We start from the raw sequence: 116,558 nt of genomic DNA, 5'->3' as shown, positions 1-116,558 counted from the left end.
AGAGACAATGTGGCATCACCTACCCTGTGGCAATACTCTGGTACAGCTTTGTGCCTCTACCAACATGACCAAGTACCATGTCATACGGCATACAGTGTTGAGGAGCGGAAAGTCACAATCTCAATTCCATTGAGCATCTTTGGGACGAACTAGGATGCTGTATCCCTGTCCGCCCAACACGTCCATCATCACTATTTGAAGCTCTCCTCGAGGAATGGAGACAAATCCATCCACACATCTATGGGAATTTGGTGGAAAGCAGCCGAGGAGGGTTACTGCAGCCATTGAGGCCAAAGCTGGATCAACAACGGACTGAAAAATGGGAATAAAATGTGAATTTCATCATCTTCTATGTGCGTCCCAATACTTCTGTCAATGTAGTGTTGAAGTTGAAGAGCAGAGGGGAAAAAAAGCTAATAAAACTAGTGTAAAAGGAAAGAGGTGCTGCTACTACTAGCAGTCAGGTTGTAGATCCACATCAGATCTTTGCCAATGAAAGCTGCCTCCATACTGGTTCTATAGCCATTCAGGTTCATGCTTGGCATGGAGAAGGTACAGTCTAGTACAGTCCTCGTGTGTCCTGTATGCCAGGGATTGCTCATGTCTATTGGCACTTAGATTGTCAGCTGATACATGATGGTAGCTATGCGCTAGAATCTAGCGGATCACCGATGGAGGCCAAATCCAATGCAGATTCTACAAGGTGGGCCGTGGAAGATTAGCCTGCCCAGATCGTCGCACCGCCCTCTGGAGGAGGCCGTAGCCCCTTCATTTTACCTCAGCAGTAAAAAGTTAACAGTGCTGTGATTGGTTGTTATGGACAATAATGACAGATTGTCTTTTTGACAGCCCCAGGGTGTTCCTGCAACAGCATGTAGTTATTGTGAAAACTATGTGCAAAGTGGATCAATTAAGGAAACCCAAGGGGCCTTCACCAACAGGTATCCAGGTACAAAACCACCTGTTAAGCGTTGTATTCAGAGGCTAGTTCAGAAATGGCAGCAAATGGGGTCTGTTTCAAATATGAAGAAACTGAGGCCGCTGTCAGTCCGGATGTCCAAAGTAGTCCATGACATTCAGCAGCGTATTGTGACTAGCCCTTGAAAATCAATTCGGAGACTGTCCCAGCACGTTGGTGTATCCTGAAGGACGTGTTGGCGAATGCTGTAATTTCTAAACCTGAAACCATACTGAATAACGTGTACACGAAGTGAAAGACGTAATGTCTACAGTGCTTACGTGATCGCCGACTATGATTGCTAGAAGACTTTTGTTGGACGACGTGCGGTTTCATTTATCAGGTCACATGAATTCACAAAATACAAGTTACGGGTCTACTGAAAATCCAGCACGGTTTGACCGGCAAACTGGCATTTGATGCAGTTGTTGGAACAGGAGTAGTGGGCCCAATTTTCTTTGAACGCTGTGAATACTGCGGTTTATCCGGACGTAGTGGAACAGATTTACAACCAACAAACACCAGAAGAAAGAATATACTGCTTTTCCAATAAAATGGGATAACATGCTACATCGCCCGCGATTCACTGGTGTGGGTTTATGATCTGTTTATGGAAGAACGGACTGTAAGCAAGGGCTTATGGCCATCACGTCCCTTAGACTTCTCCACATACAATTTTTTTTTATCTGTGGGGAAATTTAAAGTTGAACATGTACTCCAATAATCCACATACCCTGAATGAACTCAAGCAAAACATCACGAACACTATTCGCAGCATAATCGTGGAAGAGCTGTAGCTGGTATCAATCAACATGCTGCAACATGTCCAGAGGTGCACAGAAGCGAATGGGAGCCACTTGCAGCATCTGTTGTAACATGTGGGAATCAATAAAGCTTTCGTAAAAACGATTCACTTGCCGGTTCTTCCTGGTGCCGTATTGTCAGAGGTGGACTACTTTTCTGTTGCCCACGCTGTAGCACTGAAGAAAGTGGGGAGGAGAATCCCATATACACCGGAAGACCCTCTTATTAGAGGCCTCAGCTCTTTCACATTTGGCTCTCCTCTGTTTGGAAATTATCCCTCTGACCCCCGCGTGCAGCATAAAATGACAAGTTTTCCATGGATCTGTGTCAGTATGAATCCACATGGGAAAACCCAGCAAACAACAAGAAACTAGCTAGGGCCTTGCTGCCAACGATGTGGAGTGGAGTGTATACCAAGAATCAAGGAAAGACATCCAGCAAGAGGATCTTATAGACGGAAAAAAATTGTCACTGAAAGGGGTCAGAAGAGGAGGTCAAGAATTGTTCTAACAGGTGGTGCAGTCAGCTGAATACACCTCTAGTGCTCCAACTTAACGGATCCGAACGCACAACTGGCCGTTCCTTAGCATGCATAGGTTACAACAGCAGATGACCAGTTCCAGCGCTATTATGTCTAAGGGAAACAGAAAACCGACTCAACCGGGCAAAAGAGCGCAAAAACTGAGGAAAAATATTGCCTGGTCAGATGGATCCAGATTGCAGTTGCTCCGTGCTGATGAGGTTTAGAATTTGGCGCAAGCAGCATGAATAGATGACATCTTCTTGTCAGCTGGTGAAGTAATCATGCAGGGAAGGTTTTCGTTGTGGAGTCCGGTCCTCAGATACCTGCAGATGGACGTGGCTGTTCTGAAGGGCAAGGAAATTTTTCACGCAGAACAGGCTATTTCTGTGGAAATCCACCCCAAAATCTACGTCTAGAGGCAGATTTTGAGGCGTAATTGCTGGCAGAATTAAGCCAATTTTCAATCCCACAGCCGTTTACAGACGTGTCTAGTTTTCAATAGACAGTAGATCCCACAGGGGGGACTCCGCTCAAGTGCCATTCAGTGTAGCTCTGCATTATGATGGGAACTGGCACAGCAAATGATGTTCTTGGTGACATACGACAATGAAGCTGGTGGGAGCTGGTTGAGTGTATGTGCCTGTACTGCAGGACTCTGCATCGAATATATTACTGAAAAATATCAAATGCAGAAAAGTCTCAAAATAAAGAAAAAATGCAGATGATAGAATAATGAGGTTCAGAGCCAGCCACCTTTTCGTGTGCCTATAATGGCCACAATCCCTAAACATCACGCTTAAGTGATAGGATCCCATGTGTGATCTATAGAATCACGAAGCATCCGCTAGTAACACGGAAGCTAGAATGCAAGCTGCTTTACACATTTATACGTGAAGCTGGACGATGAACACCATGGTATAATGGTGGTCAAAACTCTTTGGATGGCATCAGAATGTCTTGTTTTAGGGTGAATACCAATAACTAAAATACAAGGACATGGTCTCCCTAAAATAACACAACTGCATGTTCATAAACTGCTACATATCCCGCATGTGACCTCCTAAAAGTAATCACACAGCTTACAAGCGTACAATTTACATCTTGCCCTCTCGTTGTTCATGTGTTTCTAACAAGTTATCAGAACCTTGAAAGAATAGAAAGATGGGTAATTGATAAGAAGTTGTGAGAATTATTGATATCACATGATCATTAGGAACCAACACAGTCATAATGATTTGTAATCAATGTATTGTAGACGATGGCTCCCCCTGACTGCGAGCAAAGGTGGACTGAGGAACGAGGGTCGTCCGTAAAACAATACATGCTGCAAAGAATCCTTCCATGTATGAAAATATAGATTTCCTGCCGTATACATCAAACATTTTTGTGAAACTGAGCCCAACAACGATTAACCATTACTTGGCAGGCCATTGGTCATTAGTAGAGATGAGCGAGCGTACTCGCTAAGGGCAAATACTCGAGCGAGTATTGCCTTTTGCGAGTACCTGCACGCTCGTCTCAAAAGATTCGGGTACCGGCAGGGGGTGAGTTGCGGGAGTGAGCAGGTGGGAGCGGGGGGGAGGAGAGAGAGATCTCCCCCCGTTCCTCCCCACCCCCTGCTGGCACCCGAATCTTTTGAGACAAGCGGGCAGGTACTCGCAAAAGGCAATACTCACTCGAGTATTTGCCCTTAGCGAGTACGCTCGCTCATCTCTAGTGATTAGGCAAGTAGAAGATACGTGGCATCATGCCGCTTTCTAAATGAGAGAGACTGCAAACTGCTGCTGAAGCTCAAGCCGAATTCAACTTGGGCCATGACAATCAAGGATCTGTGGAAACTGTCAGAGGAAATTTAGATCAGCTGCCTCTGCAGTAGTGTTGTGCAGAAACCACTTTAGGGCAGTAAAAGAAAAAAAAAAAGCAGCAATAGGTGCAGAAACACAAGAATTGGATCGTAGAAGATCTTTTTTTAAACAGTGTTCTGGCGAGAGGAGTCTAAAGCTGAGAAGTGGGAAAAGAAATATATATATATATATATATATATATATATAAGATGTTCGGTGGACAAAAAGATGTCCAACTGTGATACACCAACCATCAAACATGGTGGAGGGTCCGTAATGGTTTGGGGGACATTTACTATGGTGGAGGGAGTCCATTGGCGACTGCAAAATCCTTGTTCACCACACAGTCCCTGCAGGGAAAATCAGAGCAGCTGCAGAGTCATAGTGCATCAAGAGAAAGACCCGAAGCACCTCGAGGCTTTGCCAGACCGACCTGGTGAAGAAGGAAGAGGGAACTCAAAGTAATGGAATGGCCGCCACAATCAGATGATCTAAACCCAACCCAACTTCTGTGGGAAGAACTGGACCGTGAAGTGAGGAAACTATTGCAGAGGCTTTTTTCAGAGATTGGATGCGGATTACACGCCTCATGGAAGTAATTAGCACCGACCGTTGTACAATATCTACTTAACAGGATGCCGAGAGGAGGCAGAAGTGGTTTACAGGCTGAGGAGCTTGGATGAAAAGAAAGTTTGATCTCTTCCAAATGTAAGGGTCTGAGACAGCAATGTTTTTGTTTCTTATACTCTATGAATATACACTGGGGGAAAAAAGTATTTAGTCAGATACCAATTGTACAAGTTCTCCCACTTAAAAAGATGAGAGAGGCCTGTAATTGACGTCATAGGTAGACCTCAACTATGAGAGACAACATGAGAAAACACATCCAGAAAATCACATTGTCTGATTTTTAACTAATTTACGGTATTTGCAAATTATGGTGGAAAATAAGTATTTGGTCCGTAATATATATATATATATCTTTTATTGGCAATGACAGAGGTCAAACGTTTTCTGCAAGTCCTCACAAGGTTGGCCCATTCCTCCATGCAGATCTCCTCAGGAGCAGTGATGTTTTGGGGCTGTCGCTGGGCAACACAGACTTTCAATTCCCTCCAAAGGTTTTCTATAGGATTGAGATCTGGAGACTGGCTAGGCCATTCCAGGACCCTGAAATGCTTCTTACGAAGCCACTCCTTCGTTGCCCTGGCGGTCTGCTTGGGATCATTGTTCTGCTGAAAGACCCAGCCACGTTTTATCTTCAGCGCCCTTGCTGCTGGAAGGAGGTTTGCACTCAAAATCTCACGATACATGACCCCATTCATTCTTTCATGTATATGGATCAGTTGTCCTGGTCCCTTTGCAGATTAACAGCCCCAAAGCATGATGTTGGCACCCCCATGCTTCACAGTAGGTATGGTGTTCTTTGGATGCAACTCAGCATCCTTTCTCCTCCAAACATGCAGAGTTGTGTTTCTGCCAAACAGTTCTACTTTGGTTTCATCTGACCAAATGACATTGTCCCAATACTCTTCTGGATCATCCAAATGCTCTCTAACAAAACTTCAGTCGGCCCCGGACATGTACTGGCTTAAGCAGGGGACACGTCTGGCTCTGCAGAATCTGATTCCCTGGCAGCATAGTGGGTTACTGATGGTAGCCTTTGTTACGTTGGTCGCAGCTCTCTGCAGGTCATTCACTAGGTTCCCCCGTGTGGTTCTGGGATTTTTGCTCTCTGTTCTTGTGATCATTTTGACCCCACGGGGTGAGATCTTGCGTAGAGCCCCAGATCGAGTGAGATTATCTGTGGTCTTGTATCTCTTCCATTTTCTAATTATTGCTCCCACAGTTGATTTCTTCACACCAAGCTGCTTGCCTATTGCAGATTCAGTCTTCCCAGTCTGGTGCAGGGATACAATTTTGTTTCTGGTGTCCTTAAACAGCTCTTTGGTCTTCAGCATAGTGGAGTTTGGAGTGTGACTGCTTGAGGTTGTGGATAGGTGTCTTTTAGGGCTCCCACCCACTGGCGATATTTTCTTTCTTGCGCTGCGAGAGCACGAGAGAACTCTCGCATCGCAGCGCAAGAAAGAGGCCGGTATAGAACCGGCATATCGCAAGTGGTTTCAATGGGGCCAGCGACAGCAGCGCTAGCCCCATGGAAAGCATAGGGAGAATGCCGCGGACGTCTGCGACAGCTGTGGCAGGAGTTTCCTTCATCCCCGCGGGATGAAGGAATCCTGTGTCACAGCTGTGGCAGAAGTCCGCGGCATTCTAGCCCATTGCTTTCAATGCTGCTGCCGATCACATTGAAAGCACTGCTTTCTGCCAAGCCCCGCGGAATGATTATCGGGGAAGGGCTTGAAATATAAGCCCTTCCCCGCTAATCATCAATAAGTGGTAAAAAAATTTAAAAAAATTCTTACTCACTTCTCCTGCACTCAGCCGCGTCTTCCTGCTGGCTCCCCAGCACTGCTATTAAGCTCTTTCAGCAGTCGGGGATTTAAAAATCCCCGCCTCCTGAAAGGGCTGTGCAGATTGGCTGAGGTCTCAGCCAATAGCAGCTACTGCTTAGCTATTGGCTGAACGTTCAGCCAATCACACATAGCCCTTAGCTATTCATTCATGAATAGCTATATCTTAGCTATTGGGAGAAAGCCGTGCCGATCCCATTGAAAGCAATGGGCTAGAATGCCGGGGACTTTTGCCACAGCTGTCACAGCGGATTCCTTCGTCCCCGCATAGGTCACCAATAGTTGATTGGTGGTGGGAGTCTGCAGCTCAGATCCCCACTAACCAGCTGATTGAAATGACAGTTCTGCTTGCCCGAGAACGGATGTAAATTTCAGTCTATACCAGGCACACCGTCGTGCATTGTATAGTGGCTGTACCTGGTATTGCAGCTCAGTCCCATTCAGTTGACCAGGACTGAGCTGCTGTCAGGCCATGTGACCAATGACCGTGATATCACATGCCTAAGAGGCCGCAATGCTCTCCTACTTGTAGATGTGAATAGCTACAGTGTACAGATGCATTTGCCAAGCGTTTTGCGCACTACGTTTTTTAATAGTGTAGACTGCCAATCATTCGTACACCATGAGTAGCGCAGCCATTCTAATACAAGGGATTCCCACACAATGCAGGTAGTGTAGGCATTCTAGGTGAATACTACAAAGCAGCACGCTGGTTCGTACAGTAAATGCTGCACCTGTATGCATCAAAAAGCCCAAACCACCAAAACATCTTCCTTCTAATGACCAGACAGATCAATGTTAAAGGGGTTGTTTTGTTGTAAACTACTGATGGTGTAGCAGCAGGATAGGTCATCAATAGGAGACTGACAGTGTTCCATTGCCTAGGATCCCCGCTAATAAGCTGTTAGCTGGACTGGTGCACAGAGCAGATTTCCGCAGGAAGCAGACAGCTCCATTCCCACTGCAGTGGCCAGATGTAGTATTGCAGGCACAGCTTGCATTGACATGAATGGGAACTTGGCCTGCAATACCAAGCCTGGCCACTGCAGTGGGAATAGAGCAGTGTTCTTCCTGCAGAAATCCGCTCATTGAATAAAAACACAGACCCAGCAAACAGCTGATCTGTGAGGGTCCAAGGTGAAATACCCCTGCCAATGATGGCTTATTAAGGTGATAGGCCAGGAGCAGTTTATAACTGGACAACCCCTTTTAATTCAGCTGTATATACACAGGAAAGATGCAGATTGCTCCATCCCCAACATCACATTCCACCAAGGGCAACTACCATATAACTGCACATCCTATAATGAAATCCATGGTGGGTGAAGCGTGAACACGACGCACAGACGCCTCCACTAGTATATAAATATTTATTTATCTTCTCTGCAACAACAAGGCAGCAAAACGAGATGTAAAAATCTGAAGGATCCCATCACTCCTCCACGTCTTATAGAAGGACCAAGATCCGGACAGGTGGTTTTGGCACGCTGGGTATGGCCGGTCACTCCTTCTCTTTGGGCTTGTTGACTATTACCTCGCCCAGGCTCTCCAAGACTTCCCTCTTGTAGTCATCAAAGTCACCTTCAATCTGATTCACAGTCTGGTCCTCCACAACCCACAGCTGGCAGTTGGTCTCTGTGATGAGGCGAGCGTCATGGCTGACCGTGATCACCGCTATACAAAGAGGAGACATGATTAGGAATGGAGGGTGTCCTGTGCCGCAACACAGCACCCGATGTAAGCAAGATATATGAACTGCTTAACCCCTTCCCGTCCCAGGACATAGGTTTGTGCTATGGCTGGGAAGGAGTTTCCTCAGCTGGACTTAAATTTACGTCCTAGAGCTGGTGCAGGAATCTATAGTGGCAGCCGGCCATGATGGACAGCTGGCCTCTCGCTGCAACAGTGACGATCGTTAAGAACACCAATCCCAGCCCTCACAGAGCTTCGTCAACAGAAAAAATATATAACTTAAAAAAATAAATATTTATATTTTTTCTAAATAAGGAGTTTATTGTGCAAAAGTGGAAAAACCTAAAAAGTAAAAATCTATAATTCTGGTATTGTTGGAATCGTACCGACCCTTAGAGGAGATTTATATTTTTATGTTGTATGATTATCACTGGTAAATAAACAAACAAAAAAAGGTAGAATTAATGTTTTCTTGCCCTGCCCTCCAAAAAACAATGAGTTATACAATACATTATATGCACCCAAAAAGGGTGCCATTAAAAACTACCGTTGATCTTGCAAAAAACAAGCCTCATCCATGTAGATAGAAAAAATAAAAAGTTGTGGCTTTTGAACAGAGGAGATGAAAATCCCCCCGCCAAAAATAATCATGCCCTTTGAGCCAAAATAGGCCTCGTCACTAAGGGGTTAATGGAAAGTTATTGCCCGGCCACAGGATAGGGAACAACTTTTAGCCCGACCACTCTGACCCCAACCAATCCTGAAAACAGGACCCCGATGCACAGGCACACCGCCATGCTATTCATTTCTATGGGACAACCAGAAGTATATGAGTACTTGAACTCTGCCATCTCACACACATTAATGGAGCGGCAGTGTGCATGTGTGACCGCCGCGGCCCACACTTCAGGATCTGTGGAGGTCCTAGTGGTCCGACCCCACCAACTGAAAAATTATCCCCTATCCTGTGGCCCATGTACAAGGCCCCCCCCCCCCCCCCCCCCCCCAAGTGTCCTATCACAAGGCAACAGTCCAGCAGAATGGACTACCCCCCTACCAATCATCTTAAAGGGTCTGTCTCAGCACATTGAACCATGGTGACAATATGGCTTCCAAAGACCGTGGCCAACAGTTGACGTCAGCAGCTCATTTCTCCTGCAGAACATTACACGTGATCGTTTAACTAAGTAGTACAAGGACAAACAAAGTGTCTGCAAGAGCCGCTGCTTCTTAGCGGGTAGTCACAGTGTGTATACCCTATAAGGTTATGTGGGAAGCCGTCTGACTAGCCCCATCTAGGGGAGATCATTGGCATCTTCTGTGCCAAGGTGGCCTTGATTTAATGGCAACAATTCATCCTTCCTACTGATCTCACCCTCCTGTAGACATGAACGTGTGCGCTCACCTCCTTTATAGTCATTCACTGCTTCAGCCAGAGCATCAATGGACTCAATATCCAGGTTGTTTGTGGGTTCATCCTGCAGGGGGCAGAAGAGACAGGGTGAGTATTACTGGTTCGTCTACATACAAGACCCACACCGGTGTCCACATGGACTCACCAAAATGAGAACATCGGGTTCCCGACAACACAACTCAGCAAAGACGACGCGAGCCTTCTGCCCCCCTGGAATACAAGCGTTATACGCTGAAGTTAGTATCAACAAGCCGTGTAAAAGCTGATAATACACGAGTCGGGGGCCAGTCACCTGAAAGCTTGCATATCTGGATGGTGTGAGCATGGCTCTCCAGACCGAACCGCCCCAGGCACTTCCTGGCATCCTGATACGCAAGGTTGAAGTTGCGCTGCAGATACTCCGTCGCCGTCTCCTCCATGTTCAGCTGGTCGGCGTATTGCTGATTAAAGAATCCAATTTTCTACGGGACCGAAAGACGACATAATGCAGAGTTACAGAGGAGGGGCGAGAACAGGCAGCGGCACCATCCGCAGACCGCGATACTCACCAGTCTGTGGTTTTTCCTCATTTCTCCTTTTGTCTGTGAAGATGAAAAGGAAACTATTAAAATTCCAGCAGCAAAATGCGATTATTAAAGAGAAAGCCGCCGCCCGATACTCACAGGGGTCAGTTTACCCGTCAGCAGCAGCAGCAGAGTACTTTTTCCCACTCCATTTGGGCCAACGATACAAACTAGTAGGAACGGGGGAAAAGACCAAGAATCATATATGAAAACCCACCAATTAGTAAGAGCCGAATTATCATCCCCAGGGGGCAGCATTAAAGTAGTTCTATTCTTGCACATAGGGGGCAGCATTAGAGTGGTTCTATTCTCGCACATAGGGGAGCAGTATTATAGTAGTTATATTCTTGTACATTTGAGGCAGTAGTATAGTAGTTATATTCTTGTATACAGGAACAGTATTATAGTAATTATATTCTTGTACATAGAGGGCAGTATTATAGTAGTTATATTCTTGTACATAGGGGGCAGTATTATGGTAGTTATATTCTTGTATACAGGAACAGTATTATAGTAATTATATTCTTGTACATAGAGGGCAGTATTATAGTAGTTATATTCTTGTACATAGGAGGCAGTATTCTAGTAGTTATATTCTTGTACATAGGGGGCAGTATTATAGTAGTTATATTCTTGTACATAGGGGGCAGTATTATAGTAGCTATATTCTTGTACATAGGGGGCAGTATTATAGTAGCTATATTCTTGTACATAGGGGGCAGTATTATAGTAGCTATATTCTTGTACATAGGGGGCAGTATTATAGTAGTTATATTCTTGTACATAGGGGGCAGTATTATAGTAGTTATATTCTTGTACATAGGGGGCAGTATTATAGTAGTTATATTCTTGTACATAGGGGGCAGTATTATAGTAGTTATATTCTTGTACATAGGGGGCAGTATTATTGTAGTTATATTCTTGTACATAGGTGGCAGTATTATAGTAGTTATATTCTTGTACATAGGGGGCAGTATTATAGTAGTTATATTCTTGTACATAGGTGGCAGTATTATAATAGTTATATTCTTGTCCATAGGGGGGCAGTATTATAGTTGTTATATTCTTGTACAATGGGGGGAGTATTATACAATGGACGATCTGTCTGGTAGAGATGCCCAACGGGTTTGTTACACAGGGCCAAGCTGACTGAAGGGAGTAAACAGGCTGTCATTCATAAGTGAACAACTGCCTGTTTACATGCAATGATGCGTTGTTCAGCTTTCTGCATTCAGAAACTGAACGACGAGCGAGAAGCAAATGAGTTTTATCTGTCATTCAATCAGGGCAGCATTTATACTGAATGATCATTGTTCAGATTGTCGCTGGATTGCGGGAGTCCAAACGTTAATCGTTCTGTGTAAAAGCACCTTAACATGAATATGTTTTTTGTGCTTCATACTGAGGCGATGGGAGTTAAATTCAGAATTAAAAGGGCTGACTGCGGTGTCATTAGTAATGGGTCAGAGGGCTCACGCAGCCTCACCTCTGGAATCCATGTCTATGCCAAAATCCAGGTTCTTAAACAGCATCTTCTGCCCAGAGTAGCCAAAATCCACCACTGCAGAGACAAGACACAGATCAGGGTCTCGCACTTCTGGTATAAGACATGGAGCAGAACCAAGTACCTGTTCTCATTACCGTGCAAGCCCAATATAGGAGGGCTGAGCGGCGGAGGGTTCGGGAAGGTGAATTTCACTGTGTATTCCTTTGGTCTCTTCAGTAACTCTGTTGCCTCGTTGCTCTCCTCATCTGCATTCTTCTTCCGACCCTTCATCTGCTTTCGTGTGAAGGCTTCTTTTGTCTGCTTCTCCTGAAGGTGATAAATACGAGAATGTGAGCAGGATGGTCTTTTAAAGGGGAAGTTTACCAATAAGCATCTCATGTGTGTCATGTGGTACTCTCAGCCTTTAAAGGGGATGCTGGGTGTTAGACACAGCCCATCCCAAGTCTGAACCATCCTTCCGCATGGACTACAATACTGGAGGGGCTTCTTACCGCCTGCTTGGCAGATTTCCCTCCGGCTTTTAAATCCTTCAGCTTCTTTTCTTGCTTCTCGTACTGTTTTTGCAGCTCCTTCTGTTTCTGCTGATACATCTTCTTAAACGTCACTGGAAGGACAATAAGATGGGATCAGAACCTGCACGTATATAAGGGAGGATCAGTCACTCAGGCGCCGCTCAGCCCTCGGGCACTCACTGTAATTCCCTCGGTAATAGTACAGCTTCTGTCCATCCAGATGCATTATGTCTGTACACACATCATCCAGAAATCCCTGGTCGTGGGACACTATGAGGAGTGTTTTCTTCCAACCCTGGAGGTAACTGGAGAGGGAGAAATATCAAGGAGACAGCTTAGAGGTTCTAAGGACAGACATCTCATCACCGCATATCTGCACGTCCTCGGCCGCCCACAAAACGACAACATATAAGTGCAATCAAAATTATTCCCCTATTGTTAGTTAGGTTTACTGCCAAATTTACAATCTTCCAGTTGTCTTAAAAGACAAAAAAACAAAACAAAATGAGATCATAAATATCTAAACACAACCAAGAAGGGGTTTCTCCAGTTGCACCACTTTTACTGACGCCTGCAGTCTCAGAGTTAATAACCCCCTGAATAGATTCTCTCATAAGAGCCACATTTACAAAACAAGTGTTGTCTAAAGAGCATCTGATGACACTAATCGGAAGCTTCATTAGTTACATCGGGTGTGCTTAAGATAAAACACAGACACATGGACTGGTGAGGACTTTGCTGACTGACGTTTCATTGCACGTTAGAAATATGGTTAAGAGAGAGGTCCAAAAAAATTATAGACGAGATCATTGCCTTGTACAAATAGGGAAAAGAATACAAACAAGTGCTGAATGCTCCTAAGGATACAGCTGTAAGCAGCTCACAAGTTCAGAGTTACAGGAACACTGGCTGCATTACCTGGACATGGCAGAAAGAGGGCGCCATTACCAGATTACTGAGGAGGGAGGAGGTCAAAACCCTCTTGTGACTGCAAAAGACCTGCAGCAAGATCTGGTGGCTGCTGCGATATCACTGCGTTATTTTCAATGGGACTTTCTAATGTTGAAAATCGCATTGCACAAAAATCATAAAAGTACAAAACTTGAAATTTTTGTGCGATGCGATTTAAACATTAGAACGTCCCATTGAAAAAAACGTTGCGATTTTGCAGCATTAAATAAAAAACGCTAGTGGGTAAAAGCCCTAAAGGGCATACTAAATGCTGAAGATCATCAAGACAGCACAAGAAAAGTTGCCTGCAATATGCTGAAAACCACATATATAAACCACAGAGGTTTGGGGATTCTGTTCTGTGGAGCGATGAAACAAAACTGGACTTGTTGGTCCTCTGGATGAGCAATATGTCTGGGGGAGGAAGAATGAAGCGCTGAGAAGAACCCCCCCCTCCCTCCTAGTGAAGCCTGGTGGTGGCTCGCTGACGCTCGAAACCTGCAGTGTGCGGACGACAAGATGGATTCCATCAAGTGTCCAGAAATCCTAGGAGGAAACATCAGGCCTTCTATGAGGGAGCTGAGGCTCGGGCGTCATTGGAGCTTTCAACAAGACAATGACCCCCAGCAGACCTCACAGTTCACCAAGACTTCATATCAGAAGTCCTGCAAGAGTCCGAAGTGGCGTCAGTCGTCTGACTTGAAGCCCAAAGAAAATCTTTGGCGGGGTGTGAAGGCGGCGGCTGCCTGATACAAACCCAAGAATACTAGTGACCCGGAGGCCATTTCCCATGAGGAGCGGGGTAAGACTCCTCAGGAACGCCGTCAGAAGCTGCAGTCTGGCTGTACCTCACGTCTGCAGGAGGTCAACAGCAAAAGGGGCTCTACTAAGTACTAAAGACACTCGTCATGAAGAGGATAATTCTAACACTGTAGGAGTCAGTAAAAGGGGCGTCTTGTGGAGAATTTGGAGAAACCGCTTGTTATATTGTGTGCAGATATTTACATGCTTTTCTTTTTTTCTTGCAAAACCAGGTGCAAGTTTGTAAATCAGGCAAATAATCCTCATTTGTAATGTTCGATATGGAGGGGGGGGGGATTTGATTGTAACTGTATATAATGGAGCTGCCGCTGCATGTATAGGGTTGGGGGGAGAGGGGGGGGGGGGGGGGGGGAGAACTCACTTGTTAAGCCAAATGACAGCATTGAGATCCAAATGGTTTGTTGGTTCATCCAACATGAGGAGTGTCGGTTCCATGAAGAGTGCCCTGCAACGAGGAATATGGAGAAGACACTGGAGTGCAGGTACAGGAAAATGAGAAAGGGGAAGAGAAAATAGCATATGGCTGGCTCACAGTGTAGCGCTGACATGATCAAATATACAAACCAGACCAAGTAAATACAGGCAGGTGTGCTTACCTGGCCAGTGACACCCTCATCCTCCAGCCTCCACTGAATCTCTTGGTCTCCCGATCCTGCATCTCAGGTGTAAAACCCAAACCAGCCAGGATCCTCCGAGCCTTGGCTTCTGCAGAGGCGGCTCCGGTGGCTCGTAGCTCTTCATACACCTGGATGAGCGTATAATGTATACAGTCATGTGCTGCCCCCTGCTGCAGGATCCACCATTGTCCCTCCAAACTCAGCAGGTTACCTTCTCCAGCCGCTCTGCTACGCTGTCATCTCCTTTCTCCAGCCGGGCCTGCATCCTCTTCTCCTGCTCCAACAACTTCAGGCGCTTGGTATCGGCCTTGAGAACCGCCTGGACCGCCGGAGTTTCATCAGCCACAACCTCTGCGCGCAGAAGGCGAGACGGATATGAAGAAACAGCAGTGGTAAGCGGACAGCGCACGGCGGTGCCCTAATGTGCAGCTCACCTTACCTTGCTCACAAAGCAACACATCAATGTTTGGGGGAATGTTCAGGGCCCGGTTGGCGATATGTTTTAGGAGCGTCGTCTTCCCTTTCCTGATAGAAGAAAACACGAGAGTAAAACCCACCCAAGAGACAGACGAGCAGGTAGCACTCAGCACTCACCCGTTAGGACCTACTAGACCGTAGCGGCGGCCCGCGACCACGTACAAGTCGGCGTTAACAAACAGCTCTTTTCCGTGCGCAGAAATACTGAACTTCTCCAGCTGAAGAGAAAACATCAAGAATAAAACTTGCATGAAAAAAAAACGGATGAAGAGGAACTCAAGGAAAAGGGATTTGGGGACTGCTTCAATATCTCTGCATGCTGCTTGTCAGTAAATGGAGTTTACATTCAGATGTAAGCAGATGCGGGAGTCAGTAGATGAGTGCACCGCATCCCCACTGTAACAGCCCTGCAGCCGTGTGATCAGATTGGGGGTGGGAAATTGTGGGGTCATTACACGAGAACGCCCCCGCGCCTGTGCGAGCAGATGTGGGGATCAGTAGAGGAGAGCGCCCCCGCTATAACATGCGAGCAGATGTGGGGGGTTAGTAGAGGAGAGCGCCCCCGCTATAACATGCAAGCAGATGTGGGGGTCAGTAGAGGAGAGCGCCCCCGCTATAACATGCGAGCAGATGTGGGGGTCAGTAGAGGAGAGCGCCCCAGCTATAACATGCGAGCAGATGTGGGGGTCAGTAGAGGAGAGCGCCCCAGCTATAACATGCGAGCAGATGTGGGGGGTTAGTAGAGGAGAGCGCCCCCGCTATAACATGCGAACAGAGGGGGTCAGTAGATGAGAACGCCCCAGCTGTAGCATGTGAGCAGATGTGAGGGTCAGTAGATGAGAGCGCCCCCGCTGTAACATTCGAGCAGATGTGAGGGTCAGTAGATGAGAGCGCCCCCGCTGTAGCATGTGAGCAGATGTGAGGGTCAGTAGATGAGAGCGCCCCCGCTGTAACATTCGAGCAGATGTGGAGGTCAGTAGATGCGAATGCCCCTGCTGTAACACGCCCTGCACTTGTGTGAGCACAATGGGTCAACTGACAGCAAGCAGAAGTCTTGAAAACTAAAGGGCCTATGTGATGGCAGGGCAGTCCATTTCCAGCAAGTAGCCCTATGACAACACTGCCTGCCAGCTCACTAAACGATACAGATCAAGAAACCTTCTTTGAAGTGACTCAAAATATAAAACGCCCGATTCCTTTTACACAGAAAGTGAGTGATGCCTAGAAATACCGCACTAGGCGTGTGCCCAACGTGGCTGCACGTACCTTGATATCAGAGGCGTTCTCCAGCATGGCTTGACGTGATGACAGCTCCGCCTGTGACACGGAGAAGTCGTTTTCTGCTGCTGTTGCCTTCTTCATAGCGGCCACCTGCTTCTCATAATCCATCTATATAGCGAGAAGGAAAAAAGAAAAAACCCGCCACGATGAGTTGTAACACCGATACACGAGAATTAGGAAGTGTCAGCTTTATAGCCAAGATCCTTGGCCTTAAAATGAGACCTAAAGCGCAACAGAAGTTCTGATAGAACCAGAGTCGCAGCTGTTTGAAGTGGGGTTGACAATACGGATTTTAAAGCTGCCAGTTTTCTGTCAGTGTGTGCAGAGAAAATCTGTGATTCTGTATATTCCCCTGTCCCGGGGGAGGGGTGCCATTAATTTTTCTTCATGTTATCATCCCTCCATTAAGGGCTCATGTCCACGGGCAAAAGAAGAATTAAAATCCGCAGCGGATTTTAACTCTTCTCCCGCGCGCGGATCCGCACCCCATAGGGATGCATTGACCACCCGCGGGTAGATAAATACCCGCGGATCGTCAATAAAAGTGATTTAAAAAAAAATGGAGCATGAAAAAAATCTGGACCATGCTCCATTGTCATGCGGGTCTCCCGCGGGCTTCTATTGAAGCCGTCCGGATCCGCGGGAGACCTAAAATAGGAATTTAAAAGCATTTACTCACCCGCAGCGGGACGGGAAGGTCTTCTCTTCCTCACGGCCGCATCTCCCTTGCTTCGGCTCGGCGGATGTGCCCGGCGCATGCGCGCGGCACGTCGGCGACGTGCCGGCGAGACGAATTCATCCGCCGGCCGAAGAATGAAGATCCGGCCGCGACGCAGAGAAGAAACGGAGCGGATGGGAGGTGAGTTTATCCTCATTTATTCTTATTTTCAGCGCTCATGTCCGCGGGGCAGGAGGGACCCGCTACGGATTCTACATGTAGAATCCGTAGCGGATCTGATTTTCCCCGTGGACATGAGGCCTAAGCATAGAGCTTCTTTGATCTCTGTCACATACGAGGAGTGAAATGATGAGTACTTGCTCATCTAACCTCTCCTCTACACCATTTAAAGGGAGTCTGTCAGTTCGATCAGGGTGTCAGATTTAGTAGAACTTGTATTTTATTCATTTATATCTCTGCTCATTCAAAGCTGAACAGTTTAGTGGGCGGAGCTATTAGTGATCAACAGCATTAATAGTCCAGTGAGCAGCTCTATCAGCGATCGACAGCTCTGTGTGACTGCACATAAAGGGAAGGCCATCGATCACTGACCAAAGCATCAGGGATTCTTATCCATGTGGGTCAGAGGTTTCAGGGGCGGCTGCGGTGACAGTCCCGGGATGCCATTCTTGAGGGTTCATCAGAGTTGTCAGACAACAGAGAGGAACGACGAAGAGGACCAACTTGGGAAAAGGAGTGTTGTAGAGTTACAGCACTGACTGACAAAAATGATGGTGCAGCAACTGCCAGCTCAACGCTGGTTCTTGCTTATAGGATAAACCGACCTCCTTTCTGTACAAATGCTGTGACTGGTCCCCCAGCACAGTGGCGATTGGCGGCTGTTAGCACTGCTGTGTCAAGTCATCTTAGCCCCTAATGACACAGCAGCTTTCCTTTGTTTCTTCTTCAGTTTCGATTTTTCCTTCCCACTTTCAAAAAAATCATAACCCTTATTTATCCATCAACGTCGCTGTATGAGGGCTTGTTGTTTTTTTGCGGAAAGAGTTATATTTTTCACTAGTACTATTTAATATACCATATAACGTACTGAAAAACTTTTAAACATTTCTAAGTGGAGCGAAACACGGAAAGAAAAAAACAAAAAAACCCACGATCCTGCTACCTATGTGGAATCCTTTTTTCTCTTTACAGCATGTACACTGCGCCAAAGACAACATGAAAACTTTCTTCTACGGGTCGGTACGATTACTGCGATACAAAGTTTAAATAGTAGTAATGCAAAAAAAAGAAATAAAAATAAGATATCTTTGAAAAAACATAAAATTTTCTGCGGCCATGACTTGCCTTTTCCGTTGACAGTTGTGTGAGCGCTTGTTTTTGTGGGAGGTCCTGTTTTATATTGGTAACATTTTGAAGTACATATAAAAAAAACTTTGTTTTTTTTATTACATTTTTTCTTGGAGACCGGGTGACCAAGAAAAGCACAATGCTGGCGTTGCTTATTTTCAATGATGTTTCATGTGGAGGGTAGATGATATGTTACTTTGATAGATCGCAATATTAAGGACACAGCGATACCAAGTAGTTTGGGGTTTTTTTTGTATTGATTTTATTAACTTTTATACCCCTTTATCTTTTCTAATGATTAAAACTTATCTACATCTTTTTTTTTTTTTTTTTTAGTCCCCATGAGGGACTTGAACTCGCTGATGCAGTATAACGCAATACCATAGCATTGCAGAATTATACCACCTTCTATCAGGACGGTTCACAGGCATAGCTTCATAGGCCATCAGCCATGGCAACCCTGGAGGCCTGCAGGAAGCCCCAGGCAGCCATGACAAGCAAACAGCACCTCACATTTCATCATGAGGTGGTGGGTGCATTTGGGACCCCGAACACTGATTCGGGCATTTAAATACACTTTTCAGAATTGACAGTGGCATTTAAAGGGATAACAGCTGCTTCCCATCAGACTTGCAGAGAATCTTCTCACCTGTTTCTTTATCTTTTTCTTCTCTTTCTTACTCAAGTTGGCAAAAGCGTCGTCAGCGGCCGCAGCCTTCCCTTCTGCCTCCTCATCAGCCGACTGTGAAACAAACCAAGTGTCAGATCAGGAGATCATAATAAAAGGACCCCATCACAGCATTTAGAAGGGGCCCCCTGCAGCCTTAATCTGTATACCTTCATCTAGAGCAGTGTTCCCCAACTCCAGTCCTCAGGGACCGCCAACAGGTCATGTTTTCATGATTTCCTCAGTATGGCACAGATGATGTAATTATTGTCTGTGCCTCAGACATTGCCACAGGTGTTCTTACTATAGGAGATCCTGAAAACATGACCTGTTGGGGGTCCCTGAGGACCGATCTAGAGCAAAACAGTGCCACATCTGTCCATCCAAGTAAATAGGAACAAACTGCAATACCTGATGCAGCCCACGAACAGAGGTGGCACTGGATTTGGGGGAAGTAGCAGATGTGTTTTCTACTACCGGAGACCCCCTTTAATATCTGTCTGCTTCTTTCAGATCTTTATAGGGAAGTAGCCAGATAGAAGTCAATGGAGAGCTGTGCACATTCCTCCGCCTGGATGTAGCTGCGTTTCACAGGTTGGGTCTAGGGGCCCCTGTTCTACAAACAGACCCACATTTATCATACAGCTATACAATAAATAGAGCGGATTGGTTATGTCATACAGAGCGCGCCCTCTAGTGGTGGCGCGAGTCACAGCAGACAAGAGTGGAAGCAGCACAGTGACCGTCCGCCGCAGCTCTACGAGGGCAGACCACCAGACACTGTCTTCCTGTGCCACACTCACCTTGTCCTCAGATCCTGCACTTCTCATATAATCATCATCATCATCCACAACATCAAAGCGATTCTGAAAGCAGCAAAGAAAACCAGTTTGTACATACAGAGTGCGGATAGCGTCAGAGAACAGTGCAGCCGCAGGTAAAGGAACTCACAGAATTATTACTACCCAACATTATAGCGAATCTATGACCCTCCCCTCGTTATGGGTGTTTAAGGTGGAGAGCCTGTCCAGGAGCTCTAATAGGAGATCCCAAATGGAGACCCCTTTAAAAGGGATTGTCCAAGACCTTACTATTGATGACTTGTCCAGCTGTTTTCTGGGCAGATTTTGGTGGGCATAAAGCCGGAAACGGACAGCTCTATCACTAGTGCAGCTGCCTGGCTTGGCATGGAACTCAAATGGGAGCTGTGCCAGCATTACCAGCGCCGGCCGCTGCAATAGGCACAGAGGAGCAGTCAGCCTCCAGCTCTGTCTGTATTGAAACAGGGCCCAATATAAGCTGCCATGGAACCTGAGCACCAAGCCCCCACCGATCGACCGCTGATGACCTACCCTGAAAATAGGTCATCCATATTAACGTCTCAGAGAACCCGTGTAAGAGCTTCTATAATCAGCTGCGGTCTGTTACATATCCGGTCGCGCTCACCTGCGGCGGTTTTGACTTCTTGTTGCCCTTTTTTGGTTTCTTCTCTTCCTCATCACTGAGGTCCGGAGCTTTGGGCGGAGGCTTCTGTCAAGAACATAAGATGTCGCTGTCTATCAGGTCACCCGCAGAGAATGGGAGCTACTGCCTTCACTTAACAGGGAAAGAGGCCAACAGCCATGTCCCAGCAGAGGGAGTGGCCATCTGTCAGGACCCAAGGAGGGACAACCCACCAATGGGAGGGGCCAACTGTCAGGACCCATCAGGGGCACATACTCACTTTGCCCTTTGACTTTTCCTTCGGTTTTTCCTCCTCACTTTCCTCACTTGGCGGCTGAAATAAGAACGTGAACAGTAAGAGCAAGAAAGATGTCGAGACAGTTGCCCTCCTGCACCCGACGCTCTACCTTCTGCTTGCCGGGGTCATTTTTCTTTCCCCTCTTCTTCGGTTTCTTCTCTTCTTCGTCGCTGAGGTCCGGAGCTTTGGGCGCAGGCTTCTGTCAGGGACACAAATATCGCTGTCCTATCAGGTCATCCACACAGAATGGGAGCTACCTCAAACATCCAGCAGGGGGGTGGCCCACTGTCAACACCCATCAGACACTACCCAGCAGGAAGAGGGGCCAACTGCCAGCCCCCATCAGACACTACCCAGCAGGGGGAGGGGCCAACTCACATACTCACTTTGCCCTTTGACTTTTCCTTTGGGATTTCCTCCTCACTTTCCTCACTGGGTGGCTGAAATAAGAACAGTGAACAGTAAGAGGAAGAAAGAAGCCGAAACAATTGCCCTCCTGCACCCGCCGCTCTACCTTCAGCTTGCCGCCATCATTTTTCTTTCCTTTCTTGTTTGTTTTTTTCTCTTCTTCCTGTCAGATCAGTTTATAAGGGTTACATTTTTTTTTAAGTTATATACTCACCCCACCCCCACCCGATTGTGTTCCCTATGGGGAGAAAAAGGAACAAGCTGCATCCAGACCCCTCTGTCCTCACCCCCACAGCCCACACGTTCTCCCTAGGCCTGAACTGTGGTGGCAGCTTATCTCCTGTAAGAACACAGGATTCGGCATTACCCTCCAACCCCCGTCCTGACTAACATCCGCTGTCAGGACACTCCACACACATTAGAGAGTCGGCTGACATTCATCTAATATATACAGCGAGCTTTCAGAGTCATGCTGATCGGGCGGCAGATGAGCCGCTTGTCCTTCATTACCTTCACTTTGCCTTTAGTCTTTTTTGCTGTCATCTCTTCCTCTTCTTCCTCCTCCTCCTCACTGTCATCACTACCAAGCGCAGCAAAAATATTTCTCCCTGAGGGCTGCAAGATAAACAGCGACATCAGTGAATGATAAAAACCGGCTTGGCCTAAAGTGTAAAAAAAGAAAAAAAAAAAGGAGGGCATACTTGCCTGTCCTGGAGTCCCAGGAAGCAGCTAAGAGCCGCCGCCAGCGCGTCGACAGCGGCTTCCAAGTAGACGGCCCAGGGAAAGTCAGGTGTCATCTGCGGCCAATGGGAGGTCACTGCGTAACTGTACATACGTCACCATACATACTCCTGGTAAACATGTATGGTGACGCTGCAGACTCTGATTGGCCGCAGATGACACCTGACTTCCGACGGGCCATCTACCCAGAAGTCGACGCCGATACCTGCGGCGGCTGTCAGCTGCTTCCCGGGCTCTAGGACAGGTGAGTATGCACCCTTTTTTTACTTTAGGCTGGGCCGAGCAGGTGGACGGGGTTTTGTTGTAATGACAAAACCCCTTTAAAAGGGGTTGTCCAAGACTGCATTTGGAATAGCTCACCAATATCAGGACAGGTTCACCGCATGGTGCGGTTTAGGACCGTTTCTGATGCAGAAATGCTGCAGATTTTGTTGTGGAAAATCTGCAGCATTTTCGCTAAATGTGAACATACCCCGAGATCAGTGGGGGTCCGCCGCTCAGGACTCTGTGTGACTACTGCGGCCCCTTCATTGTATATCAAGTGCAGTGCTGTATGTTGCATAGCAAACTCAATCCAGTTTCACTTGAGTAGACCAAGCTGCTCTCTGGTCATGTGACCGATGAGTGTGACGTCACAGGCCTGAGAAGCCGCAGCGCTCATCCAAGTGTCATCAGCTGATCGGTGGGGATCCCAAGTGATGGACCCCAACTATTGACCGCCAATCCTGAGGCTACATCAGCAGTCCAGTCCAAGAAAACTTTAAAAAGACAAATGTTGGATACTGCGGTATGGGCGGAGTCTAACAGATTATCTGCCCTCCACCTCATTAGCCAGAAAGCCTGCCAGACGCCGGATTAAAGGAACTTTACCGCAGAAACCGCATAGGGGAAAGTCAGTGAACAAAACCCTCACTCTTCCAGATGAAACCACGTACCTGTTTTCTGCCGCGGGGGGCGGGGACAGGGTCTGCAACAGAAGAGACATAAGTTACTGGAACGGCATTTACCAACGACAACCAGAAGAAAAGCTCCCGCTGGGCAGGATGATAAGTGGTGCCGGCTGCAGCCAACATATAGTGACACTCCAGCAGCATCTAATCAGCGGCAGAAGATAAAGCATCAGACAGGGTGCAGCCCAAGAGCTCAACCTCCAGCGTCTCCCAGAGCAGTTTCTCCGATTTCATCCATCATATATCTATCTCTCACCATTATTTGGCAATTTAAAGTTGAGGCTTCAGAGCTGAAATCTTCCAGCATTCCCTTTTCCGGCTTATTCAGGGTCTGCACTGATAATTTGCATTCTGGGAAATGCTCTCTACAGCCGCTGCACCCTTACGTTATAGCTAAGCTGTTAGAGCTGTGTCCACTTGCTGACAGTTTCCAGCAGAATTGTGAATGCAGCTGTGGAGTATAACACACGACCAGTACAGTATACTGCACACTGCGGATGTACCTGACTCTTCCTCCTCATCACTCGGCTGCACCGACAGCTTCTTTAGCTTTTCTGTGATCTCCCGGTCTTCGTCGTCATCATCATCATCATCGTCCCCTCCCTTCTGTTTCCTCCGATCCTTCTTCTTTTTATCTTTCTTCTTTTGCTGTGGGAGGAAACAGGGAGACAGTTATAAGACTCAGCAGTCACATCCAGGATGGGGGCGCTGCAGACCAAGTGTCAATGGGCAGCTACGGAAGAGACCAGACTACGTATATATACTACAGTGGTCTGCGTAGACTACAAGGCCCAGGATGTTCACATGATCAATGAGGAGTAGTGAGATCTCTGCAGCCGACCCTCCATCAGACTTTAGGACCCCCCTCCCTTTACTAACATAAGTACTGTTCTTATCCAGGTGATCCCGAGCCGCACCTCATGCACAGTGAGACCCCCAAACCGCAGGCTACAGATCATCAGTTACACATTATCTTATACTCCAATCACATCCAGAGCTGCAGATATAGTGAGTCTGTACAGCCTCCATCCCCCTGGGATCTCACTTAGTATCCCACCTGTTGTTGCTGCTGTTCCTTCTCTCGCTCCTTGGCGGCCTCCTCCTCCTGAACCTGCTTATTGTCGGCTGACAGCTCCTCGAAGAACTAATGGAAGAAAAGCAGAAAGTGATCATCCCCCCGGGACCCACGACACGACCAACGCAGACCAGTCATGCCCCCGGGACCCACGACACGACCAACGCAGACCAGTCATGCCCCCGGGACCCACGACACGACCAACGCAGACCAGTCATGCCCCCGGGACCCACGACACGACCAACGCAGACCAGTCATGCCCCCGGGACCCACGACACGACCAACGCAGACCAGTCATGCCCCCGGGACCCACGACACGACCAACGCAGACCAGTCATGCCCCCGGGACCCACGACACGACCAACGCAGACCAGTCATGCCCCCGGGACCCACGACACGACCAACGCAGACCAGTCATGCCCCCGGGACCCACGACACGACCAACGCAGACCAGTCATGCCCCCGGGACCCACGACACGACCAACGCAGACCAGTCATGCCCCCGGGACCCACGACACGACCAACGCAGACCAGTCATGCCCCCGGGACCCACGACACGACCAACGCAGACCAGTCATGCCCCCGGGACCCACGACACGACCAACGCAGACCAGTCATGCCCCCGGGACCCACGACACGACCAACGCAGACCAGTCATGCCCCCGGGACCCACGACACGACCAACGCAGACCAGTCATGCCCCCGGGACCCACGACACGACCAACGCAGACCAGTCATGCCCCCGGGACCCAGGACACGACCAACGCAGACCAGTCATGCCCCCGGGACCCAGGACACGACCAACGCAGACCAGTCATGCCCCCGGGACCCATGACACGACCAACGCAGACCAGTCATGCCCCCGGGACCCATGACACGACCAACGCAGACCAGTCATGCCCCCGGGACCCATGACACGACCAACGCAGACCAGTCATGCCCCCGCGACCCATGACACGACCAACGCAGACCAGTCATGCCCCCGGGACCCATCACATGACCAACGCAGACCAGTCATGCCCCCGGGACCCATCACATGACCAACGCAGACCAGTCATCCCCCCGGGACTCATCACATGACCAACGCAGACCAGTCATCCCCCCGGGACCCATCACATGACCAACGCAAACCAGTCATCCCCCCGGCACCCATCACATGACCAACCCAGACCAGTCACCCCCCGAAACCCATCACATGACCAATGCAGATCAGTCATCCTCCCGGGCCTCATCACATGACCAATGCAGATCAGTCATCCTCCCGGGACCATCACATGACCAATGCAGATCAGTCATCCTCCCGGGACCATCACATGACCAATGCAGATCAGTCATCCTCCCGGGACCATCACATGACCAATGCAGATCAGTCATCCTCCCGGGACCATCACATGACCAATGCAGATCAGTCATCCTCCCGGGACCATCACATGACCTACATGGAGCAGACTGGTGAATGACTACAGAGAACACAAATATTTGCAACTGCAGCCACCTGATCGATCTCCGCATGCTATTCATCACCTCGCCATTCCCCATCGTCCCGCACTGCTGACATAGTGAGAGAAAGCACAGCATGGGGACACTTAGAAACATTCTTTAGGGATGACAACCACAGGGTTTTGCTGCAGTGAGCCCCGAGTTGTGTTTTTAGTTTTCCCGGACTGCACTGACTTCTACGGAAGAGACGTGCCACTACTCCACCTCTGCTGCTCCTACACCACGTCGCCCCTGCTGCAGCGCTCCCTCACCAACGCCACCTGAAATAAGCAGAACATAAGAGCGGCCGCTCACCGATTTCTTCCCCTTCTTGTCCTTCTTGCCTTTCTTCACCACTTTATCTGAAGGAGAAAACAGGGTGAGACGTTAGTAGATGCCGATGTCCTCCCGAACAGAACAGTCCCTTTCCCACCCCTGAATCGCCCCGCCATGCAGAACAGCCCCAAGTCCGACATCTGCAATACGCCGTCACCTAATGATCGATATGGGGGGGGGGGTCCAACATCTGCGATACGCCGTCACCTAATGATCGATAGGGGGGGTCCGACATCTGCGATACGCCGTCACCTAATGATCCGTTGGGGGGGTCCGACATCTGCGATACGCCGTCACCCAATGATCGATAGGGGGGGTCCGACATCTGCGATACGCCGTCACCCAATGATCGATAGGGGGGGTCCGACATCTGCGATACGCCGTCACCCAATGATCGATGGGGGGGGGTCCAACATCTGCGATACGCCGTCACCTAATGATCGATAGGGGGGGGGGGGGGTCCGACATCTGCGATACGCCGTCACCTACTGATCGATAGGGGGGGGTCCGACATCTGCGATACGCCGTCACCTAATGATCCGTTGGGGGGGTCCGACATCTGCGATACGCCGTCACCCAATGATCGATGGGGGGGGTCCAACATCTGCGATACGCCGTCACCTAATGATCGATAGGGGGGGGGGGGGGGGGGTCCGACATCTGCGATACGCCGTCACCTACTGATCGAAAGGGGGGGGTCCGACATCTGCGATACGCCGTCACCTAATGATCCGTTGGGGGGGTCCGACATCTGCGATACGCCGTCACCCAATGAGCCGTTGGGGGGGTCCGACATCTGCGATACGCCGTCACCTAATGATCCGTTGGGGGGGTCTGACATCTGCGATACGCCGTCACCTAATGATCCGTTGGGGGGGTCTGACATCTGCGATACGCCGTCACCTAATGATCCGTTGGGGGGGGTCTGACATCTGCGATACGCCGTCACCTAATGATCCGTTGGGGGGGTCTGACATCTGCGATACGCCGTCACCTAATGATCCGTTGGGGGGGTCTGACATCTGCGATACGCCGTCACCTAATGATCCGTTGGGGGGGGTCTGACATCTGCGATACGCCGTCACCTAATGATCCGTTGGGGGGGTCTGACATCTGCGATACGCCGTCACCTAATGATCCGTTGGGGGGGGTCTGACATCTGCGATACGCCGTCACCTAATGATCCGTTGGGGGGGGTCTGACATCTGCGATACGCCGTCACCTAATGATCCGTTGGGGGGGTCTGACATCTGCGATACGCCGTCACCTAATGATCCGTTGGGGGGGTCTGACATCTGCAATACGCCGTCACCTAATGATCCGTTGGGGGGGTCTGACATCTGCGATACGCCGGCACCTAATGATCCGTTGGGGGGGGGTCTGACATCTGCGATACGCCGTCACCTAATGATCCGTTGGGGGGGTCTGACATCTGCGATACGCCGTCACCTAATGATCCATTGGGGGGGTCCGACATCTGCGATACGCCGTCACCTAATGATCCGTTGGGGGGGTCCGACATCTGCGATACGCCGTCACCTAATGATCCGTTGGGGGGGTCCGACATCTGCGATACGCCATCACCTAATGATCCGTTGGGGGGTCTGACATCTGCGATACGCCGTCACCTAATGATCCGTTGGGGGGGTCCGACATCTGCGATACGCCGTCACCTAATGATCCGTTGGGGGGGGTCTGACATCTGCGATACGCCGTCACCTAATGATCCGTTGGGGGGGTCCGACATCTGCGATACGCCGTCACCTAATGATCCGTTGGGGGGGTCCGACATCTGCGATACGCCGTCACCTAATGATCCGTTGGGGGGGTCCGACATCTGCGATACGCCGTCACCTAATGATCCGTTGGGGGGGTCCGACATCTGCGATACGCCGTCACCTAATGATCCGTTGGGGGGGGGGGGGTCAGACATCTGCGATATAACCTCAACTAATGATCAGGGGGGTCTGACATCTGCGATATAACCTCAACTAATGATCAGGGGGGTCTGACATCTGCGATATAACCTCAACTAATGATCAGGGGGGTCTGACATCTGCGATATAACCTCAACTAATGATCAGGGGGGTGAGGGGAGGAGAAATTCCGACACCTGGGATGTACCATCAACTAATGATGGGGTGAGGGTATCCGACATCGGGGATGTACCATCTCTGTACGATCGACGGGGGGAACCTTCACTAAGATGAACAATCATCACATGATCAAAGAGACGGGTGAGGTGTGGGGAGATAGGAGATGGGGTCAGACATCTGGGACACACCATCACTGTATGATTAGTGGGGAAGCCATCACTAGGATCTACCATCCCCGCACAACCGGTGGGGGGCCTCTGGGATATACCACCCCTGTATTAATGGGGAGCCGAAGCTCTGGGACCGCTTCCCTCTTTCGATGGAGAGCACCGCATCCCCTTCTACGTTTTCACAGCATGGCACCGCCCGCCCAGGGCACAGCGTTGGATTGAGCACTACGGCCCGGGCACCCAGGGGTCAGCAGAGGATCATAAAGTGATGTCCCACCACAGCGCCCCCTCATGTCCAGCAGCTTCACACCGTCTGGGGCGCCATCAGGTACGTTTCCGCAGGCGTGAGCGGCGCTGCAGTCTGCAGTCACTTCCACCGAATGGACAGCGAATCCAACCAGCAGCGAAGGCACAGCAACAGGGGCACAAGGCGGCTTTACTGCGGGGACAGACAGCTCCTCCAGCTGAACCCCTGCAGTCCCAGCTGCACTCACCGCTCTCCTTCCCCCGCTCCTCCTCGTCCTCCACCTCCTGCTTCCTCGGCATGGTCACCCCGTCAGGCACGTAGGGATCCTTCTAGAAGTGACGTCACTGCCCTCCCGTGTTGTCAGCACGGAACCCGCTGACTCACGTGGCGCAGCTCACCTCACCGACCGGCGAACAGGCTCTGTCCAGCAGCCCCACCCCTTCTAACACTCTAAACCAATCACATTCCGCGTTCCATCAGCCTTGCTGTCTGCTAATGACAGGACACATGTCATTGGTTGAGACTTGCAGGAAGTAACGTCATCATCCGGACGTCTGTTTGTGATTGGTTGAATGAGAACTGAAATCGAGGCGTGGTCCGCATCTCACCCTGCCTGTTCGTCAGCTTAGAATGAGAGGCTTGAAACGCATCCCAAATGACTATTGGGCATTGGCTGAGAGAAGTCACTTGACAGGCGGTTGAGCATAGGCTGGTTCTTATTGGCTAATTCTAACAGCACTTCGAGGCGTGACACGCATATTGTTCGGTTATTGGCTGATAGGTGTCGGGCTAGAGGCGTGAAACGCACAACGGGCTTTTCCTGTTACCAGGGCTGATAGAAGCACATTGTCCTGGTTAGTTGTCGCCAGGCAATGCAGGGTTACTGTCTGTGCGCCTAGAGAGGGTGTCAGAGGGCACTGGCCCTGCATAGTGGGTGTGGAGGGTGCTGATGAAGGGAGCCATGCATTTCCTGCAACAGGGGCTTTAGAAAGTGCACTGGTTTGGCGGTGTATTAGGTCTCCCTATTATTGATAGCACGGCACGCCCGGGTCACCCACCAGGACCGCTTTATCTCCACGAGTTTTGGTTTACGATACTGAAAGATGCCTCGTAAGAAGCCATTTAGCAACAAGCAGAAGAAGAAGCAGCTTCAGGACAAGCGGGAGCGGAAGCGCGGTGCGTATTCTCAGGGAATGTCTGCTGCGCAATTTGTGTAATGGAAAGTCATGCGATTTTTCTAATGTATTTCAGATCCTTACCATTTTAAGATCTTTGCTTGCTGTCATTGAATTTGAGCATCCAGACCCACCCAGCCCTAATACATCTGACAGCTGAGGGCTCGTTACATTGTATCCAGTCTAGACAATCCTCTGTGAAAGAAATGCATCAACCTCGCCACATCCTGATGGCTGCCGTGGTATAGTTTTGAGCAAGTGAGGGGCTCCGACATATCAGCGGGGGCTTCACAGCTCATTGCGTACAATGGTAGATAATCCTGAGCTGTGAGAAGTATTCACTGACAGCAAGCAGTGATATTGAAGCTGTGGATCACTTTCAGCATGCAGAATATTAGAAAGCCGCAAAGCTTTTTACTTTACTATTATGAAGCTTTATTTACATCAAATAATTGTATGTTAAAGGGACGGCCATGTTGAACCGATGCTAGCGGCGAAGCAGGGCTGGCATTATACTCGTAAGAGGAGTAAATATGTTTAACCTGCGCAGCCAGGAGGTTCACATCTGTACAGCGACGCCCCCTAGTGACTTGCTGACGCAACGGTTGCTAACATGGCTGCTGGCGGAGGGACACGTGACCCGAACCATCAGCAGCCTCCACTGAACACCACGTACTGCACTGCACATGGCTACTTTTCTAATGCGGTGAGTAGTATTATTGGAGGCCGCTGATGGTTCAGGTCACATTCCTATCCACCAGCAGCCACATTATTGACAGGAGCTCCATGACATCAGCTATTGCTCAGGAAGGGGGCACCGCTGTACAAACGTGAACTTTCCAGCTGTGCAGGTAAAACATAATAATTCCTCCTACCAGTATAATTCTGCTCTGGCATCCCTGTTAATGTCAGTAGAACACGGCCGCCCCTTTAAATCACCATATTGTGTCCGGCTGGATGATCGCCTATCGAGAGGTGCTGTCGCAGCTCCCATTTATGCATCTCCCTAACTTTCTTAGGATCCAGAGTGGTATGTACAGCTGCAGCCCTCGTCGCACTTTCCATTCAAGAGCTGGGTGGTCATCAGCGGTTCACTGGACACACATATGCAGGGTGCCATGCAAGCAGACAACTCTGCCTCTGTTGCTCTGGCCGCCGTCACATCGTGTTAAAAGTCTGAGATGTTGAAACGTTTTTGCAAGGGCAGGAAATGCGGTCAAATAACGAGCTGCAGCCATGTTCGCTCCCTGCCGTACTCTACAGAGGGCAATGATTGGCTGCAGCAGCTACAGGAGGAATACATAATATCACTACTGCAGTCATGTACACAAAAAGCCAGTGGTGTGGACAGGCACGCCAGAGCAGTGAGGGGTGGCGTACGGCTTGTAACGCCTCCTGCCCTTACAAATGTTTTTGATACCTCGGATGTCCCCTCACAGGAACGTTATAGGGTCAGTGACTTTACTAATTTGTCTTCCTCTTCTGTTCCTTTTTGCCAGGGCCACTTGAAGCTGGCAGGTCCGAGTCAAACAGCCGAAGTCAGAGCAGAGAACGTGGTGAGGAGAACACGGATACCTCGGACAGCGAGAGCGTCCGCCCGCAAGTGAGGAGGACCAATCAGCAGCCGCAAGTCATCAGGCCTGGAGAAAAAGGATACGACCCCAACAGGTGCGCTATTAAGATGCAGAAATACGTAAAATCACTTCGGTAGCGTTCGCCAAGACTCTGATATTGATCCTTAAGATAGGCCATCAATATCAGATGGGGGAGGGGCACCCGATATTTCCACTGATCAGTGGACTTGAGGGGCTGCATCCCCTTACTTGTTTGTTGAGCCCAGCGTCGCACCGGGTACTGCAGCTCTACAACTTCATCTAATTCAAGTGGATAGGACAGGGCTGCAGTACTCGGCGCTGCTGCTAATATGCACCGCACTGTGCCTGGTATATAATAATGGGAACACGGCGCCGCGCATGTCTAGTCTCAGTTCAGTACAATCATGAGGGATCAGGGGCGCTATGTGTCCATTATATAGACACTGTATTATAACCGTCCGGTAATCCACAGCATCTAATCTAATGGCTTCCCAGTAATTTTACTGTATGTATAGATGTGATTTGGGGTCTCGGACGGTTCGTTCTGCATATGAACCTCTACGGAACGCTTCGTTCTTACAGGTACCGGCTGCAGTTTGAAAGGGAGAGCAGAGAGGAAATTGAACGCAGGAAGAAACTCGCTCGGGAGAAGATATTGGAGCCAGTCGTGGAAACGGACCTTGAGGTGGATATAGAGAAGATTTACCGGCCAGGCTCAGGTAACTTCATGGGGGGTCGTTTCTCTCGCTCTATCCTGCGCAACTTTGCTACTCATTAAAGGGGTTTTCCAGTTGTTTACTATTGATGACCTATCCTCAGATCATGTGCTGAGCTGATTTCTGCAGGAAGCAAACAGCTGTGTTCCCATCATAGTGGCCAGGCTTGGTATTGTAGGCTAAGTTCCCATGCATTTCAGCGAGAGCTGTGCCTGCAATACCAAGCCTGGCCACTGCAATGAGAACAGAGCTGTATGTTTCCTGCAGAAATCATCTGAATCCACCAGCACACTGGCCTGACAAACAGCTGATCAGTGGAGACCCTGCCGATGGGGGTGGAGGGGGGGGGGGGTGGTTGTACGGGACCACCGAACATCGTTCAGGGGATTTAAATTGCCGCTGTCAGAATTGACTGTGGCATTTAAAGGGTTAACAGGCCCGATGAGCTGCGTGGCTCATTGGTGCTGTTGTCACTGGGTGTCGGCTGTAAAAAAAAAAAAAAACGGCACCCAGGATGTATGAAGAAAGATCACCGTGCGATCTCCCTTTATACACATCCTGCAGCTGCAGAACGTAAAAACACTATAGCGCTGTCAATAAGGGGTTAAATATGCTGCATGATCAGACTGCTCTCATTTGGATCTAGGTTACAGATTGTCTCAGGACTGGCATGCTCAGCAAGTCTCTTACATCATATATCTTTCCTCAGTTACTTCTGATTGGGAGCGAGTTAGCTAAAAAGGTAATGTAGCGGAAGGGAAACTTCACTTCTGACCGCTCTCCTAACCTACCACCCGGATTGTTAGTCTGTAGAGAGGGGTCGATACTTGTTCCCTTGTTCTATTGAGAACATTTCCTTCACTCCTAGGACTCCTAAAAGAAGTCAATAAACGGGTCCCCAGTCAACGATTCCCTGATGATCAGACACGCCTATCCTTGGCATTGTCTGATGCTTCATTCCCCCGCAGGGTGAGCTGACGTTGACTTCTTGGTTTCCTCGCTATTCTGGAGCCCCAGCATAATGTGCTTCTTGCCAGGGGCCCCTCTAAGAATCTCTGAGGGGCCTCGTGTACTACAGCCCAAAAAACCCAGGCGATGATATGGATACATCCTAAAGAAGATGGGGGATTTCAGCCATCAATTTGCAAAATGCCTCTATACAAGAACTCGGCCCCCATCTACCACGCTCAGAGATCTATCTATTTCATGTGGTGGTGAGGGAGAAGCTGACAGGACGGGACCGAAGGCTTTTCAATGGCGCTTTGTGTCAGTGTTCAGAGGAGAGCGAGGACACAATGCCTAGAGGGTGATGAGCATGCACATTCCAGGACGCGGCCGTCGGTCAACGACTATTCTAGAGTTCACACACAAACTGCATGTTTTCTGCATTCTTTCAGGTAAATGGGAAGTGATAGAGGTTGTGCATACAGGGTTGTACAGCGCAGAGGATCCTCTTACACCTCATTCTTTGCCCTGAAGTCGTACAAGACTTGTTTTTTGGGCAATGAGTTATTAATGGCACCATGGTTACATATAATGAGGTGGGAAGGGGAAAAACTCCAATTATTTCATCTTTTTTCAGGGTTTTGGGTTTTACGCTGTTAAGCGTGCGGTACAAATAACATGTTATCTTTAGGCCAGTTTCACGCAGGCAACACAATATCGCTCGACTTTGTAGCACCACGTGCAAGGATTTTCGGGTAGGAAGCTTGAAATATAAGCCCTACCCCCAAAATAAGCCCTAGCTGCAGAAAACATAAAAAACAGAATACATCACCCAAGAAGTGCTGTCCGGCTCCGCTGCATCTTCTACCCAGTCCCTGGCAATTGTCTTCAGCATTTCTTCTGGCCGGGGATTGGAAAATCCCCGCCTCCAGGAAGCGCTGCCTCTGCCAATTAGAGGCAGCACTTGATGAATCAATCACAGCCAATCAGAGGTGGTGCTTCCTGGAGGTTGGATTTTCCAATCCTCCGCCAGAAGAGATGCTGAAGACAGCTGCCAGGGAACGGGAAGAAAATGCAACGGTGCTGGACAGCACTTCTAAGTGATGTATGTGGGGGGGGGGTTTCTGCAGATAGGACTTAGTTTAGGGCTTCGACAGTAAGATTCCCTACTGTCAATGTTGCATCACAAGGCACGAAAATCGCATTTTCATGCGATGCAATAGAAAGGAAGGCTCCATAGAGAAAAATGGGCTACAGAACCTCACAAATCACGTGCATATCACAAAACCCGCAAAGCCTTTGACTCACAATGTAGCAGGCTACAAAACATCGCAAATGTGAAGAACCCATAGAAAAGCGTGAGCTTCACATACATGCGATTTGTAGCATTGTCGCAACGCGAGAAAATGTTGCAACTTTGTCGCCCGTGTGAAAGGGTCCTTATTCTGTGGCTTGTTATGAGCTCAGTGATGCCACTTTTTTTTTTCTTGGTGGAAGGGGACTTGGCCTGGTGATCTTTTGACCACATAATATACTGCAATACTTCTGGATGACTGTATTGCAGTGTATTATGCCTCAGCAGGAACTGTTGGGTTATTGTACATGGCTGACAAGCCATCCTTATCCTTCAGCTGCCATAGCTACCCATCAGCATCCTGTGAACACACTGTGTGGGCAATCATGATATGCTTTCAGAGGAAACCCTGTAACCCCCCTTCTGTAAAACATATGGTTGCCACGGTCAGTATTGACTGCGGATTCTAAAGAGTTATATGGCCAGGATCAGAGTGAAAATGTAACTGCGCATTCTAAAAACGTTTTGATGGCTGGGGTCCGAGTGCTGAGAACCCACCAGTCGCTAGAATGAAGCCGTTGCAGCGCTCCTCTTAGTGCTGTTGATCGTAAGCTTAAAATGAGCCCATTGACTTTCTATTGACTCTGTCTTGAGCTAACAAGCAGTGACTGCTCAGATGACCGCTTCAGGTGGCTCATGCTAGTGATTGGTGAGGGTCTCAGCTGGCGGACCCCCAGCAATCAAAACTTTTGATGTCGTTATGACATACCTAAAGTTTTTAGACAATGCAGTTACGCTTTAACTCTGGTCCTGGCCGTTGCAGCAGGATGTCGGCTTTACTTTTATAGTTGACATCTACTTCAGATGACGGGGACAGAGATCCTAAGGCCGACGCATCCCGTCCGACTCTGTACATTTATAGCAACCTGCGAGAAGGAGTCGCTCCCTTTGATTGGTGCTGCACCGTCTTTAGAAACCAAACAGGAAGGAAGTGACCCCGATACGGAGAAGCACGGGGTCCGTTACTTATCTGACCTGAGTAAGAATATCCCGTCACTTCTGCATTACTTGTGTGCATCGTGGAGTAATAAAGTCTTCCCTCACAGTGTTGGACTTCCCGAAACGACCGGCCTGGAGCTACGAGATGAGCAAGGAGGCCGTGCTGTCCCAGGAGGAGCGGGCCTTCAAGGAATATCTGCAGAAGATTTATGAGAAGCACTCGCCTCAAGAGCTCAGCTACTTCGATCACAATCTGGAGGTGAGAAAACAACCGCCATTGGTGAGTCCATTACACTTGGGTGCAGCGAGCAAGAGCTGGCGGGCGTGCTCCGCTCCCCAGATGCAGCACAAGTCCTTCTAGCTCGGCCGCGGCATCTTAAAAACGGCAACTTCCCAGACTGGGTCCTGCCTCGTAATCCTATGCTCTTGCTTCAGCTGGCGGATGTTGGTTAGATATTTATAAGTTCCATTGCATTGTGGGAACTTAGATGATAGCAATAAGGTCGCATATCTGGCGGCAGGGCGGAGCTATACTGCTGTCCGTTTCTAAGAGCACTTGGTAGAACTTCGCTAGAACTTTTCTGAAATAAATTGTTAAAAAAATTGCAAAACGGAATCTTTAGAAAGTTTCTTGAGATGATGATAAATTTCCGTCTTTTTTTTTTTTTTTTCTTCTCATTTTTAGACTTGGCGCCAACTGTGGAGGGTCCTGGAAATGTCGGACATCGTCCTCCTGATAACGGACATACGGCATCCGGTCAGTACTAGAGTTATTGTAGGTGTAAGGGGACACTCAGAATAATATCTGCCTTAAAGGGCGGTACATGACTATTGACTTGGCCGTGTGTTCTCTGATTCCCGGTGTCATGCTCCGCCCCCTCAGCGCAGTAACATATTGTATGCGGACTGTTCCTTCATAGTGATATCTGTCCTTGCAGGTGTTACATTTCTCTCCAGCCCTCTATGACTATGTAACTCAAGAACTGGGCAGATCACTTATCCTCGTGCTTAATAAGATTGACCTGGCGCCACCGTCGCTGGTCGTAGCCTGGAGGCATTATTTCCAGGAGAAGTTTCCACAAGTCCATGTCGTCTGCTTCACCTCCTACCCCCGACATCCTGATGAGGAGCAAGACCCATCCGCAGGTGAGACCGAGAGCCCTCCATATCCGGCGTCCATCATCCTCAATGTCTCTGTAGCTTCTAATCTTCCCCTGTAAGCCATTCTCACACTGGGTGGATTTTTTGCACATAAAATCCACAGCATTTACAGTAGCAGCAACTTCGATGAGATTCTCAAACTCTAATCCACACATTGTGGGGACATTGACCATTTTGTGTCGAATCTAAACCCCAGTATGTCAATCTTAGCAGAGGATTCGGTGCAGAAGACCTGTGGATAAGTTCTGCCCCCCCCCCCCCCCCCCCCCATTGCAAACAGTGACAAGGGGCGGGAGCTCTGTGCATTATTTCCCGGCCAGGCCCGCCTCCTCCCCTTGCAGGCTGGGCGTGAAAACCCAACTGATATACGCCTGTCGGAATAAGCCCTTAGTCAGACAGCATTTGGAATACTGTGTCCAGTTCTGGGCACCTTAATTTAAAAAAAGACATAGACAAACTGGAGCAAGTTCAGAGAAGAGTTACCAAGACGGTGAGCGGTCTGCAAATCATGTCCTATGGTTAAAGGATCTGGGAATGTTTAGCTTGCCGAAGAGAAGGCTGAGAGGAGACTTAATAGCTGCCTACAAATATCTGAAGGGCTGTCACCGTGCAGAGGGATCAGCCCTATTCTCATCCACACATGGAAGGACTAGAAGCAATGCGCCAATCCAGTGGAACGGACGCCGTTACTATAGAGTCCTTAAATGTAAGAACTAACGGTCTTTCGATTATATTACTTAATTCCCTTAGAACCCGGGGGGTGTATGCTATCGGGACCCAGTGACTTTTTATATTTTTAAGGCAGCTCCACACTTCTTCCTGGGTTAAACTGGTGACATTTAGTGGAGAGTTTACTTTAGCACTCTGCGTTTCATCTGACATTTAGTTTTTCTCTGTGAATACACTGAAGAAAAAGCGTTTTAAAAGATTTGATTTTTCCTACATTATTTATTAAAGGGCCAGCACATGCCTTTGATACTTTAGGCTGGTCATACTTGTTCTCAGTATTGGAGCATTGGAAGTTTCCCACCGAATTTCTAACATGGTTGAGAATTTTTTTGTACAATTTCCCTAGGGCCTTTGTCCATTATAAAGGTTTTTGCTCAGACAATTTTATGATCCAACGAGGCACAAGACAAGGTTGCCCACTGTCCCCTCTCCTCTTTATTTTAGCCTTGGGACCATTAGGAATAAAAATTTGCAACAATCCTGACAATAAAGGAATAGAAATTGCTTCAATCCAACATAAAATCAGTATGTTTGCGGATGACCTATCAGCAATAATATCCTCCCCTCATAAAACTATCCCTAATCTTATTGTGGAACTGTCCAGGTTCGGGTCACTCTCAGGCCTGATAATTAATCAGGCAAAATCAAAAGCTTTTAACCTCACACTGTCCCCACATACGACCTCCCTACTTCAGTCTAATTTCCCATTTAAATGGTTGTCCGGGTCGCTGGGCTATCTGGGTATAAGTTTGACAAACTCCCATGGCTCGTTATATGCGCAAAATTATATCCCACTCCTCCGTGAACTCCGACTACTATTGGAAAGCTGGGACCGATACCATATATCATGGACTGGAAGGGTGAATTCTTTAAAGATGACATTTCTTCCCAAACGCCTTTACTGAAGAGTAAAGAAGACCCTTCAGCAGATGTCCCTCCGTTTAATCTGGAATAACTCTATTCCTAGGGCGTCGTGTTCCACTCTGTATATAGACATAGTATTGAAATACTACCAGGCAGCGCAGATAGCCTCCATTCACTCTACAACTAATGATCCTCTTTGGCTTGCTCTTGAGGCCATGGAGATACAGCCTTGCACAGTAGATTAGATTTTATGCACTATTTCGAACCCCATTATAAAACACTCCCTAAAAGTTTGTGATTCCATAAAATACTCTGGAAACCTGATGTCCCCCATCTACCCCTATAACCACTCTTGCATAATCCTTTATTTTTACCAGGCTTTGAATCCGCCCTTTCCTTTCAGGTTTGGACAAGCAAAGGCATTACCAAAGTACATGATTTACTTTCTTGGGATGGTGTGGTAGAGTTCTCTACAATCAGGAAAATAAAGACCTACCCCCTTCTGAAATATTTCTTTATCTACAGCTTAAGAATTTTCGATCTTCCCTTCTCAAACACACGTTGCCCATACACTAATACTCCCTTTGACACATTCTGCCTTAAATATCCGCAAGCAAAAGGACTCATTTCTCAAATCTGTGCAGGCCTTGTCCATTCCACGTACCACACACAACTGTCATATGTAATAAAATGGGATTTAGGCAGTACTCTAGACGAGGAGGAGTGATCTCAGATTTGGAGATCAACCAATGGGGGCGCACGCAACACACTTTGTGGGAAACCTCATATAAAATTCTTCTACGCTGGCACTTGGTCCCCACCAGAATTGCACATGCGGTTCCCGGCTACTCTAGAGATTCTGACGTTGTTCTTCCCTTGGAGATATGCTCCACATTTGGGGGTCCTGTCCTAGAGTCAAAAGACTGTGGATTAGGACATATTCCCTAATTTATTCAGTAACCTATCATAACCTGCGTGAAGATCCATGGGAGGCTCTGCTGAACAAAAAGACTGCAAATATATCCCCATACTCCAGAAAGTTAATCTCGTTCTTCTTTCTAGCTGCAAAACAAACTATTGCAAATTCCTGGCGGAAAGCCTCTTTTGACTTTTCCGAGGTTAGCATCGAATGAATTGGTATTTGGTCAACGAGAAATTAACATCCATATCAGAAGACAAACACAAGAGATTTCTTAGCATCTGGACACCATGGATAAATGATTCCTTTCCAGCATCGGGGGTGAGCCCACCAACCTGCCTATTAATTCATTTTACAGGGGAGGAACTTTGTAGTTCCCTTGCCTCTCCAGGTTGAAGCCCCGGGAGAGTGGAACCTGTAGGGCATCACTAAGCTGACCGGACTGATTGAAGTTTAGCATTTTTTAGCTCCCTATAAAACTTTTCTCGTGAAGGACAAGTGGAAATGTATTATATTATGGTCACTATTTCCCAGATGCCCACCAACCTGCACCCCTGTTATTCTATCAGGTCTATTGGTTAATATTAAAGGAGATGTCCCGCGCCGAAACGGGTTTTTTTTTTTTTCAACCCCCCCCCCGTTCGGCGCGAGACAACCCCGATGCAGGGAGGTAAAGAAAGCTCACCGGAGCGCTTACCTTAATCCCCGCGCTCCGGTGACTTCTCTACTCACCGCTGAAGATGGCCTCTTCCTCCGTGGACCGCAGCTCTTCTGTGCGGTCCACTGCCGATTCCAGCCTCCTGATTGGCTGGAATCGGCACGTGACGGGGCGGAGCTACACGGAGCTACACGGAGCCCCATAGAAGACTGCAGAAGACCCGGACTGCGCAAGCGCGGCTAATTTGGCCATCGGAGGGCGAAAATTAGTCGGCACCATGGAGACGAGGACGCCAGCAACGGAGCAGGTAAGTATAAAACTTTTTATAACTTCTGCATGGCTCATAATTAATGCACAATGTACATTACAAAGTGCATTATTATGGCCATGCAGAAGTGTATAGACCCACTTGCTGCCTCGGGACAACCCCTTTAAGTCCAAAATAGCCACACACACACCCGGTCGGGTCCTGTACAAGTTGGGTAAGGCGATTATCTTTAGTAATCAACAAAGTTGCTACCTTTATGAGATCCGCAGGTTTTGGCTTCCCAGTTTATATCCGGATAGTTAAAGCCACCCATAATAATTACCTCATTGGGATTTGCTGCTTCATCTATTTGGTTGACTAATAGATTTTCAGCAGCTTCTGTTATATTTGGTATCTATAGAAAACCCCTATGAGGACTTTATTGTTCTTCCCTCCATGTATTTCCACTCATGGAGACTCCAAATGTTCATCTACTTCACATCTATTTTCCTGTAGTGTGGCTTTAAACAGGATTTTACATAAAGACAGACCCCCCCCCCCCCCCAGTCCCTAGTTTAAACACTCCTCCAACCTTCTACCCATCTTCTCCCCAGCACAGCTGCCCTCTCCCGACTGAGATGCAGCCCGTACCAATGTTAGAGCCCATAGCCGACAGCAAAGTCAGCTTAGTTCTCCGGGAACCCAAACCCCTCCTTCCTATACCAACTCTGTAGCCACTTGTTTACCTCCCTAATCTGCTACTGCCTTTTTGGTGTGGCTCGTGGTACAGGACATATTTCAGAAACTACTACTTTGGAGGTCCATGAAATCATTTTTAAGGACCTTCCACCTACCTCTAACTTTGTCATTGGTGCCAATGTGTACCATGACCGCTGGATCCTCACCAGCCCCTCCCAGTAATCTGTCAACCCGATCTGCAATGTGTCAAGCTCGAGCACCAGGAAGACAACACACCGTTCCATGGACCCCTGTCTTTGTGGCAGATTGCCCTGTCTGTTCCCCTAATAATTGAGTCCTCCACTACCAGGACCTGTCTAGCCCGCCCTACACTCCCTTTCCCCCTTCTTACTGGAGCAGACATCCCCCTGGCGGTTAGATGGCATGTTGTACTAGAGCAGTGTTAATCCTGTAATGGCATCCCCTCATCTGCCAACTTTGTTGGGGTTTGCCAGTTCAGGACTCGCCTCCCTGGATCTCTTTCCTCTACCCCTCTTTCTAACTGTCTCCCAGCTAGCTGCCTGTTCATCCTGCTCTCTCGTATTATCATCCACCTCCATATCTACCACAGCGAGTGCCGGATCAGTGAGCAGCGAAGTCCTTTCCATGATGCGAATAGATTTCAGTGTTGCCAGCTGCTCATTTAAATCCAGGATCTGGGCTTCCAAATGTGCCACATGCTCACATCTCATACAGCAGTATGTACCCTCCAATGGCTGTTCGACTGCATACATGGCAGAAGATGTAAGCTGGGCGGCATTGTCAGTCATAAATTGGGATCGTACAGATAGATTAGATAGAAGTCACATATGCAAAAATTCAAGTAGATAAGCAGTAAATACAACTCCTGACATGGCACCAAGATGTCAGGAGTTCAGGCCAGTGACGCTGTGGCCTCTGGTTGGCTGCAGTGGTCAACTGACCTCTGAAGAACATCCACTCAAGGATGGCGCTACGGGAAGTACTCAGTTGTGTTCTGGGGGGCTGAACACGGCTGACTATTTTTGTTTTAACCCATGGCCGGCTGTTAAATATTTTTTCATAATCGCACAGCCCATTTAAGATGTTTTGACTCTGCAATGTTCTCGGGCTGTAAATCTCCATCCTTGTCTCTCTTTATTGAAATCTCCTTGTCTCCCATCAGTGTTTAAGAAACGCAGGAGGAAGCGTCGGGCGTGGAATGCAGCCTTGGGCCCCAATCAACTCCTGCGAGCGTGCGAGCTCATCACTGCTGGGAACGGTACTGACTTCTTACAGATGTCGTCTTCGTCCGCTCCTTTGCTTCGCACCACCATCTTCATTTACCTTCCTTCATGTTCCCTTCAGTTGACCTGACGTCCTGGAGAGAGAAGATCGAGAGAGACTCTGCCGCGCTCCTCCACACTACAGGAAGGGAGGAAGATCCAGAGGAGAAAGAGGCCGATGAGATAGATGTGGTGGTCGCCCAGCAGGTCACCGATGCAGAACTAGGGGCACCCAGCAGAGAACGCTATAAAGACGGGGTGCTGAGCATCGGCTGTTTGGGTAAGAGACTCTTATGGGTGATGTGGGTGACTCTTATGGATGACTTCTGGGCAAACATTTGAACATCTAATACAAAATTTTGATCTGCAGCGCTCTCTTCAGCTTCCTCCACCGCTAGCAATCCCCATTGATCAGCTAATTGAATAGATGGCAGAGCATGGGTGAATGCCAACTATCCTGAGGATAGGTCATCAATCTTGGAAAAACCCCTTGAAGCCACACCCATAGCGATCAGATGATGGCCCGGCTGGCTTCAGTATAAAAATAGGTTATAATGATGGGACGACTCCTTGAAGAGACATTTAATTCCACTATGCGTAATTTACCATTTCATAACCTAACAGTTTTGCCCAAATGGTGCTCAGCCTAGGACTAAAGGACTTTACAGTTTAGCCCAGGCACTATTGGGCTGGGGAGGCTGTTAAAATGGCTCTATCTCTGTCTAGAATGGGGCTAGAGTCTAGGTCTTTCAAACAAGACCAAATGCGCAGTGGCAGCCCCGTTCTAGATGAAGATACAGCAGGTTGTAAACTTACAGCTCTCACTTCAAGTGTGCAGAACAGAGAGGGGCAAGGAGCTGCCAGTGTCCTGCCTGCACCTCTTGGGACTTGATTGGCCTATTTCAGACCAAAATAGGATCTGCTGCAATTGTTATGCCTGTGAAAACCTATGTCTGTGTGTCCCAATGCAAATCAGTGCGGATTCAGTGTTCTATATAATGTGTGTAATACGGAGTGTATTTATGCCCATATGAATGAACTCTAAGGCTGAAGAAGGGGTAACATGGACTTTATCCATGTTGTCATCCCTTCCCCCACCATACTTGTTCATCTAATCAACATAATGATCCTAATTAGGCTTTTTAATGGCTTTACAGTCCAGTTTTTAGCCCCTCAGTTGCTGCGCTCCATTGTGACCCACACACCTAAGTGGTTTTATGGAAGAAAAAAAGGTTTGTTTTTCTGTAGCTCAATGTTTTATTACTGAAAAAAAAACAAAAAAAATAAGATAATAAGATAATTATCACCACATCCATAACGACCCCTACTGTAAAATGACCAGTTGGTGCCATAAAAAAAAACTTAGACGTTTTCTGTTCGTTTTGCTTCCCAAAAAAACTGAATAAAAATTAATCAAAAAGTCAAATCCACCCCAAACTGGTGCCAGGAAAAGTTATGGGTTGTCCTTAGAGATGAGCGAGTATACTCGCTAAGGCACATTACTCGAGCGAATAGTGCCTTAGCCGAGTATCTCCCCGCTGGTCTCTAAAGATTCGGGGGCCGGGGAGCGGTGGGGGAGAGCGGGGAGGAAGGGAGGGGAGATCTCTCTCCCTGTCTCCCCCCTGCTCCCCGCCGCAACTCACCTGGCACCGGCGCCGGCCCCCGAATCTTTAGAGACGAGCGGGGAGATACTCGGCTAAGGCACTACTCGCTCGAGTAATGTGCCTTAGCGAGTATACTCGCTCATCTCTAGTTGTCCTGCATAAATGTGCCTCACGCAAACAGAAAATAGAAACACTAGAAGTCCTGGAATGCGGGACAAAAAAGACGTCCTGCAGTAACAGTATTTTTATTGTGCAAAACTATTAAATGGGACAATAAATACAGACATTTTAGTATTATTGTAGCTGTAAGAACCCATGGAATACAGCCAGCGTGTTACTTATACCGCCAGAAAACCGTCTATTTGGGGACACGTAACCCCAGAACTTCCTATAGAGACCCCAAACCGCCACGCAGTAGACAAGATCTCGTACCGCTACAAGTTAGGGAGAAAAATGTTACGACCGCTGGAATACGGGAAAATGTTGCCATCCCTAAGGGGTTAAAATGCATTTAGAGCAGCGGCGTTACAGCGCCAATTATATTTATTTGAGACATAGTGACTGGTTGGGGATTAACCCCTTCCCACCGCAGGGCGTAAATGTACATACTGTCTGAGAAGCAGATCCCTCCCCAGAGACTTAAATCTTATGGATGGCGCAGGCTCAGAAGCTGAGCCCATGCCATCCACAATGGGAGCTAGCTGTGACTAACAGATGGCCTCCTGCTGCAACAGCGGGGTTTGGTGAAAGAAAATGCTTAAGAAAAAAAACGGCTAAACGGGGTCAAAATGCAATTTTTATGCATTTTACCTCCTAAAAAAATGCAATCAAACTGATCAAAAAAGTCATATGTACCCCAAAATGGTACCAATAATAGCAGTGGTGCCAATTAAAACTACAATTCGCCCCACACAAAAACAAGCCTCGTATGGCCATGTCTATAGAAAAATAAAACGGCTTTTGAAAAGTTTAGATGAAGATTTCCCCCCCCCCCCCCCCCTCCAGAAAAAAATAGAAACGTCCCAAAATAGGTAATGGCGCTAAAGGGTTAACATGATGGAGGGGAACCATACAGTGTAATCTACATGCCATTAATGATCCAGGACAGAGTTCTGAGGTTTTCTTCTATAGTACTGCGCCCCCTGCTGTTCATAGTACAATGTGCAGGCCGAGCAGTGGAGGGCCGCATGGTCAGTGTCCCCACAGCTGGAGCCTCGTTCTCCTGTCACTGGCTGATACAGGTTGCTTCTATGCTGCCTGCTGATCCTGTGCAGCAGCACAACATCGGGTACAGCTGAGGAGGCGCCTGCTAAGGGCTCTCCTTTAGGGAGCTTTACATTAACTGGATTTGTGGCATCAGCCCTTTAATGCCCAGCGATGGATATAAGGGGGTCTGCAGTGATTCGGGGGGGTCGCAGGGATTTCTCTGGATGTCCCGGTAGTCATCCTGTTGGAGAACATTGCAGTGAGCCTCTGCTGTGCCTGTAGTGGCTGATAACAGGGAATAATAATGTTACTCTCATCGCCATAGCAGAAAAAAAGCATATGGCTTCTATTTCATGGCAGTTCAAATAAAAAGTGGGGTTAAGTGAGGATGTCCGACCGCCGTACGCACGCCTCATGTGTCCTTTCCTCCTCCTCTCAGGGTTCCCAAATGTGGGGAAGTCTTCGCTGATTAATGGGTTGGTTGGAAGGAAGATCGTCAGCGTTTCCCGCACTCCGGGCCACACCAAATACTTCCAGACGTACTTCCTGACACCGACCGTGCGGCTGTGTGACTGCCCCGGCCTCATCTTCCCATCGCTTATAGACAAGCAGCAGCAGGTGACTATCTGGATAATGGGAGACGGGTGCAGGTCCTCTATCCTGCGGATACCTCAACACCGCGCCAAACTTGTGAACTGCTGTATTTACGCTGGCCCAGCAGTTGCACCCGCATGACAGCAGCAGCGCGGCTCTAATTACTAGTTGCCCGCAATATGTATAACGCAGCGGATCAGTCTTGCCATGTGACCTGGCAAGGTAGCGGTATAGATGCACGTGCCGTTTTCATCACTTCTGTCTCCCTTCCAGCTGCTGGCAGGAATCTACCCCATCGCCCAGATCCAGGAGCCATATACCTCAGTGGGATATCTGTCCTGTCGGATCCCGGTGCCCCGCCTCCTGAAGCTGAGCCATGCGGACAGACAGGATGAGTGTTGGACAGCCTGGGATATCTGTGAAGGTGCAGCGCTGCGTATATATGTCTGTATCCTCCCATAGACGGTGGGACAACCTTCTCATCCTCTTCTCTTTCCGCAGCCTGGGCAGATAAGCGCGGCTACAAGACCGCAAAAGCCTCACGCAGCGACACATACCGGGCCGCCAACAGCCTGCTGCGCCTCGCTGTAGACGGGCGGCTGTGCTTGTGTATGAGACCACCCGGATACTCCCACCAGAAAGGTATGAGCCCTACCTCACCGAATGTGTACTGCGATAGCGGCTTGCCGACAATACCGTCACATGACATGACCAGCAGAATAGTGAGTGCAGCTCTGGAGTATAATACAGGATGTAACTCAGGATCAGTAATGTATGTACACAGTGACTCCACCAGCAAAATAGTGAGTTCATCTCTGGAGGATAGTACAAGATGTATCTCAGGATCAGTACAGGATAAGTAATGTATTTACACAGTGACTCCACCAGCAGAATAGTGAGTGCAGCTCTGGAGTATAATACAGTATGTAACTAAGGAGCAGTACAGGATAAGTAGTGTATGTACACAGTGACTCCACCAGCAGAATAGTGAGTGCAGCTCTGGAGTATAATACAGAATGCAACTCAGGAGCAGTACAGGATAAGTAATGTATGTACACAGTGACTCCACCAGCAGAATAGTGAGTGCAGCTCTGGAGTATAATACAGGATGTAACTCAGGATCAGTACAGGATAAGTAATGTATACAGGGACTCTACCAGCAGAATAGTGAGTGCAGCTCTGGGGTATAATACAGGATGCAACTCAGGATCAGTACAGGATAAGTAATGTATGTACACAGTGACTCCACCAGTTGAATATTGAGTGCAGCTCTGGAGTATAATGCGGGATCAGTGACATACATATTAGATGGAGGTGGTGAGTAAACGTCTCTCTTCACGTTGCCTTTTTACTTTTACACAATCGTTCCTCCTGCAGAGATTTGGGAGAAACACTCGGAGACGCTGGAAATGATTTCTCAAGTTCAGTCACGAGGACAATCTGAGAGCCGCTTGTCAGCTGGAGAAGAAGAGGAGGAAGAGGAGATCTCCAGTTCTGGGGAAGAAGAGGAAGAACGTGACCGGGATGCGGATGAGGAGGAAGATGAGGAGGAAGATTCCACTCAGCTTCAGCCTAAAAAAGGGGCCAAAAGTAAAGTGGCTGACATTAACCCTTACGCTCTCCTCGCTGAAGACGAGTGTTGAGTTTGGGATGTGACATTCGGAGGCTCGTCCTCTAGTAAGGTGAGGTTCTCTCCTCTTCCCGTGATTCCGACTCTTAGTGCAGCGGGGCCGGATATCTACATCAGAGGTGGGAGCAGAAGTGCCATAAAAGGTTTCACTCCCATTGAAATCAATGACAGCTGAAGCCTCCTATTACACTTCCGCTCTCATCCCCAATCAGGTGATCGCAAGCGATCCCAAGGGGCAGGTCCACGGCAATTCACTGCTGGAAACCTAGCCTGAGAATAGTTTCATCAGTAGTTTTTGCCTGTAAAATCCATTTTAGTTACAAGTTTACCGTTTTGTGTATACAGCTCCTATTCATATATGTGTGTCTCCATGGCTACTTACTGCTGTATAGGTGGAGCCTGCGGTCATGTATTACTTTGCTTCTTCCTAAACTGGAGACGGATGAGTGGAGTAATACATGATGGCATTATAAAACTTGACTAGGTCTGTTTGTAGTCCCATACAAAGATTTGCATAGGCGCTGTTTACACAAAACGGTGGACTTGGGTTATCCAGTTGTAAACTATTGATGGCCTATCTTCAGGATAAGTTATGACTAGTAGGCTGGCGGGGGTCCGTTGTCTGGGCTGCTTGCCGATCGGCTGTTTGGTCAGTTCACTTGTGCACTGCCCTGTTTCCTTCAGGAAACGGACAGATCCATTCTAACTGCAGTGGCCAAGCTTGGTATTGCAGGCATTGAAATGAATAGGAAATTTGCCTGGAATACCAAGCCTAGCCACTACAGTTAGAATGGAGCTGTCTGCTTCCTGCAGAAAACGGCGCAGTGCACAAACATGCAGCCCGGGCAAACGGGCAGGAGGTCCCAGGCAATTGACTCCTGCCAATCTACTAGTGATGACTTATCCCAGGGGTGGGTTATCAATGATTTGCAACCAGAGAGGTCTTTTTACAACCTAAAATACTGTTACTGTGTCCATCTAGTTAAGCTAACCCCCCTCCTAATGTTGATGCAGAGAATAGCAAAAAGAAAAAACAATTGGGTAGAAGCCACATTTTCCTCATTTAAGAAAAAATGTAAATTCCTTCCTGACTCTAATCTGACAATCGGAATAATCCCCGGATCACCGACCGTTCTGAAGTAATCAGTGATATAACATATAATACTAGACTCTCGGTCCCTCTTGTACTCTGTTAGTGAGTTCGCCATTACCATGTCCTCAGGCAGAGAGTTCAATAGTCTTACTGCTCTTACAGTAAAGAACCCCCTTCTATGTTGTGTAGAAACCTTCTAGACGTAGAGAGCGCCCCCTTGTTACAGTCACAGTCCTGGGTATAAATAGATGATGGGAGAGATCTCTGTATTGTCCCCTGATATATTATACTTAGTTATTAGAGCGCCCCCTTTGTGCTGCAAGGTTAACTAAAGTTGCATATCCTGATTGGTTCTGATTCACAATTCCAGCAACCTGACTGGTTGTTTGGGTTGGCCGATTCAACCTGACTGGTTGTTAGGGCTGAGCTATTACCGAAATTGTTAATATGCCTCCTGGTGATCTCAGAGGGCGTGAAGCCACCGCCCTCACTTCCTCCTCTGACCAGTGATCACTGCATGGAGATTGGGCCAGACAATCAGCTGATGGATGGGAGTCCCGAGCGGCGGACCCCCATCCAACAACTACTGATGAGGATAGGTCATCAGTTTAGAAAAAAGCCCAGACACCCCTTTAACCAGGCGCACCTGAATGATCCCCTTCACATGAGCATCTCTGCTGCGCGGTCTGATGCAATAACTTTCTCAGCAGGTGGCATCGCGTGGATTATGGATCCGCTCGGACTGAGACTTCATATCCCGCAGGTTGTGACGTCGGCTCCTCTGTGGCCTAAACTGGTACGTAATCCAACGGATCCAATCATCACTCAGAACGAGCCTGAGGTATAAGGTGCCTCGTACCTCAGTCATGTGACCAACGCCGATGCTTCTCAACCAACATGGCTACTTATTCCGTGACCCAACCACATTCCTTACTCCTCATCAGACGGGGACTTAAGTAGGTCTGAGTTCTAAAGATGGCTGCCGAGTGGTGTTATTATTTTTTTTTTGCCTCCGCTGAGTGGCTTCTTATTATACTACGTTATATCGTGCGTACTTTTCCCATATCGTATGGCGGGGGAGCTGGGAGGACCAAGGTGCTACGTGTAACCGGATCTGGATGGGACTGAACTGCTCCTGTGGAAAAGGAAGCAGAATAGCGCAGCGTCTCCGTCACCTGCTGAGGCTGCGTTGTATTAAAGGGCGCGCCATCTCCACAACCAAACTTTTTTTTTTTTTTATTGTTCTGGTGCATCTAAGTAACTTTGCTTACAGTTTTCCTTAAAGGGGTTGTCTAGAGCTAGAAAAAACATGGCTGCTTTCTTCCAACCACAGCGCCTCCCTTTTCCACAGGTTCTGTCTGGCATTGCAGCTCCATTGAAGTGAATGGGGAATGAGTTGGAATTCCAGGCACAACCCACATACAAGGGTGGCGCTGTGTTGGAAAGAAAGCAGCCATGTTTTTCAAACTCTGGACAATCCCTTTAAATCTTGTCACTTCCTGTTTGCGACCCGAATATGTTACTATGCAGACCGGTGTAGCCTGATCCTGCAGTATCCTACTCGCTATCACACATGAAGGCGATAGGGTTGTGAGATCAGCCTCCCCGTGCTCTATTGCTTGTAACCATGGAGACGCATCATTCTGCATAGGAGCAGTATACACAAACCAGCAGGAGGTTTGCACGTCTGCGAAGTGACTTCATTTGTTATTTCAGACGCATTGCAACAATAGAAAAAAAAAAAAGTGGCGCTTCCCTGTAGGTAGTGCCCAGGTGTGATGCCGCGGTGAGCTTACATCCCTGCAACGCAATGACGCCCCTACCTCATATTCAGTACGCCCTCTCGGCCCGAGCTTCCAAGGCGTATTTACTCGATCTCGTAGTTTTCACGGCTTCAAATTTCTATTTTGCTGTATACAAATAAATACGAATCTATTTACTGACGCCGCGTCCGTTTATTGTGCTGCCATGTGAACTCCCATCCTCGGACCCTGGCAGCGGTGTGGCTCCCTCCTTCTCCCAGCAGATGGTCAGCGACATTCGTACCGACCCTGTAACCATGAAACCGCTCAATGTCCTCCATTGTCTGTCTGCGTCCAGCTGTTGCCAAGGAATGTTGGCGACGCACAACCCATCAGATGGCGGCACTATTAGCTGTTCCAGATCCCCCGGAACCCTCATCCATGGAGTTTTATAGAGTCCTAAAGAGTTCTACAACTTTCTAACATACTCCGGGCTTCTACTCTCCATCATTTTCAAGATCTGTGCTAGCTGTCAGTGAACGGGAATAACTTGCCGACCTGCTACTTCACACAGCTGAGGGTTTGTTGCAATGCGTCCAGTCTAGACGTAAAACATCCGCAGCAGAGAGCTCTCTCCTTATAGTTGTGTATCAGTCTGGAGTCCAAAGGATTGTCTAAACTGGACACATTGTAACAAACCCTCAGCTGTGAGAAGTATGAGTTCTGTACCGGTTTTCAGCCTCTTGATGTCATCCGTGTTCTCATTCGCTGATGGCATTTTGGAAATGAAACAAAGTATAGTAGAAAGTCGCAGAACATCTCATTAAGCAGTGATTTCCGGAGATCTTAGCACGCCGGCCCCTTATCTGTATGTCCCGTTAAGGGCTGATGCACACAAGTGGTCTTTACTGTGGATTATGAGCGCAAGTTTTGCACGCATAATACGCGGTAATAAACTTTATATTACTGTCAATGGGGCCCCTTGCACAGTGTGCGCAAATAACGCAACATGCTCTGTCTGCGTGTGTATGACGTGTACATCCACGCCAAGGTATTGTATGTGGATTTGTCGGCACGCAGGAGTATGTAATGGATTGCACACTGTGGCCTGGGAGATGGGCCTGTGGAAAACGCGCATGTGCTAGAGCCCTGAGGGCGGTTTCACAAAGGCGTGAGTAAAAACGTAGAGGTATGAAACCAATGATTTTTAATGGTTTCGTTCACATTTGTGATGTTTTGACTCTTGCGATAAATCGCAGCATGTCGTATCTTTCTGCGTTTCGCAATATTACTTTTTTTTTTTATCGCCCATGTTTTTCTATGGAGTCTTTTTTTTTTTTTTTTCTTTTTTTACTGCATGGCGATGCACAGACCTGCAATTTTTGTGCAATGCGCTCTTAACATTAGATAGTCGTATTGACTTTCATATAAAAAAAAAAATCTTGCTCAAAAATCGTAAGTGGCACCGATGTTTTTGTTGAAAAAAGCAGTTCTGATGCTCAAAAATCACGGAAGCAAAGACATGATTATTTTTTTTGCAGTGATATTGCAATCATATGTGTGAAACTACACTAAAGCATAAGGATTATATAGACCGTGGGCCCTTGTCTGGACATTGAGACGCTCTCTAACCCTGTCTATGTGCAACCAGCATGTAATACTAAGTTTCCCCTGCGGGAACAGTAGTGAGCATTAGTGAGTAATCGCCAGGTCAGGCTCATTAGAGGGAGTGTTAAAGGGGCGCTCCCAATTCAAAGTAATTAGTGGGAGTCTGACCACTGGTCCTCTTGCCCGGCCTGAATATGATAACTAATTCTGGAGTGTGGCCCCTGCACAGCAGCTCCCAGGAACTGCAGAATCAGTCCAGTCAGGGCTGGTGCTGTGCTGCAGTTTCCTGCGCAGCGAGTGGCTGGGGTACCACTGTGTTATATTACAGCTTCTTTCTCAGTATCTGCGGGGGGCCCAGAGGTTTGGACCTCCCAGCAATTGTTAGGTGATCCTGCTGATGCCCCATCCCTTTGTGAGAAAGGAATAACCCTTTACTGTCCACCAGACGTCACAGAAAGAAAGAAGAGCGGAGCCGCGCCGTCTAAAAGGATCTAGAAAAATGTCCAATCTTTATTTCTGCAATTAGTGAAGAAATCTCCATATATTATATTAACCTCAAATAAAAAGGGCAAATCTCAGGGAAGCTTTAAATTAGCAGAACTATATATACACATCGGGCCGGAGCACCGCCGAGCTCCGCCCATCCAACCGGCGGTCAATCTTACAGTCCGCGTTAAGGCTTTGAAGATATCTGGAGGACTTCAGACTCCAACAAGCATCCACTGGCGGCCCAGGAAGTTGTGAAGTCATCTACTAAAAGCACAATGGAGTGTTTGTTCCTCCCACTAAAGTTATTAGTTCCAGCAGAAGGTTCCGTAATGTCCTATCAGGCGCTCCTGCGTTTCGTGCAAATCATCATTTACTCTCCGGCTGCATCTTGAGGGTTTGTTAATATGACCCGCATTCTAGAATCAGCGATTGCTTCTGATCAGTCCTAACAGAACGGTTTCATGTTACCAATGTCCTTGACATCTCCATCTAAACAAAGCGTCTATTCTACGCTCAACAGCCGAGACGCTGGAAACTTTCCATTCACGGACAGAAGAGAACATTGTCCCGAATCCAAGACATCCAGACAAGACAGACCGTGGAAGACGTTCTATGGGGTCACCTTCTGGAGAAGCCTGTGAAGTAGGAAGGCGAGCAGACGATGCAATCCAGCTTAGTCTGTCGCACAGAAAGTTCCGATGTAGCCATTTCTTGACAGATTACAGGAGAGCCATCCGGGCCGTGCGCCCACCCCGCATCGCTAAGCAACAGATGTGTGCACAGAATGTCAAGTGATATGCGAGAGGGCAGCTCCCTGTTGGCATCAGTGCGTGGGATGATGGAGGACGAGGCTGGCGCAGGCCGAGGCAGAGATGCCGCACATTTCTTACATTCTTCACATATCTAATTCCTCCTTGGAGATCCAACAAAGAAACAAAACTTCTACAGCAGCCTGGAAAAGAAGACTTGGAATGGCCAAGTCTCACAACCAGTGACGTGGCATGAAACGGGCACAGTCCAGAGAGACTTAATCACCGACTTAGGAGTCACATGAAATCAGAGATTAGTAACATAATAACACCCCTTCCCCCTGTTATGGAAAGGAGCTGCAGGATGAACAGCGGCACAATGACGCTACTGTGCCACCAGCCTCATGGCAGTGATTGAAGATCCGCCATTATGCCGCCTCATTGATTCTATAACCAGGTTCATTGCATGGGGAATATTGTAATGTGGGGGGGGTTGTAGATCACAAATGCAAAATGTATAGAAATCCGCTGGCAATCTAATATTCTATGGGGCTATCCAACCAAACCTCAGCAGCGGCTGACAGAGGAAAGAAAACCCATTTAATTTTGTTAGTATAAGATAAGCAGCGCCAAAGTAGTCTGTGAGCTGCGGATCTGGAAATATGAATACCAGAGGAGAATCCTCTTCCATAGGCCGTCTGGTGATGGCGCTCCTCCTGTCCGAGAGCTGATATTTCCTAGCACGGAGCTGAGGCCCCTCAGTCACCTCCGTACTCCCCATTAGGGTTTGTGTGAATAGGGCAATTCCTTTAAAAAGGTTGTACTCAAATCTAAAGGGGGGTAACTTTATGATTGGTGTGGGTCCAACCATTAGGACCCCCAGCAATCCTGAGAATGGGGGTCCTTATAGTCCCCATATGAATGAAGTGGCAGTCGCAACCACTACTCTATTCATCTGAGGACTATTGGGACCCCCATTCTCAGGATTAGTGGGGTCACAGCCGTCAGACCCCACTGGTCAAAAAGTTACCCCCCTATCCTGTAAATTGGGGATAATTCTATTTTTTATGCCAATCTATACTAGAAAATTTGTGGTCCACGTTCCATGTACACATTTTCACTCTGGTGGCGGGATACGCGAGTACAGTAAGGGGTAGCATCTGCTTGAGTGAGTTCATGGCCACCATCTTGAGTAATGGCGGTTGTCACGATAAATCCACTGTACTGAGTATACGGCGTCCAACATTTCACATTGTATGACGGGGATATCCAGTGTGTATGACGGAGAGACATCCTGGAGGTGTTTTCTAACAAGAAATGGCGCTGTGGGGTTATGATGATGATGCAGGTGACCTGAAGAGGGCGCAGGTTACTCCTTCCCTTCCACACTAGAACAGCAGAGGGCGTGAGAGGTGAGCAGAGCGTGAATGTCCTGGAACGATGGCCGCTCCCTGCAGTCCCGGGCCCAGCACTGCAGCATTAACTCATAGAGGGACAGCGGACACGGCGGAGGCCGAGATAGATACATCTGGAGGGGTAAAAAGAGCGCAGTTATACAGAGCAGGAGGGCTTTTCTGGTTACTGTTTCTTTAAAGATTAAGACTCGCCCTAATAAATGTAAGAGCGCTTTCACACACCAGAGTATTCCGTAAGGTGCTGCAGAATAATCTGCTGCTAAAATCTGCACCTAGTTTTCCATATCTAAATGCGGGTTTTGAAGCCATTTTCAAATTTTTGTCAAGTTCTGCATGTCAGACATCCGGATTTTGGTGCAGATGATTCCGCACGCTTGAATATTTTGCAGCATCTTGCAGATTACTCTGGAGTGTGTAAGAGTTTCCTAATACTTAGTCGTTTATTGTCCAGTGGAGCTCGCAGCCTATAAGAAGTATACAGCGGGTATAACAAGTCTATGTACCGCTGGTGAAATGCCAGGTTTTTGTCATCGTAAAAAATCCGAAAAAGATGAATAATGTCACATTTATTTCCCCCTCGGTGTGACCCGCTTTCTGTACAAGCCCGTTGGGAAACAATCTGAAATGATTTAGGGTGCAAAAAAAAAAAAAAAAAACTAAAATAATGTGGTTGCATAAGTGTGACACCCTCTTATATTTGGGGAGGTGATTGTGTCCAGAATCAGCCAATCACATGTAACCTCCTGCTAGATAGTAGTCAGCACTCCGCTGCCATTATTTACAGGGATTCTGATGTCCCCCATATAAAGTTTGCCTCTTCTAGGAGGATTTTCCTGACATTTTCTTAGTTGGTCCATAAAGATCTTACAGCAGATCAAAGGGATCCAATTGTTGGAAGGTGTCAGTCAGGAGAAGGGGGCCAAGACATTACATGTACTGTGGAGACCGTCAGCAAGAAGGGGATTACATTTGGCACAACAGTGACATCACCAGAAACTGGACGGCCCTCAGAAATTGATGCAATGCCAGAAGAACATTGTTCCAAGAAGTCAAGAGGCCGACAGCAACAGTAAAGGAGCTGCAGGAGTTTCTGGCAAGTACTGGTTGTGTAGTCATGTGACAACCGTCTCCTCTATTCTTCATATCTCTGGGCTGTGGGGGAGGAGGGCAAGATGGAAGCCAAAGATGAACAGCCACACCCGGCCAAAACCTCCATCCCGTCTGCCAGAAGTCCGTGGAGAACGTGTTCTGTCTGATGAGACCAAAGGGGAACTTGTGGGCCAGAATTCCAGAAGGGATGTCTGACACAAAGCAGACACTGCCATCACCAGAAGACCTCCAGTGAGGATGTGGGGGCTGCATTATGTGGGGGGCTGTTCTGTTGCCAGAACTGGGGCTTTAGTCAAGGGGGAGGGAACTATGAAGAGTCCAAATATCAGTCCATTTTGGCACAAAACCTTCAGGCCTCGGCTAAAAAGCTGGAGAAATTTCACCTTTTAGCACAACAATAACACAAAGCAGAACCCCAAATCACTAGAAGATTTAGAATGTCCCAGCCAGAGCCCAGACCTGAGTCCCATTGAAGATCTGTGGGTGACCTGAAGAGGGCGCTACACACAAGATGCCCTTGCAATCTAACAGATTTGGAGCGCTTTTGCAAAAAAGAGTGAGCAAAGATTGCCAAGTCAAGATGTGCCATGCTGATAGACCGCTGCCCAAAAAGTCAAAGTGTACATCAACAAAGTATTAGTTTTAGGGGTTGCATACTTATGCAATGACATTATCTTAGTTTTATTATTTTACATGTTTCCACCCTAAAAGATTGCAGTTTGTCTTTTAGTGGAATTGTACAGATAACGGGTCACATGCTGCAGCTCAGAGGACAGATGTCATAGTGGTCTGGTGGAGGGTGGTCATCCTGTGTGTCTATATAATATATATAGAATTATTGCTGGTCCTGTGTATTTACTCCAGAGCTGCCTTCACCATTTTACAAGCTTCAGCACTGCACTCTCCCAGCATTTCTACCCTGCTTGCTTGGGACACTCTCATACATGGCGTCGGTAAACCGCTGCAATTTCGATCTACAGCATTTTTTAACGCACCCTATCATTCTGATGGGTGATGAGGTGCGTTAAAAAGTGTGAAAATGTGCCAAAATAGAGCAGATAGCTCTTGATAGCATTGAAATCAATTGGAGGGTTGTACAAACGCCACAGTAATCGTGGTTTAAAGCACATGCGTGAGAGTGGCCTTACACTGGGCTCTGGTGATTTGCATAGCAGTCTCTTTCCTCGGTACACCAGGGAAAATCTACTCGGACTGCATTATAGGAGCTCAGATGAACTGTTAGGGATGTTCGTTGACAAGCTTGTTGACAGTTTCTAGCCACCACCAGCAGAATTATAAATTCAGCTGTGGAGTATAATTGGGATTAGTACATAGTACGTAACAACGTGTCCATCCTTCTTGTACCCCCATAGCGCACAGCTTGGCTTTTGTAGCTATACCTCTATTGCCGCCATCCAGCAGGACTCATCCTGCACTCACCTGTTTCTTACTGTCCCTGAAAACCTCCCCAGCGTTCTCGATCACGTCTTCATCGTTCAGCTCGCCGTATGGCTGCTCCTTGCACAACATAAAGATCTCCCATAACGTCACTCCGAAGGCCCAGACGTCACTTGCTGTGGTGAATTTACCCTAGAGATGTGGACAGCAGAAAGCGAGGAGTCAGCGCTAGTATCTGGGAAGGATTTTGGGTTTACATCAAGGTTCCAGCCTGCTCCGTACACTCTTTGTACCTCTCATGTCACTAAGGTGTTAAAGGAACACTCCAGGCAAAACTACCCCCTTGTTGGGCCTGGGGTGGAGCCTGACACTGGGACTCTCTCTTTGGTGGTCTTGGAGTCCTCCCCAAGTCATGCTCCGCCTCCTTAACCTCTGCTGTAGACCTATCGCATTGCATCAGTTTTGTGCGGAGTGTCCATTTAAAGATTAACCATTAACCAGCGTCTTGTCTCACCTTATCTAACAGAAGCGATTATCCCCAACTATATAATGACCGACTCACCATGAGTATACACTCCCAAGCCATCCACCGGATGGGCAGCACCGCCCGGCCCTGTATGCGATAGTAATCTCCGGCGTACAAGTTGCGGCTCATACCGAAGTCAGCTATCTTAATGGTGAGGTTTTCGCCCACCAGGCAGTTTCGAGAAGCAAGGTCCCGATGCACAAAGTTCAGCGATGAGAGATATTTCATACCGGAGCAAATCTGCAAGGCCACGTGGAGGAGGCTGGGATAGCTGCGGAGAAAGAGAGCGTCACAGGTGGTGGATTCACACCATCTTCTAGGAATGTGACCACTTGGGTCCACACTCTCCAACCTGTAGCTGCTTTGAAACTACAACTTCCGGCATGGTTATGGTTTCCCCCGGAGAGCGATATTGCTTGAGGCTGGGCTCACACGAGCAGATTCCAATTGTGGAATCCGCAATCAGCCTCCACGTGGAGTATGCATGGCAAAACCCAGGCATTGAAAAGCATGTACTTTCGCTTTTTTTGTTTACACTCACAGATACGGATTGCATATTCTGTGAGCGGAAGAAAAATCGCAGCATGCCTCATTTTGGCGTGGACGGCCTCCATTAAAATTGGCAGGTCTAAAAGGATCCTTAACTTTGTCTAGCATTCAGGGCCGAATTAAGGTTGATGGAGGACATGGGGGGGGAAAAAAATTGGTGGAGCCTCCTATTCCACCGTTGGGAACCTGAGATATCAGCATCACCTCTCAACTGAAGTATATGGGAGGTACGATAATGGCTAAGCCACATGGATACCCGGTCGCCTCACCCATCCTCTTAGCTGGATAGGATCACCAAATAGATTCCTCATGGAGACCCCCAGTGTCTACAGCGGCAGCCAGTGTGGGTGACTCCTTCTGTGGGCACTGGGGACGGTCCGACTCTGGGGAAGCTGTGACTTGCTCCATTATCTGATGGCTTGCCTGAGAATACATATACCTGTCACATTCCCGAGTGGAGGAGGGGAAGCAATGAAGCAGCGAGCACTTCCATGGCAGTCTGTCCGCACATATCGAATGTCACAAGGCGGCCGTTGTTGGCAGACCGAATTCTAGTGGTATCTGTTGGCAATCTGATCTTTAATAGGCCATAGTAGATATTAGAGGATTCAACCAAAATGGAGTTGCCACCAATATCTCAGGTCTATGAAGCGACCCTTGTATACGTGTGTATAGTTGCCTCTCGGCGTCGCTGGCCTTCTTAGGGTTGGTTTTCTCACCTGATGTAGGGAGGGTTGTGCCCGTCCTCCATGCGCTCGTCCTCCTCAGCCAACTCATGAGAACTGAGAAACTGGTTGAGATCTCCATTCTCCATGTACTCTGTGATCATACACAGGGGGTCCTCATCTAGACAGGCCCCCAGCAGGCGGATGATGTGCGGATCGCTCAGGCGGGACAAAATCTTCAGCTCCTTGAGGAAGTCACTCCTGTGAGAGAACAGGCAGATGATGGTCAGGAAGGACCCAGACAGGAAGAGTCATCAGACCAAAGAAACTGGTGGGCAAATATCTGCTAGCACATGGAGGGTTACTGATTGGTGACATAGGTGGCGAACGTCAGTCAGAGAGCAACCAGGATAGTCCCAAGGACAAGATGGACATACCAGGTAGGCCCCTATCTCTGAGCGACTACATGACCTTACTAGATTTACCACCCACCGATCCTGAATCGGTTCACACCAGCCCAAGCCACTCGGCTTTACAATTGTGTCATACGATGCTGTGTAGCATGTGGCATTGTAAGGTACCAGGTCCAATAAGAATGCATTGAGTTCCCTAATGGGTGCAGCTTACTGGGTACATGACATGACAGCAGACCAGTGGACTTACCTGGCATTTTTATTGGCATCAGCTCGTAGTAATTTGACGGCCACAAGAAGACTCCTCCCTTTGCGCATATTAAATGGGAACTGAAGAACTGGCAGCTCGTGGGGATTCACAACCTCACACAGATGAACCTAGAGATAAACACCTTAAGTCACACTACATAACGACATACGGGAGGCGTCAGGGACAGGACAGCTCTGTACAATATAGTAGAATTATGAAGCGGCTTCCTTCAATGTCAGCCTACAGTTTAGTTTATCTCAAGATCAAGTTGTTAGGAAAGTGATGCCTTGCAATCCTGTAAGTCAACAGTCTATGTCCATAGCAACCAGACTGTCCTAATAACCAGCGGAGAAGGCAGAGGAAAGCCACAGCTGTGATGGCATCCTATTCCCCACCACAGTCTGGCCACAGTTAGAGTTAAAGGATTGAGCTAAAGAAGAAGATAGAAGGTAAAGAATGAGGAAGAAGAAAGAAAAGAATGAATGAGAGAGAAAAAAGAAAAGAATGAATGAGAGAGAAAAAAGAAAAAATGAATGAGAGAGGAAAGAAAAAAATGAAAGAGAGAGGAAAGAAAAAAATGAAAGAGAGAAGGGGAAGAGGGAGAAAGAGGAAGAAAGAAAAGAATGAATGAGGGAGAAGAATGAAAAGAATGAACGAGGGAGAAGAAAGAATAAAGCAGGAGATACGAGAAAAAGGAGAAGCATAGGGGAGACGGAGGAAGAGGGAGGAGAAAGAAGAGGGGGAAAGAGGGAGAAGGAGAAGAAGGAAGGGGTTGAAGAAGGAAGAGGGAAAAGAAGAAGGAAAAGGAGAAGGAAGAAGGAAAAGGAGAAGGGAGAAGGTGAAGAAAGAAGAGGAAAGAGAAAAAGAAGGGGAAAAGAAAGAGAGAAGGAGAAAAAAGGGAGTCGGGAGAAGAACGAGGGAAAACGAGAAAGATAAAATAATAATAATTGAACATAATGGCTGACAGGGAGCCCTCAGGAAAAAAACAACAGGAGGACAAATGAGAGCGGACAAGGTGCATCACCGAGTCACAGTGTGGTGTAAGAAAGCAACAAATAAAGGATCCAAGGACAAATCAGAGGAGAAGAAAGTGTTCTGAAAGCAATACTCATACAGACAGATGACAAGTAGGTGGAAGGGTAGGGGAGCTATACATGAACGGCAGACAAACCGGATCATACAGAAATCTATTGTATATCGTCTTTAACACTTACCTCTCCAAACTGTCCTTCCCCCAGCTTCTCCCGGAAGAGAAGATGCCCCCGGGGGAATTTGCTGAGGGGCAGAGGGGTGAGCGTGTCAGCAGTCAGGGCTGGCACAGCATAAGTATTACCCCCTGTCACCCCCTGCAGAGTAACAATATCGGCTTCTGCGTAGTGGGGGACACTCGGGGGGCACATCAGAGGCAGCTTAGGTGACTCCAGTTCTCTGTAGCCGCCTTCTGGGGAGAGAGGAAGAAGACGGGTAAAGAGAGGGGAATGAAGGGTGAGGGACAGGAACAAAATAAAGAAATGGAGGGATAAAGAGATGGTGAAGGGAGAGTGACAAAGGATAGAAGATACCCTACAATGTGTTCCTACATGTATCGGGGCAGTTATCAGGAAACAGCGCCACCTGCAGTACTGGTAAATGCCCCTCAGGGGGTTAATGGACAATATACTGTAGGACAAGGTCAGACCAATTACTTCCTACGACCCCAATATTACGGGATCAATAAAGACCCTACAGACGTGAGACGCCTCATCAAATGGATCCCGACAATCTTAAGTCTATGGGGGCAGGTCGCCTGTCCTTCCACATCAGCCATCAGGGCAAACCAGAATCTGCTGGTTGGATTTTTACCAATGCCTTGTTTTCTCCAAGAAAGGTGGAGCCAGGGGGGCAATTAGTGGTGGAATGATCCCATTTTATCTATGGGAATCTTAAGGTGGAGTGATCAACGCCTTATCTGCGGGCATCTTAAGACAGAGTAGTGATGTCTTATCTATTTATGGGCATCTTAAGGTGGAGCAATCAATGTCATATTACGGGCATCTTAAGGTGGAATGATCATGGTCATATCTGTGGGCATCTTAAGGTGGAGCGATCAATGTCACATTATGGGCATCTTAAAGTGGAATGATCAAGGTCATATCTATGAGCATCTTAAGGTGGAGTGACCAACATCATATATGTTGGCGTCTTAAGGTGGAGTGACCAACGTCATATCTGTGGACGTCTTAAGGTGGAGTGACCAACATCATATCTGTGGACGTCTTAAGGTGTAGTGACCAACGTCATATCTGTGGGCATCTTAAGGTGGAGTGACCAACGTCATATCTGTGAGCATCTTAAGGTGTAGTGACCAACATCATATATGTTGGCGTCTTAAGGTGGAGTGACCAACATCATATCTGTGGACGTCTTAAGGTGGAATGACCAACGTCATATCTGTGGGCATCTTAAGGTGTAATGACCAACGTCATATCTGTGGGCATCTTAAGGTGTAGTGACCAACGTCATATCTGTGAGCATCTTAAGCTGCAAGTCCAATTTCAGTTGGGAAAAAAATATTCTTCTCATTTCATCCAGACCGGTCCGCGGACCACCATCAACTTTCCAGGGTGATCTACACACCGTGGTGTCTGCTGTTGCGCCCATTGCCTTTACTAATGGCGGTGAGGACTTTTGTAGGACTTTCTTCGCTGGTATTAACAGGAGGGTTTACCGGGTTACTGAAGGAGAATACAAAGACCAGGGGTTCCTTTAGATTCTAGCTGTGGTTTCCCCTGTCTTCTATGTAGACCATCCACACAGATAAGTTCCCTATGACAACTCAACCTGTCACATGTTGTCCCTTGCGGTTCCTGAACTCCTGCATAGACACGGACTCTCCAGCCCTTAAGATGCCAGAGACAGAGAGAGACAGTGAGATGGAGAGTATATAGAGAGCGGAGCTGACCGCAGCTCCTAGATGACAGCCCCTTACCCTGGCTGTTGATTGGCTTAGCCTGCGCGCCGCTAGGCTCTGTGATTGGCCGGCTGTAGGTGGAGAGCAGGAGCTCATAGGCCGGGTTGTTTAGCAGCAGAGCTGGAGAGACACATGCAGAGTATATAGTGTACACCGCCATCATCATGCAGAGGCCGTGTACACGGATTAAATACACACACATGCACATAGATATCCCACCCACAACGGTTAATATCGTCAACACTATTTTAGTTACCAAGACTTATAAAGAGTTAACAACTGCAAATCCAATAGTCCGGCACTTGATAATACAGTAATCATATTGATAGTGGAAACAGGACTATTGCGCTTGCTGCGTACATTTTACGAGTCAGACAATTATCTGGTCTACTTTCTGTATCAGTTCTTTACGGTTTCTTGGCTTTCAATAGGAACCTTCATTGTTAACTAACTGGTCATGTGACAGATGCGAGGAGCGCGGCTCGCTACAAGACAAAGCTCTGATAACCGTAAGGAGCCGCGCAGCTGTGCATCCGTCACATGACCAGGATCTTGTTGTTACTGAGATGGTATAACATGCCATTCTGATCCGCCCCCACCCACTAGCCACGCCTCATCTTATACCACTCCCCCTCCTCGTGACATACATACAGCGACATGCACTTAGTGTGTCCCCCTCACACATGCACATATTATATACACACATGACGTGCGCCATCCTTCCATGTGCCACACTAACCTGCTCCATCAGAGCTTGGGCACAGGGCAGCCATCTTGGCAATGGGGTTGTGGTTGGGCTCCTGGTACTCCCCCTCGGAGGTGATGATGCGCTCGTAGCGGCTGCCGTGTCTAGATGCCAGAGACAGGTTCTGAGTGTTGTTGATGACAACAGTGTCAGAGGGGAGCGACAAGTGGGCGGTGAGATCACAGTCTGAGGGGCGACGCTGAGCCTGGAGGAACGCGGCGAAGAAAAGGAAGTTACATTTAGTAATATTACATCCCACTCTCAGTTGTGAGAGCAGCAGTTTGTACTTCAGAGCAGCACTTCCAGGTTGTAGTTAAATGGCTGAGTGTTCTAGTCAGGACTTTACAGATCATACTCGTCCCTCTAGCGTCGAGCGTAAAAGACAAGCCTACAGTGAACTAGGGATGGCCACATGGCAGCCCACAAGTGCCATCCTTAGACCACTCTCACATATGCGTTCAGTTAAACGCCGCTCGATACCGCAATGTTTTCGAACGCATGACACAACATTTGACAGCGCTTTTGTGATGGGTGAGGAGGTGCGATAAAAAATGTGAAAGCACACAAAAATAGAATAGACAGCGCTTAAAAATTGCGTTGTTAGAAACGCCGTGTTCAAGCGCAGGTCTGCGAGGTCCCATTGAAATAAATGGGAGCATTGTACCGCGATTAGTGCGGCGCTCGGGATCGTGGTAAAAAGCGGTCAGTGTGAGAGTGGAATCACAGACAATTGTCAAGCACTGTCCGTTCCATTTTTGTGGTTTTTAACGCACCTCATCGCCCATCATTATGATGCGGTGCGTTACAAAGCGCTATCATACACTCTACCATGCGTTAAAAAATGCAGCTCAAAATCGTGGTAAAATGCTGCGGTTTCGAGCTGTGTTTATTGGAACGTAAGTGTGAGAGTGGCCTTTGGATGCAGTAATTGGGATTATTACTTTACGGATAATCCTTCTGCCTTCCCACAATGTCCTACAGGGAGCGATAGACTCAACGTCTCACTGACCTTCCCCAGCAATCTCTTCCAGCGCTGCCTCCAGAGGATGAGGATGATGACGACCAGCAGGAGTAGAATAATCAGCACCAGGCAGCCAATCAGGATGGAGGTGTTGCTGCTCTCGTCCTTCACGATCGGCTGGTTTATCCGATTCACACTAACGGCCTCTGCGGCGGAAAATAGCAGAAAAGGAAAAATAAACATAAATTGACACGAAGACAGAGAGCAAGAGATGTGAAGATTACAGTTAAGGACCAGAAGCAGCGCCCCTCCGGTCTGTAGACTGTGCATGCTACGGCAGCTCAGCCACATGGCCTAACGATGAGGATGGAGATACAGACTAGAAGACATGAAGTATGAAGATTAAATAATCATTGGAGGATCGGTTCTCACCATGAACACTCTCACTGGAGCTGCCGATGGTGGCCAGCGCCATTTTCTGACTGGTGCCCGGTGGCAGCTCTGTGGTAGGAGGCTGTAGCGTGGTTTCCCGTGGCTGGGGAAGGGGGCTGGGCTCCTCTGGTGATGAGTCCTCAATATCTTTGGGTCACAAATATATTCAAGTCACAAAATATCAGATACAAAGATGTCTTCAAAAGAATTGTGTACCGAAAGCTGGATGGATAAGTGGGGCCTCATAACGTGGCATACGACTATCAAATAGCAACCAACTCTAACGTGACTACGACTAGTAGAAACTTGAGAGCGGTCGTCCCACAAAAGCACCTTATCCACAGGATAACCACAGGGTAGGGGAAAACTTGGTAATCAGTGGGGACCAACAGCTGGGAATCCCATCGATCCCTAGAACAGGGGTGCCGAGAGTCCTGCAATGAAGGCAGCAGTGGTCACACATATGCACCACTGCTCCGTCATTACAATGGGATCACCGAAGACTTGTGAGTGCTGGAACTTTGCTATCTCTGGCAGTCCCATCCTGTGTGTTGCTGCCTTCATTGCAGGACACTCAGGAGCCCCGTTCTAGGGATCGGTGGTGTATCCAGCAGTCGGACCCCAACAATCTACAAGCTATATCAGTGCATGGATGACAGAAAAGGGAGAGGGAGTCAAATATCAGAGTGCAGGAATGACAGAAAAGGGAGAGGGATTCAAATATCAGAGTGCAGGAATGACAGAAAAGGGAGAGGGAGTCAAATATCAGAGTGCAGGAATGACAGAAAAGGGAGAGGGAGTCAGATATCAGAGTGCAGGAATGACAGAAAAGGGAGAGGGATTCAAATATCAGAGTGCAGGGATGACAGAAAAGGGAGAGGGAGTCAGATATCAGAGTGCAGGGATGACCGAAAAGGGAGAGGGATTCAAATATCAGAGTACAGGGATGACAGAAAAGGGAGGTCAGATATCAGAGTGCAGGGATGACAGAAAATGGAGAGGGGGTCAGATATCAGAGTGCAGGGATGACAGAAGCAGTAGTGAGATGATCTAACTGGCAGCATCTTCTCGGTGAGGTTCTGGCAGCACATCACATGCAAGTACTGACCAGAGAGAAACGAGATTTCACTGAAGAGCATCCATGGGCTGGAGAAGTAGTAATGACAGCGCAGGATTCTTGCTAGCCGTCCGGACAGGGGTATGGTGACGGTTCTGGCACTTGGGTCACGCACATCCATTGCCAGGGATAGAGTGACAGGGGTGGGGTGCCATGGAGTGTGCAAGGAGCGCTTAAAGTAACAGTCCACGCGACGGAAGACCTGGACCCCTCTGGTATGCATGTTATTAGCGTGTACCTGAGGGCAGAAATAAGACATTCAGGCAATATGGGGTACAAAATGGGGCACTAAAGATAGCTACTAGACTGGGCCTTCTATTACTCCTCAGCCGTTAAGCAGGTTTCTGCTCATACATCATTGTCTTCCTCAATGCTCGGATGTGGTCAAGGTGAGAAAGTTACTATGTTAGTGGCCTATTATAGTTATCGCTGCAGCTGCCACACTACACTGCTATGTGACGGTACTACTTATTTGGTGGGGTTCGCATTGGTTGAACATTCATGGCTTCCACTAGTGATACACAACACGTCTCTACTTAGATAACCTCTTTAACCTGCAAGTGTCTCTAGGGGTGCAGAAGTAGCAGTGGCACCTAGAGCCTCTCACCTGAGGAGGCCAAATACCCCTCTGCCAGAGGACCCCAGTATTGGGTGGGGGGAACAGAATTTGCATTGAGGCCCAAAAGCTTCATGTTATGCCTCCTTTCACCGTGTCTCTATAGAGTCATAAAAACTACTATGTAGATGTCTAATGTGTAATACGAAAGGAGGGGAGGAGGGGGATGCAGCTGCAGGGTCTCACCCTCAGCGTTATACACTGCATACTCACCCTCATATACGTAAATGTTCTCAGTGCATCAAACTCAAACTCCATTTCCAGGTATCCAGATGGGAAATTTGCCTCATTCCAACCAACATAATCATAGCCAGGCCAAACCCCCTGCTCCTTGTGCTGCAGAAAATCGTCAGCCCCAATAACGCCGTCGGTCAGCTGACCCAGTCCTCCATAATGTAGCCTGTAGGGGGAAGACAAAGTGGCATTAAAGGAGTCTTACAATACAGGTTTGCTTCCAATAACAGCGCCACACCGGTCCGTAGCTCATGTCTGATCATGTCTGATGTCTGTATGTGCATGTACATAATTACCCTCCAGCTGTAAATCCATCATACGTTGAGTCATTTAAATTAACCATCCCTGAACCGATGGTCATGATGTCTCCAGGTGGAGAGGTGTAAGAGCGAAGTCCATCTGTGGTGGGAAAAAAGGAGAAGTTAAAAGAAAACCTGGACACTGAACGAGCAGGATGGAAGGCAAGTGTGGCCAAGGGAGAACTTACTAACAACTGCAGCAGCCACTTCGATGGATGAGCACTGGAGGGTGGCTCTGGTGGAGGTTACGGGCATTAAGCAATAGACTCACCTTGCCAATTGCATCCATATAGCTCCACTCTCATGCACACACTCATGACTCGGTCAGCCATGGGGTAGAACCGGACATAACGGGCAATAATCGGGGGTCCGAGGTCTTTCAGGTTGAGGCTGTGAGTGTCCTCATTTCCAACTATCACCTGTAGAAGACACAACAGACCAGACAGTAAAGCAACTTCACTCTGAAGGATGTCTCACATTGCACCATCTCCACCACCTCTCACCTCATTTTCCCACCGGTCTCTCCACTGGGCCCACTTGTATCCATCTCTGCTGTAGCGCAGCTGGTAATGGCGGACAAATTCTTTGCCCAGTCCTCCACTGTCTCTACCCTGCGTTCCTACAAGGGTCAAGAAATGCAGGTTCCTCAAGTCCACCTGAAGATACTCTTCATTATTAGGAAAGACAGGCCCAGCTGGGCACCAGGCACCATCACCATCGCTGCTTTCTAGTCTGTGTCACCAAAAAGAGACCATTATAAAGTTAGTAAGGTTGGAAATAGACAGCCAACAAGTTACAAGTGACGGCTCTTACCGTAAACAACCCTTGCCTATATGTATGGTGCAACTGCCACCCTTTCCTCATTCACACAAACATAAATGAGGTCTCCTGGTTTGTTATATAGTTCATCATACACTGACCTTGCACCGAGTGTATTATGTATAATATAGGCTGGGGCCCCTGGACAGAGGGGTCCGCTCCAAATTAGCGAGAACGTGCATAGGGATGTGCTCTCCTTGGGTGCTGCAACATTAGCCAAAACCAATATGAAAATGTACTTGTACTATAATATGAAAATGTACTTGTACTATGATGAAGTGGCGCCGGAGCCTTGTATCAGTTGCTGAGTGCTGGTATCAAGCAGCACCTGAAAGGGGCCTCATTTTCATCATTGTTGGGGCCCGTTGTCCTCCCTGCATTGTGCATTACACATATTATTACGCTATGTCTGAGATGTTGTTTCTCCAGATTTCACAATGTTACACACTGCAATCTCTAGTAAATGCTGAAATCCATTTCTAGAATTGTGAGTGCAGCAAGAGAGTCCTAATTCTCCCAAGAGAATCATCAGTACATCTAGACAATTGTGATGGCTTCAGGAGGATCATCAGGGCACCAGGAGAAGCGTGAGCGCACCAGGAGAAGCGTGAGCGCACTAGGAGAAGCGTGAGCGAACCAGAAGAATTGTTGGTACACATAGAAAATTGTCAGGGTACTAAGATAATTATGACTACACTTGGAGAATCATCTGCACACCAGGAGAATTGTGACTGCACCAGGATGACTGTGAGTGCATCAAGAGAATTGTCAGTATACCAGGAGAACTGAGACCGCCCCAGGAGATCCGAGACCGCCCCAGGAGAACCGAGACCGCAAGACCACGCCAGGACGACTGTGAGTGCATCAGGAGAATTGTCAATATACCAGGAGAACTGAGACCGCCCCAGGAGATCCGAGACCACCCAGGGGAACCGAGACCGCAAGACCACCCCAGGATAACCCAGACCGCAAGACCGCTCCAGGAGAACCGAGACCGCAAGACCGTCCCAGGAGATCCGAGACCGCAAGACCGTCCCAGGGGATCCGAGACCGCAAGACCGTCCCAGGGGATCCGAGACCGCCCCAGGAGAACCGAGACCGCAAGACCGTCCCAGGAGATCCGAGACCGCCCCAGGAGAACCGAGACCGCTCCAGGACAACTGTGAGCGCATCAGGAGAATTGTCAATATACCAGGAGAACTAAGACCGTACTAGGAGAACCATGACCACGCCAGAAAAACCATGACCGCGCCAGGACAACTGTGAGTGCATCAGGAGAATTGTCAGTATACCAGGGGAACCGAGACCGCGCCAGGAGAACCGAGGCCGCACCAGGAGAACCGAGGCTGCACCAGGAGAACCGAGACTGCAAGACCGCCCCAGGACGACTGTGAGTGCCTCAGGAGAATTGTCAGTATACCAGGACAACTGAGACTGCCCCAGGAGATCCGAGACCGCCCCAGGAGAACCAAGACCGCCGCAGGACGACTGTGAGTGCATCAGGAGAATTGTCAATATACCAGGAGAACTGAGACTGCCCCAGGAGATCCGAGACCGCCCCAGGAGAACCAAGACCGCCCCAGGACGACTGTGAGTGCATCAGGAGAATTGTCAATATACCAGGAGAACTGAGACCGTACCAGGAGAACCAAGACCACACCAGAAAAACCATGACCGCGCCAGGACCACTGTGAGTGCATCAGGAGAATTGTCAGTATACCAGGAGAACCGAGACCGTACCAGGAGAACTGAGACCGCACCAGGAGAACCATGACCACACCAGAAAAACCATGACCGCGCCAGGACCACTGTGAGTGCATCAGGAAAATTGTCAGTATACCAGGAAAACCGAGACCGTACCAGGAGAACCGAGAGCGCACCAGGAGAACCGAGACCGCAAGACCACGCCAGGACGACTGTGAGTGCATCAGGAGAATTGTCAATATACCAGGAGAACTGAGACCGCCCCAGGAGATCCGAGACCGCTCCAGGACAACTGTGAGTGCATCAGGAGAATTGTCAATATACCAGGAGAACTGAGACTGTACTAGGAGAACCATGACCACGCCAGAAAAACCATGACCGCGCCAGGACAACTGTGAGTGCATCAGGAGAATTGTCAGTATACCAGGAGAACCGAGACCGCACCAGGAGAACCGAGGCTGCACCAGGAGAACCGAGACCGCCCCAGGACGACTGTGAGTGCCTCAGGAGAATTGTCAGTATACCAGGACAACTGAGACTGCCCCAGGAGATCCGAGACCCCCCCAGGAGAACCAAGACCGCCCCAGGTCGACTGTGAGTGCATCAGGAGAATTGTCAATATACCAGGAGAACTGAGACCGTACCAGGAGAACCGAGACCGCACCAGAAAAACCATGACCGCACCAGAAAAACCATGACCGCGCCAGGACCACTGTGAGTGCATCAGGAGAATTGTTAGTATACCAGGAGAACTGAGACCGCACCAGAACCAAGACCGCACCAGGAGAACTGAGACCGCACCAGGAGAACCGAGACCACAAGACCGCACCAGGAGAACCAAGACCGCCCCAGGACGACTGTGAGTGCATCAGGAGAATTGTCAATATACCAGGAGAACTGAGACCGTACCAGGAGAACCGAGACCGCACCAGGAGAACCATGACCGTGCCAGAAAAACCATGACCGCGCCAGAAAAACAATGACCACGCCAGGACCACTGTGAGTGCATCAGGAGAATTGTCAGTATACCAGGAGAACCGAGACCGTACCAGGAGAACTGAGACCGCACCAGGAGAACCATGACCGCGCCAGAAAAACCATGACCGTGCCAGGACCACTGTGAGTGCATCAGGAGAATTGTCAGTATACCAGGAAAACCGAGACCGTACTAGGAGAACCGAGACCGCACCAGGAGAATAGTGACTGCACTGGGATTCTCCATTTATTGGCAGCCTCATATATATGTATAAACAAGTACAACGCCTTCTTCACACGTATCAGAATACACCGGGTGAAGGTTACCGTAAAGTGGTTGCCTTAAACACTAAGTGTCCTGCGGTGCAGCTGCTGCCAGACCTCTCAGAGGAGCGATGATACTGACACTGCGGGGAACTCATCCCTGGAGTGCAAGGCAGTAGGGAGAGTCACAATGGATGGAGTCTGAGTCGGTACATGGGGGGCGGGTTGTATGTCCAGCTAATTCCAGTGATGTCATACAATATATAATACACCGCAGCTGCTACAGAATCAATTACTACACACCACAGCTGCTGCAGTACCTCGCAATATACACCTCAGCTGCTGCAGAACCTCATAATACACACCTCAGCTGCTGCAGTACCTTGCAATATACACTTCAACTACTACAGCAGCTGCGAGCTGTATACATATATACCCAGTCTGCCGCCTGACGCTTTTATAGAGGCAGAACTCTGCGGTGACTTGTAGTGTTATTATTTTACGGGTCGCCGTGCTCGATCTAGGCAGGACCTTTTAGAAGAAGAATGGCGTTCATACTCGTGCAAATTTTGTACGTTGCAAGACGCACAAAAATGTGAACTCCATTCTTTTGAATGGACTTATTCACATGAGCAATTTTTTTGCTCGCAGCGATGCAGCAAGGCAATCAGGACAAATACAAAAAAAAAATAAAAATCGCAGCGTGTTCTACCTTTTGGCGTTCCCTTAGAATGCCTCGGCCATTGTTCGATGCGACCTTTAAAGACATGGTATGGAGTGAAAGGTGCATGCGACTGCAATATTTCCCATAGAAATCAATGAGAAGGACTTGCAGTCCCCTGACGCTTGTGACACGTGCCCGAGGATCGCAATTCGTATAAGTGATGCGAGGCGTTTTTTTAATGAAAATTGCCCTGCATCCACGTGAAAAAATTACGTTAGTAAGCGCGTTATCAGGACGAATTTCTCGCGCTCGCCCATGTGACTTTAGCCTCAGTGAGCACCTTGTAGCCGGAGGCGATTCTTCATCTCCATCGTGTAGGAATACATTTCTTTCCTTCTATGAGCAGACGAGCGCCTCGTCGTGACGCAGGAAGCCATTCTCAGACAAGTCACGACAAGATGGCTCCACGTACGAGCCTTTTCATTGCCAGCACTCCTCCACACACCTGGGCGACATTCCCACCAGCGCTGCGGTTACAGGACCACCGCGGAGTCTCGTTACCTTAAATAGTATCCAGGAATCTCAAGACGTGGCTGTTGTTTTCCTTACAAGGACATACATGATATACCATCGCAGTAGACCATGCGGGTACTACAGGGCCCCTGGAGAGAGGGGGCCCGGCCTGGTCCCCTCAGGTGGAGAGACCCTGCACGATTCCCATGATTGTCAAAGAACGTTTCATGTGCCATGAGGCAGCCATGTGGGTATGAGGCACTTTATTAGCATCTGCAACGCTCCGCTTTGACGTGATCGTTCTGAGCTGCGTTAGGGAAAGTCATGGGGCATAAACATGTGGCAGCGGCGAAGGTCGCATACTACTCAGGGGGTAAACGATAATCTATATAGGCCTCCACTATGAAGGTCGTGACATCAAGTAAATTGAGGGACCTAAAGGGATTGTACAGGGTTAGAAAAACATCTCCACCTCTACCAACAGCAATCAGTTAAGTTGCAGTACCAGGCACAACCTATGGACAGGTGTGGCGCTGTTTCTGGAAGAAAGCAGCCATGTTTTTCTGATGTTGTACAATTTCTTTAACTGTGTCCCATAGCCACTGCGTAATCTTAGCAACCAATCAGAATCCGGCATCTATTCTTAAAGCTGCATTGGAAAAATGAACTGTAGACTCTGATTGGTTGCTGATGGTTCATCCCACAAAATGGGACCATTGACTTTAATGGTTCATTTCGGGCCGTAATATCGGCCACAATAGGACATACTGCATTTTTTTACGCATGTAAATACACAGGTGAAAAATGAAATCAATAGGGATTCAGTGTTCCGTACCGCATGAGTAAAAATACACACGTATTTACACTCATGAGAATGAGCCCTTAGTCACATAGGCTGCTCTTCAGATTATGCTGGACTCAGTGACCCCCTTTGTGCCTCAGATGCCGCAACAGATGCCCTTGTTGCCCTGCAGGTCCTTTCTTCAGACTGGTCTTACCTGCTGTGTTTGGCCTCGGTAGAGTCGGACCAGGCGCTGGACGCTGTGATGTCTTCATCCGGGATGGTCCTGTCCTGCATCCCTAGCGCATAGCGGCAAGTGGCTGCAGATTGGAAGAAGAATGGATTAGATTTTGGTGACCTCTTTACTATAAACTGCCCAAAACTGGATATCAAGGTATAGGAAGGACAGAGCAATGATCTATAAGAGGGTCCATGGCTGGTTTTACAACATGGCCAGTCTCCTCTTGTTAGTGGCTCCATTCTCAGTGTCATCATTTCTCTACTGTGTATCTAGTGGCCCCTGGGGTCCGTTTTTTGGTGATCAGTTCCTCACTTCCAATATTTAAGTGTCTCTGTCCCCAGTGTTTAGTGGTGCAGAATCACTGTTCTTGATGGCTACTAGCTGAGCATTACTATGGTGGTTAGGTACTATGTGCAGTCCACTGGTTGAGCGGTACTGTGTGCAGTCAGCTGGTTGAGCGTTACCGTGTGCAGTCAGCTGGTTGAGCGTTACCGTGTGCAGTCAGCTGGTTCAGCGGTACCGTGTGCAGTCAGCTGGTTCAGCGGTACCGTGTGCAGTCAGCTGGTTCAGCGGTACCGTGTGCAGTCCGCTGGTTCAGCGGTACCGTGTGCAGTCCGCTGGTTCAGCGGTACCGTGTGCAGTCCGCTGGTTCAGCGGTACCGTGTGCAGTCCGCTGGTTCAGCGGTACCGTGTGCAGTCCGCTGGTTCAGCGGTACCGTGTGCAGTCCGCTGGTTCAGCGGTACCGTGTGCAGTCCGCTGGTTCAGCGGTACCGTGTGCAGTCCGCTGGTTCAGCGGTACCGTGTGCAGTCCGCTGGTTCAGCGGTACCGTGTGCAGTCCGCTGGTTCAGCGGTACCGTGTGCAGTCCGCTGGTTCAGCGGTACCGTGTGCAGTCCGCTGGTTCAGCGGTACCGTGTGCAGTCCGCTGGTTCAGCGGTACCGTGTGCAGTCCGCTGGTTCAGCGGTACCGTGTGCAGTCCGCTGGTTCAGCGGTACCGTGTGCAGTCCGCTTGTTGAGCGGTACCGTGTGCAGGCCTCTGGTTGAGCGGTACCGTGTGCAGGCCTCTGGTTGAGCGGTACCGTGTGCAGGCCTCTGGTTGAGCGGTACCGTGTGCAGTCCGCTGGTTGAGCGGTACCGTGTGCAGTCCGCTGGTTGAGCGGTACCGTGTGCAGTCCGCTGGTTGAGCGGTACCGTGTGCAGTCCGCTGGTTGAGCGGTACCGTGTGCAGTCCGCTGGTTGAGCGGTACCGTGTGCAGTCCGCTGGTTGAGCGGTACCGTGTGCAGTCCGCTGGTTGAGCGGTACCGTGTGCAGTCCGCTGGTTGAGCGGTACCGTGTGCAGTCCGCTGGTTGAGCGGTACCGTGTGCAGTCCGCTGGTTGAGCGGTACCGTGTGCAGGCCTCTGGTTGAGCGGTACCGTGTGCAGGCCTCTGGTTGAGCGGTACCGTGTGCAGGCCTCTGGTTGAGCGGTACCGTGTGCAGTCCGCTGGTTGAGCGGTACCGTGTGCAGTCCGCTGGTTGAGCGGTACCGTGTGCAGTCCGCTGGTTGAGCGGTACCGTGTGCAGTCCGCTGGTTGAGCGGTACCGTGTGCAGTCCGCTGGTTGAGCGGTACCGTGTGCAGTCCGCTGGTTGAGCGGTACCGTGTGCAGTCCGCTGGTTGAGCGGTACCGTGTGCAGGCCTCTGGTTGAGCGGTACCGTGTGCAGGCCTCTGGTTGAGCGGTACCGTGTGCAGGCCTCTGGTTGAGCGGTACCGTGTGCAGGCCTCTGGTTGAGCGGTACCGTGTGCAGTCCGCTGGTTGAGCGGTACCGTGTGCAGTCCGCTGGTTGAGCGGTACCGTGTGCAGTCCGCTGGTTGAGCGGTACCGTGTGCAGTCCGCTGGTTGAGCGGTACCGTGTGCAGTCCGCTGGTTGAGCGGTACCGTGTGCAGTCCGCTGGTTGAGCGGTACCGTGTGCAGTCCGCTGGTTGAGCGGTACCGTGTGCAGTCCGCTGGTTGAGCGGTACCGTGTGCAGTCCGCTGGTTGAGCGGTACCGTGTGCAGTCCGCTGGTTGAGCGGTACCGTGTGCAGTCCGCTGGTTGAGCGGTACCGTGTGCAGTCCGCTGGTTGAGCGGTACTGTGTGTAGTCCGCTGGTTGAGCGGTACTATGGTGGTTGGATGTTAATCCATGCAGTCAACTGGTTGAGCAATAGTATTGTATGTGTAGTCCACTAGCTTTTCGATTCTTATGTATTTCACCAGACATCATCTACACTTACATGGATCAAAATGAGCATCTGGTTCAGCCAGGCAGAAGCCAAAAAGAAGACCGAGGAAGACAAGACGAGACACCATCTTCATATCCTCTGTCAGCGACGACTCTCAAAGTTCTGACCCATAATTCTTGCTGAAAAGATAAAGAGTTATGTCTTAGTTAAAGAAGAGTCTAACATTCACATCCAGCACAGCATCCTAGAGTGTCACTACGTGTAGGCTCCAGTAGTTGAGGGTTACTACGTGTAGGCTCCAGTGGTTGAGGGTTACTACGTGTAGGCTCCAGTGGTTGAGGGTTACTACGTGTAGGCTCCAGTGGTTGAGGGTTACTACGTGTAGGCTCCAGTGGTTGAGGGTTACTACGTGTAGGCTCCAGTGGTTGAGGGTTACTACGTGTAGGCTCCAGTGGTTGAGGGTTACTACGTGTAGGCGCCAGTGGTTGAGGGTTACTACGTGTAGGCGCCAGTGGTTGAGGGTTACTACGTGTAGGCGCCAGTGGTTGAGGGTTACTACGTGTAGGCGCCAGTGGTTGAGGGTTACTACGTGTAGGCGCCAGTGGTTGAGGGTTACTACGTGTAGGCGCCAGTGGTTGAGGGTTACTACGTGTAGGCGCCAGTGGTTGAGGGTTACTACGTGTAGGCGCCAGTGGTTGAGGGTTACTACGTGTAGGCGCCAGTGGTTGAGGGTTACTACGTGTAGGCGCCAGTGGTTGAGGGTTACTACGTGTAGGCGCCAGTGGTTGAGGGTTACTACGTGTAGGCTTCAGTGGTTGAGGGTTACTACGTGTAGGCTCCAGTAGTTGAGGGCTACTACGTGTAGGCTCCAGTGGTTGAGGGCTACTACATGTAGGCTCCAGTGGTTGAGGGTTACTACATGTAGGCTCCAGTGGTTGAGGGTTACTACATGTAGGCTCCAGTGGTTGAGGGTTACTACATGTAGGCTCCAGTGGTTGAGGGTTAGTACGCGTAGGCTCCAGTGGTTGAGGGTTACTACATGTAGGCTCTAGTGGTTGAGGGTTACTACATGTAGGCTCTAGTGGTTGAGGGTTACTGGTTGAGTGTGGATTGATGAATCCATACATGGGAATCACTTCACAGCAATGATTTGTGAACTGTGGCAGGTAACACTACATCTCCCAGCATGTCCTGGCAGCCGCTGGCCACATTGCTCCTCTGAAAGTAGAACTGCCAACATGATTACAGAATACGCTGGGTGATTAGGTTGTTGAGAAGCCACATGTGAGATGGTAATAGCACCCATTTTATTCTCTCACAGGTAGAAATCTGCATGCACCTCTACGATTGTGTTCCCACCGTGCATGCTGGGAGACACCCCCATATTTCTATAGGGCACCCTTCATCCTTTGGTTGCACATTTGGCTGATTTTTTTCAGCTCTAAATTATACAACAGAGTGACAAAAAAACCACTACGCATTATATGCTTTTTTCCTACGAGAGTCAATGCCAGCCGTGTGCACCTCCATACCCATCTGGGGATCCGTGCATCGGCCTCTTCAAACCTGACCGCCTGTATCCCAGCCAAGCGGACAACATTGAATATATATGTACCCCAATGCCAGGACTGCTATGGCTATTTGATTGACATAGAAAAAGACAATAATAGAATGGTTTCTCAGATACGAACGTATGAGGTCTACCGTTCGCCGCCACATGTATTCGTATCCACCCGACGATGATACGGATTTTGAAATCCCACAAAACTGTTCTGTCGCCAGAGTAACAGTGACACAAGTTGTCACTGTGATCATTACGGCCGCCTTAGGGCTGACTCCCCTATAGATACTGACGCTTCTACGTGTATCATCTTGCAGCAGGAATCCTAAACCGCAACCAATTATTGCGGTCTCCCTAAAATATAACGTACAAGTGTGGACATGTTAGAGATGGCAGCGGAAGCACAAGGCGACCCCTGTGAATACCAGCGTGTCCTGCAGGCTCCTCTCCTCCCTTGTATGCAGGCACCTGTCCATGAGGCGGGCAGCCGCGGCTCTTCCACAACGCTGTCACTTTCCCTCTTCTCTTTATCCCACTTTCTTTGTTGTCTTACACTGTTCCCACTTTCTCGGCGCCTCCGGACGCCCGCTGTGCATTACCCCCTTGCCCTGTTCCATACCCCTTACCTCTTCGCCCACTGTCTTGTGTCTTGGTGCAGGTGGTCTCAAGAGTGCGACATGTTCTTGGGGCTTTCTCCCTTGGGATAGACAGGAACTGAACTCTGGGCCTCCCTCCTCCTCCCCGCAGTCCCTCCTCTGCACTTGTCTCTGCTCCCCTCCCTCCATTCTCTGCTCTAATCTCCATTTCTCACACTCTTTCTTCGCTTCTTGCAGGGTGGATGTTGCTTCCTTACATTTACTCGCTATTTCCTCAGGTCACGTCCCAGCTCCAGCCTTGTTTTTTCAAGAATTTGCAGACCCATGATTTAAGTAATGTGACCCCAAGCTGCTGGGGTCACAGCCAGGCCGCCCTAACCCTACTCCTGTCCCATCCTGGTCATGGCAGAGGGACTTGTTGGCAGCTTCCTGGCATGACCCTATAGCCACCTCAGGACATTCCTGGTGGCATATATCATATATTCCCCATTTATTCATCTGATAGTTCTACTATGGAAATCCCTCTGACAACACTTCCTGGATCCTGGCGTTTGGGCTCATTCACACAGGTTTAATTCTGCTGTCTATTACAAGCATGTTTTTGAGGCACGTAAGGGTATATTCACAAAAATTATTATTCCGTCCAGTTTTTGAACCTAAAAACGCATATTATTTAAGCAGGTTTTATTGACACAGGCGCTTCTTTTTAATTGGACGAACAGTCAGAGCAAAAAATCGCCGCATGTCCTATTTAGTTACGCTTTTCAGATGACAATCACCTGTTTAAGTCTATAGGGGCGATTTAAAAAAACGGATTGCACTTGTTTGATGCAATCAATGTGATCCGTTAATATTTCATGTAACCGTGGCAACCATTAAAAAAATGAGCTTAAACCGATGGGCGTATTTTTGGAACGTTTTGCGGGCGTGATGAGAACATGACAAAGTGAAGTCATTGATTTCAATGGTTTCGCTTTCACAAGCGTATTTCTCGCGTGATATTTCTACACGTGAAAAAATTGACCTTGCACTATGTTTCTCGCGCATAGTTTTTCACGTACACAATTAAAAAAAGGCTTATGACTGGTTCATAAGCAAATACGCTCCCTAGCGGCGAGCATGTTTGCGCATACGCTCAACTGAAGAAGCCCTGGAAGGCAGTACTGAAACCCAGTGATTTTCATGGGGGTATTCAGACCTGCGTTTTTCACATGCGTGCCCCACATGTGAATGAGCCCTTAGGGCTTCTTCAGACAAGTGCATGCGCAAATACGCTCGCCGGTACGGAGAGTATTTGCGCATGAATCAGTCAATAGTCTTTTTATCTTACCGTTTATACTTCACGCTATTGCGGGTGGAAAAAAATCGGAAAGATAGTTCTTGCCCGATCTTTTCTCGCACGTATAAAAACTAAAATAGGGCGGAGTCTATTTCGATTGTGCGAAAATCTCCGTTGCGGCCTCACTCCTCTTTATGAAGAGAGAAAGCCGGCGCTGCGGCGCGGATTTCCCGGCTGCAGCATGTTTATTTTTTTATTTTTTCCGTTGCGGACGCGCTCCTCTTTAAGTGCCGCGGGTTTTGAAGCTGCACTTTCGCGACGGAAATCTCACGGTTTTTCGCTGACGCAAAACCGCAAGATTTCCAGCGGGATTCCGCCCTGTGAGAACCCAGCTTTAGTGTTGTAACAGGTGCTGCAGGAACTTCGGGAACTTTTGCATAAAGTTGCGGCCTTTTATTGCTATCATTACAGGGTAGTTTATAGGGTTCCGCAGTCGCCCTCGCGGCGCAGTCAGTCTGGCTCTGCTGGTATACGGGGAGTATACAGACATGACAACCCGAAGCTAGGAATCCCTGATAAGTAATGTAAACTGAGGAGACAAAAGATCAAGGCCGCACAGACAGGAGCCGAGCGTGAAACACTAGGAGGAGGGAAATGTCAGCCTAGGAATCTTAGATCCCAGAGCTGCATTCACAACATTTCTGACCTCAGAGCTGAAATCTTCCATCACTCCTTGCTGGTCTAATATTTGCTTTAGTGATCTGCGTTATGGGACAATGCCCTGAAGCTGAACAATAATGAGAAGTAGGAAAAACTAATCAATCCCCTGCATTGTAGGCGCATTGTGCTGAGCTGCTATGGAAAGGTCCACAAGCTTGTTGATGGTTTCCAATAACAACCAACATGAAAAGAAGAGATGAGGGCTGGAGGAGTCAGAGGACAGGAGATGAATAGCAGTACTGACATAAAAGCTACAGAACCAAAATGTCACAAATGCAAAATAATAGAAACCTTCAGGGCGGTCTAAAGCTCCTGTACTGCCACTTTGAGCATAAGCAAGACAAAGCGATCTGAAGGTTAAAAAAAGAAGCAGGAGAAGAACGTTAACGGGGAACTGGTGCAAAACAAGTTGTTGTCCATTGTAATAACTTTTTGACAACTTCTTTGGACTCCTTCATGAACGCTACTTGTCTGTGGTTTCCCTGAACATCATGTTTGCGCTACGGCTCAGCAATGGACACTGTAGGCAATGGGCGACACATCCAGGCGCCGCACTCCTATAGATACCTGCTGTACTGAGGGATGAGTGTAGATGTATAGCACTTGTACCCTTAGCAGTCAGTAGGGTCAATCTTCAAGGAAACCCAACCGCTTGTATCCATTCCCCAAGGCAGTTACTGATGTAGAGATCAGGGAACTTAAAGGGGTTCGCCACTTTTTACAAACCCTTCTGGATTAAAATGGCATGATGACAGGATGTCCTGCTGCTGTAGTCTGTGAGTGGAAGCCAGTAGTTAATTACCCTGCTGCGCCCCAGCAGGAGAAGTGAAGTAGTGCTTATTGAAATCAATGTAATGAATGGACATGTCGGGTCCCCCAGATACAGGGAGACGCTCCTTGTAGCCATCCTTTGAGTTGGTGTATTGATGGAAGTACTAAATGTAGACCCCTAAGGTAAGTGCTCCTGCTTCATATCTCAAGGGAAATCAGACCAGTAATGAGCAAACCATTACCGTATATATGGACATCAACTGATATCTTCATCACAGCAGAATGACAGGTACAGCACAGCACCACCCTCTATTGACAGGTACAATACGGCACCACCCTCTATTGACAGGTACAGCACAGCACCACCCTCTATTGACAGGTACAGTATGGCACCGCCCTCTATTGACAGGTACAGTATGGCACCACCCTCTATTGACAGGTACAGTATGGCACCGCCCTCTATTGACAGGTACAATACTGCACCACCCTCTATTGACAGGTACAATACGGCACCACCCTCTATTGACAGGTACAGTATGGCACCACCTTCTATTGACAGGTACAGTATGCCAACTCCCTCTATTGACAGGTACAGTATGGCACCACCCTCTATTGACAGGTACAGTATAGCGCCGCTCTCTATTGACAGGTACAGTGTGGCACCACCTTCTACTGACAGGTACAGAATGGCACTCCCCTCTATTGACAGGTACAGTATGCCACCACCCTCTATTGACAGGTACAGTACAGCACCACCCTCTATTGACAGGTACAGTATGGCACCACCCTCTATTGACAGGTACAGTACGGCACCACCCTCTATTGACAGGTACAGTACAGCACCACCCTCTATTGACAGGTACAGTACAGCACCGCCCTCTATTGACAGGTACAGTATAGCGCCGCTCTCTATTGACAGGTACAGTATGGCACCACCCTCTATTGACAGGTACAGTACAGCACCACCCTCTATTGACAGGTACAGTATGGCACCACCCTCTATTGACAGGTACAGTACAGCACCACCCTCTATTGACAGGTACAGTATGGCACCACCCTTTATTGACAGGTACAGTACAGCACCGCCCTCTATTGACAGGTACAGTATGGCAACCCCCTCTATTGACAAGTATAGTACAGCACCTCCTTCTATTGACAGGTACAGTACGGCAACGCCTTCTATTGACAGGTACAGTACGGCACCACCCTCTATTGAAAGGTACAGTACAGCACCGCCCTCTATTGACAGGTACAGTATGGCGCCACCTTCTATTGACTGGTACAGTACAGCACCACCCTCTATTGACAGGTACAGTATGGCACCGCCCTCTATTGATAGGTACAGTACTGCACCACCCTCTATTGATAGGTACAGTATGGCACCACCCTCTATTGATAGGTACAGTACTGCACCACCCTCTATTGACAGGTACAGTAAGGCACCATCCTCTGACAGGTACAGTATGGCACAGCCTTCTATTGACAGGTACAGTATGGCACAGCCTTCTATTGACAGGTACAGTACGGCACCACCCTCTATTGGCAGATACAGTGCGGCGCCACCTTCTGTTGACAGGTACAGTATGGCACCGCCCTCTATTGATAGGTACAGTACTGCACCACCCTCTATTGACAGGTACTGTATGGCACAGCCTTCTATTGACAGGTACAGTAAGGCACCATCCTCTGTTGACAGGTACTGTATGGCACAGCCTTCTATTGACAGGTACAGTACGGCGCCACCCTCTATTGACAGGTACAGTAAGGCACCATCCTCTGTTGACAGATACAGTATGGCACAGCCTTCTATTGACAGGTACAGTACGGCACCACCCTCTATTGGCAGATACAGTGCGGCGCCACCTTCTGTTGACAGGTACAGTGTAACACCCACTGAGGGTAGTATATTAGAACACTGGGCCTTTTGTGCGCTACAATTCCACTCACTGTAGGTATGGCCGGAGGCCTAGTCCTTGTCACCACGAGGTCACAGTGTAGCCGAGTGGTAACCTGAAGGGGATTGTTTGTGGAAGTATATATTGCATCGTGATGCCACCGTTCCCACACTGTTATCCTATGCGGCAGAGTAATAAACACAGAGACCTGTGTATCAGATCTCGGGTCCTCGGGAACACTTGAGACCCGGTAGAATTTACTTAGATAAACTTGAATATACAGGTAATTACAGTTAGATTCACGGCAGCAGTTACAGGCTGAAGCTCAGAGGTTGGAAGGAAAAATACACAGGAACAATACGGCCCTATAGTCCACGTTATCACTGGTCCTGGAGGGGTGTAAGTGGAGGGGTCTCTCCACTTACACTCTGGCAGGCGATTACTGAAGAAAAGGCTTAGGGTAGATGCACCCCGCGCATCATCCGCGTGGGTGTCACAATCACGTACCTCTGTGTGGTGATCCTATTGGCAGACGGCCACACAGGAAAATTAATGCCAGAAGTATGAACAGGTACCACCTGGTTGAGTGGAATGGGATTTGTTGGTCTCTCTTTCTCTTAAAAGGACTCACTGCTCTCACATTCACTCTCCAGACATTACGGGTAGTCGTTTCTCTTCCTCCATCTTCACCAACATGGAAGCTGATGGTGCTCCCATGTGGCTCTGTGTTAGCTCCAAGCAGCAGGTAAGACGGAACCCTACTCTAACACAGATTGAAGAAGACCCCTTCCTGCTTTCAGACTCTCACATTTATAACATTACTTGTACCACATGACACTGTAGCAGAGAGACATTCAGCAGCAGAGCTATTGGGCAATGATTTTATGGGAGTTAACCCTCCAAATGTCGCAGCTGTACAACACATATACTGAAAGTTGACGTGACAGTTTTGCACAGTGCATCCACATAACACAGACGTGTATGACAATTATGGAGGGGACCACGATGCTCTTCTGGGATACTACAGCAGTACGGTACTGAACTCTATTGACAGGTACAGTATGGCACCGCCCTCTACTGACAGGTACAGTGTGGCACCGTCCTCTACTGTCAGGTACAATTCTGCACCACCCCCTCTATTGACAGGTACAGTATTGCACCGCCTTCTAGTGACAAGTACAATATGGTGCCGCCTTGTAGTGACAGGTACAGTGTAGCACTGCCCTCTAGTGACAGGTACAATTTGGCACCACCTTCTATTGACAGGTACAGTATGGCACCACCCTCTACTGACAGGTACAGTGTGGCACCACCTTCTACTGACAGGTACAATTCTGCACCACCTTCTATTAACAGGTACAGTATGGCGCTGCCTTCTATTGACAGGTACAATTTGGTACCGCCTTCTAGTGACAGGTACAGTATGGCACCTCCTTCTATTGACAAGTACAATTTGGCACCGCCTTCTAGCAACAGGTACAGTGCGGCACTGCCCTCTACTGACAGATACAGTTCTGCACCACCTTCTATTGACAAGTACAATTTGGCACCGCCTTCTAGCAACAGGTACAGTGAGGCACCGCCCTCTACTGACAGATACAGTTCTGCACCGCCTTCTATTGATAGATACAGTATGGCGCCGCCTTCTATTGACAGGTACAATTTGGTACCGCCTTCTAGTGACAGGTACAGTATGGCGCTGCCTTCTATTGACAAGTACAATTTGGCACCACCTTCTACCGACAGGTACAGTGCCGCACTGCCCTCTACTGACAGGTACAGTTCTGCACCACCTTCTACTGACAGGCACAGTACGGCACCGCCCTCTATTGACAGGTAAGGTACTGCATAACCTTCTATTGGCAGGTGCAGCATAGTACAGCTTTCTATTGACAGGTACAGTGTGGGACCGCCCGCTATTGACAGGTACAGTATGACACCGCCCTTTAGTGACAGGTACAGTTCTGCACCACCTTCTATTGACAGGTACAGTATGGCGCCGCCTTCTATTGACAAGTACAATTTGGCACCGCCTTCTAGCGACAGGTACAGTGCTGCACTGCCCTCTACTGACAGGTACAGTTCTGCACCGCCTTCTATTGACAGGCACAGTACGGCACCACCCTCTATTGACAGGTAAGGTACTGCACAACCTTCTATTGGCAGGGGCAGCATGGTACAGCTTTCTATTGACAGGTACAGTGTGGGACCGCCCGCTATTGACAGGTACAGTATGGCACCATCCTTTAGTGACAGGTACAGTATGGCACCGCCCTCTAGTGACAGGTACAATTCGGCACCACTTCTATTGACAGCTACAGCATGTACAATTCGTCACTGCCTTCTAGTGACAGGTACTGTACGACGCCACCTTGTATTTTTTTCAAATAAATAATCAATTACTGAAGACATCCCTTCTGTCACCCTCATAACCTTCAGAGTGGGGCACAGCACTGAACTGCTTCCCTTACCTTCAGCCCCCACTGGGGGGAGCTCACTGCATATAAATCTACAAAGCTCCCAATGCCTTCTGTGCAGAGAGCTCCCCCTAGTGGTGACTGCAGGCAGCCAGCATTTATCAAGCACTGCAGGGGATTTGAAGCTCTGTGTCACTAGCCTGGATCTCTCACACTTATAGATATATATTATGAAATTAATCAGCATTGAATTTTATAGCCTTTTATTATGTTCTAGATGCCTGTATAGTGTAGATGCCCCTGATTAGAACCACAGACACCTCAGGCCCCTCATTCAGGAATTTAAGTATTCCAGGATGCATAGATACACCAGACTTCTGCTTCTAGAATATACTTAGAACTGTGCATCAGTAGCACCATTCATTCTAGAATATGTTGTATATTTGGAAGTTTAGTTGCATCTAGCTCTAGCTGGTCATAAAGTGCCTGGAAACCTTCATGTTTCTGCTTCTAGAGGGTTCTGGAGTGTGCTGTTTTCCTGGAATTTCTTGTTCTAGAGAGACCTAGATTATGTTGCATACATGGAACCTTCCTTCACAGTGCTTCTTCTAGAGGGCTCTAGATTATTATGTGCACCTGGAACCTTATCATTTCTAATTCTAAAGGATTCTAGAAGGTGCTGTGTACCTAGAACTTTCAGTTTTTGTTGTTCTAGAGGATACTAGAATATGTTGTGTACCTATTACCTCCACATTTCTGGTCCTAGAGTATTGTAGAATATGTAGTGTGTCAGGAACCCTGGCATTTGTGGTATTAGATGGGTCTAAAATATATTGTGTAACTGGAACCTTCACATTTGTGATGCTAGAGGATTCTGGAATATGTTAGGTATTTGGAACCTTCACAATTGTGGTTCTAGATGGTTCCACACTTTATTATGTACCTGGAACCTTGACATTGTGGTTCTAGACTGTTTTAGTTTATTCGTAAGGGTGCATTCATACAAGCATTTTCACAGTTGTTCCTGAGATTCGTAGGTGCGACCTGCATCAGACAACACTTGGGCATCCCGTCCGTGTGCTGTCCGATGTGCTGAACACCCACACTGACATGTGCCATTCTCATTAGGAGTCAGACATGGATGGGACATGCTGTGATTTTTCTTACTTAGGGCTTCTTCAGACAACGGTATCTTAGCGCGTTTTTATGTGAAAAAAATACTGCTTACAAAACGCGAAAAATAGATGCCAGTGATTCCAATGGGTTCTTCTCATTTCTTTTTTAGAGGTCTATGGGAGGTGTGCAAACGCGCACATTCATACGCATAAGTATGCACAATACACTACGCAAAACCGCGCACACCGGCCCTTGTTTGGCTTTATAGCCATTTAAATTAGGGTGGGGTGATTCCCTCGCCCATGTGAACTAGTGGTGCCTGCGCAAATACACACAGTATTGTGTGGACACACAAGTGCACACTACCCTCGTGTGCAGGAGCGAGCGTTTCTTGCAATATTTCCGTGTGAAGCCACCCTTATAAAAAGCCCGTGTACACACACCTATTCAAGTGCTATTTCCAGAATGATTTTTTGGTACAAAAATTTGACAGAAAAGTCATCCGTCCCTGTGCATCTACCCACAAACCTGGAACCTTCTCAATTATGGTTCTAGAATATGTTATGCACACGGAGCCTACAGATTTGTGGTTCTAGATCACCCTAGATATGTTGTTTACCTGGAATCTTCTCGTTCGTGGTTCTAGATCATGCTATGCACATGGAACCTACATATTCATGATTATAAATCACCCTAAATATGTTTTCTACCTGAAACCTTCTCATTAATGGTTCTAGAATATGCTAGGTGCATGGAACCTACACATTTCTGGTTATAGATCATCCTAGATATGTTTTGTTTTTTTTACCTGGAATCTTTTCATTTATGGTTCTAGAATATGTTATGCACACGGAGTCTACACATTTGTGGTTCTAGATCATCCTAGATATGTTGTTTACCTTGAACATTGTTGTTTCTGGTTCTAGAATATGCTATTCACGCGGTTCTAGATCATTCTAAATGTGCTGTTTACCTGGTATCTTTTAATTTCTGGTTCTAGATTATTCTAGAATATACGGTGTACCGGGAACCTCCATGTTTCTGGTTCTATAACACGTTAGGCCGCGCACCAGCAGTGCATGAAGCTTCTGGCTGGAGATTATATTGTAGATGCTCAGAGGCTTCTGGGGTTTTAAAGATTAAAACATTTCCATTCCTTGAGAAATACCACACGGAAGAGTGAAAAGCTGAGAAGGTGTGTGGGGGGGGGGGGATACGGAAAATCCAAGACACAGGAAGGAACCTCAGGTGCTCTCAGTAATAGGAGATGAATCGCCGCTAGCGGTTCCGGATTATCTTCCTGTTCTGCAGCTTTGCCTGTTTAACCCCCAGCTGTGCCGAAATGTCGTAAGAGAGTGCGCCGTTAACCCTTCCATCCACCCCAATCCTTCCATGGGCCGGGTTTAACCCTTTAGCCAACACAGGATTAGCATTCTGACGTCGCTGATCTGCTGCGGAGTTGGTAAATTATCTGCGCTAAAATGTGACAAAATCTGCAGCAGATCAGTGCTGTGTGAACGCACCCTCAGGACAGCCGCACACCGGCGTATTTGTGCGTGCAATACGCAGAAAAAAAGAACCCCGTTGATTTTCGTGGGTTCTATTTTTGTGCGCACCTAACGCACCATAGAAGTCTATGGGGGTGCTCAAACGTGCCCTTGATTTTCGTAAAATTGTGCAATGAACAGCGGGGACTAATTAGGCTGCACAGCCTTTTCAATCACGGCGCGGGTGTGTCCGTGCGATAGCGCAATTTTCACAGCTCAACAATATGTGCTACCATTTTTACGCTCATCTGAAGCCGCCTTAATGGGGTGGAGAAGAGCGCCAGCCACACAGAAGTCACCTATATGGCCAGTATGTGTGTGCAGCCCCTATAGATCCAGGCCACGTGTAGGACCTCCGGAGGCACCCAGGAACTGCCGGTTATGTAACCTGTGATTAACCTGTTCCCTGCTGGATGACATGTGAAGGCCTGTACTCAGCGGTCACACATATGTGCAGGCTTGGCCTCTCACACACGTGTGCACACATGACGGAGATTCCTGGGTGGTGCCATCACTGCTGGAGCAGATGAAACCAGATCTTTGGCTCCCGGCTGTTTGTGAGCTTTGTGGCGCAGCGGGCGGGGAGAGGGGGGGGGGATCTCACGGGTCTCTGATATAAAATACCACATTTCATTCCAAATGTTCAGGACGGCACCTACAAATGTAACGCGTACCTGACAAGTGCGTGTCCGTCCGCCGTTAACCCCTTAGGCCACATTCACATGGCTCCATGCGGCTGGAAACCGCATCCATAGAAAACCCTATCATGATGAGAGCAAAACCGACACCAAACTTACACACGCCATTCTTCGTTTTAGGGCAAAAACACATGGGAGCATGCGCTAATATGCTTACCGCTGCAGAGTGTACCAACTCAAGAACCAATGGGGGTTTTTTTATTATTATTCAGACTCCGCGCCATTGTGTGCCAGTTTGAAAAAAAATGCATTTACTTTACGCACTGAATGCACGTGCAAAAACGAGGAGGTTGAACACATTGAAAACAACAGGTTCTATTGTCTGCGCATTGCGTGCGCAATTATTTGATTGCAGGCCTACAAAGGAAGTTTCTGAGACCGATATCGCACTCATCCATGTAAGTACGCCCCAGGGCCAAACGCCAGATGGATGGGGAATACGGCGCTTATAGAAGTCTATAGTGTGTCTGCACGCGGCCTGCTTACGTGAAAGCTTCGCACGTTGTATAGTGGAGGTATTCTCAGGATATGGCGCCTCGTGGAGAGGATATAAAGTGGCGCACAGAATGCCAGGGCAGATGTGAAGCTTCAGGGCCCAATGTCACACACCGCCGCCCACGGATGGACCAGGCTGCCCATTTAAGGCTCGCTGCCTGTACGCACGTGCGATTAGCGGCTTGCTGCAATCATTGCTCTTGCTGTAGAGGGTCTGGAAGACGCAGAATCAGTGGGTTTTGTACTACGGGGTAGGATGTCCAGAGGAGCAGTTGCCCCTGTATACCAGGGGGTGACATGCGGGTAATGAGGGGGGGGATCAGCTGCTCGCAGGGGCGTGATGGAGGGACAGCTGCCCGGAATAAAAGAATCAGCAGGAACAATGGGGCGATTGTGAGACACAGAGAGACATTGAGCAGAAGAGGCTCTCGGGGGGAGCGATGAGCTGGAAGGGAGCGAATGTGACCGCCGCGGCCTGAAAAAACGGCGCTGTACCCAGTAGCAACACGGGGGATTAGCATGGATTAATCCCTTCTTCTGCATTCCTGGACCCCCGCATGGTCACACGTCACATTGTTGTCCACACGGTACTGAGGCACATAATACACAGGTACCGACGCCAAGCACGGGGCCACGTGTGCAATACAGCCGCTGCCAGGCAGAGAAAGGCACTCAGCCCTCCAGAAGGTGGCACACTAATAGTGTAGGCATCACTAATAGGCTGCAAGCCTCCATGGTGCACTACATGTACCAATGTGACGGTATTCACCCCTTCAGAAGGTGGCGCACTAATAGTGTAGGCATCACTAACAGGCTGTGAGCCTCCATGGTGCACTACATGTACCAATGTGATGGTATTTACCCCTCCAGAAGGTGGTGCATTAATAGTGCAGGCATCACTAATAGGCTGCGAGCCTCCATGGTGCACTACAAGTACCTGGGTGACGGGCATCCACCTCTACAGAAGGTGGTGTAGTAATAGTATGGGCATCAGCAATAGGCTGCAGGCCTCCATGGTGCACTACAGTACCTAGGTGATGGGCTTTCCCCCCCCCCCCAGAAGGTGGCGCACTAATAGTACGGGCATCACCAATAGGCTGTGAGCCTCCATGATGCACTACATGTACCTGTGCGATGGGCATTCACCCCTCCAGGAGGTGGCACTCTAATATTGCAGCCATCACTAATAGGCTGCAAGCCACCATGGTGCACTACAAGTACCTGGGTGATGGGCAGCCACCCCTCCAAAGGTCGCGCACTAATAGTACGGGCATCAGCAATAGGCTGCTCCATAGTGCACAACACGTACCTGGGTGATGGTCATTCACCCCTCCAGAAGGTGGCGCACTAATAGTACAGGCATCACCAATAGGCTGTCAGCCTCCATGGTGCACTACACGTACCTGTGTGACGGGCATTCACACCTCCAGAAGGTGGTGTTCTAATATTGCATGCAACATTAATAGGCTGCAGGCCTCCATGGTGCACTACATGTACCTGTGTGACAGGCATTCACCCCTCTATAAGGTGGCGCACTAATAGTATGGCCATCAGCAATAGACTGCGAACCTCCATGGTGCACTACATGTACCTGTGTGACAGGCATCTACCTCTCCAGAAGGTGGCACTCTAATAGTATGGGCATCCTGAACAATGAGAAAAATGACACTAGTGGATCTAGAACAACTGCACAGTCACACTAGTGAATCCAAAACAATAGGACACTGACATTATTCAATCTAGAACAATGGGATACTGACACCAGTGAATCCGAAACAATGGTACACTGACATTGGGGGATCCAGGACAATGGACACAGACTCTATTGAATACAAAAAACAATGTGACACTAATACTAGTGGATCCGGAACAATGGGACACTGACACTAGTAGATCGAGAACAATGGGACACTGACACTTGTGAATTAGAAACAATGGGACACTGACATTAATGGATCTGGATTCTGGAATAATAATGGATCTGGAAAATTGACACTAGTGGATCTGGAACACTAGGGCACAAACACTAGTGGATATAGAAGAATGGGATGCTGACACTAGTGAATCCAGAAAAGTGGGAAATTGACATTAGTGGATCTGGAACACTAGGATACTGCAATTAGTTGATACACAACCACCTTTTAACCTTTTCCAATCCACTGTCTGACGTCTGAAGACATTATAATTTAAGGCTATACAGATCCGATGTTGGAAGACATCCGTCGGGGTTCTCTTACTGTATATTGCCAGCCTCTGTGTTGTCAGAGCATATCCAGTGTGTCACCTCATGCAGTACTGGCTTTAGCCAGCAGATAGCGCTGTTGTATAATGGCAGAAAAAAATATGCCCCCTAGGAAAACCAGGATTCAAATTGGATTGGAAAGGCTTAATAGCAGTGGACCCAGACTAATTATACGTTATTACTAGTGGTATCAGAATAACAGGACAGTGTAATTAGTGGCGCCTGTGATCTGGACCTGATGCGCTGGTGAATTTGGACTTTTGTTCTCACTGGTGTGAAGGGATCCGGTTATGGATGGAACATTTTCCTCCATCACCTCATCAGGCTGAACGTCAGCCATCAGATTGTGCGCTCCTCTCGTCAGCGCTGTATACGGCATCCAGTGTATACCTTCCCCAGTAATGTATCTTATGTGTTTACAGACTCTGTCTCAGACATCTGTGTCCTGGCGTCGCTCTGTATTACCGGAGAGGACACTAGCGGTCACACTAATGTCATTTAATAGAATTAGACGCCAGATCAGAGTCAGCGCTCCGCCGGATCTTGGAGGAGAAAAAGTCATCCACATATCAGCGACTAACGAGGGACGTTCCTCGCCATCCAGTAATGTGATTACGGACAATATGATCCGTCTACAAAGCAGATTCAAGGGACAAGTGGTCTGGAGAATAATTTGAGGACCGGCCCCAGGGGATACTGACAGATGTATGGGGACCCCTGAACGAGCCAACCACGTGGCTGGAAAACATGTATGTGCAAGAGTGAGGAACAGCCATGTGTGAAGCACTTGTGTGAGGCATTGGTATCCTGGGGAGGACAGAGCTGGTTGTATGTTAGTACAACATTCCTAGTGTGTGAGGCGGTGGTATCCTGGGGAGGACACGGCTGGTTGTATGTTAGTACAACATTCCTAGTGTGTGAGGCGGTGGTATCCTGGGGAGGACACAGCTGGTTGTATGTTAGTACAACATTCCTAGTGTGTGAGGCGGTGGTATCCTGGGGAGTACACGGCTGGTTGTATGTTAGTACAACATTCCTAGTGTGTGAGGCGGTGGTATCCTTGGGAGGACACAGCTGGTTGTATGTTAGTACAACATTCCTAGTGTGTGAGGCGGTGGTATCCTTAGGAGGACACAGCTGGTTGTATGTTAGTACAACATTCCTAGTGTGTGAGGCGGTGGTATCCTTAGGAGGACACAGCTGGTTGTATGTTAGTACAACATTCCTAGTGTGTGAGGCGGTGGTATCCTGGGGAGGATATGCTAGTTGTATGTTAGAACAACATTCCTAGTGTGTGAGGCGGTGGTATCCTGGGGAGGATATGGCTGGTTGTATGTTAGTACAACATTCCTAGTGTGTGAGGCAGTGGTATCCTGGGGAGGATATGGCTGGTTGTATGTTAGTACAACATTCCTAGTGTGTGAGGCGGTGGTATCCTGGGGAGGGCCAGGCTGGTTGTATGTTAGAACAACATTCCTAGTGTGTGAGGCGGTGGTATCCTGGGGAGGATATGGCTGGTTGTATGTTAGTACAACATTCCTAGTGTGTGAGGCGGTGGTATCCTGGGGAGGACCAGGCTGGTTGTATGTTAGAACAACATTCCTAGTGTGTGAGGCGGTGGTATCCTGGGGAGGACATGGCTGATTGTATGTTAGTACAACATTCCTAGTGTGTGAGGCGGTGGTATCCTGGGGAGGATATGGCTGGTTGTATGTTAGTACAACATTCCTAGTGTGTGAGGCGGTGATATCCTAGGAATGACACAGCTGATTGTATGTTAGTACAGCATTCCTAGTGTGTGAGGCGGTGGTATCCTGGGGAGGATATGGCTGGTTGTATGTTAGTACAACATTCCTAGTGTGTGAGGCGGTGATATCCTAGGGAGGACACAGCTGATTGTATGTTAGTACAACATTCCTAGTGTGTGAGGCGGTGGTATCCTTGGGAGGACACAGCTAGTTGTATGTTAGTACAACATTCCTAGTGTGTGAGGCGGTGGTATCCTTGGGAGGACACAGCTGGTTGTATGTTAGTACAACATTCCTAGTGTGTGAGGCGGTGGTATCCTGGGGAGGACACAGCTGGTTGTATGTTAGTACAACATTCCTAGTGTGTGAGGCATTGGTATCCTTGGGAGGACACATCTGATTGTATGTTAGTACAGCATTCCTAGTGTGTAAGGCGGTGGTATCCCTTGTTCTCGCACTGGCTGTCAGCTGAATACAATGTAATCAGCGCTCCTGTGCCCTGTTATCTACTCTCCGTCTGAACTATTGAATGGATCTTGATTCTTGAGAGATAATCATTGCGTATAAATGGGACTTTAGATTCTGACACTGGTAGATATAGGACAATGGAAAATAGATATAAGTGGATATAGAACAATGGATCACTGACACTAGTAGATATAGAAGAATGGAATACTAACACTAGTGGATCCAGAAAAATGGAACACTTACACTATTGAAACTGGAACAATGGGATATAGTCACTAGTGAATGTGGAACAATGGGACGCTGACACTATTGGATATAGAAGAATGGGCCTCTGACAGTAGTGAATCTGGAACAATGCATTGGCACTAATACAAGGTGGTAGTAACCTGAGGAGGACACGGTTGGTTGTATGCTAGTGCGCCACTGTGCGGGGCAGTGGTATCCTGAGGAGGACACAGCCGGTTGTAGAAAAAGGGAATATCACGTTTGGTGGCAGTGGCGCACTTGACGTCATATGTGATCCACATGTCACTGTAATATATACCTGGGGTCTATTACCCTAAGTGTCTGGCATGGTGCCTGATTTGGTCTTGGAGCATGTGTTGAGCCTGTGGGAGATGCTGCATTATAAGGGCTATTAAATTGTACCAGGATCCGGCGGTGCAGAGTGGAAGTACAGGAAGTAGCGGGAGCGAACGCCGGAGTAACTGTATAGCGTCAGGAGTAGCTCTCAGTCCCCCAGAGCAGTATTCTCACACTAACGGCAATTATCTATGCAGTTTATACCATTAGCAATTTATATGGGATTGATATGCATTATATCTGCTATTGCTCTCTGTTATCAGCTAATCACCTATCAGTATATAAACAGGATGAAATACTTTCTCCACACTGTCAGCTTACAATCATACCTTCGGCAACTTTCTAATAAACTTTGCATTTCAGTTCCTCACCACTTTCAAGATCTCTGCTTACTGCTAGTGAATGGAAACTTTGTTGTTTACATCTAGAAGCTGAAAACCCGTCCCGATCGTGTCCAGCTGACACATTTCGTTACAGTGTATTAGTACTTTGTATTCACTGTAAGTGACAGTTTTCAGTTTATCGGTGATGTTAGAGGTTCAGCTCTAAGCCTCCAACATGCCCCGTCCTGCACCTCTGTATAGTGCCTGGAGCCTCATTACCCGCCCCGCCCACTGCCATCCGGACAATCAATCTGTTATTCTAGCCGTGACATTGCTGTCAGGTTACAGTAAACCGCAACTTTGTCACAGCCGTGTGTCATCCTAGCATTTAGTGGCACATAATGAATCACTGAAATGCGCGGTTACAGTCGCCCGCCAGTCCCAGTATTAGTAGGACGAGACGTCCGTCAGGGCCAAATGCCAAGAGGCTGAAACTAAACACACATGAACACATGACACTATGTTACTGATCAGTTATAACATATCACACTACATAATTGAATGGCGAGAGCCCTATATAGCGGTTATAACATGGGCGTACATATAGGGGGTGCAGAGGGTGCGGTCGCACCTGGGCCCAGGAGCCCTAGGGGGCCCATAAATTCTCTCTTCCGCATATTGCAAACCAATACTATCAATGAAGGTTTATAGTTGGGGGCCCAGTTCCAGATTTTGCACTGAGGCCCAGCAGCTTCAAGTTATGCCTGTGGGTTATAATATGTATTACGCTGCCTACTGATCAGCCAGACCAGTGGTGCACAACTTCTTCTGGCCTGAGGGCTACATTGCCATTCTTAACCACCTCCAAGGGCCACAAGGGTATTCCCAGCTGAGATATTTATTGTATATCTGTAGTGGCCCAGAGTTAGTGGGGCCCCTCCATAATGTTATATGTCTGTCTCATGCTATTGTCTTGTCAGTGTCTTAATTGTGGAATGCATTTGAGTTATGTGTATTGCACCTCTGCAGCACTGAATGAGTTAATGTCTGGAAATGTATCATATTGTGTGTCATGTGACTGTGTTAGATATAGGTGTTTGCAAGGTGCAGTGAAACGGTCTTCTTGCAAAAGTCAGTGCAGAGTTAGCAAGTGTTCCTGCAAGAGTCAGAGAGTGAGCCACACAGACACAGATTGGTCTGTGTGTGGAGAATGGAGGAAGCTGGGCGATTCCCTTCTGCTTGGTCTAGGACCAGTCTACCCAGGATGTGCCAGTGCTACCTTTAAGTGCTTAGTGAGAAAAGGACCTCTGCATGGCTAAAGCACAAGATAAGAAGCGTGAGAGTTGCAGAGAGAGAGTCGCCGGGAACGGGATCACACAGATAACTAGGACTGTGGATTGTCCGGAATACCCCGAGAATACTCCCTGTCAAATCGCCTTCTTTGGTTGTAATCGTGCCAAGCTACTGGTTGCAAAGTGGACTTTTTTTTGTCGTGAGCATTTCCCTGTGTATGGACTAAGTTATTGTCGTCATCAAGATTCCCCGCAGAGGATGGAACGGTGGCGTCACAAGTGACAAGAAGATTTAAGGTAACCTCCCGTTACTTTTCCCTGTGAACTTCCCCATCAGTAACTTGGTCGGGTCCCAAGCTACCCCAAGGGGAGGAGATGGTAGAACCACCCGTGACAAGGTCTTTATCTACCCCGCCATCTCCTCGGCTGTGGGCCCGCTCCTTGCATGCTGCATATTCTAAGTATAGGTCACAATTAGAGATGAGCGAGTATACTCGCTAAGGCACTACTCGTCCGAGTAATGTGCCTTAGCCGAGTATCTCCCCGCTCGTCCATAAAGATTCGGGGGCCGCCGCAGCTGACAGGTGAGTTGCGGCGGGGAGCAGGGGAGAGCGGGCGGGAGAGAGGGAGAGATCTCCCCTCCGTTCCTCCCTGCTCTCCCCCGCAGCTCCCCGCCCCGCGGTGGCACCCGAATCTTTCGGGACGAGCGGGGAGATACTCGGCTAAGGCACATTACTCGAGCGAGTAGTGGCTTAGCGAGTATACTCGCTCATCCCTAGTCACAATAAATTAGATTAAGATCCACAACCAGGACTCCAACCTATTAAGAGAATGGGGATCAACGACTCCCCAGTCAGCACTCCTGAGGAGGGGACAATGCAAGAGGCTCTCTCCATTGTAGAGGATGGATGTCAAGGTAACAGTCCGGCATTTCATAAGTCCTATAATAAGGTGACCAGATTTTCCCAGGGTCGAAGCTGGACAAAGGTGTGTGGTCAGGTGCGGTGCTTATCATGACATATGATTTTATCCCCATCGTTATAAAAAGTACAGGGCGGTTCAAAAAAAGACAGGAAGCAAATTCCACAGCATTTCTGCATCCAAAATACAGTCAAAATACATACCATTGGTGTGGATTTTCACTGGAAATCAGCCACGTATCTGCAGCTTATTTCTTACTATGCATCGCTCCCCTCAGCCCCTATGTAGGCTTCCCACTGTCAACGTTCCCCAGCTAACGGTTCCCAGCAGCCTGTAGTGGCCTCAACTGACCAACATTACCTGACCAGGCCACTGGGAACTAGAAGCCGGGGAGTGCTGACAGCAGGAAGGTTTCAGAGCAGGTGAGGGGGAACGCCACATAGTATGAAATCAGCTGTAGATACGCGGGTGATTTCCAGTCAAAATCAGCACCAATGGTATGTATTTTGACTGTTTTTTTTAGATGCGGAATTTGCTGTGGATGTTCCACAGCATTTCTGCCACATATAAACATCTCCTAACTCAACATGAGGTACACTGCCACGTGCAGAGTGGCCTCAGTAGTAATACTGCTCCCCTATACCAGCCCCAGCAATAATAATGACCCCCACAGTACCCTAGTAGAATTAGCGCCCGCCTCATACCAGCCTCAGCAATAATAGTAATCCCCACGGTTGCCCCAATAGTATTATCGCTCCCCTATACCAGCCCCAGCAATAATAGTGAACCCCATAGTAGCCCAGACAGCAATATTAGTGACTCCCCACAGTAGCCCAAGCAATAATAGTGACCCTCTCACAGTAGCCCCACAAAAATAGTGACCCCCCACATTAGCCCCAGCAATAGTGACCCCCACAGTAGCCCCAGCCAGCAATAATAGTGACCCCCCCAACAGTAGCCCCAACAATAATAGTGACCCCGCACAGTAGCCCCTGCAATAATAGTGACCCCCACAGTAGCCCCAGACAGCAATAATAGTGACCCCCACAGTAGCCCCAGCAATAATAGTAACCCCTCACAGTAGCCTAAGTAGTAATAATGGCACCCCACAGTAGCCCCAGTAATAAAAGTGACCTCCACAGAAGCCCCAGCAATAACAGTGACCCCCACAGAAGCCTCAGCAATAAAAGTGCCCCCCCCCCCAGAAGCCCTGGCAACAATAGTGACCTCCCCATAGAAGCCCCATAGTATTAGCACTCCCCTAAGATACACATACTTTCTTCTTCCTGGTCTTTACAGCGCTGCTGATCCTCTCAGCAGCGCTGCTGCCAGCATCAGTGTGTGCCTGCAGTAGTGCCTTCTTCCCTTTCCTCTCTAGCGGAACTAAATAGGGGAGGTGGGGACGAAGATCGGTGCTGCAGAGTGATTACCAGCCGGGGAGTGGCGGCACCCCGGCCGGTAATCACTATAATGTTGACCCAACATCCCGAAAGTGGGACAAATGGATGTCCTGCTGGGGTCCAAGGGAAAGCAGGATGCAGGGTCCCAAAGCGTGAGTGTCTCGCCTAAATTGGGATGTCTGGTCACCTTACCTATAAACTACGATAGCTGCCTATATATACAATGCCGCTAATTCATATACTCATTTCTGCAGTGCCAAACGGGTCAAGACATTATATTCTCCTAATATATAGAGGGACCAGAAATGGCTACACAGTACACCCTTAGTACTTGTCCTAATTAGAGATGAGCGAACGTACTCGGTAAAGCACTACTCGTCCGAGTAATGTGCTTTATCCGAGTATCTCCCCGCTCGTCCTGAAAGATTCGGGGAGCGCCGCGGAGCGGGGAGCTGCAGGGGAGAGCGGGAAGGAACGGAGGGGAGATCTCTCTCTCCTTCTCTCCCGCCCGCTCTCCCCTGCTCCCCGCCGCAACTCACCTGTCAGCAGCGGCGCTCCCCGAATCTTTCAGGACGAGCGGGGAGGTACTCGGATAAAGCACATTACTCGGACGAGTAGTGTTTTACCGAGTACGTTTGCTCATCTCTAGTCCTAATATATAGGGGACCCAGACATGTCTATAAAATGCACCCTTACCCTTAGTACTTGTCCTAATATACAGGGGACCTAGACTTGGCTAAACAGTGCACCCTTAGTACTTGTCCTAATATATAGGGGACACAGACATGTCTATACAATGCACCCTTACCCTTAGTACTTGTCCTAATATACAGGGGACCTAGACATGGCTAAACAGTGCACCCTTAGTACTTGTCCTAATATATAGGGACCCGGATATAACCACACAGTGTACCCTTAGAACTTGTCCTAATGCATGGGGGACCCAGACATGACTGCACAGTGCACGCTTAGTACTTTCCCTTATATATAGGGACCCAGACATGACTACAAATTGCACCCTTAGTACTTGTCCCAATATATGGCTACACAGTGCACCCTTAGTACTTGTCCTAATATTTAGGGGCCCAGACATCGCTACACAGTGCACCCTTAGTACTTGTCCTAATATTTAGGGGACCCAGACATGAATACACAGTGCACTATTAGTACTTGTCCTAATATATAGGGACCCAGACATGGCTACATAGTGCACCCTTAGTACTTGTCCTAATATATAGGAGACCCAGACATGAATACACAGTGCACCATTAGTACTTGTCCTAATATATAGGGGCCCAGACATGACTACACAGTGCACCCTTAGTACTTGTCCTAATATATAGGAGACCCAGACATGACTACACAGTGCACCCTTAGTACTTGTCCTAATATATAGCTTACCCAGACATGACTACACAGTACACCCTTAGTACTTTTCCTAATATATAAGGGCCCTGCCATGGCTACACAGCGCACGCTTAGTACTTGTAGTAACATATTGGGGACCCAGACATAAGTACACAGTTCACCCTTAGTACTTGTCCTAATATATAGGAGACCCAGACATGACTACACAGTGCACCCTTAGTATTTGTCCTAATATATAAGGGCCCTGCCATGGCTACACAGCGCACTCTTAGTACTTGTCCTAATATATAGGAGACCCAGACACAACTATATAGGACACCCTCAGTACTTGTCCTAATATATAGGGGACCCAGACATGGCTACACAGCGCACCCTCAGTACTTGTCCTAATATATAGAGGACCCAGACATAAGTACACAGTTCACCCTTAGTATTTGTCCTAATATATAGGAGACCCAGACACAACTACACAGCACACCCTCAGTACTTGTCCTAATATATAGGGGACCCAGACATGGCTACACAGCGCACCCTCAGTACTTGTCCTAATATCTAGGGACCCAGACATGGCTACACAGTCCACCTTTAGTACTTGTCCTAATATATAGAGGACCCCGGCTTGGCTACACAGTGCACCCTTAATACTTGTCTGTTCCTGCTGCCCTGCTATATGCCACTCCTCTTTAGGGCTTATTCACATGAATGATAGTATAGCGTGACTTTTGTGCCATGTGATACATTGAAAACTTGTGTGAATATGAAATCCATTCTTTTGTTTGGTTTTATTGACATGAGAGATCTTTTCCTTGCAGTGATGCCGTGAAGGACAAAAGTCGCAGCATATTCCATTTTTCTCCCTCGGTCGGAACACCTTGCCCATTGCTTTTAATGGTTTCTTGAAAGACATGGCATGGAACTCGCATGCGAGTGCAATCTGATGTTGCCCACTTAAGTCAATGGGAAACACTGGCAATCCATATTATGCGTGTGTAAAACATGTGCGCGAGGATCGCAGCTTCACAGACGTGATGTGATGCCATTTAAAGCAAAAACGCTTTGCATCACCGTGAAAAACACGTGTTGGCAAGCGTGATATCGGGCAAAGTTTCTAAGTACGATATTGCGCTCGGCCATGTGAATGTAGCCTCACCCTGACCTGGAAGCTACACGTGAGCAACCACATATAGATCTCCCTGTGCCCAGATGATTGTGGCCGCAGAGAATGGCATTGTGGACCACATGTTGTGGACCCCTGGGCTAGACCCTATATATCCATTATAACATATATCACATTACTGAGCGGTTATATATACCGTTTACTTACAGCCGATTTTGTCTCAGATTCCTCTCTGTCCCCGGCTGATAAATCTGGGATTTTGTGCGATTTGATGTGCAATAAATTTGAAGTCGCTGAAGTCCTATGTGGTCCCAGTCGCTGATCACGGGATTCACTGTATGCGACAATCCTACAGGGATCCGGAATGGACTGCTCACACGTGATAGGACGGGGATCAATGCCTCAGTCCTTGGCTCACCCTATACATCTCCATGGCTCTTATCCTACAGGTTCGGTCTATAGGGTCCCGTCCCTTTCTAACTTTTCTCCGGAGTAATAGTGATTTGGGCGCATTATATGAAGTTTCGTGCCCTCTGCCCCATCCTGGACGACATCTCGAAACACAATTCTGTCTTCTTGCTATTTTCGCAGGCCTCTCCTCGTTCTCCCACTGCCCAAATGAATTCCCCCTCCCCAGTCTCTGTGTCTGTGCGCTCCCCCCGCCTGCCCACCACCTGTCGCTATAACTCAGCCCCACATAGACGCCTAGTGATAGTGACATGGACAGACAGACTGACTGACATCACCAGACGGGACCGGGACACACGGAACACCGAAATCACCCACCAGGACTGGGTGTCCCTCTACTGCTTACAGGGGTGCCATGGTGCCAGTCACAACCGAGCCCTGGTGGGGCCAAATGCCCTCTGTCTTGTAAGAAGATGCCATTATTATACCTGGCAAATGGTGTGTGGGGGGCAGAGTTTTACGTTACACTCATGAATTTGGTATACATTAAACGGCCCGCATGGACCTTCTTTGATCTCTAGAATTGCAACAGTTAAGTGGCGTCCATCCGCAGGTATCAGACGACTAGGGTGCACCAAGAATACCTTCCCCACACCATTACTCCACCTTCCCCAGGAAGGGGTCATCGATTCATGCTGCTTACACAAAATTCTGACCTTCCCATCAGCACGCTGCACCAAAAATCTAGATCCATCCAACCAGGTGATGATTTTTCACTGCTCAGTATTACATTTTTTGCTCCCTGGTATCTCGCCTTTCTGTTTTTCCCACAGACATATGACACCCACATATTACTCACATGTAAAATATGCTAAAAGCCCATTGATTTTTATTGGGCTCCTTCACTTCGCTTTTTCTTTACTCGCATATTACGCACGTGAAAAAAAAGCAGCATGTCCTATTTTAGTGCATATTACGTGCATAATGCGCAACACAAAGGCCACGAGGAGTTAACCTCCGCAGCAAATATGCATGTACATGCGTATTTGCTGTGTAGTGCATATTTCACGTGCAGAAACATACAAGCGTAATATGTCGGCGATATATACCCGTGTGAGTGACCCCTTAGACACAATGGTGCTGGAACTGGGTGTCTGCTGTTATATCCCATCCGTGTTAGAGAACAGCGAGTTGTGCGTTCGGATACATTAGTTGAAGCACCAGCGGTGTTTTCGGCTGACTGTGCAGTGTCTGCTGGTCAGAGCGATTCCTGACATCCTCCTCTGACCCCTTTCAAAGGCGAGTTGTTTGCATCCACAGGATCCCTCCCCTATCGCTGTTTTTATTCGTCAATCACACCATTCTCTGCTTATTCTTCACACCGTTATACGAGAAAACGCCCCACACAGTTGACAGTGACATCCTGGTCCTGGCTAGTCTAGCATCGATGACCTGGCCTCGTTGAAGGCCCCCACCTGTCCTAAAAACAAGGCAGCCCAGGATCTGTTGGGTAAGTCAGTGGGAGAAGGATACAACGCAGTCTGTTCTCTTCTGACCTCCATTTTCTAGGTCATGACAGTAATGGGCTTTGGCCCCTATTGGCTGATCTAGTCGATAAGCCTTAACCCTTTGCAATCCAATTTTGGATTCAGGGTTTCCTAGGGGGTTTTCTCTTTCTGCCATTATACAATGGTGCTATCTGCTGGCTAGAGCCAGTACTGCAGTATGGGACATGCTGGAGAGGCCCCCGACAACAGAGCGGCCAGTAAAATACAGTAAGAATACCCTGCCAGACGTCTTCCGACATCGGAACTATACAGCCTTCAATCAGAATGTCTTTAGACATCAGACAGTGGATTGGAATGGGTTAATAGTTTATCTTCCCCGTCCCGTGTTCTGCTCCATCTGACTACTCTCTGCTGTAGACGACCACCACCCTAAGGAGCCATTTCAGCAGCCGTGACCAGTGGTTGCACTACAGTAAAGTCTGACTCTCCCTCATGGCGATCCCCAGTGGCCGCTCATTATATGTCATGCCTCATTGTAGTCGCTATAAATGTTCCCTGGGACTTTGAACAAGACTCAATGGTGTTCATCTATCAAGCCAGCAAGGCTTTCTTTGTTGTCCATAGCAACCAATCACAGTGCAGCTTCTCTTTTCTTATACGTCTGAGGTAAAATGAAAGCTGCCCTGTGATTGGTTGCTATAGGCAATCGACAGCCTTTCTTTTAGACAGCATTCAAAAGATGCCAGGCTAGTTTTCCATGGCCCACCCTGTATAAACTGTGGACCCCCAAAGCCCAGAGAGCCCTTATGTCATGGAATAAACACGCAGCTTATAATTAGCATACATATTTCTGTCTCAGACTGGAGGAGACGGGCACAGGGGGGCTTCATGTGGAAGTATCGCTTCCCAATATACTTCATACCTGGACCCGGCCGAGCAGGAAACCTCACACTGTGCAGACAGGCCGAGGCCCGAGCCGGGTGCCAGGAATGTCACAGCAGGTGGGGACGCTCGACCGGCTCCCATTGGCTGCGCGGTTGAATCTTTCAGTCTCCTCGGCTGCTGGTTGTGGGCCAACTACTAGGAAAGATACGTCGCTCTGGAGACATCCTGCGTGACCTGGAAATACTGGGACTTGTAGTACTTGGAACTGTCAGGGCTCCTTCACACGAACGTTTTTGTGCGAGCAAAATATGTGTGCGCTATACAGAGGATAGAACACATCGACTTCAATAGGTTCATTCACATTTCCGTATTTCGGGCACACAGAAAAAAAACAGCATGCTCTACTTTTCTGCATATCTGCGTACATAAGGCGTCCATAGAAGTCACTGGGGGGTGCACAAATGAGGAAGGGGATGCGGGATACGCTGCCTAATTCTGCTGGAAAAAGGGAACACATCTGGAACTAAATAGCCATTTAAAGCGATGCGTCTTATTTGCCTTGCGCAAATAAACATGCCCAACGGGCGAAAAAAGTACCATAAAATACGCTGATATGCGTGGTAAAAAGCATTGTTAGTCCTGCAAAAACGCAGCGCTGTGGCGTGCGCATATGCTCATACGCTCGTGTGAAGGAGCGCTCACTGTGATTCTGGCAGCCAATGACTGACTACAGCGGCAACATGTCACCTGTAGTTACATCATCAAAGCCACCAGTGGACGAAAAATCACAGTGCTGGTGTCCCTTTAAATTACATTATTGCCGCTGTCACATGTTAGGGGGAAAAAAATGATCACCCTCTGATGACATCACAGCGCAGCGAGTTACGGTGCGCAATTTCAGGATTATGACTGTTAACTTTTTTGAATTTGTAGTCATTTAGAAACGGATCATCCATATAGTTAAAGGCCATAAAGCCTCTGATGGGAAGCGCTGCGCTGTCTGACGTCACACGACAACGCTGTTGTTTTTGGCACGGTTCATCGTTCTCCATATTGATGCCTTACTTTTTTCTATAGGAGTTGATAAGGCCTGAAGAAATCTCCAGCTTTTTATGTTGATCTGATCCATGAGAACGAGGCCTCCAGGGAGCCGAGCATTTTATACCTGCAGTTCTCCATCTGGCCACCAGAGGCTGTAAGGAGCTACATTTCAGATCGCCGATCAGCAGCTCAATGTGGTGACACATACGATCATAAAGACACAGTTTCATGTACAATTCTAGATTTTGCCGCTATTTTCGATATATTTTAACACCTTGATAGCTATATATTTAACCCTTTAATGAACAGATGCAGTTCAGAGGTTTTCAGTATGTGCCAATTGCGCCGCTTTCTTAGAGTACAGTAGTAGTTGCAGCGTCTTTTTCGTCTTTTTATCTCAAAACTGAAGGCTTTTATTTTCTACACTGAGGATGGTCAGGGGGTGGGAAGTCAGAGCTGTAGAGATGCTTACCTCATGTACAAGATAACAAACTCTCAGCTATGAAAAGGATTTTAGCCTCTGAATGCAAACAAGAGTGTTTCCATTCACTTACAGCAAGCACAGGTCTTGCTTAAGACCCTGACACACAGAGTGAATACACGGGCCCTTCTTTGGATTTCCATATTACTACTTTACTTACATTGATGGAGACTAAACATAAACAGGGAAGCATTTGGGGAAAAATCACGGCGTGCTGTATATGTGTGTACTGTGCACGGGTGCAAGAAATAGTTGTGTGAACTCCTTGGAGCTCTCCTGGATTTCTGCACTGATTACTAATAAAAAGTGTCTGAGAGCTTCAACACATGTGCGTATTTTTGTCCCGTTTTGTGTCCGTGAGAGTCATGGCTGCAAAAAGGGATAAAACAATACCATTTTGTATCATATCTTGTATGCAAGCTAGAGGCGGTACAACAGAGTACTAGAGCCTCCATGCCCACCAGTATCACATCTTGTATCCATGTTAGAAGTGGTACAACAAGGTACCAGAGCCTCCATGCCCGCCCACATCACATCTTGTATCCAAGCTAGAGGTGGTAAAACAGGGTACTAGAGCCTCCATGCCTGCCTGTATCACATCTTGTATCCAAGTTAGAAATGGTACAACTAGGTACCAGAGCTTCCATGCCCGCCTGTATCACATCTTGTATCCAAGCTAGAGACAGTACAACAGGGTACTAGAGCTTCCATGCCCATCCGTATGACATCTTGTATCCAAGCTAGAGGCGGTACCACTGGGTACTAGGACCTCCGCGCTCACCTAGAACATATCTTGTATCCAAGCTAGAGGCAGTTCAACAGGGTACCAGAGCCTCCATGCCTGCCCATATCACATCTCGTATCCAAGCTAAAGGTGGTACAACAAGTTACTAGAACCTCTATGCCCAACTGCATCGCATCTTGCATCTAAGCTAGAAGTGGCACAACCTGGGATTAGAGCCTCCATGCATCCTGTATCGCATCTTGTATCCAAGCTAGAGGCAGTACAACAGAGTACTAGAGCCTCAGTGCCCCCCCCCCCCCCGTATTACAACTTATATCCAAGCTAGAGGTGGTACAACAAGTTACTAGAGCCTCCACGTCCACCCGTATTATATCTTGTATCCAAGCTACAGGGTATTAGAGCCCCCATGCCCGCCCACATCACATCTTGTATCCAAGCTAGAGGAGGTACAACAGAGTACTAGAGCTTCCATGCCCGCCTGTATCACATCTTGTATCCAAGTTAGAAATGGTAGAACAAGGTACCAGAGCTTCCATGCCTGCCTGTATCACATCTTGTATTCAAGCTAAAGACAGTTCAACAGGGTACTAGAGCCTCCATACCTGCCCATATGACATCTTGTATCCAAGTTAGTAGCGGTACCACAGGGTACTAGAACCTCCATGCTCACCTGTAACATATCTTGCATTCAAGCTAGAGGAAGTTCAACAGTGTACTAGAACCTCAATGCCCGCCAATATCACATCTCGTATCCAAGCTAGAGGCGGTTCAACAGGGTATCAGAGCCTCCATGCCCACCCATATCACATCTTATATAGAAGTTAGAGGTGGTACATCAGGGTACTAGAGCCTCCATGCTGCCCCATATTACATCTTGTATCCAAGCTAAAGGTGGTACAACAAGTTACTAGAATCTCCATGCCCACCCGTATCACATCTTTCATCCAAGCTAGAGGTGGTATAACAGGGTACTAGAGCCTCAGTGCCTCCCCTACCGTATTACATCTTGTATCCAAGCTACAGGTGGTACAGCAAGTTACTAGAGCCTCCATGCCCACCGTTATCACATCTTGTATGGAAGCTAGAGGTAGTACAATAGAGTACTTGAGCCTCCATGCCAGCCCACATCACATCCTGTATCCAGGCTAGTGGAGGTATAACAGGGTACTAGAGCCTCTGTGCCCGCCTGTATCACATCTTGTATCCAAGCTAGTGGTGGTACAACAGGGTACTAGAGTTTCCATACCCACCCGTATCACATCTTGTATCCATACTAAAGGAGGTACAACAGGGCACTAGAGCCTCCATGCCCCCTGTATCACATCTTATATCCAAGCTAAAGGCGGTACAACAGGGTACTAGAGCCTCACTGCCCACCCGTATCACATCTTGTTCCAAGCTACAGGTGGTACAACAGGGTACTAGAGACTCCATGCCCTCCCATATCACACTTTGTATACATGCTAGAAGTGGTACAACATGGTACTAGAGCCTGCATGCCTGCCCATATCCCATCTTGTATCCAAGCTAGAGACAGTAAAACAGGGTACTAGAGCCTCCATGCCTCCTGTATCACTTCTTGTATCCAAGCTAGAGGCGGTACCACAGGGTACTAGAGCCTCCATGCCTGTCTATTTCACAACTTGTATCCAAGCTAAAAGTGGTACAATAAGGTACTAGGGCCTCTGTACCCACCCGTATCACATCTTGTATCCAAGCTAGAGGTGGTACAACATGGTACTAGAGACTTCATGCCCACCCTTATCACATCTTGTATCCAAGCTAGAGGTGGTACAACAGGGTACTAGAGCCTCTATGCCCATATCACATCTTTTATCCAAGCTAGAGGCGGTACAATAGCGTACTAGAGCCTCCCTACAAGCGGTCAGTTTTCTGCAATAAATGATGCTTTTGCTCTGATATTGTAATCACTTATATCAGCGTTTCAATTACACAGAGAAAGTTTCATTTGTTTAAGACAACTTTTGGGGGAGGGATAAGTTTTGACAATGAGTGTTCATTTTTATTCAGGGAACTCCTCCTTCTGGTGGCTGAATATATCTGTACACAGTGAGCTCTAGCTAGCACTGGTATATCTATACATAGTGAGCTCCCCACTAGTGGTGACTGTATATGTCAGTATACAGGGATCTCCCCCTAGAGGTGGCTGTGTATATTGTGATTCCCAAAATCAAGACAGGGTCTTATATTAATTTTTGCCCCAAAAGAGGATATAGGGCTTATTTTCAGGGGATGTTTTATTTTGATACAGATCAGCCGAGTCACTTAGACAGCAGGCTTAGTCCAGGTCCTTCCTGCTGTTCTCCAGAGCCCAGAAGCAGTTCCCGCAGTCCTTGGCTGCCCACAAGGTATCACTTCCTGGTTGCGGGATACATAAATCCCGCCTTCATGAAACGATGACTGTGATTGGTTCTTCAAGCACTGCATTGATTCGCTTTGGAGAACAGAGGGAAGGAACTGGACCGAGCCTGCTGGGTAAGTGACTTGGCTTATCTGTGTGAAAAGCGTAGTAAACATGCAGCTGTTGTGTTTTTGTGGCCCTTTTCATGCACCTAATGCATTCCTATTGCCTTTTTTATTTTTAACTGTAACTAGGGCTTATTTCCAAGGTAAGACTTATATTGCAAGCTTCCCCGAAAATCTTGAAAAATCATGCTAGGGCTTATTTTCGGGATATGTCTTATTTTGGGGGGAAATTGTGTCTGTATGTAGTGAGCCGCCCCTGTGGTGCCTGTATATATCTGTATGCAGGGTGCTGCTCCTAGAGGCGGCTCTATATATCTGTATATAGTGAACTCCTCTTAGGCTGCCTGCCCACAGGTGATTGTTCATTGCGTTACCCGCGGCCCCACCTCCTCCCCGTGGCGGAATATCGCTAGCGATATTCAACAACGGCTGTGGACAGGGGGCCTTAGGGATGGCTGTATATATCTGTGTTCAATGAGCTCCCCCTAGTGGTGGTTGCTTATGTCTGTATTCAATGAGCTCTCCCTACTGGTGGCTGTATATATCTGTATTCAATCAGCTCCCCATAGTGGTGGCTGTATATGTTTATATTCAATGAGCTCCCCCTAGTAGTGGCTGCATATATCTGTATACAGTGAGCTCCCCCTAGTGGTTGCTATATATAGCTGTAGCTGATGAGTTACCCCTAGTAGTAGCCATAGGGGAATGTCAGATGGATGCAGTAGAGTACCAGTGAGTCCTGTGGGCCTGGACTCTGACACAATAATTAGATAACAAACCCATTTGTTTGCAGTCCTCCCAGCTGAAATTAGCATCACTATCACTGGCACCCGAGGCATGTGACCACGAAGAATTAATCATATAGTAGTGTTTCTTGCACTTTGTATGTTACTTGATGACTTTATACATTGAGCTGTTATGTGGCGCCGTATGGTGTTCTGGCGCCAACTAGTATATCCACCAATAGAGTTCTGCATCATCGCAGTGCCACCATTACAGGGTGCCATCTCCACGACCATGCAGGAAGGTCTCGAACCTTAAGACTACGGTGTGTTGTCGCCCTTTCTGGGTGTGTGTGCAGCATTGATCGGGCAGGCAGGTTTTCTGTGATGGGATGTTGATGTGACAATATGAGGTGTCCGCCCTAAGATCAACCCCGGAGCTGACAAACAACAGATTGTGGCTGCGCACATCTACAGCATTCAAGGAGACAGAATGTTTTCTATGCCCAAGAAGTGTCAGCGCCATTCTTCATCAGTGATGACACAATCATAATAAGACTTTATTGACAAGATAATTATAGCCGGGAGTAAATCCCATAAAGAAGACTTTATAGAGTGCCAGGATATTACATCATTACTCTCTGATGACTTTATAGGGGATGTAGAAGAAAGGCCGGGACCTCGCTGCTGCATGCAGGACCTGTATGGGAGGGAGAAACTGTCATATTTGATATTATTAGGGTGGGGCAGATATGCAAGTCATGATAAGCCTCAAATGCAGATTATGTACACTGACATGCCAAAACTAATGGGACAGGAACTAATATCATGTAGGAACCCTCTAGCCCGGCGAAGTTCAGCAACTCAATGTGGCATCAATTCTACAAGCGGATGGAAGACCCCTACAGCTCAGAAGTATTTGCAGGTGCAGGATCTTGGGTGTGAATGGACCTCTTCACCACATCCCATTAATGTCCTTTTGGGCTCATGTTGGTGTAACAAGTAGGACGCACCATTCGTATGAACTCTCCAGAATGCTCCTCTAACCAATTCTGGACAACTTGGGCCTGATGGCATGGTGCATTATCCTGCTGAAATATCCCATCATTGAAGGGCTGCAAATGGTCACCAAGCAGTGACATATAACAGGCACCAATGATGTATTTAGGCAGACCAGTAAACCCAACCCATGCCATGAGAACACTGCACACCAGTGTGGAACCACCACCAGCCTGCACAGTGCCTTGTTGACAGGCAGGGTCCGTGGCTTCATGGGGTCTGCACCATACACCAACTCTACCATCAGCTGGAAACAATTGGTACCGTAACTCATAAGACCACCCCACATGTTGCCGGTCCTCTAGAGCCCAGGTAGTGACCTTATGAGCCCAGGTGATGTGCTGTGTCCGGTGTTGTGGTGATAACAGCGGCGCTCTGGTGGGTCTTCTGCTCCCATATCCCATGGAAGGTTGAGAAAGCTGCGATGACCGTCGGGATCTGTGTGTGGGGTCTCCTGTACTGAACATGATTTCTGCCGGAGTCATTTGTCGGTTCCCACAGACAATTCTAGCAAGATGCCACCGGTCACAATTATTAAGCAGCTGTGGGCTGCCATTGTGGTTGGTAATGCCTTCTATGATGTATTCCCAGTACACATGACACTGTGGATCATGGAATGTTAATTGCCCGCACAACTTCAGAAACAGAACTTTCCCACATTGCCTTGCCATGAGCACCCTGGATGGTGCTCAACCTCACAACTTATACAGGTGTGGAAGTTCCCAAGCCATCCCCGGAGGTAACGTCGCTCCATGATCAATTTACATACCCCATGGATACACTTGGATACACTATCCCATGACTTTTGGCGCATCGATGTATATTTCAGTTGCTTTATCAGAATTCGGCAGCAATATATCTGGAATATTTACCCTGCACTCACATCATCCGTAACTTGGTTCAAATGCTGGCCAAGGCAGTAGAGGCTAGAGAAAAGGTGCAAACATAAACTAGCAGCGGGCAACGCTACGAGGGAATCTACCCCTTCCTCAAGCATGTGCCATGTGCACCCACCACCCGTTAACATATCAAGATCACATGACTTTTCATGTGGTTAACAAAGGGGACAATTAGTGTATGGTTACACTCGCTAGTAATGGGAGAAGTGATCATACCGTATATGGCAGACATGGAAACAGTGAGCTAGCCCCCCCCCCCCCCCCCCCCCCCCGCTCCGCCATTCTTGGGATCGGTCGGGGGCCCAGCGGTTGTCTCCAGGATGCGCTTGTGTAAATGCAGCGTAAGACAGTAAGAATTCCTACTGCGTTACATCCAGATTCTGATCAATTAGATGGAGTCAGAGAAATGCGTGGGGCCGTGACAGGTGCCGGGGCAGGGTATAGGGTGAGAACAGCTGTCAGGAAAGGACGAAGAACCTACAAAGGGTTTCTATGGAAACAAACAGCCAGTGAATCCTCTACAATTCTGCGGTGCGGCAGATGTCATGACAGAAATCGTATAGATGTAACGTATAACATCAAGTGTTCCAGTAACTGCGGGGTCAGGATCAGAAGACATTGTCACGGCCACTGCGGTCACCCCCATTACTAATCCCCTTCCCTCTTACAATTACATTTGTAACCCTTTACTTAAAGTTACATGGAGAAAGCACCCGCAGCCAGGGGTATATAGGACGGGGTGAAGGACGTCACCACACTGTCAGGGGGTATATAGGACGGGGTAAAGGATGTTGCCACACTGTCAGGGGGTATATAGGATGGTGTAAAGGACGTCACAACACTGTCAGGGGGCATATAGGACAGGGTGAAGGACATCGCTATACTGTCAGGGGGTATATAGGATGGGGTGAAGGACGTCACCACACTGTCAGGGGGTATATAGGACGGGGTGAAGGATATCACCACACTGTCAGGGGGTATATAGGACAGAGTGAAGGACGTCACAACACTGTCAGGGGGTATATAGTATGGGGTGAAGGATGTTACCACACTGTCAGGGGGTATATAGGACGGGGTGAAGGACGTCCCCACACTGTCAGGGGGTATCTAGTATGGTGTGAAGGACATCACCACACTGTCAGGGGGTATATAGGACGGGGTGAAGGACGTCACCACACTGTCAGGGGGTATATAGGACGGGGTGAAACATGTCACCACGCTGTTGGGGGTTTAAAGGACGGGGTGAAGGACATCACCACACTGTCAGGGGGTATATAGGACAGGGTGAAACATGTCACCACACTGTCGGGGGTATAAAGGATAGGGTAAAAGACGTCACCACACTGTCAGGGGGTATATAGGACCTGATAAAAAATGTCGCCACACTGTCAAGAGGGATAATAGACTGGGTGAAGGATATTGCCATACTGTCAGGGTGTATATAGGACCTAATGAAGGACGTCACCACACTGCCATGGGGTATATAGGATGGGGTGAAGGACGTCGCCACACTGTCAGGGGGTATAGAGGAACTGATGAAGGACGTCACCACACTGTCAGGGGTATAAAGGATGGGGTAAAGGACGTTACCACACTGTCAGGTGGTATATAGCACAGGGTGAAGGACGTGACCACACTGTCAGGGGGTATATAGGACAGAGTGAAGGACATTGTCACACTGTCAGGAGATATATAGGACCTGATGAATGACATCACCACACTGTCAAAGGGTATATAGGACGGGGTGAAGAACGTCGCCACACTGTCATGGGGTATATAAGACGGGGTGAAGGATGTCACCACACTGTTGGGGGTATATAGGACAGAGTGAAGGACGTCACCACACTGTCGGGGGGTATATAGGACAGGGTAAAGGACATCACCACACTATCAGGGGGTATAGAGGATCGGGTGAATGACGTCACGACACTGTCGGGGTATATAGGACGGGGTGAAGGACGTTGCCACACTTTCAGGTGGTATATAGGATGGGGTGAAACATGTCACCACACTGTTGGGAGTAAATAGGACGGGGTGAAGGACATCAACACACTGTCAGGGGGTATATATGGGATGGGGTGAATGACGTCACCACACTGTCAGGGGGTATATAGGACGGGGTGAAGGACGTCACCACACTGTTGGGGGGTATAGAGGGAGGGGTGAAGGACATCACCACACTATCAGGGGTATATAGGACAGGGTGAAGAACGTTGCCACACTTTCAGGGGGTATATAGGATAGGGTGAAACATGTCACCACTGTTGGGAGTATATAGGACGGGGTGAAGGATGTCACCACACTTTCAGGGGGTATATATGGGATGGGGTGAAGGGCGTCACCACACTGTCAGGGGGTATAGAGGATGGGGTGAATGACATTACCACACTGTCAGGGGGTATAGAGGATGGGGTGAATGACATCACCACACTGTCAGGGGGTATATATGGGATTGGGTGAAGGACGTCACCATACTGTTTTGGGGTATATAGGGCGGGGTGAAGGACGTCACCACAGTGTTGGGGGATATATAGGATGGGGTGAAGGACGTCACCATAGTGTTGGGGGTATATAGGAGGGGGTGAAGTATGTCACCATACTGTTCTGTTGAGTTCTGCCCCCTGACAGTAAGAGAGTGACATAATCACAGTTTTTGAACCACCTCTTCTTGCTTGTCTCTCATTGCCGCCCCCTGCAGTCAGGAAGTAGTGCCTCGGTGGCGGCCTTATAGCAGCTATGTGGTCTGCCTCCACTGGAAGTCCACCGCTGTGATAGAGTGCTGTCACCCAGTTTTTCAGTTTTTAAGCCATTGTCTCCCACAGGATCAGCACGCTGTTAGGCCGGCTTCTCATGGACATATTTCTGCGCTTAATATGCAGTGAATAGAACCATTGATTTCAATAGGTTCGTTCACATGCGTATATTTTGCGTGCACATGTCAATTCTTTGCTGCAGATTGCAATTCAAAGATGAAATCCGCACCAAAATCTGCACCAATGACGTGTGAATTTTACAGCTGCAGATTATCTGCAATTTTTCCGCTGCGGATACGGCCCGTATGAACAGCCCCTTTAAGCTTCCAGTATGTTTCATGGTCTCCGTTTCCTCCCTCACATTATCATGTATCACGGCCCTCACTGTCAATCAGCATTGCTGCTCCGCTGAATCGGCACACTCATCCCCTGTTGCTGCCATCAGCCTGTTAATCTACCAGACCACAGGGTGTTCTTTCTCTGCCCACTTCAAAGCTTAGGGCATCTAGGGCAAGTAGGAGGGTAAAGTTAATAAGGGGCTGTCTGGCGCTCAGTAATGTCTGCAGCGGGTAAGTTGGCACAAGCAAACTGGACTTACACCTTCTGCCTGTACATTGGAATAACCACATTAGTGGATGCAGTGAAGCCGCATGGGTTACCGCCCTCCCAGATAATGGAGTGTGCGGAGCTGTTGTGCCCTCCGCAGCTGCTGTGCGGCTCGGATCTGCCCTCCCTTCCAGGCCTGCGGCACATCTGTCATTTTGCACTGGTGTGTTGTGTCAGCTGTTGCTTTCCTCCGGTTTCTTCTCCTGTGCCATTGAGTTGTATTTGTGTTGCAGTTGTAGATGTAGATATATAAACTCTTGTGATCTCTCATTAGGGGTCGTTCATCACCCTCCGGCCGCCGTAGTTGCCTTTTCCCACCTGCAGGTTCTTTCTAAATATTTGGAGCCCCCATGAAGAAAATGAGCACCAACTAACTGTTCTGTTCTATGATGTGGGTGTACCATCAAAATCTCCAACCCTAAACCATTAAGCGAAGAACCTTTGGTTACATGGCCAGTGTCGTCAGTGAAGTCAACAGGGAAGGGGCCAGGAATACAAGGGCACCACTGGATACCATTATGGGCCAGTAGAGTGGAGCAATTCAGCATGGCATGCACTTACCCTCTGCTTGGGATAGGAGCCAGTAGGCCTAGCAGTGCCACCCAAAGTTGCCACCTGGCTGGTAAACCATCATCCTGGCCGGTAATTGAGTCTGAATGCCAGTGTCGGTACTTAAAAAAATAATTTAGGTTACCTCCGCCGGCCGGGTGGTAACCCTCTCTTAGACACATGCAGCGCCACTTGAATATCTCAGCAGCAGGAGGACTCACACAGTCAGACACAACCTGTTGCCGCCAAGAATATTGCTCTCCTCTACAGAGTGGATCCTCTACCCACAGTACAGTGAGTGCAGAGATTGTGGGATGAGCCGCTCTGTAGTGGACAGCAGAGTCATATTCTCGGTGGCAGCAGGTTGTGTCTGACTGTGTGAGTCCTCCTGCTGCCAGGAGCTATAGCTAAGGGTAGAGGGGGACTCAACAAGGAACTAATAGTATATTGGTGGGCATAGAGGGAGATCTCTATCTAAGGGGAGGCCACTGTGGGGATCACTATTACTACAGGGGTCACTGTGGGGGTCACTATTACTGCTGGGCCACTGTGTGGGTCACTATTACTACAGGGGTCACTGTGGGGGTCACTATTACTGCTGGGGCCACTGTGTGGGTCACTATTACTACCGGGGCCACTGTTGGGGTCACTATTACTACAGGGGCCACTGTGGGGATCACTATTACTAAAGGGGCCACTGTGGAGATAACTGTTACGACTGGGGCCATTATTATTACTGGAGCCACTAACAGGGAGGTCACTATTACTAATGGAACCAATATGGAGGTCACTATTACTACTGGGGCCACTAATGGGGTCACCATTACTACTGGAGCCATTAAAACCGTCACTATTACCATTGGGGCCACTAATGGAGTCACTATTACCACTGTGGCCACTAAAAGGGAAATAAGTTATATTGGAGCCACTGTTACTACTGGGGCCACTAATGGGGGTCACTATTACTACTAGGACTACTAGCGAGGTCACTATTACTACTGAAACCATGAAGGGGCACATTTACTATTACAGCCACTAAAGTGGATATTTACTACTGGGGGCACTGTTATTTTTAGGGCCACTGAGAGGAGCACAATTACTTGTTTGGGCCACTAGAATAACAGAGTTAAAAACAAACGGTGTGATAAGCCACACTCCAAACCAGGCCCCCTCTTGTCTTGGCTGGTATTTCTTTATGACAAAGGTGGTAACGCTAGTGCCACCCGAAAAGCCTAGAAAGAGGGCCAGTTCTATGGTAGTATTAAAAGCACCCCTAAGGCATTAAAGAGTTGCCATAGCAAGAGATCAGAATGGAGGTGAACTGAGCATTCCCAGAAAGATTGGGTGCAATTGGCTACTCTTCAGTTTGAGAGGGAGAATTATTGCTGCATCACAGTAAGTGGTGCAGTGCAGCCTTGGACAGCAGGAGTTGTGTGCTGATAGAGCGGCTCGCCAGACCCCATATTAGAGAAACAGCAGTGCAAAATGTGGATTGTTGTGCAGATGACATTGTAGATGATACAGAGTGTGGAGAGAGGCTGTGTGCCAGCTGAAACAGTACTGCTGCCTGGGAGTAGCAGCATAGAAACTGTGCCTGTCAGGTGCTGCTGCTTATCTGTTGCTGGTCCTGGTGGTATTACTAGGATAATCTGGAGGAGGCCATGCTACAGATTTAAAGAGCTACCGTCTGCAAGGAGCGACAGCTGTAAAATTCGGTATAGAGTTTCCTATAGGATGTAATGCCCCTGGACAGTGCAAGTTGGAGCCATCCCACAGGTCCACAGATTCAGAGCCACAATATGGTTCAAATAACATCTAGAGCCATGTAAGTGAGGTTGGTCCTCAGTAAAAACCTTATGTGTGCACACCAATAGGGACTACGTAGGGCCTGCTAAACACCATACCTTATTCACCTGAACTCAAGTAAACTTTTGTCTTGTAGACATACTGAATGTATAAAGACATTTCCAGAGCCGAGCCAACTCTTTGCATAACCTTTCTTTCAGACGTATACTTACACCTGTTGCGGACAAACTTTCAGACTTACCGTAACTTTTTGACTTAAACTTGTTGACTAGGACCAAATATAAGGAATGGGGCAGATGGCCCTGTGAGACCCCAGAGTAAATGCCTGGTGCCATAAGGGAAGGTCATGCTGGAAGCGGAGGTCCAGTACACAGCAGATCTGATGTGTGATGCTGTTGGGGCTTGTGCAATTTTTCCAACGAGAGGAGAATGGCATCACTATGGCTGCAGTTACAAGAGGATGGGCAAGATGATCGGGGAGCTCAGCAAGACCATCAAGACATGGAAGGAAGGGAGTCTCTACACCCACAGTAACCACTGCTAACCAGTACACCAGGCCACAGATCCAGGTGCTAGGTGGGAGTCAGGTGAAATCAAAAAGCAACCGGAGAGACTGGCTAAGAGGCACAGAGCCTACAAGGAGCCAACACCCTGGTTCATATGTGAAATAGCTGCAAGGAAATTTAAAGGAGATGTCCCGCGCCGAAACGGGTTTTTTTTTTTAACCCCCCCCCCCGTTCGGCGCGAGACAACCCCGATGCAGGGGTTAAAAAAACCACCCGCACAGCGCTTACCTGAATCCCGGCGGTCCGGCGTCTTCATACTCACCTGCTGAAGATGGCCGCCGGGATCCTCCGTCTTCGTGGACCGCAGCTCTTCTGTGCGGTCCACTGCCGATTCCAGCCTCCTGATTGGCTGGAATCGGCACGTGACGGGGCGGAGCTACACGGAGCCGCTCTCTGGCACGAGCGGCTCCATAGAAGACTGCTGAAGACCCGGACTGCGCAAGCGCGGCTAATTTGGCCATCGGAGGCCAAAAATTAGTCGGCACCATGGAGACGAGGACGCTAGCAACGGAGCAGGTAAGTAAAAAACTTTTTATAACTTCTGTATGGCTCATAATTAATGCACAATGTACATTACAAAGTGCATTATTATGGCCATACAGAAGTGTATAGACCCACTTGCTGCCTCGGGACATCTCCTTTAAGGACTCACTGACACAGACATATATGACCCACACATTACGCACACATTTTTCTCGTGCGTAATTTGCGGTGCTAAAAGCCCATTGATTTCGATTTGGCCACGCAGACCTGCATTTTTTTCATGTACTATTACACACGTGAAAAAAAATGCAGCATGCCCTATTTTAGTGCATAGTGTGTGTGTAGTGCGCACCAATATAGGCTATGGGGATTTAACATGCGCAGCAAATATACAGCACTATTTATTGTGTAATGCGTATTTTACATGCATGAAAAATATGTGCAGAATACGCGGGACATATATGCCCATGTAAGTGAGCCCTAGATGTGACTGGAGCTGCAGTTGACCCCAAACTAGAGACACCTAAAATGGAAACTAGTCTAGAGACTAGTCAGTGAAAAGAATTTGCGTATGTTACCCCATGTGCCCATAAGACCTGATAGAGAACATTACCCTTGTGGCAATAAGGCCTGTTGGATGCTGAGTTTGTAACATTTAAGTATGATGTACAGAGTGAACATGTGGACTACATTGTGTTTACTAAAGTTCTTGTTGCACTGCAAAGAGTGTCTTCCTCCGCTGTTGTTGCTCCATTATACCATCCGCCTACTCATAACATCACGAAT

At 48.3% G+C, this 116,558-nt stretch overlaps 3 protein-coding genes across 7 annotated transcripts; 1 reads left to right on the top strand and 2 right to left on the bottom strand.

Moving 5' to 3' along the window:
* Positions 1-7,956: 7,956 nt before the first annotated feature.
* ABCF1 (ATP binding cassette subfamily F member 1) lies at positions 7,957-28,822 on the bottom strand. The gene is made up of 29 exons (XM_066581556.1): positions 28,620-28,822; positions 25,839-25,885; positions 24,027-24,113; positions 23,473-23,617; positions 22,955-22,986; positions 21,789-21,893; positions 21,385-21,441; positions 21,257-21,310; positions 20,980-21,069; positions 20,853-20,906; positions 20,576-20,659; positions 19,933-19,995; positions 19,112-19,204; positions 16,422-16,544; positions 15,273-15,373; positions 15,118-15,203; positions 14,890-15,029; positions 14,658-14,806; positions 14,423-14,506; positions 12,469-12,593; positions 12,268-12,380; positions 11,911-12,082; positions 11,756-11,830; positions 10,369-10,439; positions 10,255-10,287; positions 9,999-10,167; positions 9,852-9,916; positions 9,698-9,770; positions 7,957-8,274 (listed from the first exon to the last, which is right to left on the bottom strand). Exons 1-29 carry the CDS (start codon positions 28,669-28,671, stop codon positions 8,102-8,104), a joined length of 2,715 nt encoding a protein of 904 aa, XP_066437653.1. The 5' UTR covers positions 28,672-28,822; the 3' UTR covers positions 7,957-8,101.
* A 354-nt stretch (positions 28,823-29,176) lies between these two features.
* Positions 29,177-49,726, top strand: GNL1 (G protein nucleolar 1 (putative)). Of its 2 annotated transcripts, none has more exons than XM_066581554.1 (13): positions 29,177-29,548; positions 31,047-31,215; positions 31,725-31,861; positions 35,204-35,355; positions 35,782-35,853; positions 36,035-36,242; positions 41,557-41,652; positions 41,739-41,936; positions 44,906-45,084; positions 45,334-45,484; positions 45,562-45,702; positions 46,438-46,742; positions 48,494-49,726. In XM_066581554.1, exons 1-12 carry the CDS (start codon positions 29,476-29,478, stop codon positions 46,701-46,703), a joined length of 1,842 nt encoding a protein of 613 aa, XP_066437651.1. In that variant the 5' UTR covers positions 29,177-29,475; the 3' UTR covers positions 46,704-46,742; positions 48,494-49,726. The 2 variants fall into 2 exon arrangements, with proteins under 2 accessions (XP_066437651.1, XP_066437652.1); XM_066581555.1 differs by having other exon boundaries at positions 48,491-49,726.
* Positions 49,727-51,613: 1,887 nt separating this feature from the next.
* Positions 51,614-99,377, bottom strand: DDR1 (discoidin domain receptor tyrosine kinase 1). Of its 4 annotated transcripts, none has more exons than XM_066581551.1 (18): positions 98,982-99,377; positions 74,270-74,397; positions 71,989-72,091; positions 66,555-66,783; positions 66,323-66,470; positions 66,049-66,151; positions 65,732-65,918; positions 64,894-65,140; positions 63,786-63,932; positions 63,402-63,559; positions 62,387-62,597; positions 61,666-61,767; positions 59,912-60,138; positions 58,698-58,825; positions 58,089-58,295; positions 56,857-57,091; positions 56,337-56,486; positions 51,614-53,899 (listed from the first exon to the last, which is right to left on the bottom strand). In XM_066581551.1, exons 2-18 carry the CDS (start codon positions 74,349-74,351, stop codon positions 53,741-53,743), a joined length of 2,823 nt encoding a protein of 940 aa, XP_066437648.1. In that variant the 5' UTR covers positions 74,352-74,397; positions 98,982-99,377; the 3' UTR covers positions 51,614-53,740. The 4 variants fall into 4 exon arrangements, with proteins under 4 accessions (XP_066437648.1, XP_066437647.1, XP_066437649.1 ...); XM_066581550.1 differs by lacking the exon at positions 98,982-99,377 and adding an exon at positions 76,406-76,525; XM_066581552.1 differs by lacking the exon at positions 98,982-99,377 and adding an exon at positions 76,406-76,525 and having other exon boundaries at positions 59,912-60,135.
* Between the last annotated feature and the right edge of the window lie 17,181 nt (positions 99,378-116,558).

The sequence above is a fragment of the Eleutherodactylus coqui genome, chromosome 10 (assembly GCF_035609145.1).
Source record: "Eleutherodactylus coqui strain aEleCoq1 chromosome 10, aEleCoq1.hap1, whole genome shotgun sequence".
Lineage (NCBI taxonomy): Eukaryota > Metazoa > Chordata > Amphibia > Anura > Eleutherodactylidae > Eleutherodactylus > Eleutherodactylus coqui.
Note: the sequence above shows the minus strand (reverse complement) of the source record. Positions and strands in the feature narration are given on the sequence as shown.

Excerpts from the sequence above, each read along its gene's own strand:
- ABCF1 (XM_066581556.1), bottom strand. The coding sequence starts at position 28,671 with ATGCCGAGGAAGCAGGAGGTGGAGGACGAGGAGGAGCGGGGGAAGGAG. Across the intron at positions 22,987-23,472 it reads TGATGAGGAGGAAGAGTCAG|ACCCTGTCCCCGCCCCCCGC; the intron begins GTACATCCGCAG and ends CTTCTGTTGCAG. Across the intron at positions 15,030-15,117 it reads TGTGTTGCTTTGTGAGCAAG|AGGTTGTGGCTGATGAAACT; the intron begins GTAAGGTGAGCT and ends TTCTGCGCGCAG.
- DDR1 (XM_066581551.1), bottom strand. The coding sequence starts at position 74,351 with ATGAAGATGGTGTCTCGTCTTGTCTTCCTCGGTCTTCTTTTTGGCTTC. Across the intron at positions 57,092-58,088 it reads CACAACCCTCCCTACATCAG|CTATCCCAGCCTCCTCCACG; the intron begins GTGAGAAAACCA and ends CTTTCTCCGCAG. Across the intron at positions 56,487-56,856 it reads CTTGGGAGTGTATACTCATG|GGTAAATTCACCACAGCAAG; the intron begins GTGAGTCGGTCA and ends CCACATCTCTAG.
- GNL1 (XM_066581554.1), top strand. The coding sequence starts at position 29,476 with ATGCCTCGTAAGAAGCCATTTAGCAACAAGCAGAAGAAGAAGCAGCTT. Across the intron at positions 35,854-36,034 it reads TAACGGACATACGGCATCCG|GTGTTACATTTCTCTCCAGC; the intron begins GTCAGTACTAGA and ends CTGTCCTTGCAG. Across the intron at positions 41,937-44,905 it reads GCTGAGCATCGGCTGTTTGG|GGTTCCCAAATGTGGGGAAG; the intron begins GTAAGAGACTCT and ends TCCTCCTCTCAG.